Below are 144,179 nucleotides of genomic sequence, written 5' to 3'. Positions count from 1 at the left end.
GCCTAGCTTGGGAATATGTCTAACTGGTGGAGCACATGCTGAGCATTGGTGAAGCCTGGAATACACACACACACACACACACACACACACACACACACACACGCACACACACACACTGAATTACCATATGATCTAGACATTCTTAAGTATATAACCAAAAGAATCATAAACAGGTGGATGTCAGTCTATAGGAGAAAATTCACATTGACATTGTAAACCTGGTTACTAGCCTAGGTTACAAGCTTAGGTTACAAGCCTATCTAGTGAGAAAGCCGGTTGCTGTTGTTTTGCTAAATGGTCCGTTTAACGCATTTAACACATTGCTGTCAAATTGCCCTCTGATTAACTGTGTTTATGTCCTCAGAACAGTGCTGTGTCAGCTCTGGTGATGAGCAGTGACCACTAAGTCTAGAGAATAAACGATTAATAAATTCCTAGCCATAAACAGGACAGCTACATCTTCTCCATCTCTCCAGAAACACGGAGGGAAAGGGGATCAGAAGGAATTAAGAGTCAGAGGAAGTGGGGCAGTGTCGTGGATGGAACACTGGCTTCCTGGTATGCTGTGGCTGATACATTCTTGAACTCACAGAAACTGTGATCTCCTACATGAAAGCTGAGACTGTTACACTCTTTCATGGGAGAGGAGGAGGCTCATGAGGCCCTGCCTCTCCCCGGTAGTGTTTGTATAAAGGTGAGTGGGGAGGGAGCGATGATTGCTTCAGTGATATACCCTGCTAAGTTGCCCAGGCTCCTGTAAGTAATGACTCACTCACATGCCTATAAAACAACCCCAGTGAAATGCATTGGGCCCAAATAAGAACTGACAAATGACAAGAGACAAATGACCTTGAATGTAGAGAAGGACTCATGGGAGGGGAAGAAAAACAAACATGGGGGGGGACCGGGGGCTGAGAACATCAGAAACACATTGCTTATATGTGTGAAATTTTTCTATTTAATTTTTTTTAACTTATTCACTCTACATCTCACTCACCGCCCCCCTCCTGGTCACCCCCTCCCATAGTCCTTCCCCCTCCCCTGCTCCACATACCCTGGCACTTCAAGTTTCGGTGAGGCTAGGCACTTCCTCTCCACCTGAGGCACACAGAGCAGCCCAGGTAGCAGAACATAGCCCATGGACAGGCAACAGCTTCTGGGATAGCCCCCATTCCAGTTGTTCGGAACCCACAGAGGGTCAAGCTGCACATTGGCTACATATGAGGGGAGAGGCCGGGGCTCAGCCCATGTATGTTCTTTGGTTGGTGCTTCAGACTCTGAGAGCCCCAAGGGTCCAGGTTAGCTGACTCTGTTGGTCTTCCTGTGGAGTTCCTAGTCCCTTCAGGGCTGCAATCCTTCTTCTTATTCTTCCGTAAGAGTCCCCAAGCTCCACCCACTGTTTGGCCATGAATGTCTATCTGTCCAAGTCAGCTGCTGGGTGGAGCCTCTGTATGAAAATTTTAAGACAGAAATAATTGTCAACAGGACATGAAGAGATATTTGCAAACCCATGTCCGTAGCAGCATTCTCTGCGATGGCTGAAGGTAGAAACGAGCCATATGTCCCCTCATATGTAGATCAGTGTCTAAACCAAAGGTGGCACATATGGACGTAAAGTGGAATGTTATTCAACCTTAAAAAATAAAGGAAGGCCAACAAATGCTACAACACAGAAGAGCCTCAAGGATGCCACTGTCTTGGAAAGAAAACCACAAAGTCACAAATCGTCTATGTCGTCACTGTCACATATAGAAGATACCTAGAAAAGCCGAGTCCAGAGAGATAGTAAGTAGAACACGGGCTGGAGGGAAGAGGGGAGAGCCGTTGTTTGATGTTTGCCGAGTTGGGGCTTTGCAAGATGGCTGTCAGTTCTGAGTCTGGGTGCCGGTTAGGGTCGCACAACAGTGATTGTATACCATTCAGTAATTTAACATGTATATCATGCTATATGTAACATGATTTTATCACAAATTTAAAAAAGAAAAAAGTTCATGAGGATCCAAAACCAGGCAGAACCTGCAGAACGGAAGAGAAAATAAGATGGGGACAGATTCAAGTCCCGGGAAAGAAACCAGAAGCAGCGGGATTTTGAGACACGATGGTTGTGAGGAATAAGGACAAGAAAGGGGACTTCCCCTCTCTGGCTGTGTGTCTGGCATGGAGAGAGCTCCTCTACATACAGGGAGAGAGGGGTGGTTTTGAGGGGAGAAATGACAAGCTTTGTTTTGAACTTATTTTAGCAATCTGAAGAGCTTCAGAGAATTAGCTGCTGGGACCCCGCTATACAGTGTGAGGACTCAAGAGGTACATCTTGGATAGAAATGCAGACAGTCGTTGGAAGGACTGACATCTCATTGAGGACCCAGGCCTGCCACCCCAGCCCTTCCGCAATGAAGGCAGGAGGACCAGAAGCTGGAGGTCATCCTCTGTTACACATGAGTTGGAGGCAAAATGGTGCTACAGGAGACAACACCTCAAGGGAGAAGGAGATAGGAGAAAGAAAGGAGACAGTGAAGAGGGAGTTGAGCCAGGCACCACAGTACCAAGATGATTCTAAGATAGAAGGAACAGTCACCGGTTTTCAAAGCCAAAGCATGGTGAGGAAAACCAACCTCCAGACTGAAACAACAGGGAGCACAGACAAGGACACCCTGAGAGGAGCAACTTGAAAAGCTTGGTAAATTTTAAAACCGAATTTCAGCGAAACTACCAAGAAGGAAGTAGACATTAAGCCATGGGTAGGAATTCGAGAAGAAAATTACAATATAGATATGCATTATGCATATCATATGATCTCCTATGATGCAGACCTTCGATCCTGAAGGGGAAAAAAAATAGCCTAATGGACTGAGGGACAGCATTTAATTTTGGTGACGACTCACTGCCAAGTGACATGGGATTCAGCTCACTACTTACCCCTGAATAAACAAACAATGCATCTGGCTTAAGAAAATAACATCTGTGGGCAGAGGTGTGGTTCAGTGGTACATTTTAAATGGTGTGGGTGGCATGCCCAAGGCCTTGGAGGGAAGAAGAGAACAGAGACAGGGGGGAGGGGAGAGGGGGAAGAAGAGACAGAGACGGAAGCTAAGAGATGAGGAGGGAAAAAACATGACTCATATGAAAGTATTTTACTGCTTCTTCTTTAAAAAAATCAATAACAGATTTATTTTGTTTATTTGTTATTAAAAGTCTAGAATGACATAAGTAAAAGTCTTTGGGTGTTTTTCTTTGTTAAAAAAGAATGAATTCTTGAATTTTCTCTCTTTCCAGAAAGACAGTTTAATACTAGGCCCCTGGGAGTCAGATGAGGCCAGTGGAACGCCATTGAGAATCAAGCAGTGTGCAACAATGGCGGAGCTCCCAGTGCTACGGCAGACACGGTAGTGGTGACACTTGGTTCCTTTTGTTGTTTTTGGTTTGAGACAGGATCTCACACGGCCTCCGCTATCCAAGAACTTACAGTGTAGCTGAGGATGACGTTAACCTTGAGATCTTCCTGCCTCCACCTCCCTGGTGCTGGAACCCACCTCCTGTGCCACCCACACCAGGCTCTGACCTCCTTCAGGCTTCTTTTACCTGAGAATACAAACCCCTCCTAGACTGTAGTTAAGTGAAGTGTTCTCTTAGACACCTGATTGTGAGCTATGATTCTGTTCAGCTCTGGCCTTCTCAAGAGCAACCACGTAAGTACTGTGGAAAAGACCCAGCTGTTTGAGAAACATCTTCACCAGGTTGTTGATGGCAAAAGTTTCTAGGATAGTGCCCTACAACGACTTACTGTACTGATTACCATTATTTAAAATATCTAATGTCCTTGAGGACAGTTATCTCAGGGGCTAAAAATTATTCCCAGAGTCCATCTGGGTTGTGTTCTAGGCAAGAAAGCACCATGATATGGATGAAGTATGGGGAGGAAAGGGTTGTAAAGACAGGGCAGCTCCTAACAGAATGTAGAGGCCAGCATCAGCACCAGCCGGGAAGGGACGTTAGCCAGCTTCATCGTTTGCCTTAAGGTTGATTCACATGAAGAGCCAATTAGTAAGTCACTGTTTACAGAGCCCCCCAAGCCAATCACCACAGACTCACACCGTTTAACCCTTATGATGCTGATATGAGTTAGATGGTTTTGGCCTTATCCCCATGAAGGAAGGCACAGAGAGGGTAAGTAAACCAGGGACTTGAAACTGAAACCACATCAAACTAAAGACAGTTGTTCCTTAATAGCCAGTCAGCCTACAGGAAGCACTCATCATGTGCCTAGCATTTTACATGTGCAACATTTAACAACTCCATGAGGCAGATACAATGCATATCCCCATGTGATTGAAGAGGAAGCTGAAACCACAAAAGGTTAGTGAATTTGTCTGTGTGCAGACCCCTTGCGATACCTAGAACATGACTCAAGTTTGCTTCACTCCAGATGTGGAAAATAGTGAAGGGAGACATGTTTTTGCTAAATTTACAAAACTCTTCACTCTTTTGAATGTGTGTATGTGTGCATGTGTCTATGTATGTGTACATCTGTGTATGTTTGTGGTGGTATAAAGTGTTTGTGCATATATACATGCATATGTGTGTGCCATGTGTGCATGCATGTGCATGTGTGTGTATACATGTGTATGTTTGTGGTGGTGTGAAGTGTGTATGTATGCGTGTGTGTGTGTGTGTGTGTGTGTGGTGTGAAATATGAGCACATGTATGTGTGTGTCCATATTTGTCTGTCTTCATGTGCATGTGTGGTGTTGTGTATGTTTATGGTGTATGTTTGTGGTGTTGTGAAGTGTATGTATGTGTGTGTCTGTGCTTGCGTACATATGTATCTGGGGTATTGTGAAGTGAAGAGGAAAGGTGTGTGTGTGTGTGTGTGTGTGTGTGTGTGTGTGTATTTGTGTATGTGTGTGCATATGTGTGTCTGTATCTGTGTCTGTTTGTGTATGTGTGTGTTCATGGTATTATGAAGTGGAGAGGAATGTGTGTGTGTGTGTGTGTATGCGCGATGCATGCACAAGGGTATTCTGGCACTAATGAACAGGAAGAAGCCAGAAGAGGATGTCCACTGCCTTTCTCTATCACTCTCTGCATTACTCTTTTAAGTCAGGGTCACCCAGTAAACCAGAAGCTTGCTGTGCAGAGCAAACTGGCTGGCCACGGATCTCCCATGGATCTGTCTCTGCAACCCGATGTCAGATTTCAAGTGTGAGCAGCCTTGCCCAGCTTTTGGTGTGGGTTTCAGGGACTTGGCCTGAGGTCCTCTTGCTTGCCAGCAAGCGCTCTTGCTCACTGCGCTATCTCCCCAGTCCCTGTACTTGACTTTTTAACCCACTAGAAAACCGAAAAGCAGAGAACGACGCCATGCAGTGTGCATCCTGGATTTCCAAAGATGTATTCCCGTTAAAAGCAGACATTATATAAATCAATTCTTTGGACGTTAGGGTACCCAAAGGACTGTGTCATTCACTAGTGTCATTATTTTACAAACTGGCAAACAGAAAGATCACATGGTGTCCCCAAATATAATTAAGGCACCAATACCATGGCACCATAGCGAAGGCAGGCCCTCGGCTTGACTCTGAGGAGGAGGGATGGAGCGCTTCTACATAATCCAGACCTGAGACTTGGGAGCTTTTAAGGTGAAATTTTGCCTTCCCTCCTCCTTTCCCACCTTGGAAACAAAGGTTCATTTTTCACTCCCGAGAAACTCGATTGAGTTCCAGCGGATGGCCTGGGAACAGGGAATGTGCTTTAAGCACCAAGGAGCTGGGGCTGGAAGTGCCTGCATGGGAAAGTAGAGCCATGGATCATACTGACATCTGAGCAACAGCTGGGAAGGAGAAGAGGAAGACATGTTTCCTCCCTCAGCTGCTCCTCTCCGGCTCCAGGGCACGCCCACTCTCCCCTCCCTGAAGGTCACTGAAGGGGATGAAGGACACTTGAGAAATCCCACAGAGACTGGAATGGCTGGACAGACTCCCAAAAAAGTCCTTGGCCTCTCCTCCTTGCTGAGTCTCTTTTCCTGTTCTCTCATGCTCAAACAAAGGTACAGTGCCCCCAAGGCTTCTGCTGTCTGGTTCCCCAAGGGGGCAGAGTCCTGGCTTCACCTCATTAAGCCCCAATAAATGGACTTTTGAAGCATGCGTAGTTGGTGCTCATTTTTGCTTAGATTCCAACTCGCTGATAACTTTCAGAAAAAAGTTAAAGCCACAGTGAGAAACCATTTCCTACTCTGCAAACACTAGAAATGTTTTCCAGCACTAATTGCTTAGAATTCGTCAGGCGATGCCTCATATTCAGCAGGTGAAAATAAAGAGTGGTCCACAGCATGTAAGACCTTCAGGGTGTTCATTTTACCTGACCCACCAATTGTATATGAATGTGACCTAAGAAATGAGTAGAGAGGAAAACCATGATTGATGATGTGTGAGAATACCATAGCATTCTGCTGAATGTAACCTTGAAACTCACTCCCAAACCCATTTACAAACTTACCTTTGTACAAATTCTCATTCCCATGGTTTAACTGGAATCCCCTCACCCTCCACCGGTCCCTGGCCACCATCGAAAGACGTCTGAGTCTTACCCAACTGGACCCAACCGCAACTCTCTAACGCCCTTGACCAATCTTTACTTACTAGGACAGACGTGAATAGTTATTTTTCTGGTAGGGCTTCTTGGGCACCCCTGAAATGGTGCAGATGTTCATTACAGCGCAGCTTGAAACATCATCCAATACAAGAATGGCTACATAAATTGTCTACCAGGGGACTGTAGAGCTGTGACTGTGGGCGACAGCCACGGCAAGCATGCCATGTGGAATGCCCTGCCAAGATCATGTCCTCCCTTAATCCTCCATGTTCTCTCTGAGTTTCTAACTGCAACTCCTAAAATTATTTACCTGAGCTCTCTAAGTTCCCCTCTCTGTTTTTCTAGAATTTACCAAAACTTGGTTTTTTCAAAGCCACTGAGGACTTCTATGTTGCCCAGTCCGTTGACCTGGGCCTACAGCATTTGGTGTGGGCATCTATGCTGTTGGCATTTTTCTTACCTGACTTACCTGGTCTTCTACCTGACCAATCCTCCTCCTACCCCACCCCCACCCTGCCCCCACCCCATCCTGTTTCCCTCCCATCCCCCCTACAGGGAGATATTGCCCTGCCCCAGAACTCAGTCCTCTGACCTTTGTTCTTCTCTTTTTATTCGCCTTAGCAGTGTCACCTTGCCCAGAGCTTTAGACACATCAATGTCCTGATGGTTTTCAATGTTTCATCTCCCCATGTGGGGTTTCCCTCTGATTCCCACATCAAACTGCTTATTCTATTTCTGCATCTGGCTGTCCAATAGGCATCTCAGAGACTGTCTGGATTTTTAAATTTTCCCTGCATCCCACTATTTATCCTTAATATGCACTTTTTCTCCATTTTCCCAGTCTAATTAAATAACAATAATTCACTTGGTTGCTCAAGACTATACATGAATAGCAGCTACTCCCTATGATGGTAAGATGACAAGTTTCTAGCTTTCTTGCAATATGGAGTGAGCAACTTTGATCAGAAGAAGGCATCAGGCATATCACAGAAGGAAGATATGGCTGGTTTTGTGTCAACTTGACACAAGCTGGAGTTAATCACAGAGAAAGGATCCTCAGTTGAGGAAATGTCTCCATGAGATCCAGCTGTAAGACATTTTCTCAACTAGTGATCAATGGGGGAGGGACCAGCCCATTGTGGGTGGTGCCATCCCTGGGCTGGTAGACCTGGGTTCTATAAGAAAGCAAGCTGAGCAAGTCAGGAGAAGCAAGCCAGTAAATGACATCCTTCCATGATCTCTGCATCAGCTCCTGCTTCCTGACCTGCTTGGGTTCCAGTCCTGACTTCCTCTGGTGATGAACAGCGATATGGAAGTGTAAGCTGAATAAACCCTTTCCTCTCCAACTTGCTTCTTGGTCATGATGTTTGTACAGGAACAGAAACCCTGACTGAGACAAGAGAGAACTCAGGAAGAGTAAACACAGACTGTATGAACATAAGACAATGGATGCAATATACAAAGACCTTGTGAAGAAACAAGGTAGAATCCAGGGGTGAAAACAGGACACTCTACAGTGTCTGTAGCAATGTAGCCTAGAGCATCTTTCCTCTTTGACAAATGGAGCTGCTTGTGCACATGCTAGAGTGACATATGTAGTACCTGATGTCATCACATGTCTCTGTCCAGACTATACAGTATCACCTAGGCCAGCTATGAATGACTTGAGGCACAGATAACAATTCTGGCTCCTTAGGATTACTCCTGAAAGAGCACAGATATTTCTATCCCAAGGCATGTGTCAGGTCACATGAGCCCAGAACTGCAGCCTGATGTCTTCTGCAGAGCTATGTGCAGTGGCTGGAAGCAGCCGGTGTGACCATATAAGGCAGCAAGGGTGAAGTCTTGGCATTCTTTACCGGGGTAATGTTCTACTAGCTGACCTGCCTTCAGAGCCAGGGGAGGTTGGTTTCTGTCTTAGGGTTTCTATTTCTGTGATAAAACGCCATGATCAAAAGCAAACTCAGGAAAGAAAAAGTTGGTCTCAGCTTATGTTTTCACATCAAAGTCCATCATCCAAGGAAGTCAGGGCAGAAACTCAAGGGAACAGAAGCCATGGAGGAATGCCACTTACTACCTCTCTCTCTATGGCTTGCTCGTTCTGCCTTCTTATCCAACCTAGGACCACCAGTCCAAGGATGGCACTGCCCACAGAGAGCTGGGTCCTCCCACAACCCACTAATGATGAAAATTCCCTACAGATTTGCCCACTAGCCAGTCTGATGGGGGCACTTTCTCATTGGAGGTTTCCTCTTTTCAGATAACTTTAGCTTGGAATTTTTTATCTGTGTTGGTGCTTTTTGTGGACAAGATTCCTAATTGAAAGCTGCATTACTTAATCAGAGCTTTCCACAAAGAACCAACTCTTGTGGAGTTAGGGGTTAAAAGGAATGCATGTTAAAGACCTAGCTCATGGGACTGCAAAGGTGTGGCTGACCCATAGTCTGCTGGGATGGGACCAAAGCTCTGAGGACTCTTGAAAGAAAGAGTGGCCATCTAACACAAAGGTCGTCAGCAAGCGGAATCCTTTCCTGTCCTGGGAACTCCATCTTTGTTAGATTTAGCATCTTACAAATTTCCTACAGAAATAGATTTGGACACAACAAAAAGAACAAGATATTTTAAATAACAAACACAAGGCTTATGATTGTGAAGAGGAAAGCAGAGGGGGGGAGGGGCTCAAGCCCTGACAGCACTTCTCTTAGAAGCTTCCTTGGAATGTTTTTGAAAAATATTTGTTCATTTATTTTTTATGTGTATATATGTGTGCCTAAATATGAGTATGTGCACCATGGGCATGCAGCAGCCCTTGAAGGTCAAATGAGGGCATTAGATCCTCCACAGTGGAGTTACAAGCAGTTGTGAGCAGGCATGTAAGGGCTGGGAACTGAACCCAGGTCCTCTGCAAGGACTCTTCACTGCTGAGCCATCTCTTCAGCCCCCTCCCTCTGTTTTTTGCCCAAATGACGCAGCGAACTTGATTCCTTTGTTCCTGAATTCTTCATGGCTGTTGTCATCTACTGTTTGACCCGCAACATGTATTTGTCTGTCTGGTGTCTGAGACAGAAGCTGATTAGCCTTATAATAAATGTTTATAGGACAAGTCTGAGACTTTCCTACTGATGGGTTGCCTCTGTATTGACTTCTCAAAGTTATCCCGTCATTGCACGTTTAAGGGATCATAGATTCTAGAGTAGGATGACATCTTGGGCTTCACCATCTTCAATCACCTGAGTATTGGAAAACGAAGGGCCAGAGATACGGAGTAGACATGAGCCTTGGCCCCAGCTCACATATTTCCATCACTTTCTCTACAGCATCAAGGGAAGAAAGCATGAGACTATCACAGCCAGGATATTCCCCCTCCCCCACCACACAGAGAGAGACAGAGACACAGACAAACAGACAGATAGAAGTATTTGCCTCTTTCCACATACTGCACATTCATTACTGTGGGAATTAATGGCTCAGTTTGGTTGGTGAGAAACAAAATGAGTCTAGTGATCAGCAACAAAAGTAGCTAGAGTTTCCTAGATCATCTTCTGGAGCTGTCCCTGGAGAGCTAAGATGGGGGGGGGGTCTTATTAAACCTTTCCACAGAGCCAGTTTTGGATGGTGGTTCTGATTGCTGGATAAATCTCAGCAGGAAACAGAAGTGAGTGTGTGGAGGGCACAGGCAGGGTACATTCTGGGGCAGCAAGTGTCCACTTGGGAGACATCACTGCATCAGAACAGAGAGGACCATGCAAATGTCCAGAGAAATCAGGAGGGACAAGGAAAAAGAGAATAGTATATATGAGGCACATAAATCAAAATGATAAATCAATATCAGAGGATGTATCAAATTAAAAGAAAGGAAGGAAATGAGAGCTGAAGACAAAGATTGCAAAAAGAACAAAGCCTCAGAACTGTTTACTTCTTGACTTGGTGATTTATTAGGAATATCTCCTCTCCTGTTCTTTCTCCTTGTCAGTCAATGCACAGAGAATACAAATGTCATAATAATAATAATAATAATAATAATAATAATAATAATAATAATAAGAAGAAGAAGAAGAAGAAGACCAAGGGACAACACTGTTCACAGTCAGTGAGACTGTGTCAATCATGTATAACTTATTCATTGATTCCCAACATGTGATGAGCATTTGTGGTGGTTTGAATACACTTGGCCCATGAGATGTGGCACTAGGACATGTGGCCTTGTTGAAGGAGGCATATTATTACCCAGTGCTCAAGTTCCTCCCAGTGTGGCTGCCTGTAGAAGACAGTCTCCTTCTGCCTACCTTCGGATCAAGACACACTCTCAGCTCCTCTAGCACCCTGTCTGTCTATATGCTGACATGCTGAAACCGAAAGCCAGCCCTAATGAAATATTTTCTATATAAGAGTTGCTTTGGCCATGGTGTCTCTTTACAGCAATGGAAACGCTGAGACAGCATGCAGTATGTACCAGGCACTGTGCTAAGACACCACATTAGAAAGAATTGCTGCCGTCCCTACTCTTGAAATGCTAACACTTTAACAAGGGAAAAATGTGATATACTACACAACCACATACAGGGAGTTGGATATCAGTGCTATCTCCAACTTGAGTATCATACTAGACTCAGCTGCATTTGGAATAAAATCTAAATAAAAGAGACTCACAGAAATAGAGGTTGGTTTTCATTGTATAATAAATCCAACCAAAATAATAGTAGTGCATTTTTTATACATGGGAATAGGAATGTGGATAGTCTAGAAAAGATGCAACTCCTCAAAGTAACGCAAGGACTCGGCATGGACCACTTGGTCTAGACAGGCGGTGTGGCACAGCGCTCTGTGCAGGGACGTCCACCCCAGGTTGCGTGAATCGGTATCACTTAGAAGCTCTTATCAAATATTATTCTTAAGCCTTAGCCCTGCTACTCTTTAGTTGTCTGACGTTGAGAAAATCACTCAATATCCCTCCAGGTTTTTCAATTAGTTATCAGTGAATGGAAACGGCAGTCCTCTCACCGTCTCTCGCAAGAATTAGTTTACGTGATCGGCCAGGTAGTGCAGGGAAGACGGCAGAGTCACTCAGTGCTGCTCCTGTGTCCCTCAAGTGCTGCTCCTGTGTCCTGACAGCTTTAATATGCTGGATTTTTAGCTTCACTCCTAGCCTTTCATGGACCGTGCCAAGGAGGGTACCAGCTTCCTGCACCATAAAATGCCCCAGACCAGAAGGAGGGAAGAAAAGCCCATGTGTTCAAAGACTGTCCTGTCCTTACTTAGCCTGGTGCTGAGGTACTTGTAGAACCTCTAAATCATGGGGCCTAGTGGAAGGTCTTTGTGTCACTGAAGATTATTGTGCCCTACCCCTATCTCTTCTGCTTCCTGGCCACCAGGTAAGCGGTTTTGCCCCACCATGTTCCCTTATCAGAGGACAAAAAGCAAACAGAATCAATGACCAGTGAGCTTAGATGAACTTTTTCAGTGTATAACCATCTTGGGTGATTATTGAGTACCACAGCAGCGGAGTACAATGTTACTTTGTTGCTATTCCTAACTACATCTGATACAATGTTACTTTGTTGCTATTCCTAACTACGTCTGATACAATGTTACTTTGTTGCTATTCCTAACTACTGCTGATACAATGTTACTTTGTTGCTATTCCTAACTACATCTGATACAATGTTACTTTGTTGCTATTCCTAACTACTGCTGAACCTCTCAGGGGTACCAGACTTACCAGCAGCACCTTCGGATTTCCCGGCATTCTCCTGTGTTTTCTCTTTGGCTGGTTGACAACCTCTCCGTTGCCTCTGCTACTTTCTACCCAGCCGTTCCATCCCTAAGGGCCCAGAAATGATTTTGAATAAGACTGAAATTATATTGGTGGACTTTGAGGAAAGCAGGCTGTTCTTTATAATACATGCCTCTGCCCCCCCCCCCCCAGATTTGTTTCTCCTGCACGTTTCCTGAGCAACCCTAACAGTAGGAAGCAAGAAGGTTCTGAAACAAGTCCAGGCAGCTAGTAAGCTGCCCTGCCACTTGGACCATGTGACTCAGATGGTCCCACGCTGCTGAGCACATCACTAGCTTTAGCAGGTCCCTATACATCGGTGGATCCCAACTTGTGTATTGCAACCCCTTTAAGGGGTCACATATTCTGATATCCTACAAAACAGATATTTATTTTATGACTCATAACACTAACAAAACTACAGTTATGAAGTCTCATTAAAATAATTTTATGGTTGGAAGTCACCACAACATGTGGTATTGTATTAAAGGTTGTATTGTAATAAAGCATTCGGAATATTAAGAACCATTGCTATAGGAGGATATAGGTTCTTGAACACACATACACATACATACACACACACATATACACACACACACATACATACATATACACACACATACACACACACACACACATACACACACACACACACACACACACACACACACACACACACATACATACATACACACTCAGGGGGAAAGGCTTTACCTCACCCTGTACTTCTCAGTCCGTCATTAAGAAAAACTGAGGAAGGAACTTAAAAATGGGATCTGAGAAAGAGGTCATGGAGGTACAGTTGTTTCCCTTGGCTTATATTTACAACCTGCCTTCTGACAGAATCCAGGGCTCCTGCCCAGGACTGGCACCACACACAATGGGGCTGGCCATCCTATGTTAATCATTAACCATGATAGTGTTCCACGGACATGTCCATAGGCCAATTTAATAAATCCAGGCCCTCCACTGGGGCTCCCTGTTGCTAGGTGACTCTGGTCTGTGATAAGCTGACAAACAGTAGCCAGCAGACCCCTCAACCTGTGGTGGTACCATTCCAGTCTCGGTCCTCACCTTCTCAGTGGCTTCTCCTCCATGTGCCACCTCTTCTGTCTTCTATAAGGACACTTGTCATGGGATTTAGGAGCCATGAGTTAATCCAAAGTTATCTCATTTTGAATTTCTTATCTATGTCTGCAAAGAAGCTTTTTGAAAAATAAGTTCACATTTATAGCTCATAGGGATTGGAATGCAGGCATAGCTTTTTAGGCCACCATTCAATCCATCCTATCTCTCCACAGTCCATCTCCTTACTTATGGAAGGAAAACTTTTCTATGATAAGATAGTCAGTGGAACTCCTGTGTACCTTAAAAAGTTACAGTGGACTTTCTTTATGTATTTATTAGTCAGGTCTCTAGAGTCACAGAACTTACAGGATATATATGTATATATATATATATATATATACACACACACACACAGACACACACACATACACACAGATACACACAGACACACACACAAATACACACAGACATACACACAAACATGCACAGAGACACAAACATACACACACAGAGACACACACAAACACACACAGACACACACACATACAAAACACACAGAGACACATACACAAACACACAGAGACACACACACACAGGATTTATTGGAATGACAGGCTGCAGTTCGGCTAACCCAACAATGGTTTGCTGTGCATGGAAAGCCCAAGAGCTGGAAGGTGCTCAGTCTCATCAGACTTGATGTCTCAGCTGCTCTTCTGATTAAGCTGGAATCCCCAAGAAGCAGTCTCCAATGCCAGTGAAGGAATGGATGTGCTAGCAAGGTGAGGGCAAGCAGGTAAAAACAAAACCTTCCTTCTTCTATGTCCTTACATAGACTCCCAGAAGAAGGTATGGGCTGTATTAAAGACTCGGGTCTTTCCACCTCAAGATCCAGACCAATGGTGTGTGTCTTCCTAGCGCGAAGGTCCAGACTGGAAGTGTACTACCCAGTTCAAGCCAAGCAGAAACTCTCTCACAGATGTGCTCGCAATTTCTGGACTGGAGCTCATTCCAGATAGAGTCAAGCGTGACAGCCTGGGACATCTGTCACACTTTGTATTTCAAAACAAAACCCTTACTGAGATAGCCTTTAAACCCTGCATGCCTTCATGACCTCACTTCCTGCCTCCATGACCTCACTTCCTGCCTCCCTGAACTCTGATCATACAGATTTGCTGTTCCTCCTGGAATCCAACATACTTGCTTGTGCCTTCCTGAGCTCTCTTCTGGTTCACCATATTGCTGTCTTCAGCATAGCTCAAACCTCACTTGGAGATGGCTTCCCAGAGCACTCAATTCTAAGCTGTGACTTTGCAGGTTCCCCACCTCGAACTAGATTGTATATTTGTTTTGTGGTTTATTTCTATCATCCAGGATTATAGAAATTTTCATCTTTTTCACTGTGCTGATTCTCGTTGCCTAGCCACAGCCGAAGCATGAAAATGTGCATTTGTAATAGAAAGCTCTTTCAAACATGCAGCTCGGCTCTAAGGCGGTGCTGCTGCTCTCAAGTTGTTTTTCAGAACCTGGCATCCAAAGCTGATAGCAAAAAAAAAACTATTAGACAGCCCAAAAGTTTAAGTTCAAGGAACTTTCCAGAAGCTTCTAGACATTGAGCACCCATGCATGGATTTCTGAAAGGGCCCAGAGCTGGTACATATACCTCATCTAGAGCTAGTCACCCCTCACATCAGATATATGGCCCGAGAAGTATATTATTGTAAGGGAGAAAAATATTATTGTAAGTTCAGCATAAACAGTAAGAAAACACCTCTTTCTGTATCCCAGGAACCCCTTTTGTAGTGCTAAGTTCACAGACTGCACAGTGTTCCTCCAGAGCTCTATGTTCGAGGGCTTCTAATGTAGTGGTGCTGAAAATGGGGTCTTCAGAAAATAACTGAGGTTAAAAGACGTCATGAAAATAGGGTCCTCTTGATGGGATTCATATTCTTACAAAAAGAAGGAGAGATCCAAACACTTAAGCTAGCACTCTGCAGTCCACAAAGATGGTCCTCCCTGGACACCCAAACATGCTCAGATACCAACCTCAAACTTCCAGCTTCCAGAGCTATGAAATTTAAACCTCTGCTATCTAAACCACCACCCTGACCATGGCATCCTTGTTATTCCACTAAGAAGGGCATCCCCTTCTCGATCGACTTGTTGTTTATTTGTTTGTTTCTTCGTCTCTCATACTCTGTCTTGCTATCAAGGCAAGCATAATGTGGTAAGACCTCTTGAAGAGTGTTCTAGAAACCTAGAAATGACACATAAACCTTTTCATATCTCTCTTTATTCTGGGGGCGGTGGAAGAATGCTTGGTGGGTGTAGCCTTAGATTTCGAGGTCTTTGGTAAAAGAACACTGTTTGCTTGACTATAAGTAAAGGGAAGCATCTTGGTAGAGGCTCCACGGGAAGGTGAAATGCCCACAGTGCATTGTGATATAAGTAGGAAGAGGAGAGACCAAGCCCACTTATCCCAGTCCCCTCTGGCCCTCGGGTGGTACACAAGACTTTAGAGAATGCTGAGGTTTCAAGCAGTACCAACAAAAACAGGAGAGCAGGAGCCAATGAGCAGCCAATAACATCCCAGGTAAAGGGATGTTAACCGTGGGGAGTGGTCCTCAGGGATGAAAACTGAGGGTGGCCATCCAAAGAGGAAAGGCAAGCATGCGCATCGCTGGCAAGGAGATGGCTGCTATCATGAGATGAAATCGGGGTGAACCGGAGGGAAGAGATGGGCGTCTGCACTATTCTCATCTTGAGTAGTGTCAGAATACTTATTCCCAGACGTCCCCCCTATGCTCAGGATTCCTGGGATGAAAAATAGGCTGTCCCCAGGTCATCTCTGGCCCTCCACTCTAATCTCACTGGGGCTCCAGAGAAAGTCATCTGTGTGGGACCAAGAACAAAACTGTCAATCAAGTTTGACAGTGAGGTCATGGAAGTGAATGGCCCATGTACACTCTGAAACAAGAGTATTCACATCACTTAGGCAACTAGAAAGTTATTAAATCGGCCCAAGAAGTCACTGAGGGTGGTCTTCCAAAGGGGAAGTCACTGAGGGAGCCCTTCCAAAGGGGAAGGGAATATGACACAGCATAGTTGGAAGCAACAAACGAGAAAAATAAAACTTCACGATGGTATCACACAGAATATAGCTGGGATCCAATCCATATCGTTACCACAGATTTGAGCTTCAACACGGGTCTGTGCAGCTTCCGCACGGCAAAGGACACCATCATTTGTCCAAAGCGGCAAGCTACAGGATGGGTAAAGATTTTACTAACCGAGCATATGATCAAGGACTAATATCTAAAATACATAAAGAACTAAAAAATAAAAAACCTAGACATCAAGAAAAGGAACAGTCCTATTTAAAAAGTGGGGTACAGATCTAAACAGAGAATTCTCAAAAGAGAAAACTCGAACGGATGGGACATCACTTAAAGAAATATTCAACAACCTTCGTCATCAGAGAAATCCCCAAACTTTGGTGGTTCATCTTGCACCGGTCAACATGGCCATCAACAGTAAAGCAAGTGACAGCTAATGTTGTCAAGGATGTGGAACAAGTTCATTTGATGCTGGTGGGAGTATGGAGTTGAAAATCAGTATGGCAGCTCTTCAAGAAGCTGGGAATAGATCTGCCTCAAGATCCCAGCTAGACTACTCCTGGGCATCTACACAAAGAATACTTCACACCACAACACAAACTCACAATCAACAATGTTTATTGCTGCTCTATTTATCGTCACTAAAAATTGGAAGTATCCCAGATGTCTCTCGACAGAAGAATGAATAAAGAAAATGCAGTACATTTACACAATGGAATATTCCTCAGCCATTTTTAAAAAATGAAATCTTGAAATCCACAGGTACATGGATGGAACTAGAAAAATATTATCCTGAGGAGGTAACCCAGAGCCAGGAAGATAAATATGGAGTGTATTGGGTTATGTGTAACCGTTAGTTGTTAAGTCTTCCATAAGCAAGTGACAGTTCAGAGAGCCACAGAGGTTGGGTTTAGAACCATGGAAAGGGGAGGGATGGATCTCCCTAGGAAGGGAGAGACAGATGCATCTGGGACTTAATGGCTGACATCCAGGCAGGATGGAAGAGTCTGAAACATGACATGATTCACATGAGCCTCCCCCAACATAAGCATCGGTGCAGGTGCTGACACACACATGCGCACACACAAATATGCACACACAGGCATGGTCGCGCTCGTGCGTGCACATGCACACACACTCACATAGGCGCACACAGATGCATACTCATACACACACATGTGCACACACACAAGTAGAAATTTTTTAGTGGTCTCCTTACGGTTCCTAAATTCAGAGCTCCCTCACCACTAGGTGGCGCTCTCAGCGAACCTCTCCCTGACCCAGCTGCTCTAACTCTCTTTTACTCCTTACTCTCCCGTCTACTTTGCTGCTTCTCTCTGGTAGTCATCATTCACGTGTTAGATGCTTGACTTACTTATTCTCTCCTTCCTTTACAAGAGCCAGGGTCTGCTTTGTTCACGCCCATGCTCCTCCCTCCTGGAGTGCTTCCAAGCACACAGGAATCCACCATACAGGGTTTATAGACAGGCAAGCGTGGCTGATCCGGAAACGGCAGTTTGTCTGGCAGAAGTGAGACTTGAGACAGACTCACTAGATAACATTTGTCGTTTGTTTTGCTGGGGGGCGGGGAGGCATGAATAGAAGAGAAGAAGAAGAAAAATCATAGGAAAATCAGAGGAAGACGGTCCTGTTTCAAAACAAACCGCAGCTTCCTCCACTTCCTGCTCCATAAGCCCCTACGCATCGTACTTCAAATGCTGGGAGGCGTGCAACCTGAAGCAAGGAGATAGGCAGTCTGGGTCCTCCATTTCAGCCTCAGCATCTTCATTTAACGTGATGAGAGGGCTAATAGAGTCTGTGATTCGGGAACCAGAGGCTACAAGCTAAGGTCTTACATAACAGGTGCTACCTCACCTCCCTAGTCCACAGTTCTAAAAGAAATGTTCTTGTGGATGCCAGTCTGCGAGCATAACGCTGCAGAGCTGGACAGTCAGGGCAGGGAACGTGAGACATTCCAAGGAGGTAGAGCAAAGCCTTTGCCTTCAAAAAAGAGGCAGGAGATGGGTGCAGTTTTGCTTTCAAACCCCAAGGTGTTGGCCTTTGCAGTAAGGTAATCTCTTTCTTAGAGCGCCACCTACTGGTACAGGAGTTTCCAGCAACGGCTCGGCTTGGCTTGAACAAAGTACCTAATCTCAACCTCAGTGTATTTTATAAAAAGAGTATTGCATGATGGTTAGAAACAAGATCTCTCTCATGAATGGGGTTTCTATTGCATCTTTGTCGTTTAAAAATAGGAAGAAGAGCTTTCTGGGCCTTGGCTTTTATAAGAAACAACAGGTCTTTTCATTTGTCTTCTGCTTTACAAGGCTTCCTTGACTTGGAAAGGCAAGCATACCCCTGAAGGGTCATGTGTGCTAGCCAAGCCGAAAAGGGAGATTTACACTCTAATTGCAGCGAGGGACATCCTGCTTTAAAGAGTCCCAAGGGTAATCGAATCTTTTTCTAAAGTCAAACAAGCTCTCCAGTTGTGTTTGCTTTTAAACTCGGCCTCGCCCTTAATTTGCTCCAAATTCAGGCCCACCTGTTCTCATAACATGGGTTCTGGGCCGTTTTAAATGACAGCATTTCACTCACACCCTCTAAAAACACAAGCCAAATATACCCCAAGCCCATTTCGAGCTGGCAGCGAAGCCTGTGGAGGAGATTATTTATGAGGTGTTTTGCCTGCCTGGATCAGGGGGTTAGGGAAGCAGCCCATACCGGCTCTAAGCTCTTGTCTTGCTCAACCAATCCCTGGCTTGTCACACGATGTCCTAAGCAGCTACCCCTCCTGGGTACTAAAATTACTGTTTAGATTCCTTGATGCTGCCAGTTTATCTCCCAAATTAATAGAAGAATTGCGTGAGAGACATAAGGAGGTTCGTAACTAAGAGAGGAAGGGCTTGGATAAAAAGGATTACGTCTGACTTCATTGTGGACCAGACAGGGAGAAGGCGTTCTAAGAGACTGAGATCACTGAGATCGTAGACCAGTAACAATGTTACTCCTATCAAACAAGATCATTCAAGGCCGGCAGCCTTAAAAGATGGTATCATACACTCTTTTCCAAGAAAATGTGCCTCTAGGGGAATTCCAATGATCTTAAGTTTGCATTGTGAGTATATCTGAGAGAACAGAGTTTAGATCTCAGCACTTCTTTGTTATCCTTTAAGAGGCAGGGGAAATTATTTGTCCTCTGTTACTTGATCTTCTCAGTCAGAAGATGGGATAATAACTTTCCTGGGTATGCTGTCATTGTGAGCAAGAGCTGGCTATTAACAATAATGACCCACATGTTACATTTCTCTAGTCAGCACTAGCAAGGGTGTTCTCTAGCATTCAAAGGCAAGGATGAGATGATAGAAAAGGCATTGAGTTAGACCAGGAGACTGGAGGCTTTGTCCACCAGTGCAAAAAGATCATACCCTTACCACACGGTCGCGATGGAACCAAGTATGAGTGGTCCATAGTCCAGGAACACAGATTCAGACTGTCGCCCAAATGCCATATTCTACTGTGGGAGTGGTTACATGAGACTGTGTGTGTTACAGAACAAAGGAAGTTATAAATCGGGAAATCTAACCTGGTGGTGAGGACCGCAGGTAGGCCAGTTACAGCACAGCAGAGAAACATGTACTAAAGTCCTTAGATGCTACCCAGTGGCACTGTTGGCTGTGGGTTGGCAGCATGTAGGGGTGTGTTTGTACATTCTAAGGACTTACCTAACAGTCAGTCACAAAGGGTGTTGATCACACAAAGAGGTGGACAATACATGGTTACTTAGAGATCTAAGACAGGCCATGATAATCTTGGCACTGGGCCGACAACATTCCAATTCTTTACAATCACTGGGGTTATAATAACTCATCAGACTTGTAGGATGTTTAACCCGGGTGCAGCGTTTTTCTCCCCCTGGGAACATCACAAGCCCCAGCTCTGATTGGAATCCCCTGTGGCTCAACGACTGGTCTATCGGTTCCCTCTGGTCCTCATTCTCCTTGTTTCCTAGGTAAAAATCACCATGGTGTCCAGAGATCTGTTGCTTTCCAAATGGCTATGCAGTCTGGAGCTGTGGGTCAGTGATTGACAGCAATCTAGCAGAGGACTCTGGTTCTAGTCCCAGCATCCACATGGCTACTCATAACTGTAACTCCAGCTCCAGGGGTCCAATGCCCTCTGATCTCTGCACACACCGAACATGCATGTGCTGTAATACATGTGCAGGCAAAACACTCATACACACAAATGAATTTTTGTGTGTATGTATTTACAGCTCAGAGTACTAGAAATATATCGAGGATTATTCTACAAGACCCAGGAAAAGCATTCCAACCCAAACTTTACAGTATTTTCACCTTCCATTTGCAATGCCATGAATATGTGCATGTTCTAAAGAAGGCTCTCTTGTAGATTGTTACTAAAGGCTTGGTTTGAAATGAGATCAGGGAATAGAGTGTGAACACTGTTGCCCCATGGAGGGGCCCTTATGGGCTTTGTCACCACCTCTCTCTGTGGAGCTGGGGCAGCTACTAGTTTGGTGCACATTGGCTTTCCCTATGGAGCAGTTCCTTGGATGGAATTCAGGCAAAAGGAGGAGCTGCTTAGGAAATGAGCAAATACTCCCTGAGGATCCAATTTTAATCACCACTGTGTCCCTTTCAAACTGCTGAAGGTGACACGTGTGGCAGTGGCCTCGTAATGAAATCAGAACAGCAATGTGAGGTCAACTTAGACCAGAAGTAACTTCTAGAAGTGAGATTTATGACTTGTCTTATGCCAACAGTTTTTATTGACTCCTCGGCTTCGTTGATTGGGAATCGGCACGTTGAACATCACCAATAGCAGCACAGTAGAATTTTGTTTTGCGGAGAAGTTGATACTGTCTCACTAACAAGTAAATGTGAAAATCTGTCCCTTAAGAACTGCGTAAAACCCAACTGTAGACATCATGCATTAACCCTTCACCAGTAAAGGAGAACAAAATAGGAATTTCCAATAAAATCTAATCATACCTTTCTCACCTCAGTTGTCTAATGGTCTTCTTGGTGGATCAGCAGCACACATTTAAAAACAAAACTAAATTTATATAGGCAAAGTCCAACAGCAATGACTAAGGCTTCCCTTTATCCAAGAACCCAAAGAGAACCATGAGTCTGGTTTTACAGTAATTTTGTGTAAATTTGTATACAGGCACGAACAAAATAGGATAGACTCTAATTTTGTAGGGACTAGAAGAAAGTTCTGGAACACTTTGGAAATCAAAGAGTCCTGAGACTCAAATAAAGGGTTAAGCTAGAAGATAGGAACTCACTGTACTCAAGACTCTGACTGTTTGCCTGCGTTGGTTGTCAAGAAACGCTACCCCGAGGTGGGGGTGCGAGGTACTGAAGAGGGAGAAAGCCTCAGAAGCAAGAATAGGTGGTCTACCTTCGCTTTTCCAAGAGCAGGGCACAAACTCTGACCTAGCTTGTCTGGAAGCAGATCATGGGACCCTCGTTCCAGAAAGGCCAAACCCTGTGCAGAGGGTGAAAAGCACAGAGAACACAGAATGAAGCTGGTCACGCAGCCTTGTTAGTTTCTACCACAGCCTCTTATCACTGGAGCCCAGCTTGCTCCGCCCACATTTCTATAGCAACACTCTAGACGTCATTGAGGCACAGCATAAAAATGGTCTTTCCTGGGCGTTTGCATTTATTTCTCCTTTTTAAAAAGGTTATTATTTTATGTGTCTGGGCGTTTTGACGAAGTATGTCTTTGCACTGCATGCCTACCCAAAGAGGCCACCGGACGACGTCAGAGGCCCCTGGAACTGGAAAGTTAGGGATGGCTGTGAGCTACTGTGTGCTGGGAAGCAAACCCTGGTCCGCTCAGAGAGTAGGACCATCTCTCCAGTCCCGGGTATTTGTTTCTGAAGTGTTCACTGTTGTGTCATGTCTGGCTCTAATTGAACAAATTCATTACATTTACTTTGTACTGACCTGTCTTTTGTTGTAAATACACAGGCCATGACCTTCATAAGGAGTGGAGTGGGTGACATCTTTCTATCCCCACACTCTATTCTAGAGAATACTTCCAGGAACCAAAAACCATTTGTAAGTGCAAGGTGCGGTCATCTACCCAACCCCCAACCCTTTTTCTCAGGTCTATCCCATTCCTGTTCGTGGGGGAGGGGCCCTTTCTTTGCATTTCTTTGTCCCTTTATTTCCTCCTAATGTCTACGCAGCCTGAGACCACTTCATTATGTCCCGCGCCTTCCTTTTAGCACTCCCATTATTGGAAAGAGACTTCAAAGCATCCCCAACATGGAACCATTATGATTCTCATTAAACGGCCGAGGGAAGTTAGTGGCTGAGAATATTTCGGAGCCTCGAGACCGAAAGGATTACATTGTCCAGTGAGAATAAAAGACTGCAATTAAAACTGATTGGATATGAAACTATAATACACTGCAAAGATCTTCTTCTGTTTCAGTAACAGTAAAATACGTCTGCCATTTGCTCTCTCAAGATTAAAGGATGCAGCCTCTGTTGGAGTGATTATGTAATCTATGAGAACTCACGGGATCAGAAAAATATGTTTCATTATATGAAATGTTTTATCTATTGCCTATTACTGGTGTGTGAAACTTGGCCAGACCTTTATATACCTGCCGCACAAGACATACAGCAATCAAAAGCCAAAAAGAAGACCTAGAGGTCTCAGCTTGGTATTTAGGAGTTCTTGTTCCTGGAGAGTATCAGGGTTCAGTTCCCGGCACCTACATATGGCTCACAATAATCTACAACTCCAGTTCCAGGAGATATGAGTGGCTTTTTCTCACCTCGTTGGTTAGAGACAGACAGACAAAGCATTCACACACATAAAAAAATAAAATAATAAATCATTTCAAGATATTTTTAAATGAAACCTGGGAATCTGGAATCCTTTCTGTTAGCAAAAGTCTGATCCATAGACAGAAGATCTTTGGATACTAAAAAGTATTGAGGGCCAAATAGCATTACGGATTATTCCAGTGAATAGCAATAAAGTTCAGCACACACTGCGTGACTGTGACAGACAGATGCTAACATGAGCTAGCTCCTTTGACCCCGACAAAAGTCCCCGTGGACCTGTACCGATGCCCTCCACACTGAGCAGGTGGGGAAACAGAAGCTAGTAGATGACTGAGCTAGGATCTCAGCACCTCGGTGAGCAGTGGGGCCCTCTTGTTCTCTAGAGAAGTAAACAAAATCTGCCCTTGGTTTTTGTCCAGATAATTCAGACCTCTTTCAGAATTTACCAGAAATACTTCCCTCCAGACCTCCCCTGGTTCCTTAGACTACATCTACCCATTTCTTTTACTTGCCTGCCTAGTGTCATAGACGCTAGCCAGCAGTGCCCACACAAGTGCTGGAAGTTATTCAGTAAACACACCGCCTTCTTCAGTGTAATTCTTCAAGACAGCAGGGTCTGTCATTATTTCTTCTCGTCGCTGTTCTCTTAGGGCCAGGCACGGAGGTGATGCAGGAACGGTCTTCATTGCACGGATAAATAAACACATATCTGTCCTTGCTCATAGGAGACGAAAAAGAGCAAGCATTTTGTGATATAAAACATTCCCCATTGAGGGAAACACTATGCTGTGAAAACAGCTTACAAGCATCCCAACAGGGTCACAACAGATCAACCATGACATCTGCTGGTGGGTTTGTATATCACAGAAAAGCTAGTTTGCAGGAAACCTATGGTGTGGCTGGCTGGAACACTGCTGGAACCTTCTCAGCCACATAGGCTGTCCACCTTTATTAGACTCTTAGAGGGGTGTAACTCAAAACAAACACAACAGTACCAGCCCCACTGGCTCTGGCTGCAAAGCCTTAAATGACAAAAGGTTTATAGTAGGCTTCTAACGAGAAGAACTTAGCTTGGATACTTTGACTATTTCCATCCCATTTGGAACCCTGGCTCAAATGCCAGCTTAGCCTGTTTATTCATTTAACACATTTTTACCTCCCAAAGTCTTGTGTTGTCAATGTGACACAAGTGTAAACAGACCAGAAGCAACCCTACTTCGGACTGATCACACCATGGCAGACAACAGGATGTGTTAAAAGGCAGGTACAAACACAGCAGGGGCCTACAGCATGTGCATGAACTGCAGGGGATTCTTCTTTTAACTTTCTGAGGGTGTGTGTGTGTGTGTGTGTGTGTGAGAGAGAGAGAGAGAGAGAGAGTGTGTGTGTGTGTGTGAGTGTGTGTGTGAATGTGTGTGTGAGTGTGTGAGTGTGTGTGTGTTTGAGAGTGTGTGTGAGTGAGTGTGAGTGTATGTGTATGTTTGAGAGTGTGTATGTGTGAATGAGTGTGAGTGTGTGTGCGTGTGTGTGTGAGAGTGTGTGTGTGAGTGTGTGTGAGTGTGTGTGTGTGAATTTGACACCAAAACGAAACATGCATTTCTCTGCATTTTCGTTATTTTCAGCAGACTCTGCTTTTTATAAAGATTTGTTTTTCAGTGTGAGTAAGTATTGTTTGTGCCTTCGTGAATGTGTGTACATACTTCCTGACCCATGTGACAACTTCTAAAAATTAATTTTTAAACTAGATCCTTTTGGCTCTGAGCTAATGGAGTTTCTAGCGTCTTGGTGAGATTTGGCCCTCACCTTGTAAAGAAGAGATGTTGAATTAATTAGGTTTATTTGGTGAGTCAGGTTACATGGGAAGTATTGTCAAACAGAAAGGCAAAGCTAACATTATTCTCGGTTATATTGACAGGTGTGGCTGAAGTTATGTTAACATCCCTAAATATGCCATAGTACATTGTATTCGACTTCTCTAGAGTCACAGAACGTATGGAATATTTCTATATTTAAGGAAAATTATTGGAATGACTCACAGTCTGCAGTCCAACTAACCCAACAATGGGCAGCTGTGAATGGGAAGCTCAAGATTCCAGTAGTTGCTCAGTCCCAGGAGGCTGGCTGTTTCAGATGCCCTTCTGTATAAGCTGGGATCCTGAAGAAGGAGGTTCCAACAGATGTGCTGGCAGGTAAGTGCAAGCAAAAATAAAAAACCAAACACCTCCTTCTTCCAATGTCCTTATGTAGGCCTCCAGCAGAAGGTGTGGCCCAAAAGGTGTGAACCATCACACCTGGAACCTGCTCTGTCCCAGGTTGGCCTTGAACTCTGAGATCTGCTTGCCTGTCTCCTGGGATTAAAGGCTTGTACTACCTTGCCTGAGCCTAAGATTTTCGTAGCCACTAAACCTCAAGATCTGGATCACAGGGGTGCCCTCTATTTCTGGATTGTAGTTTATTCCAGATATAGTCAAGTTGACAACCAGGAATAGCCTTCTCATATGTGATCTTAATTTTCCCTAATGTTAAAATACCGTATTAAATACGTTCTCTGTCAGGAAGGTTGAAAACAGAGGAAAGATGGATGTTTTCTGTCTGTGTCCGCTTCCCTTAGCAAAGCCACATGCTCCTGAAGAAAACAAATGCTATTCTTTTTCTACCACCGTTAGATTCTGGCATAAGAGTCAATACACAATGGGCATAAAATAAACGTCTGAGACATAAATAAGAGAATACAGATGCCAGAAATAATAGCTAAATAATATATCGTCTTTATAAATCCTTAAGACATTCATCCTCTGTGGCTTAGACAGATGAGCACATAACAAACAATGTTGAGCTAATATGATTAAACTTCATAGAAAGGGTCTAAATTATTGATGCTGTCCCCTGGAAGTCACGGTGTAATGAGTGGAGCTGTGGAAGAGGGATTTGAGGGGCTCTAATCACGAGCAGAGCTGTACGAGAAGAAAATCCATATCCTACCCACTTGCTCAAATCCTTGGAAACCAGTTGTCAGGCATCTCGGCAGTTGAATTCTGGGAGAGAATCTGCAAGTGAGCCGCTAGCACAATGCTAGGCATGTCCTGGGCGTTCATGCTGGGTGATTTACAAGGGAGAATATTCTCCCAAGACGCTATATAGACAATGTCCACATGCTCAGGGTACCAGTGGACACAGGGAAGATGGGAGTTCCACCTCTGAACATCTTTTGGAAATAACCAGGGTGTCAGCTGGAGGCAGGAGGCAGGTCAAGGAATAAGGACCTTGATGTGATATTTAGTAGGGACTTCATAAAAGACCCAATGGAAGTTTCCCTTGTCTGGCAAGACCTGTCCCTGGCCTAGCTCTCCATCCCCTAATTTGAAAGCCATGGCTGCAGGTTGCAGATGCTGCCCTTATACTTTCCGCCCGAATGCCTACATTTTTCTTTAATGGCTGTCTCCTAGGAACCACCGCAGCGTTCGGCATCAGTTACAGGATTTGGAGAAAATCTGTTTGAATGTTGGCCTTGACCTTTGAAAGGTCAAGTAGCAGACCTCTCAGACATTCCAACTTTAATGCCATTTCCTGCTTGGACACGTGATGGATGAGCAGGTGGTCAAGGATCGACTATTGAATTTAATCAACAGAACCATATCATGTAACAGAGTAAGACACGCCACGCTTTGTCATTGCTAATAGTTGAGCACATATTTTCAAATATAGGTAAGCACGTTAGATGTAATTAAGTACAAACAAGACTAATGTGCCTGGGATTTTGATTCTTAATATTCAATTAAAATATAATTGTTTGGGGGTTTGTTGTTTTGTTTTGTTGATAAAGATAGGGTCTCACTATGTAGACTTATATATCAGGTCTGGAACTTGCTATGCAGAGCAGTCGAGCCCCAAACTCAGATATCTACCTGTCTCTGACTGCAGGGCTAGGATTAAAAGCATGTGCCACCACACCTGGCTTATTTGCATATATTTAACGTTTAAGAATAGAATGCCAGAGCAATTAATAATGGCGGAGGAAGTGTTTTACTACGTAAATAGTAGTAAGCAGTTGCTGATAAGTAGAGATAGTGTTAACGAGAAGAGATTCCAGAAGAATACCACACTCTTTTTGTTATAAAAGTTCCAATAATGCAAACAACATGGGTTAGAATCCAATCTAATCTTCACAGGAGCCTTGGGGGAGTTAGCGCTCATGAAATTAGCCTTCCAAACTCTTTAGCGGCTTCATTCCATTTACCCTGTGTATCTTCGATTCTGTTTTCAGGAAGCAATTAGCACGTGGCCTAATGAAGCCAGCTACTCTGTAAACAGATGATAAGAAGCTGCTTTCATCATTTTCCCTCCGCCAAGGAGAAACCACAAGGCAGGCAAGGGAGTTAGTAACTGACTTGTCATGTATTCATACAAGATGTTCAAACAAGATGAAATGGCAGCTAGTATCTTTTTTAAAAGGCTTCTGGAACAAGACAGGGCCTTTAATGCAGCACTTTGGAGACTAAAATACCAATATGGCAGCCCTTGCCACCAGCACAGACTGTCTGCACAGAAAGAGGTCCACAGACCAGCCCCCGCTGAGAAAACAGCCACACAAGTCATCCTTAAGGGAGCTAACATGTCCTTTTGCTAATGTTCCTGTTGCCCTTTTCCAGGAAGATGTTAAAGTGTGAAAGTGTGTGTGTGTATGTGTATGTGTGCATGTGTGTGTGCATGTGTGTGTGTGTGCATGTGTGTCAGAAAAGCCAAGTTGTAGATGGTAATGCAGAGAAGTATTATTTTGGAAGCTAATTAAACAGGCCCATAATCACCCTTCTGGTCCCGAGATTTCAGAAGGAATTTTTCTCAGGCAGAAATTTGAGGCAGTAAGTACCTTCAAAACATTACACAGAAAATTTGGGTGTCATTTGATATCTGCAAAAAAAAAAAAAAAAAAAAGAGAGAGTTAGAGAATATCTTTTTCAAAGTACACAGAGCTTTTTATTTATGACATTCTCTCAAAAAACCGCAGGCTAGCTATCAAGCAAGCCTGTAGTACAGAGAGAAGAGTCTCACTGTCTCCCAGGCAGAAGGGTGGGACGACAGGGGCACTAACATGAAAACCCTGTCAGTCAGGCTGTCTGGGTTTAGTGGGATAACTGAGGCCTTCACCCACATGACTCAGCTTCATCCAGCAGCCCAGACTTTGACTTGGTCACATGGTGGTGGTCATGGCAACCCAAAATCAACAAAAGAGAAAGCATAACACTCCCTTAAAATAGCTTTTGTCAAGATGTCCTTTTGGAGATGAGGCAGTTCACTCAGTAGGGTGCTTGCACAGCATTTGTGAAGCCATGGACTCCTTCCTCCCTAGAATTTAACCTATAATGTCAAAATTCCAAAGGTAGAGGCAGGAGGAGCAGGAATTTGAGGTCATCCTAAGCTATGTCGTTAAGTAGAAGCCAGACTGGACTAGAGACAGGCAGACAGACAGACAGACATGCACACACGCACACAGACACACAAGCTTGAGCGTGCACACACATACGAAAACAAAGGTTCCTTTCGACTTTCTCAGAAAGCGAATTTGATGAGGCCACTTCATTGTTAATAATCTACTTTTCTCTCCTCCCCTCTCTGTGTTCCCACAGGGGAGCCACGGCCCTCCTGCAGCCCAACTTGCTTTGTATTTAGGTGCTAAAGGATTAGAATTTAGGCCTTAAAGCCTCAAGATTTTAGCTTATGTAAATGGATGTTTTTGCCTGCATGTATGTCTGTGCACCACATCTTCAGAAGCCAGAAGGGACTGTCCAATCCCCTGGCCCTGGAGTGATAATCACTGATACTAGTTAGCCACCACCATATTGGTGCTGAGAATGGAATCTACTTCAGGTCTCTGCAAAAGGAGCCGGTGATATTCACCTCCGAGCCATCTCTTCAACTCATAATTTTAATTTTCCTTCCCCTCACCCGCCAGGCAAAGTCTTTCTGCATAGCCCTGGTTGTCCTGGAATTCACTTTGTAGACCAGGCTAGCCTAGAACTCACAGACCCTCACCTGCCTCTGCCTCCTGAGTTCTAGGACTAAAGGTACGTTTCAGCACACTTACTTCAAAAAGTACTTTTGAATTGGAAAAAAAATCATAGGAAACGAAGCGTTTCTGTTATTTAAGGAAGCCTTCTGCATAGGATGCTCCAGCCAGTTTGAGTCCATTACATACAAGTGGCTCCTTAGAAAAGGTCGGTCCTACCAGGGGCCATCCTGCTCTCAGGAGCTCTGCCTCCTGCTCCAAGCTCCCAGTTCTTGTCTCCTGAACACTCAGATTTTATTGCAGACAGGATTTCCCTCCTCTTTGCCAATTCTGCTGAAAATAAAAGTTCTTGGGGAAGAAAGAACTTAAAGATTTCTCTTTTAGCTTGCTGTCCGTGAGAAGGGGATGAGAAATTGGTGCTGTGTACAGAGATTAAACTTCCATTCCATGGATTACAGTGGGGAAACGTAAAATGTAGTCTCTCTTGTAATCTGCTTATTCTATTGATAAATCTAGTAGTACATTCTAGAAAGGGGGCTTGGGTTCATGTTCTCAACTCGCACAGACTGAAGTCCCTTTGGCCAGTTCTGTCTGCTGTTAGTTTAATTGAATCTCCCTTAAAACACTTTATGTTACATTCCTAAGTTTCGAATTTTCAATTTTCTTCTTTTAAGCACATTAATTACCAGTTCAGACAAGCACAACATCCCCAAGCACTTGCAGACCAAATTAAATTTATAAACATAATGAATCTCTTAAAGATACCAGTACAGTATGATTAGTTAGACATAAAACCTCATAGCTCCTAGCTGCAAACCTAAACTGTTCCCCACTCTGCCCATTCCAAGTAGAAACCTAAAGATTAATCTCTCGTACGCACACATCCCATTTTTTAAACACTATAAAAACCACAAACATGAAATTCACACCGATTGACTCTAGCTTGCTATTGCTGTATATTTACTCTTATGACTTTTCCATATGTATTTCCATATATATTTGCTCTTACGTATTTTCTTTCCATATGTATTTTCAAGTCTTCCCAAAGCTAGAATGCGCGTATGTGCATTAGAACTAGGGAGTAGGTAGTAAATCTCAAACTGAGTGGCTGTTTCTATCCAAGCAAGTAGCAGTTATCTTTTGCCAAAGACTTTTGGCTCGAAGTAAGATAGGAATTCCAAAGTGTATTTTTTTTCACCAAAAATTAAAAATGATGCCTTTGTCCTTTCAGAAAATTCGCCACTCCAACTAGCTAAAATGTCTTTCTGGGGAAGACAAGCAATGTCTACCCCTTCTTCTGAGGCCCAAATGACAATTGTCTTAGGGTTACTATTGCTGTGATAACACGAGAACTAAAAGCAAGCTGGAAAGAAAAGGTTTATTTGCCTTAGACTTCCACACCACTGTTCATTACTGGAGGAAATCAGAGCAGGAACTGCATCAGGGCAGGAACCTGGAGGCAGGAAGGCCAAGGCCATGGAGGGATGCTGCTTACTGTCTTGCTCCATGTGGCTTGCTTAGCCTGCTTTCTTATAGAACCCACAACGACCAGCCCAGGGATGGTACTGCCCTTAACAGGGTAGCCCCTCCCCCATCAATCACTAGTAAAGAAAATGCACTACAGGCTTATATACAGCCTGATCCTATGGAGAGATCTTCTTAATGGAGGTTCCCTCCTCCCAGCTTTAGCTTATGTTGAGTTGGCATAAAACTATCTAGTACAACACGCTTAGGGTATGGTTTCACAGCAGTTCACCTGGCGGAAACAATGCATTTATTTCGGCTTTACTTATATAACGAGGAAGAGGTTATGGGCAGAAGTACATCCACACACCTGGAGGGTTACCCGGGAGATGTGATTAGTTCTCCACGGCTGCATTGATTCCTTTATTCTTTCATTCCTCCCCACTTATGATCAAGCCCCTCCCAGAGATCCCGAGGCCATGTGTTCTTAGGTCAGAATTACATAGCAATGGTTGGGAGGGATGGCTTCATATTCGGATCAAGTTCCCATAATTCTCCCTACCCCACTCCTTCCTTAGAGAAATGTCCACGGTCAACAAGCACAGCTGTTGTCTTGAAGGTCTTGGCCCAGAGGATAGTCTTGTACAAGGAGACGAAGCATGAACCCGGCAATGACTGATTTTTGTAAGCCTGCCTCCTGGGTTTAGGTTTATACCGCAGCTTCTCTTTGAATTGGAAGCCTGCCCCATCCCCTCTGGTGCTTTTCCACACCGATTAGATTAAATCTACAGTCGTACTGTCTGATTGAATTAAACAATTTTCAATGTTTATCTCTGCCATCTGTACCGAGTTTTATTGATGGTGTGTGATTGCTTTAAGTAAGGAATGGAATCCTGGGAACTATATGATACTAAATTCTGCTTGACAAGGGGATTCGGAAGGTGGGAAAGCCAGAGCCATTGTATACAATGTGAAAAGACAGGAACCTGCCATATGTTCAGCTGCTTTGCATGGCGGAGAGACAGTGATGACCATGACCCAGGCTTCGATCCTTGGTCCATCACCCCCTCCTCTCTTCAAACCCTGACCCAGATCATAATCTGTGTCACTGTATTGGTCAGGGTTCTCTAGAGTCACAGAATTTATGGAATGTCTCTATACATTAAGGGAATTTATTGGAATGATTTGCAGTCTGCAGTCTAACTAACCCAACAATGGGCAGCTGTGAATGGGAAGCCCAAGAATCTGGTCATTGCTCAGTCCGGAAGGCTGGGTGTTTCAGCTGGTCTGTATAAACTGGAATCCTGACAGATGTGCTGCCAAGTAAGTGCGGGTAGGACAAAGAAGAACAAACACCCCCTTCTTCCATTGTCCTTACGTAGCCCTCCAGCAGAAGGTATGGCCCAAAAGGTGTGCACCATCACACTTGGATTTGGAACCTGCTCTGTTCCAGGCTGGCCTTGACCTCTGAGATTTGATTGCCTCTGTCTCCTGGGAATAAAGGTATGTACTACCTCGCCTGGGACTAAGCTTTTCATGGCTACTATGCCAGGAATAGTTATAACGCAGTCACCTACCACAGTGGTTGTGGGGGTGAAAGACCTGGGTAGAATCTTTATCTTCTATATGGAAAGATGTACTATATATTTCTGCAACCCAGTTATTCCAAGGGAAACTCCAGAAGGTAAATCTTTTCTCTAGTCATTTCTTTGCAGGTGGGCCTGAGAGTCACTGGAACCACAAGTATTTGTTTTATAAAAAATCCCTTGCTGAACTGTGGGCTTTGGTAGCCTGCCTTTTTGACTGCGACATCTCCTGCTCTCTTTTCATCTGCTTCCTTCTGCTCGTGACTCTGCAGTGACCTTTTCACAGTTAAGTTCTCCCTGTGAAGCATCTTTAGCTTCTTCTTTTTGCCTACTTCCTCTGCTTGTTCCATCTCTCCCGTAGCATCTTAGTTTCAGTCACATTTTAGTTTATGCTAGCCTCTTCCTTTCCCCACAGGTTCCCACCTTCTAATGAACAACCTCCTGTTTGGGTTTTTTTTTTTTTTTTGACACAGGGTCTCATGTAGCCCAGGCTGACCCTGAACTCCTGATACCTCTGGTGCCACCTTCCAAGTCCTGGGCTCACAGGCATGTGCTCTCATACCCTGCTCACCTCCTTCTCAGCACACTCTTGCCCACTGGGCTACACCAGGCCCAGGGTTATATCTGTAACATCTATTAGGTGATTGGAATAAAAATGGCCCCCATCGACTCACTGAAAGTGGCGCTATTAGGAGGCATGGCTTTCTTGGAGGAAGTGTGTCACTGGGGGTGGGCTTTGAAGTTTCAGATTCTCAAGTCAGGTCCAGTTTCACTCTTTCTTCCTGCTGCCTGCTGCTCCAGTAATACCATACTTCCTCCCATGATGATCATGGACTGAACCTCTGAACTGTAAGCCAGCCCCAATTAAACGTTGTCCTTTATAACAGTCTCATTGTCATGACATATCTTCACAGCTATAGAAATCCTGAGAAAGACTGGCTGATACCAAGAACTGCGGTACTTCTGTAACAGGCCAGACCATGCTTTTCTTTAGAGGAATATGGAACACAGCCTGCCTGGGGCTAATGGAAGAGTTATGGATTAACAGCTTTAGAAGAGGGCATTTCCAAACAAGCTGTGTGGTGCGGCTATTATTGGTCTGTCTTATGCAGCCCTGATATGAAAAGGAGCCAGAAGAGCAAATAAAAATGCAAAATGTACAGTTGGAGCAGAAACGGAGCAGCGGGAAGCAGAAACAGATTAAAGAAAAGCCCGATGCTAGGTGGGGTAAAGGGAGTGGTGGGCTCAGAGCAAGATCCCACCCAACTAAGTTGCCAACTTGTGAAAAGGAATAAAAGACAAGTTTAAGGCCAGGTGTAGTGGCTCACACCTTTGATCCCAGCACTCAGATGGCGGAGGCTGGCAGATCTCTGAGTTCAAGGCCAGCCTGGTTGATGGAATGGGTTCCAGGACAGCCAAGTTTAGTCAATGAAGGACACCATCAAACCCAGAAAACTGGTGAAAATGTATTTAAGCTCACGAAGACCTCAACCTTCACGTGTGTACGGAATTACAATCATTAAGATTAAAGAAAAGAAATATATATATATATATATATATATCTTGAAATACAAGATTGATTTTTATTTATTTTTTTCTGAGTATCACAAAAGTTTATTTAGCAAAAAGTCTCATATGAAAATGTACATGACCTAATTCTACACCACAATCAAACAGGCCTATGGGGGGGGGGGGTGTGGACACACTGCTGGACACTGGTCAGACTCTTTCCAAGGCTTCTAACATGACGATGCTGTTTCCTCGGATGACCACCATCCCAGTGTTGTTCTGTTGCCCGCTGGCTGCCATCTCCACACACTCATCAATCACAAGGTTCACGAAGGGATCAAAGCCCCGCAGTATCCCCTGTACATGCAGGCCACCGTTTAACCTCAATGATAACTTCTTGTCCATAAACTTCTTCAGGTCAGGAGGGTGGGCTTTGCTCATGGCGACTCCTCAGCAGGCTCGGCACAACGGCCAAGATTGATTTTTAAAAAGCGTGTGTTTAATGAGTGATTAAAATTTCAAAAATTACATTTACAGAGAATAACTGTTATTAAAATCCTACACGCTCTCGGCTGGAACACTGACTTGGTAGCTCCTCCTGGAATGTGCAGTAAATGTTAGCAATTGAATTAATTAGGCGCTAGGCAGGAAATAAGAATCTCTCTCATTTTTGTTTAAGTCAGTGCTGAGGTTTGAATCTATGGTCTCACACATGTTAGACATGTGCTGTGTCACTGACCCATGCTCTCAACCCTCCCCGGCTTTTCAGAATTGTTCTGGTTGGTGCATAAAGCAATGGGCTTCACTGTGACATCTTCAAGCATATATATCCCTACCCTTGGGTCCTACTTAGCCCCTAGCGTTGCCTTTCTTACCACCAAACCTTTTTCATTATTCTTAATTTGAGATGGGGTCTTGTTAATTTACTCAGATGGGCCTTGAATTTATCCAAGTCTTGAACTTCTGATTCTCCTGCCTTACCTTCCCAAGTGTCTTAGTTAGGGTTGTACTACTGTGAACAGACACCATGACCAAGGCAACTCTTATAAGGACAACATTTAACTGAGGCTGTTTTACAGGTTCAGAGGTTCAGTCCATTATCATCAAGGTAGGAACATGGCAGCATCCAGGCAGGCACTGTGTAGAAGAAGCTGAGAGTTACACAATTTTATCTGAAGACTTCTAGCAGAATACTCACTTCTAGACAGCTAGGATGAGGGTCTTAAAGCCCACACCCACAGTGACACACCTACTGCAACAGGGCCACACCTCCTAATAGTGCCACTCCATGAGCTAGGCATGTACAAGCCATCATACCAAGGTAGCAGGACCTAAAACTATGCTGCTAGATCCAGCAAGAAATTGCTCTAAATCTTTCAGACTGGGGAAAACCCGTGTTGGAAGAGCTATGATGATGACCAAGAGTCTGGTGAGACCACCAGGCAGCAAGTCACAGAGGAACAAATAGAAGAAATTGTCTTGTTTTGTTCCAAGATGCACATCTCTCCTCATCCTTAACTTTTAAAAGTTTTGGGTTCAGCTGGATATAGACATGTGAAGTGAATTCAGTCAATTTCAGAAAACAGGTGCTCTATGCTTTCTTTTCTGTTTCTTGATGTTTATGTAGAAATTAGACTGTCTCGTGGTCTGAAGATGACCAGACAAAGAGAAGGGTAGCAGAGAGTAGGCAAGTACATGCTCAACATATAGTATATAAATGCGTAAAACCTTTTTAAAACCCTGCCTCGATGGCCTTAAGTCTCACTTGGGAGGAGGGAATTCATTCTTGGCTAGCCAACTGCTTGTAGCTAAAGAGGTCATGGACCCTACAGGAGAAACTACCATTGTTATTCTCCTAAGCCAATATAATGTCTAACTGCATTCTAAATACTTATCCTGATGCCCACAGAGAAGTGCGGTTCTCAACCCTTATCTAAGCTCCTTTTTGCGGCAGATGGAAGGCACTAGAGTGGTCCACACCTGGTCAAAATGCAGAAAGTAGTTGACATCAGTTGCCCAACCCAAATTATTCGTCTGCAATGCAACCCCTGCACCCAAGACCCAGGAAAAATCATGGAAGTGGGAACAGAAAGGTTGAAGGAACCAGAGGACCAGGATACCTGCTACAAGATAGTGTCTTCCATACATGACAAGGACCTTGAACCCAGAAAATCTCAACAATGTGGCGGCCCACGCAAGACCTGCACAATAGCAACAACAGGTGATGTGCCAGTCTGCACTGGAAGGTTTGGCAGGTCCCAGCTCGACGGAAAGAGCTGCAGAGTTGCAGAGGCTGCTGAAAAGGAAGACTTGGCTAATGAAGGGATACGACCACCTAATAGATTATCTACTCTAAATCGGTCGGCCCTAAACACACATGCACACACAAACACACACAATAATAATCATAATCATAATTTAAGAAAAGGTAATAAATTTGAAGAGTAGAGGGGCCTACTAGGAATTGGATCAGGAAACAAAATACATAGAAATGCTAATACAGCACACACACACACACACACACACACACACACAATTATCCAAAAAATATTTTTTAAAAACTTTTAAAATAAAAACTAAAAATTATTTTATGGTTTTTGAGACAGGGTCTCTCTATGTAGCCCAGGCTGGCTAGGAACTCACTGTGTAGACTGACCAGGGTGGCCTCAAATATTGCAGAGATCTGCCTGCTTCTGCCTCCCACATCTTGGGTTCAAAAGTGTGCACCACCATACTTGGCCTAAAATAGCTTTTAAAATGCAGGTTATGATTTTGTTCTGTGTAAAAGGTGCTGTAGGAGAGGCCGGGAGTATTCTCCCCACTTCAATCCCCAGCAATAGAAGTTTCTAAAATTATACTTGTTGGAAAACTCAGTAGCGGAAAAACTTTCATTTTTAATTAGATACTCTCTGTATTCACATTTGAAATGTTAACCCTTCCCCCACCCCATTTCCATCCCCCCTCTTCCTCCACTTGTCTTACAGAAGGTGCACCCTCTCCTAATCATCTTCTCCACCTCAGTGCCTTGGCATTCCCCTACATTGGGAAAACATGCCCTCCCTGGACCAAAGGCCTCTTCTCACATTGATGCCAGACACTGCTATTCTCTGCTACATATGCAGCTGGAGTCATGGGCCTCTCTCAGTGTGTGCTCAATGGTTGGTGTTCTAGTCCATGGGAGTTGTGGAGGGTTTGGTTGGTTGATAATGTTGTTCTTCCCATGAGGTTGCACCCCCTTTCAGCTCCTTCTATCCTTTCTTTAGCATCTTTATTGGGGTCCCCATGCTCAGTTCGATGGTTAGCTCCAAGCATGCTCAGCTGTATCTGTGGGACTCTAGCAGAGCCCCTAAGGGGGCATCTCTATCTGGTTCCTGCCAGTAAGTACTTCTTGGCATCAACAATAGTGCTTGGGTTTGGAGGTTGCATATGGGGTGGATCCCCAGGTAAGGTAGCCTCTGAGTGATCTTTTCTTCAATTCCTGTTCCTCTATTGGACCTTGTATTTCCTCCTGTGAGTGTTTTGTTCTGCCTTCTAAGAAGGACAGAGGCATCCCCATTTTGGCCTTCCTTCTTTTTGAGCTTCATATGGTCTGTGAATTGTTCCTCGGGTATTCAGAGCTTTCTGGGGGCTAGTATCCAATTATCAGTGTAGATAGCATACCACGTGTGTTCTTTTGTAATTGGGTTACCTCACTCAGGATGATAGTTTCTAGTTCCATCCATTTGCCTACGAATTTCATAAAGTCATTGTTTCTAATAGCTGAGTAGTGCTCCATCGTGTAAATGCACCACACTTTCTGTATCCATTCCACTGTTGATGAACATCTGGGTTCTTTCCAGCTTCTGGCTATTATAAATAAGGCTGCTATGAACATGGTGGAACATGTGTCCTTGTTAGATGTTGGGGCTTCTTTGGGATATATGCCCAGGAGTGGTATAGCTGGGTCTTTAGGTAGTACTATGTCCAATTTTCTGAGGAACCACCAGACTGATTTCCAGAGTGGTTGTACCAGCTTACAACCCCACCACCAGTTTGGGGGCCCTCAGTGTCTCCCTACTGGCCATTCGCCATGATCAAGTAAGCCATTATTTTTTTAGTTTAAATTTTTTCACTTACTCATTTACATCCTATTCACTGCCACTCTCCTGGTCACCCCCTTCCACAATCCTTCCCCATCTCCCCTCCTCTTCTCCTCTGAGCGGGTGGGGACCCCCCTGGCACATCACATCTCTTCGAGGCTAGGCGCTTCCTCTCCCACGGAAGCCAGACATGGCAGCCCAGCTAGAACAAATCCCACATTCCGGCAACAGCTTTTGGGACAGGCCCCACTTCAGTTGTCCAGGACCCACATGAAGACCAATCTGCACATCTGTTACATATGAGCGGGGAGGCCTAGGTCCAGCCTGTGTGTGCTCTTTGGTTGATGGTTCAGACTCTGAGATCCACGAGGGTCCAGGTTTGTAGAGTCTGCTGGTCTTCTTGTGGAGTTCCTATTCCCCTGGGACCCACAATCCTTCCATTTATTCTTTCATAAGGGTCCCCAAGCTCTATCCACTGTTTGGCTGTGGGTGTTTGTATCTGTCTGTGTCAGCTGCTGGGTGGAGCCTCTCCAAAGACAGCGTGCTCCTGTCTGCAAGCATAACAGAGCGTCATTAATAGTGTCAGACTGGTGCCTGCCCAGGAGATGGGTCTCAAGTTGAGCCCATTATTGGGTGGCTGTTCCCTCAGTCTCTGCTCCATCCCGTCCCTGCATTTCTTGCAGAAAGGATAAATTTTGGGTCAAAAGTTCTGTGGGTGGGTTGGTGTCTTTATTGCTCCACTGGGGTTGCTGCCTAGCTGCAGGAGGTGATCTTTTCACGTCCTATATCCCCAATGTAGTTAGTCACAGCTAAGGTCACCCCTACTGCTTCCTGGGCACCTCCTTTATCCCAAGTCTCCTACTCCCTCCCATTTCCCTCCCTCCATGTGCCTCTTATGACTAATTTATTCCCCCTCTAAGTGAGGTTCAAGCTTCCTCGCTTAGACCTTCCTTCTGGTGTAGCTTCTTTGGGTCTGTGGATGTAGCATGCCACCTGTACTTTATAACGATCGCCCACTTATGAATGAGCAATGCCATGCAAGTCCTTTTGGAACCGGGTCACCTCTCTTAGGATGATATTCTCAAGTTCCATCTATTTGCCCATAAAATTCACGATGTCTTTAGCTTTCATTATTATTAATCTTACCCTTATCAGTACACACGAAAATTCCCCCTTAGTCTCACAAGTCTGAAACCATTACACAAATTAAGTGGCTTGGAACAGCAACACTTGCTAATTTGCTCCTTAATATGCATCTGGGTAGTATTGGGAGGGACAGCTTGCCTCATGGCCATGTGGGCCATGTTTGAAAGGGGTTGAGAGCACGTTACGCCAGAACTGAAATACAAGGATATATTTTTTGATTGGCCCAAAAAATTCCAGCTGAACCAAGGCTTACGTGTAGGTTTTCCAGTTATTTGAAGTAACAATCCCCCCTGAAGTCAGTTTAACCCCAACCTCAGTTTCAGCTTTGTTTCGGTACCTTACCTACCAATGCTTAACTAAAGATGTTCCACTGCTATGGACAAAGGAGGGTGTGAAGGCAGGAGTAAAGTTCCTCAGGGGACTGAGAAGTGGCATCTAGATTGACAAAGATTAGCAAGAGTTGCCACCAGCAATAGGAAGAGCAGAATTCCCCCGGGGCATAAAGGCAGTGGCCCCAGGGGATGGCAGGTCACTGGCAGAGCTGGTGAGAAAGTGAGCGATAAAACCCAATCTAATCAGGACAAACTATTACTGTGCATCATATAGCATTCAAAGTCGGCACGGAGCAACCATATCTGAGAAGACTATGTCATTGGGGACACAATAATCATTTCTGCAGAGGCCAGTAGGGACACACTGAGGGCCCCAAACTGTGGGTACCATTCGTGACATATGCCTGGAAATACCCCCAGGAAGCAATAAGGAAGCTTTGAGAATGATGGGCAAATTCCTTGCCAACTTGGAAAAGTAGAGACACAGCATGAGACACGGAATTGAGAGGTAGAGAGGCGCATAAGGCGACTCTCTTCTGTCCTCAGATGACCCTGAGGCTGATCCTAGATAAAAATATCCAAGGTGAGCACTAGGGTGTGAAGGCACAAGGATCAGGAGCTCGAGGCCATCCTTAGCTATGTTAGTGAGCTTGAGGCCAGCCTGAACTACATGAGATCCTGTCTTTAAAAAAAAAAAAACAAAGTAGTAGAGCGTTAGGTAGTGATGAACCCTAGGAGCTACTGCTATCACCTTTCTACAGCTGAGTTTAATGTCTGTCCTGAAGCCACAGACCTCTCACTGTTCAAAACTGGTCAATTCTGTTTTGTGTTTTTCAGTTGCCTCAGGATTTCTTTTTTGAAACACGTTCTCTCTCAAACTGTAGTGTAAGCTGCCCTGAAACTTGCTTCGTAGCCCAAGCTAGCATTAAACGTGTGATGAGCCTGTGTCAGAAACTACAGGAATGATATACATTTATTCCACTTAAGAATCTTCTCCTCCCCCTCCCCTCCTGCTTCTCCTCTTCCCTTCCCCTCTCTCTTATTGTGATTTTAAGACTAAACTCAATTAATGGTGAAAATCATCCCCCACCCCTTCTCTTTAGGGTAGCTCCTGAGCTCTCAGGTGCTTAAGGGACATTGAATCTCGGTTCTCTGTTTTCATTTTACTTATCTATGTTATCTATATGAGTGTTTTGCCTGTATGTATGTATGTATGTATGCATGTATGTATGTATGTATGTGCACCACATAGAGACCAGAAGAGGGCATTGCATGCCCTGGAGCTGCAGTTATAGACAGTTGTAATCAACCATATGGGTGGCAGACCCAGCTCCTCTGCAAGAACAGCAAGTACTCAGAATGGCTAACCCCCATTTTTGTTCCTATAGCCAGCAAACAAGTATTAGGTTTCTTTGTTGCATTCTTAAGCATAGTGTATTTCAGTTACTGTTCTCTTCTTCTTCTTTCCTTTCTGAGTTGCACACTCTTCTACTTCCAGGAGTCTCCTCTCAGCTTTCATGTAACATGATAGGTATGCATGATGGATGGATGATAGATAGGCAGGCAGACAGACAGACAGACAGACAGACAGAGATAGTGAGAAAGAGTCGGAGTCATTTGTACCTCCATCTACCTTCCTGAACATTCATAATTTTACTTTTACAGCTAAATAAAATCCCATTGCATCTATACAATTACCCATCAATGAACACCTAGGCCAATCCCATTTCCTCGACATTCACGGGTATGGCATCTTCAGGAAGGCCGTCTATGCTGCCGTCTGATTTAAAGCTGGTGCTGTCTGATCCCCAAGCTATACTCTTTCCAAGCTGGCATTTGCTGAATACCTATGTTGTCCTCTGCCTGCTGGTCACAGTTCCTTGTGACCCTTTGTTTCGTACCATTCCTTTGCTATAACTCTTTAAGTAGCTGTGGGGGTTGTTTTGTTTTGTTTTAGCTGACGTCCACACATCTGAGAAAGAATAGACATGGAGAAAAATCTGCTGATAAGGTGGCCTCGGCAAGCATAAAACCTTGGGTTTGAACTTGAGCACCACACAACCTGGGCATGGTGGCTCACACCAGTAATTCCAGAGCTGCAGAGGAGAAGGCAGGAGGAACAGCAGTTTAAAGTCATCGTCCTGGGCTACATGAGATCCTGTCTCAAAAAACAAAACTGGCTAGTGGGATGGCCCAAAGATTAAGAGCACTCGCTAAAGACCCACGTTCAATTCCCAGAACCCTCGCAGCAGCTCACAACCATCTGTAACTCCAGCTCCAGGGGATCCAAAGTTGGCTTCTCATCTCCAGAGATAGACATGCAGATGGTGCACATACACACAAGCGTGCAGGCAAAATGCTCAAACACATAAAAATAACACTTAAAAGCAAAACCAATAAAGATGTAAACTCTGGAAGTTTGGCTGGGCTTCCCAGGCTTCCTCTGTTCTATCATGACATTCCGTACTCGAATTCTGTCCTCCAATGGTAACTCATCCATGGAACTTGGATTTCAGATAGAAATTGGCATAAGTCCTTTCTATCCTTAGATCACCCTGAACTTATCTACGTAACCTGGAGCTGGTCGTAGATATTTTTTAAAAGGTGTGTAAGATATTACCCTCTTAGTCTAGGTAAGATTTAATCTCATTTAATTTTATTTTCCTTGTGCATAGATCAATGTGCAGCATGGAGTGTGTTACATAGTGTTGGGGGGAAGTGGGAAGCAGAAAAGCATTTTGATTTTCACCTGGAGCAGGGCCTGAGTTCAGAATAAGACTTTGTCCTCTAGTTCTGTTGTCCCAAGATCAGAGCAGCTCACGGATCCTGATGGTCTGGACTCATATCCAACGACCTGCACATAGATCGTCATAGAACAGCAAAGAGTCTGTGGGGCAGGAAAAAAACATTGATTTCACAAGATCATATTGCCACATTTGTAACTATTTACACTTTCTAAAGGCATTCAGTCAGCAAGGAGGTAAGAACAAGGGAGAAGACCGTTCACATCCTTACAAACTGGGTCAGCTACGGATTGCATCAGTGTACGGCCAAGAGACCAAAATGATGACTTGCCAAATCCAATGAGGGAATGTTTAATAAAAGGAGTTGTGAGTTTATCTCAGCAATTGACTGAGATAAATAGAACACACCCACTCCCACAAAAACAAAAACAAAACACCCCAAACCTGTGTGAGTACTAAGGGCACATTTGGAAGGCTGATGCCAAGTATCTTCCCCAAGGGTAGGATTTATACCTCACTATACAGGGTGTGGCTACAGGCAACGGATGGTAAGGAAATTAGACAGAACTTCTCCCCAGTCACCACTCTGAGGCTTGGAGGCAGAATACCATGGCTGGCAGTGACCATAGGAAATACTTTCCCAAAATGCAGTTCTGCTGAGACTGGACAACCAACTTCCAAGATGTCTGCAAGGCTCACTGGGAAGCCACCAACCAGCCTGCTACTGAAACCTGATTTAAAAAAAAAATTGCTTTATTACATGTTCTTTCTCCAAGGGCTTCTGCTAACCATGGCGTAGGCATCAGAAAAAGAAAAAGAAACAGTAACAGCAACAGCAACAGCAACATCAGCAACATCAGCAGCAGCAACATCAGCAGCAGCAACAATGAAGCAGAAGGACACCAGAACTCAGAAGAGATGCTCCAAGGTCTCACCTTTCCATCCCTGCCTTCCCTTGGCAATGTGTAACATAATGCCAGAGGCAAAGGGGACATCTTGACCAGGATTTGCTCCTTCAATAAGAGGCAATGAAAAGTGAATTTGGAGTAAGATTAATAACCGATGTGTCAATTAAGTGCAGTGTTGGATGTGACCAGTAAGTATTGCATGGTCTCTAGAAGAATTGACTGTAGGACTGGAGAGATGGCTCAGCATCTCATATCACCACTCTGAAGACTAAACTTATAACATGTGGACCCTCAGGGCACGAACTATTCCCAAATCATAGCAATTCTGCAGTAGTTAGTGGTAAGAGACTGAGGCAGTCTCTTCCTCTTGATTATATATTCTTTCTACTACTTTCATGTTAGACCCAACAAGAATTTCACCAGCAGTTCTTTAGTGTGTGTGTGTGTTGTTTTGTTTGAGGCAGGATCTCATTAAGTAGTGCATGAGACACCACAGTCGGCTCATGACGATGCTCATACATAAAACTTACTGTAAATGAATGAGGGTCGTGATGGGCTGGATGTCAGGAGAAAAGCTTTACACTCAGAAACATGTTGGGCTTTTCATCCAGCTTCATTACTTATGTCCTGAGTTTTAGTTTCTTATCAATAAAATTTAACTTACCCTACAAGATTTCACCATATCCTAATAGTATTATAAAGATTATATCTAACGTGTCTTGCTACTAAATTACAGACACAGGGGAGCACCTGCAGCCACCCGAGGACCTTCCTGTTGTTCTCAGTCCTGGCTTTGTTCCATAGCATCTTAGAACACTTACTGGACCAACAAGACAGTTTAGAAAGACACAACTTGGGCATCCACTGACTGCATCAAATGCAGAGAAGTTATTGCCAAGACCCGAAACTGTTTTTCAGGGTGAAGAAGTTGAAAGCTACTTTCTTCATGATGTCCCAGTGCAACCCTGTGATGTCTATAAGACATGCTACAGAGAAATGAGTATCACAGATATTACTAATGCAATGTATATAGGACATAACATATACTCAGTAAATTATAGTTGCCATTAAACGGCAATTCCCATCCCCCAATACAAATATACTAAAGTCTCTATGTGCTACTAAAACCTCTCTCTCTCTCTCTCTCTCTCTCTCTCTCTCTCATACACACACACACACACACACACACACACACATGCTCACAGATGCTCTCGCACTCACTCAACTAGCCTTTCTCTTGCCCCAGTCTTTTACTGATACTCCAGAAGCAGGTAGGAAAATAAGATATTGTATAATCATTGTCAAATCAAATTCAAAAGGATAACCACATCCCACAAAGAAATAAGAATTACAATTTTCCCCAAAGTTTTAAGCTTCCCCTATTCTCAGGCCTATGGCTAAAAAAATAATAATTGCAAAGTTATCATTATTTAAACTTTAACTTTTGACTTGTTATACTTCAGAGCTCAGAGCTCCGAGGTCAGCTACTTACATTTTCCTGTGAAGCTCTAATGATAAATGACATGGGCAGATCTGCCAGGCAGTGGCCAGAGAGAGTCAAGTTAACCCATAACTCAGTAGTTCCTCCAGCTTTCTGCTTCTGCACATTGCACACAATGACTTTTCTAAGAATCCCAGCATTTTGACACAGCTTTACTAGTATGTAATTTATGGATTCTATACTTTCTTATCCAGGAACCACTCTCAAATGTTATGCAAAATGTATTTCATAATGTCAATACCTTTTTACTTTCTCTGGGTCCCAATGTTGACTCTAATTCATTTTCTAATAACTTCTCCAAACTTTCTTTGCAAGTTCAGCATTAATCTGGAACTACCACTGTGCAATTATTACATAGTTTCCAAGATGAGAACACACAGCACGCACCTGGGCCATTAGGACTGTGCTGTGCTGAGCCCCTGTGCCTCAATTTCCAATTGTTTAAGAATCATTTCATCAAGGAACATCTGGTTTCACAGAATCCACCAGAGCAGAGAGAATAAATAGGAAAGTCAGATATAATAGAATGATTATGTACACCAAGGCCAACTGAAAAGCAGTCATGCACAAATGAAGTCAATACAGCCGTTGTCCAGGGTTATGGTAAGAAAATGGGAACAACTATTTTTTACAAAGATGTCTACTGAGATGTCTCCATCCCAGCCTACTGCAGACAGTCTCTTATTTCAGATGGCGGGTGTCCTGGAGGGATGTGTCTCCTGCTTCTTAGGGTCCCAGACATCATCTTCTTCTTCTTTTTTTTTTTTTCAAGGAGCTGCCACAGGCTTTTGAAATGTCTCCATCCCAGCCACTGCTGGCAGTCCCTGTCATGGTATGCTGTCCCCAGCCAAAACCCTGTTGTATTTGAGGAATGCACTCTTGATGTGCTTTTATAACAGATTGATTCTCCAGTGTTAAAGTTACAGAAACACCTACACGCTGTTTAAAAATTCATCTTTACTGAATGAACAATCCCATAAGCAGAAGCCACCATTTCATCTGGATGCTTGAAAACACTTTTGACGTCTGTAGACACAATCTGCTTCCTTTCAAACTGCTGAAAACAAAAGGCTGTGTTTTTCTTTAAATGCATGTGGACAGAGTCCTGGAATACAACACAGTCCGAGTGGAGGCGCAGCTCCGTTACCAGGCCTTCTGCACAGGTGATGAGAGGCTCAGACAGTCCCCAGGAGTGACCACAAAATAATCATACCGCTCTACCACAAGGGACTAAGTGCTTAAGACTCTGTGGCTTCCATGCTCATACTTCCAAATCTCTCTGAAGAGACTGAGAAAGGGAGGAGCTCCTACGACAGCAACCAAAGCAGAGGTGGAGAAGACCTTTTAAACATTAGTTCCCTAAATTATTGAAGTCAGCTTCCTGCTGACATTTGTTAGAGCTGCAATAATAAAGTGCTGACAAAGCAACAGGAATGTCTTGTGTCAGTTCTAGAGGCCAGAAGTCCCAGCAGGCATCGGGAGAGCCATGATGTCTCTGAAAGCACTAAGAAGTCCGTTCCAGGTTTCTGCTGGTTTCCTCTAGTCCCTTGCTTTGTGGCCAGCGATAATTCCAATCTTCATATGGCATTCTCCCTAGATGCGGTGGAGAAAAGGTTTTGTTCCCTGTGGCTTTCTCAGCGTGCTTTCTTATACAACCCTCTGTGGGCTACCGGCCTAGAGGTGGCACCGCCCACACTGACCTGCTCCTCCCACATCTCTCATTAATCAAGAAAGTGCCCAGACTTCCCGACCGGCAAGCCTTTACTCAGTTGAGGTTCCTCTTCCCATAGTAACTTGTCGACAAAACAAAACCCCAAAACCTAATCAAGATGCCTTCTAAACTATACATCGGCAATAGATTAGGGTTGATGAGTTGACGATGTATCAACAGTATTATGAAATGCTCAGTAGTGCTGAATATTTGGTATCGGACCTGAATTCTCCAGAGCTTGTGCAAAGATGCCCGCCCCCAACAGACGTGGTTTCTGCTCCTTCCAGAACAGGGGACTCTGATTTTGAAGCTGACGGTGACTCCTCCGACTGTGCCTCTCACCGAGCTCCGCGATAACTCTCAGGGTACAAGGAACTGGCCTCAGATCTTCCACACACCCCATAGGAAAAGCCCTGGGCGCGCTCCCGTCCCCTTCTCCTACACCCCGAGAGAGCGCACGCGCGCCGTGCCCAGCAGAGCGCGCGCCCGCGAGCTCCCCGCAGCCCCGTGCTCATCCGGGTCCCCCGGAGCCTCAGCCAATGGAGGAGGCTCCCAACCCGGGGAGCAGAACTACGCCTCCTCCCCCTCCCCGCGGCCTGTGGCCCCCGCGAGCGTCCCGGGACTGAGGAGACCCGCAGAGGCTGCGAGCCGGGCTCCCACGCGAGAACTCAGGTCGGGAGCGCCCAGCGATCGCAGCCGTCCCCGAAGCACCAGGCGCCTGGGCGCACGCCGGGGTCCGAGCCAGCGTAGTAAACACACTTCAGAAACGTGAGGTGCCGGTGGTCACGTGGGGCGCGTGCCGCCCAATGGGAAGCCGGGGGCGGGGCGGAGGCCGCTGACGCGGCGGAGTCACCCGGGCAGCCTCGGGACCGGTGACCGGCCGACGAGCGTCCCGCGGCCTGGAGCTCTAGCCCGCGCTATCCGAGCTCGCTGCCCACTCCGGGGCGCACAGGCCGCGTCGCGCGGAGGCCGCGGGAGCTCGTGTCCGTCCGTGGAGGCCGCCTCGGGCGCGCCACAGTCTCCTCGCGGGCAGCCTCGGTTGGGCGAGGTTTCCGTGACGAGCCTCCCGGGGCTGCTGCGGCCAGCTCGGGCCGTCGTGGCGGCTCGAGCCCCGCGCGCTCGCTTGCGCTCCGGGGGTCTCAGGCCCTGGAAGGTATGCGTGTCCTCCGGACGCTGGGCGCGGGCTCCTGAAGGACGTCGCGCGTGGATCCCGGCGCCTCGGCAGCCTCCATTCATCTGCCAGCTGCGCGCTCGCCGCCTCCGCGCCCCGCCTCGGCGTCGCCTCCTCCCGTCCCCTCTCTGCCGCCCTCTCCCCACTCCTAGCGTGAGGAGGTTCTCCTGGAAGCGCAGGTGTCGGTTATGAGCCCGGCTTCCCTCGCTTGAAGCTCTCGGTAGAGGAAGTCGGGGTGACCCGCCGCGCCCCTAGCATGGGGGTGAACGCCGTGCATTGGTTCCGAAAGGGACTCCGGCTCCACGACAACCCCGCCCTGAAGGAGTGCATCCAGGGCGCCGACACCATCCGCTGCGTCTACATCCTCGACCCCTGGTTCGCCGGCTCTTCCAACGTGGGCATCAACAGGTGGCGGTGAGTTCGAAGCGCTTGGGAAATCGATCGATGTCTACACGAATCGGGTGTCGATGAGTTAGTGTCAGATCTGAGATTTGATTTTAGTCCAGGGACCGAATTACCTACACCGTTGAAGAATTGTAGATGTGGTCAATATTAAATAGTACAGACTCGGTAATGGAGGGTACCGACGGCCCTGAGACTCCGGTAAGCTAAGTGCCTGGGTTGATGGGAACTCCTTCCCTGATTTATGAGAAATGACTAGGAGGAGAATGAAACACTCCCAGATCTTAATGGCCTTGATATCTTTGGCCTCCGAAAGGGTTGTAATCTTTACTGTTGACGTCTGTGTCTAGGTAACTCAGTGTGAAGAAAAACCATTCATTTATCGTTACGGGCTCCAGATCCCGCTTTCTTCCCCCTTGAGGTTAGAGGAGGAAAAGCAAGGGAAAGAATTACCTGATTTCTCTTTGCTCAACTCTCTCTCAACTCCTCCTTGTGGTTGACAAGATAAAGCACAGTTTTTCTTTCGAGGCAAAGTATAATCCTTCTAGGGAATCGCCGCTGGAAGAAATCCTCTGGACATTTCTGAGCAGTACCCGGAAAAACAGGATAGATGATTGTGCGAATGAAATGAAAGCATTAGTTCAGCAGACATATTGATAGCTTATGTCCCAGCCGTATGATATGAAGGATAGAGTTGTGAAAGAGAAGTCTGCCTTCTTCAGGCATATGTCCAAGAAAGGAAAATATGAATGTAGTCTTTTAGGAGACGAGAGGCGCTGCAAAGAAAAGACGAGGTAAACAGGAACAGGGATGGGGGCACGATTTAAAATAATGTTAGCTGGGGATATGGCTCACCGAAAGAGTTACCGCAGCTAGGATGTGTGAGAGAGGGTCAATACTGGGAACCATTGGAAAATGTTGGTTGATAGGAAAATAACGGAAAAGGTGATTGCAGATTTGAAAACGTGATGGGATGGGGCTGTCTAAGGGAAGAACATTCCTGAGGTGACAATGTGCTCCAGCAGAGATGACTTGAGCACACCCACTCAGGGAGAGTACTAGGTGATGAAGTCAGAGTTGTAACGGGGCCAGATTCTAGGGCTGTAGAATAGCTGTATACGCAGTTGCTAAGGTCTGAGTTTACTCAGGGAAAGTGGAACGATTACAGGATTATTAGTAGAGAACTGACAGGATCTGACGTTAGAAAACAGCGTCTTTGGTTGGGATTCTGAGAACATGATGAATCAGGCATTGAAGCGGGACGAGAAGTGGGGGAACTTAGGTTTTCCAGGAGCAAGCTTAGAGAATCGCTTGCATGGATGTGATGGCAAGTTGGTTACGGAGTTGAGCAGAACAAAGAGCTATATTACCATAGTCAAAAGGTGAAAACAACCCACATGTCCATCAACTGTTTAATGGACTTCATGGAATGGTATATCCATGCAACAGTTCCGTGGCCATGAAGGAATGAAACGTGTCGGTGAACCACATGCTAGGTGAAAGCAGCTAGTCATGAAACTTCATACTTATGATTGTGTGTGTGTGAGCTATCCACAGTGAGCAAATACACAGGGACACAGAGCAGGTGAGTGTCAACTTAGTCCTGGGGAAATTGGGGAGGGTCAAGAGGGCACAGAGGTAATTAAAACTCCCTGGAAAGTTTTTTGTCAGAACACCTCCATGAATAGCTATTAAATTGTGAGCTTCAAGAAATCTACTTCTCTCTTCAAGACTCAGTCGAAATGGCACTTTTTACAGTGGTACCTTCATTATCTGGTCTAGGATGATGGAGACTTCTGAACTCTTACACCATTTGCTTGTCATTGATTCTTATCCTTCTGAGGATGTACAGCTCTTGTAAATGCAGTAACAACAGTAGATTGAGTCTTTTACAAATAGATGGATTTCTCTCAGTACTAGAGGCTGATAACATCACATTGGAGATTAGGTTTTATCCTAAGAATTTTGGGAATGGAATACAACATTCAGACCACAGCAGGTGTAATATGTATTCACTACTCTCTTCCGTTCAGCAGATTGTACCTTCCTGAAGAGAAGCTACAATTTTCATTAAACCAAAAATTGATTCTCTGTTCTTCCTATTTATGGAAAGTTCATTCCTAGGAGTTTGCAGCAGTGACTACACCCAAGTCTCTGCCATTGAGGAATTTCCATTTTTGTAGAAGACAGTGGTTGTGTGTGTGTGTGTCTGTGTGTCTGTGTGTCTGTGTGTGTATGATGTAATTGAGAGAAAAAAACAAATTGTGAAAACATACCTAAAAGAAATGAGGAAACAAACTGAAGGGTATGGGGAGGGTGTCTGCATTCTTATAGAATGGTAACTACACAGTTGTCACCTGATAAATAGTTTAATTTTCCTTATAGATCTATACTTTAAGAATAAGGCACTTATTTATTTAAAACTTAGATACTAATGTATACCTGAAAGTTTTAACTGAGAAACCTCGTTAGCTAGGTGTGGTGGTATGTACCTATAATTCCAACACTTGGGGGATAGAGGATAAGAGAATCAGAAGTTCAAGGTCACCCTCAGCTATACAGTGATTTTGAAGTCAGCCTGGACCATATTAAAGACTATCTCAGAAAACATTTAAAAAATTTCAATGAATACATTACTTTTATCATTTAAACTTTAACTACACAATTGAAGCTATCACATATAAGACCTTTTAATCTAATGTATTAAGTAGTTAGTACTAATCTACTAAAGTACTAAAAACTAAATTTACAAATGTGCCTATATAATTATCCATTTTTCATTCTAGCATATGATTTTAGTAAGAAACATGTAGTTCATCTTTGATACACTTTTCTAGTTTGATTATTTAACTTTATATATTTTTTTTTCAAATTTCTCAAATCTCCAACTTCTGTTCTTATGTGTATTACTGAAAAACAACGCATTCAATTTTTAATTACCATAGCTATTAAATCTGTTCTCATTTTCCTAACAGGCATTTGGCTTTTTCTCTTTTTTGGGTCTAAGGTTTGTCAGCTGTTTTTGTGTTTTGCTGGTCATTATTCAATGTGATGATACACATCTGTGATCCCAGGACTCGGGAAGCTAAGGCAAGAAGATTGTTGAAAGTTAGAGGGCAACCTGACTCCATTGCAAGATGCTGTAGAAAGGAAGGAAAGGAGGGAGGGAGAGACAACCTCCTATAAAAATAATAAATAATAGTAATAGTAAAAAGAGTACCTTTACAAAAAGCATGAGGTCCAGAGTCCACATAGTTTCATCATTAGGTTTGTTGAGTGACTTTTTCCAGAGAGATGTAAAGCAACATCTACTGACTTCTCAGAAAGGTCAGTGACAGAACAAGGAAAGGATTCCATCCAAATCCAGCCTGTTGGACCGATGGGTATATTTACAGGAGTGTGGTCAAATCAGACATCTGTGTCAGCAGGAAGTCCCACCCCAATCATTCATTTGCTTTCTATCCTTAGAAAGAGGATTGCCCTGGTGAGGGTCTCATGAGCCTTGTGACTCCTACTCTTTTTCCAGGAGGAATGATAATAGTCAGATTTTGTGAGGTCTTGTGAGGGCCTCAGTCTATTTTGCTTTAAAACAGGGGTAGCTAGGCCTAACCCAGAGGAAACAACAATACTTAAAGAGCAGATGAGTCAATGCTATACAGATGGTTTCTAAGGACAGTAAGAATAAAAGGAAACCACATAAAGCTTTGTTAAAAGAATACAGCAACACTTTTGAAATATACCTTAGACTCATCTCAAGAATGTTGGAAACACACTTATGTAAGTCATTGATAATTAAGTAGATCAAAGAAAAAATCATTCCAGAGATGTTGAAAACACTTAATAAAATCCAGCATTCCTTCTTCATAAAAACTAGTTCTAAGTCAGAAACAAAAGACACTTGGTAACATGAAAAAGCTACTCAGATCTCTTGCTTGATGGGTAGGTAACATTAGAAGCTGTTAGTCTGAAGCAGGATAAAAGCTCTGGCCATCATATGCCAGAGGCACTATGCAGTATAAAGAGCATAGAGATGAAGGAGGAAGGAGAGTTTACTGCTATTTTTAGATGAGGTGACTATTTATAATAAAGGTCATATGGTAACAGTTGAGGGGTGTGGTTAGATACAGTATTTCTTAATCTAGGTTACAGAAAATTGGAATGATATGTAGTTCAACAGTATCTGTTTTATAAGGTTTCCTTTTCTTTGTTCTCCTTTATATTCAGGTATTGTGTCTGAAGAGGGGGTGGAAAGGCTGTCAGAGGCAGAGGTAATGGGTATCTGCAGCAAAGTGGTATTTGATGGACAAAGCAGTGCCTTACCCCATAGATCAGTCAGATAATGTGTTGTATTCTTTGCCCAGACTCTGTTCTCTAATATCGTATGGTGACAGAAGTGTCACCCTAAATATACCTTAGGGACTCAGCAGGGTGCACCTTAGTCTTTCCAGCAAGAAGGGCTTCAAGGTCTTCCAAAGCCCTGCCATCTACTTCTGCCTATTCTCCTTTCTTTCCTCTATTTGTCCAATGCTTCTGGAATTTCTATTAATCTCAGCTCTGCTCTCTTGCTGTTAGAGTCTTGACATCTTCTCATGGTCACAGAAGTGTCTAGGGGAAGCTTATTTCTTGCAAATGTGATATGTAAACTCAAAAGTAAAACTTTTAAACAAAAACAAAATACTGTTGAAGTGGAGAACCTCTTTCTGATGTATATCCTTGTAAACAAAAATAAAAGATTGGTAAATTCAAGGATGGAATCATACAAGTTGTACATGCCAGTATCAACATGCCAAAGAAACCCTAGTGACTGCCTAGTGGTGACAGGATGTGTAATGAAGTGTGACGTCCTTAGCACACAGAGGCCTCTGTACATCAGGGAATTCTGAGCAGGCCATCTCACTAGAGTATAGTGTAGGCCACATTGTCGGCTGCTTTGGTTTTAATACATTCTATAATGTTCATATGTTGGATGGACACGTAATCCTCAGTGTGGCAGTGTTGAGAGGTGGCCCTTTAAGAGGTGGTTAGATCAGGAGGGCTGGGATAGTAAAGGTGGGTTTCCTCTCTAGTATCCCATGTGCATGTCTTACACTCCCACCTTCTCCCGTGGGATGAAAGGAGGCACTTGACAGATTCTGGTTTCTGGATCTTGGACTTTCTAGACTGTGAGCAAAATTTCTATAAATTATGTATTTCCCAGTCTTAGGTAACTCTTTTATAATTGCACAAAATGTCCAAAGCTAGTAATGTTTTCTTAAAAGACTTACACAGTGAATATTTTAGGCATTGGAAACTATGAGTGTTTTATGTTTTTATCTATTCAAGAATATTTTCATGTTCATATTTTATACAACCCTTTACAGATATAAAAATGGCTTTCAGGCCATACAAAAGCAGATAGTGGATTATATGTATTCATCCTCCTGTGGCTTATTTCTAATTTGAGTACTTTGGGCTTTGAATAGTATTTGTCTTTAAATTATCTGATATTTCTTTGCTTTGCTTTTTTCCTTAAATGCTGATTCCTCTTCTTGATCTTTCTTTTTGGGGGAAAGAGTGGTATCAGTATGGCTGAACTACATCCCCAGCCCTCATTTTAATTTTCTGAAATAGGAGCTCACAGAGTTGCTGAGGTTTGCCTTGAACTTTGAATCCTACTGCCTCAGCCTTCCAAGTAGTTACAGTTTCAGATTGTGCTACCAGGTTCAGCTCAAATGACTCCTCTATAGCATAAATGAATAACCTGCTTTGAGTTTCTAACCTTTGATAGCAAAATATGATCCCTTCACATTTATTGTTATTGCTGACGTTAGAACTACATTTACCTTGTTTCCTCCATGTTTTTCTTTATCTATTTTTATGTGAATTTTATTCTTTATTGGCCTTTTTGGTAGACTGATAATTTTATAGTTTTTTTACTTTTTTTTTACTATGGGTTACTTTAAATTTCAAACAGTATATTTGGACCTAATTTTCTCTTCCTAACAATAAGAATTAAGCAGTGTCAATGATATGAACCTAGTATCATCACATTTTCTTTTCCATTTGCTGTCTCTAAATTTTAGTTCAATATTTTATTTTTAGAGTATTTTTTAGCAGTTACTTTCAATTTTATGACCACATTAGTCATAATTGTTTGGAGTTGACTGAATTTTTAACCATTTGATGACCACTTTTTGATATTTTTGAGTCCCAGAAGTTTCCTTAAATTGTTTGTTTTCCTTTACTCTGTATTTCTTTTTATTTGCACTCTGGGGCAGGTTATTCGTTTGTTTGTTTTGAGGTAGGGTTTCACTATATAGCCAAAGTGATATCGTAGCGCAACCCCCCAGCCCTAAACATCTGAGTCCTGGATTACAGATATATACTACCCACCACTTGGCTATTCCTTGGATTTTTAAATAGTCTTAAGATTTAGTTGACATCAGGGCCTTTGAGATAATGACCTTTTTAAAAATGAAAATACTCTTTATAACAGAAATAAAGCAACTCAAAATAGTACAAATAGGCTTTTAAAAAATCTGTCAACTAGAAAGTACATCTTAAATACTGTGCAAATACTTCAGATACCTCTTTTGTATATTTAAAGTAGAAGTTTGAATAGGAAATAAAGTTTGAATAGGGAAATACTAATGGGTTCATATTATATATACCATTTAAAAAACAAAAGGATTTAATACCAAGCATGGTCACACATACTGTAATTCCAGCTCCTGGGAGTTGGAGACAAGAAGATGGGGAGTTCAAGGTCATCCCTCACTATATAGGGAATTTGAGTCCAGCCTGAACCACATGAGACTTTCAAAAAGCAGGAGTTGCAGAAATGGCTCAGGAGTTAAAGTACTTGTTGCACAATCAGAGAGATCTGAGTTTAGATCTCCAGCTTTCCCACCACTCGTGCATGGAGACAGCCAGATACTGAGAGATAAGCTCAGGTTCAGTGAGAGAACCTATGTTAAAAAACAATGAAGTGCTAGATGTGGTGGCATAGGCCTTTAATCTCTGCTCTAAGAGGCAAAGGCAGGAGGAGCTCTGTGAGTTCATTGAGGCCATTAGGGATACATAATAGACCTCGCTATTAAATAAATAAGGAGGCGCTCTAAAAGACACATGACCATGTACACACACACGAGAGAGAGAGAGAGAGAGAGAGAGAGAGAGAGAGAGAGAGAGAGAAAGCGAGAGAACGATAATTTAATTGAACATGAGGACATAAGATACAGGAATTGCTAAAGGGGATAAATGGATACAAGTATCAGAAAAATTGTTTTATTGAACTATAAAATTATAAAATTAGTTAGTGTTGGTATGGTCGGTGTACTGGCTGGTTTTGTGTCAACTTGATGAGAGCTGGAGTTATCACAAAGAAAGGAGCCTCCCTTGAGGAAATGTCTCCATGAGATCCAGCTGTAAGGCATTTTCTCAACTAGTGATCAAAGGGGGGAGGAACCAGACCATTGTGGGTGGTGCCATCCCTGGGCTGGTAGACCTGGGTTCTATAAGAAAGCAGGCTGAGCAAGCCAGGGGAAGCAATCCAGTAAGTAACATCCCTCCATGGTCTCTGCATCAGCTCCTACTTCCTGACCTGCTTGGGTTCCAGTCCTGACTTCCTTTGGTGATGAACAGCGATATGGAAGTGTAAGCTGAATAAACCCTTTCCTCCCCAACTTGCTTCTTGGTCATGATGTTTTGCAGGAATAGAAACCCTGACTAAGACAGTCAGTAACATCATCACTTCAGTTAGTTGCAGGGCAAGGTTCGTAGTAGAGCTCTTGCCCTAGGTTTAATGCTCATTACCACCTCTAGAAGACAGACAGACAGATACATACATACCCAAATGGATACATACCAGGAGTTATACTGTTGAAAATAATAGCTGGGCAGTGGTGGTACACACCTTTAATACCAGCACTCCAGAGGCAGACGCAGAGGCAGACTGATATTTCAGTTCAAGATCAGCTTGACAGCCTGGTGGTCTACAGAGCAAGTTCCAGAATAGCCTAACCTACACAGAGAAACCCTGTCTCCAAACACCAAAAAAGAAAAGAATACTTGTTCCCTTGTCTACAGGGATACTTTCCAAGATGTTCCCAGGTACCTGCAAACACCATCAAATATATAACCATATCTTTGTTTATCAAGCACTACAGATAAGTATAATGCTTAATAAGTTATTAGCAATAACTAATAAAATAATTTTAATAATAGAGTTGAATAAAAGTTATTTAAATCTCTGAGTTTCTGGTATTTCTATTTAATGCTGGAGGCCTCACTTGACTGTAGGTAATTGAGAATATAGTGAAAGAAGCAGCTGATAAGGAAGAAGCTAGCACACTCACTTTATGGCTATTGAAGACGGTTCCACATGGATGCGGGTAAAACCATCTAGAAACAAAGTAGGCCAACAGGAGAGGGGAGGGTGAAAGAAACATAGATTGGTTTCTATAAATAGGTATTAAGAATGAGCCTGAGATATCTCTAATTAAGACAGATTTATTTAGCAAGGGAGTCACTGACTATGCCACTTAACTCTCTGATGTTACTTCATGGAGAGGAGAGACCACATCCCGTAGACCTAGTTTTTGAGAGACTGAGACAGGGGTCTTAAGAGTTTGAGGCTATCCCGGGTAAAGAAAAACCTTATCTCAAAAAAATTAATAATTATAATGGAAGCTCATGTATTCTTGGTTTTCCTCTTAGGATTATAAAATGACAGGTTCACAAAGAGCTTTAAATATTACATTTGTCATTTTAAAAAAATCATCTTTCACCTCAAAGGGAAGAAAAGAGTTTATTCTGCAGAAAAATATGAGTAACCTGGCCTGGGAATAGATTTAAGTTGCCCCAAATACCATGTGGAAGTTAATTACATGAGTTTTCTTAGTTACAGATAAATAAAGTCATTAATGGAGGGATTTAAGAAGCACTGGTGTGGACTACAGTAGACAGGTTACAGCAAAGCAAGGAAACTCCTTAGAAGTTTCAGAGCTTAGCAGGTACTGTCCTTGGCGTTTGGACTGGTAGATGTTGGGTCTTTTGAGAAGACATTTTAAAGGCTTCAGTAGAAATCGTGATCTTTTATCAGAGACAGGACAGGCAATGAATGACTTTCAGGAGGACCAAAAATACCCTAAGATAATTTGTTTCTGGCCTATAACATATTTATTCTCCACAATCACACAGTTTAGTCATTTAGCCTTGTAGAAACACAGATCAAGCTATTTTCCCCCTCTGGGAACTTCAACTTACACATCTTTATTATCATGAATAAACCAAAGTGATGTGCCTTACTGAGTCTTGTCTCTTTTTTAACTTGGGGTAGGGGTAGAGAGGCATCATTAGTGCAAACTCCATAACATATTACCTTTTGCATCTCTCTAACATCATTTTGTTCATACTTACTACTTTAGGCCAAAGGTCAGTGGGCATGGTGATACACACCTGTAATTCCAGCTCTCAGGCTGAGGCAGGAAGTTACAAGCAATTTGCAGGTTATTCTGGGCAACATGTCAAGACCTCTTCTCAAAACACAAAGCAAACCAGTCTCCTAATTAATAATCTAAGCATGATGAGGATTGTTTTTAGCAAGAAATGGGCTAGGGGTAGCTCTTAAAAGTAGACATAACATCCACCACAGAATATATACATCAGTGGAAACAACAACAGAGAATGTCCATTACACATGAATGCAGCTTTAAAAACATGTCATAGAGATAAAGTAGCTTTTATGACAGATTGTCTTCCTTACCCAGATGTGAGACTCTGGTTTTGATAATCAACACTACAATAATTATAATATAATATAATATAATATAATATAATATAATATAATATAATATAATATAATATAATATAATATAATTGTTATTTATGGGGCTGGAGAGCTGGCTCAGTGCTTATGAGTACTGTTGCTTTTGCAGAAAATCCAGTGTGTTTCCCAGCACCCATATGTCAGATCACAACCTTCTGTAACTCTAGTCACACAGGGATCTGACCTCCAAGGGCACTGCTCACATGTGCTACACATAAGTGCAGGGGAACCAGTCATACACATAAAAATAATAGTTAAAAAAACCAGAACTTTTTATAAAGTCCTATTCTTTTATAGTGGTCATTATTACATGATCTTAGGGGCTTATTAGAAACTGCTCCTTGCTCCCCCTAGCTGCTCCCTTTTGTTTCTAACCCCTCTCTAGTTCCCTCTGCAAAGAGAAGCCCCTACCTTAGTACTCATTTAACTAATGGGAGATCAAAGCAGTGTGATGTGCATGTCTGGGTCTGCCTGAATATGTCATCATTTTACAGGCCTTCCATTCTAAAACTGCCCAAGCTCCCTCCACTCAGCACTAAGCATCCAGGTTAGAACAACCTTGCCCTGTATCCCATGGTATACACATATATACCATACACACATTGTAAATATGTTTGTGTATGTATATATACACATAATGTGAATGTAAAAGTATAAATAATGTACAGGACAGTTATTGGTTCATTTTTTTGTAGAGTAAGATGATGGATTGGGAGCTGCATTCTTTTGAGAAGGATGTATACTACCCACAACTGAAGGAACTAGGCTGCCAAGCACATACAAGAAGGGTAGGTGTACATGACCTGAAACCAAATGGAGATCCCAGGGTACTGAACTGTCTTACATTTGCCAGACTCAGAATATATATATATATATATATATATATATATATATATATATATAGTTTGATGGGTTTCAATAAGCCATCACGTTCAGGTAACATTATGTCCTAATTACAATAGAACATATCTTTACAGAAAATTTACTCTTCTAATCTTTTGAAAAATACATCTCCAGTTTCTACCTACATCTGTCAAATAATTATGGTGGTGCTTGGTGTTTATTTCATAAACTGCTTTTCCCCCATCCCAGTATGACTGTGACAAACCCTGATTTAAAAACTGACCTAGGGGCTGGGAATGGGCCAGAGAGTGAAAAGAGCTTGTCAAGCACGAACCCCTGAGTTTAGATCTGTAGCACTCACAGTAGTAGCCAGACATATGTCGGGTCTATACTGCCACTGCTGTGGGGTGAAGGAATGAGGCAAGGCAGGTAAGTCTCTGGATCTCCTGATGGCCAGTCTGCCATTCCTTTAGCTCGAGGTTAAAAAGGAGATCTTGTCTCAAGAGCTAAGGTGGAAGGCAACAGACTAAGACACCTCATGTTGATCTTTAACTTTTACATACGCATACCACATATACACAGTAAGTAAATAGCATTATTAGCAAGTTGTGTGTTTATGGTTTATTCTTAAAATTCCTAACATGAAAGTTGTTGATTTGACTTGTTTATGGATGTGTTCTCTCGCCGTCAAGCTTTGGGCCTATGAGAAAACACAGTGATAGAAAGAAATCTTTACTTCCCTGCTCTTGATCACAGCTTTCTCACTGTTCTCACTCATGATTGGTGGACTGACCTTTTTGTTTTTAAACTGTTGTGTTATTTTGCTTCCTGATTTGCCAGTTTACCAGTCTTAGTCTGTATTGCGTTATTACTAGACACTATCCTTTATAAAGATGGGTTTATTTGTATTGCTGTTCCTCTAAATGACATGGTGCTGTTCTCACAAGTCACCTATTTTCCCTGTGCAGTGTCGTGACCTGAGTGAAAAACAGACAGGACATAACTGTAGAAGAGACCAAGTGCAGTAGGGGCTGAGCCTTGCGATGCCCTGCTCTCATGGAAACCAACTAGACTTTAGTTAGGAGAGCTAAATCAACACCATCTATGACTTACTCAGTTCCTTCTGACAGGGCCTTCTTCCTCCTCCTCCTCCTCTTCCTCCCCTCCTCCCTTTTTTTTTTTTTTTTTTTTTTTTTTTTTGGGTTGTTCAAGAAAAAGTTTCTCTGTATAGCGCTGGCCATCCTAGAACTCCTCTGTAGATGAGGCTGGCCTCAAACTCACAGAGGCCTGTCTGCTTCTGCCGCTGCCATCAGGGTAGGGCCTTCCTCTTAAAGGTCTACCACCACTTTATACCAGTGGGTTAGATAACACACTTCCAGCATATGAAATGTGCAAGGACACACTCAGAACATACACTGATCGTACCAAATGTGTTTTCCCACACGCACAGGCCTACGGGTACTTTAGGAATCTTCCATTTGGCAGTCCTGGAGCTTTTTGTTGTGTTTTGCGATGGTCTCATTGGTTCATATTTTATCCTTGTCTACAGGAACGTCACTAAATGTTGTACAGCACTTAATTGGGTGTTGGGTGTTTTTGTAACAATCTCCTCCTGCATTGTAAGTACTTAGGTATGAATCTAGTGGTTTTATTTTATTTTTTTCTTCCAAATCTTGTCATTATCTGTAATCTCTTTACTTGTGCCTGAAACATATAATTTAGAATTTCCTTCAGTGACATGTTTTGAAGAAAAAGGCCTTTTTTCAAAATGTGTTTCATGAATTTGTCTTAATTATTGAAGGCTGTTTTAATTGACATAGTACTTTCTGTTGCTAGGCTTGTTTTCATCTTGTTAAGAACACTGTGTCCTCTCTTAAATCCCATTGTTGCTATTGAGAATGGTTGTTCCTTTACAGGGAAACTGTCATCTACACCCCATAGCCACACTGAAATTTCTCATACAGTCTTTGAAAAAGTGTAGAACCATACAGAGGTACAGAAGGTGTATTTCTGCAGAGAGTGTAAACTTCTTAGATGTAGGAGAAGTACTGACTCCACTCCAGGGCCTTCTTGAAGCACACAGAAGATTACATTTGGGCTGCAGATGCACTCAAGAGTTGGTCCCTTCTTTCCAGCCTGCCCCTTTATTCAGAGAGCCAAGAAAATCTCACCATAAAGTGTGGAGGGGATTTATTTCTGCCTTAACCCTTTCCTACTTTGTATGTGTGGCTTTTTAGAACTGTTGGCTTAATGCTTCAAAGTGTCTTTATTTAAACACGCACTGTCTTACTCTGGTACTAAGCCTTGACTTCTGTATTGTAAAGCCATCAGAACCAGCAGTTCAGGTTCTCTGGGGTCAGCACTCTATTAGGGCAGAAGTTGATTATATGATCTGCTTACCATTTGTTTGGCGATTGTCTTCATTAGGGTTTTATTGCTGTGAAGAGACCATGACCATGACAACTTTTATGAGGAAACTTAATTGGGGCTGGCTTACAGTTTCAGAGGTTTAGTTTATTTTTGCCAGGGTAGGACATGGTAGCAGGCAGACAGGTGCTAGAGTAGGAGCTGAGAGTTCTACATCTTGATCTTCAGGCAGCAGCAGGAGACTGCCACACTGGGCATAGCTTGAGCATAGGACACCTCAAAGCCCTCCTCCACAGTGACACACATCATCCAACAAGATCATACCTCCTAATAGTGCCCCTCCCTATGGGCCAAACATTCAAACAAACTCATGAGTTATGGGGGCCATACCCATTCAGACCACCATAGTGATTCCTTACTGTCTTAGGAATGCTTTTAGGGAGATGTTTTATTTATTTTAATTTCTGTTTTAGTGAGAAAACTGAATAACCTTGGTTATTATTTAAAATTGAACACATTTGACCTTTGTGTGAGAATAAATTACCTATATATGCAAATATATATCATCTATACTCAATATGCCCTTTTTATTTTTTTATCTTAAATTATTTCTTCTGCATTTTGAGATAATGTAATTACATTGTTTTCCCCTTCACTTTTCTCTCTATAAATCCTCATATACCTTTTTTTTCCTCTCTTTCAAAATTTATGGCCTCCCCCCCTTTTAATTAGAAAAATTTGTTTTCATATAAAATATATTGATCATGTTTTCCTTTTTCCCTAATTTCTCGCAGACCCTCCCATGGCCTCTCCTTTCCATTAATTATTATATTTATATATACACACATATATATATATATGTGTATATGCCTATATATTCATTCCTACATACATAAGTACCACCTCCTCAGTCTTGTTACTTGTATGTACATTTTTAGAAATGACTGTTGGCATTAGATAACCAACAAGTGTGCTCTCAGCATTCTTTGGTTGCCTGGGTTTAGTGTAGGGCTGGAGCCTTGCAGCCTTTTTAGCATATCTGGTGTCCTCGTTCAGCTCATGTTTAGCAAACGTGTTGGTGCAACAGTCTTACTCTGTAACTCTAGAACTTGCTACGTAGACAAGGCTAGCCTTGAACACACAGAGATCCTTTTGCCTCTGCCTCCTAGGTGCAGTGGTGGAATTAAAGATGTGCATCACCTATCCAAGGAGAGATGAGGAGAAAGGGAGGGGTAGTGGGGGAGGAGGGGAGGTTGCAGGTGAGATGTAAGGTGAATAATAAGAAAAAATGTGGACCACCCGCCTGGTCCTTTTTTATTTTTAGTAGTTTTTATTTGTGCCTTTTCTCTTTTTATCTTGACTAGTTGTTAGTAAAAGGTCTTTTGAGAACTAAGGTTACTGTTCTTTTCTATTGGGTTTGTTGTCCTTTCTTCCTACGTATTTACTGGTGTTAGGGATCGAGTCCATGTCCTTACAAGTGTCCCTTCCACCTGTGAGCCATCGCTACTGCCCAGTGCGGTATTTTATTATCCCTGACTGCTCCTCTTTTACTTCTGCCATGCTCTGATGAAAGAACTTCTCATACTTATCATGTTTTTAGCTTTTCTATGTTGGGGGGGGTCAGTGTTTAGGTAATAAATGTCCCTCTACAGTTGAAGCTGGACAATCTCCTTATGTGACAGTTTCATTGCTAAGAAGTTTCAAAGAAATATATTTTTTTCCTTTGATTAGCAATTTAGCAAACAATTTTTTGATAATATACTTAAAATATTTATAACATAAATTTTTCTAGTTAGCTTTTAAATGCTATTTTAAAGCTTAAACACAAGAAGTTATAAAATGTGCTATTTGTTATTTCAGATCTTTGATAAATGAGTGTTTGGCTTTTACTGAAATACCCTATATGTATACTATACACACACGTGTATATATATATATGTTTATATGTGTGTATGTGTGTATATATGCATATTCCAGTACTCATTATGGTTATTAAGAAACATATTCTTTGATTTTTCTCATTAGGCCAGAGTATGCATTACTTATTCTTTTCCACTGAGTTTTGGTGTGCTTATCACAATGTACTTTTTACTTTCTCATTGTTATGACCAAATCCTGACAGAAATAACGTAAAGGAGGAATTGGTTACAGAAGTGTCAGTCCATGGCAGCAAGAGGGCATGGCAGAGCAGTTCATATGTGGAAGACCAGAAGGAGGGATGGCAATGCCTGATCATTGCTAGAAGTGCACATACAGTTATACCCAGATGTGTCTAGCCATCTCCTAGGTGATTCTAAATCAAACTTGGCAGTGAAGATTAGCCTCCTTGTTCGGTTACTACCAGAGTAAAATTGCTTAAAGCCATGGATCTGCCTGAGTGTAAAGTTCTGTCAGTTATCCCCTTACACATTTGCAACTGTAACATTACAGATGCTCTGGTATCCATTCTTGTGAACTTTATACCTCTTTAACATTTTATAATTAACACCACTATAGCAAGTTCTGGTAAAGCCCCTATTAGCCTGTTTATATTTGTTCTTACTGAGGTAATTGGATCTATGTTAGTCATCTTTTAAAGATTTTTTATTTATACATTTTATGTGTGTGGATGGTGTTTTGCCTGTATGTATGTCTGTATACCATATGTGTGCTCTGCCCAAGGAGGACAGAAGAGGGTGTTGGACCTGGAGTTACAGACAGTTATACACTACCATGTGGGTGCTAGGAATTGAACTCTGGTCCTCTGCAAAGAGCCGCCAGAGCTTTTAACCACTGAGCATCTCTCCAGCCCTGTATCAGTCATCTCATTTTATGTTTGCTTTTTGTCATTCCTATTCTGCTGCTTTATTGTCTGTTATTGTAAGTTTTATTTATTTAAATTACATTAATATCTTTCTAATACTTTAGAAAGTATAATTTTTTTAACTATTCACTGTTTACTATCAGTGCCTATAAATTCAGGTCTTCAATTAATCACTAATTTGTTCCTTTGTAATAATATACATTTAAATGTACACGGGCTTACCTCCTGATGTGTGTTATGTTTCTAGTCGTCGTGGTCCTCTCATCATAAAGTCAGCGGTGACTTCTATACATAGCGTTCTTTATTCCTTCTTGCATGTCAGATCTTCCACTTGGGACCACTTTAGTTTTATCTGGCCTGACTTTAGAGCCCACTGTAGTGGAAGATATAGGGGCAAATTCATTCCTTTGTCTGAAGGTACTGCAGTAGAGTTTTGTCATTATCACGAAATGTAGTGGATTCTCTGAATCAACTAGAGAAGAAAGAAGTTTTACTTTAGCTCATGGTTCCAGAGATTTCAGCTTATATGGATCTAGGTCAGTGTCAGATGGCTTGGCAGGGAATTGTGTTAGTGTCTAGGAAACCATAAGAGGGAGGAGAGGAGAGGAGGTCTGGTCACAAGTGTCCCCTTGGTGTTCAGTAGTCCTTGTATGACCAGGCCCTATCTCCACAAATTCTCCTGCCTTCCAATCGTTCCACAAGCTCATCCATCCTCTAGCATTTAGCATATGCACTTGTGGTGGTCATAAATATCCCTGCATCCCAGATCCCATCTTTCTTCACACTGTGGTATAGAATTATAGGGTAACAGTTACATTCTTTCCCTTGAATGCTAGAAGCCTTTGCTGCCAATATTAATTCTGTGAGGGCAATATACTATTTTTGCCTGGCTTTAAATATTCCCTTTCTCTGATGTTATATAATACTGTAAATGACACTTTGTGTATTACTCTATATTTCTTATGGATATGACCAGCCTTCTGAACCTGTGTATTGGTGTCTTTTGTCAGTTTAGAAAATGTTTCCATTTTTGCCTTTTTAAAATATATCCCTGATTTGTTCTCTCTTCTTTAGAACTCCATTTGTATGTTTTAGGTGTTTTTACTATATATTTTATGCCTTTTTATATTTTTATTTTATTAGCCCTACTTTATGTTATAAAGTGTTTTATGCTAGCCTCTTTCAATATAAATTGACATAATAATAGCCCATAATCACTGTACATTTATATAGTATGTTATGATCAAATCACATACAAAATACAAATTAGCGTATTTGTCACTTTTGACATCTATTATTTCTTTATATTGAGAACCTTTAAATTCTTCTCTTTACCTCTGTATGAACTATATAGTTATTATTATAATCTATAGACACTCAACTGCACACTAGGGCTGTTCCTTCTGTGTAGCTGTTCTAATGCCTGTTTTCTAGTCTTCCTTCATCCCTGATCTCTTTCTCCTTCCTACCTTCTGATAACTATTGTTCTCCTCTACACTCCTATGAACCCAGCCTTTCTAGTTTCTACATATATCCCAGTATGTCTGGACTAGTTCACTTGAGACAGTGTTCATGTTGCCTCAATTCACAAAAATTCTCTTCCTCCTTGACCTTGCCAGAATTTATTATTATTCTTTTCTGGTAATAATGACTTAGTAACTAAAAATGATATTTCATTGTAATTTTGACTTGTATTTCTCTAATAAAAAAACTTTTATTATATTATTTTTCTTCATTCTGTAATTGTTATAATTTATTTCAGTGTTCTTCTAGTGGGTATCTAAAAACAACAGCAAACATAACCAACTTCTCAAAACCAAAATAAATAGTTTATTTACTACTCTAACAGCACAAATATCTTGGAATACATTGACACCATTTGGTTCTTGCTCATCCCAGGTCTGTAATGGTTTACATATGTGACAATGGCAGGCGTGTTTCTGCCAAAGCTCCTATTGAAATGTAATTGACTTTGTGGCAGTATTAACTGGAGTTTTAAGAGGTGAGTAGGTCCTGTAGTTATTCCTCATGAATTGATTGAGGTTCTGTTTTGCAATAAGCTGTCCCAAGAGTTGACTCCTGCCCAATTCTGCTGTCTCCAGTGTGCTTGCTAGCCCCCTTGCCATGTTTCTGCACAGCTAGAAGACTGAGCAAATGTGCCCCTGTTCTCAGTCTTGGACGTCCCAGTCTCAGAGAACTTCATAATGATTTGTCTGTGGTGTTCTGTAAAAGCAGCAGTTGTAATTTAAATCTTAAAAACTGTTAAGATTTGCTCTAGTTGTAAATGTGGAGTTTATAAGAAAGAAGTCACAGATGCTAGGAGAGTGCTCACCGTTGTCCGGTTTGTCTTTCTGATGCTATTCACTTGCCTTCTCTGCAGTCTGTCAAAGCTGTGCTACTACCATGGACAGTGAACTGGGTGAGGAGGTGCTTAGCTGAGGCAAGTCCCCTGTATGCCTCTCTGGTTCTTTTAGAGCCCAGCAGATGAAAGCAACTGGAATGGTAAAGGTACTGTTTAGGGGGTAACTGCCTGGGGCTACAGTATAAACTAGCTAAAAAGTCTGTGATATTCCAACGAGTAAGTGAAGCTTACTGAGATGGGGATATTTGGAGGACAGTCTAAAGTCACCTTCTCAAGCAGGTGTGCGCATGGTCAGTGGCATAAGATCAGCAAACCCTTCTGTGGGGCATCTGGAATATAGCCCAAAGGCCACCTTTTATGTAAAAGATTTTCCCCTCAGCCAGTAGAGTTATGGGAGCTGATGAAACCTTTAATAGTTTGGGGTTCAGTGGGAATTATTTGAGATAGTGGGGATATACTTCTGAAGAGGACTGTGGAGCCTTTATCTTCCAGTCTCTTCCCTTTTCTCTTGTTTCTGGATCATGGAGAAAGCAATTTTGTTCCAGCCACACACTTCTGCCATGATGTGCTGCTGCTGTACCTAAAAGCAGCAAAAGCAGCAACAGCAGCAAAAGCAGCAAAAGCAGCAGCTCTATGGTCATGGAGTGAAACCTCCAAGCCTGTGAGTCCGAAGGATGGTTTTCCTTTTAGGAATGTATTTACCTCGGGTGTGTGTTACACTGAAAACTGAGTAACATACTATATAAAGCTGTAGCCCCACCTCAGTACCACTGCTCTCAGACTTCTCCATACAGGTCATAGCCATCCTCATTCCCCGTGGTGCTTCAGGAGGTTGGAGTTTACACCAAGTAGACAAGGTTCAATGTCTGACTTTGCCGCTTTTTACATGCCTCAGTGTCCATCATTAGGAAATTAATACGACTTACATCAAAGGATTATTGTGTATACAAAGAGATTTTCTGTCTGATAGTGATAGACACTTTCTAACATGCAAACTTTGTAACACTAGTAGTAGTTGTTGTTTTCCTCTATTGCCAGAGACCACATCAGTGTGTGATTCGGAATCAACTCTCTGAGGTTTTGGTAGATTGATGAAAGGATAATCGGTGGTTTTACATGGTTCTGACTGTCCATATGAAAAAGATCTTGACCATTAGTCAAATCTTCAGCATACCTAAATAGTTAACATCTGCCTGTTATGGAGGGGTTTTAAAGCAGAAATTGTTTTACTATTATTAATCTCAAGACCAGCAATTTAAAGTTAGACTGTTCAGACTACAGAGAGAATCAGGCCTAGATCTAGGACAGCACACTTTTAAGAACTTATTAGGCAGATGCTATTTAGTTATATATAAGTCCTCTAAAGCCTACAGGTGTCTGTTACACTTGATTTAGCCTGAGTTTGTGCAGTCACACACAGGAGTGTCTAAAAATAGACAGGGAATATGATTTCTAGATTATAAATAGCTGTAGTTTTGTTTTGTATTTTCTCTTTTGAGATCAAAAAGGAATAAGGAAATTTTAATTTTTGATCTGTCCTCTTTATGAAACAAGAATCTCTGAAAAATTAAAATTATTTATTCCTTGAATGTTTAATAAAATTTTTCTGTAAAGTTGTGATTTCTTTGTAACATTTTAACTATTGATTCTTACCTACCCACCACCCACCTAGCTCTATTTTTTGAGACAAGTCTCATGCAGGCTAGGCTGACCTTGAACTCCTTTTGTTTCTACCTTCTGAGTAGATGTCACTACACTGATATCAATGTTTTTAGTAGCTATTAGGATCATTTCATGCGTTGCTTTTGCTCTTGAGTCCATTTTGGTAAACTATATATTTCTTCAGGTCATGTGTAGTAAGGAACTTACTTCATCTTAAGTTTTTTATTTTTGTCTACATGATCTCCCCTCACGTGTGTGGGGGGGGGGTGAATATGGAAGCCAGAGGCCATATTTGAGTGTCTTTTAAAATTATTTTCCACCTTTTTTTTTTTGAGACAGAGTCTCAGTGAATTTACTAACTCAGTTAAACAGGGTGATAGCAAGCCCCAGGGATCTTGTCTCTACTTCTTTAGCTCTGGGAGTGTAGACACACAATACTGTGTCAAACCCTTACACAGACACTGGGGATCAGCATGAGGTCTCTGTGACTGCTGATAGCCCTCTCCCACAGACCCTGAAGTTTGTTCTTTGTTTGCATAACATTTCTCCATATTGCCTAATTTAAAACCACTAGTATCTGAGATTATGCCTTCCCTCCCCCTTGATACTACTTATTTTGCCCTGTTATTTTCTTGGTCTTACTAGAAGTTTATATATTTTCTTTTGTTTTATTTTACTTCATTTTGTTTTCTTGAGACAAGATTTCACTCTGTAGCCTAGGCTGGCTTCAAACTCACAGTAACTGTCCTGACTCAGCTGCCAAGTGCTGGAATTGTAGGCATGAGCTGTTACACTTCTTATTTTTATATTCCTGCTCATATTACTTTCTTTACGTGATAACTTTGACCTTTTTCTGTTATGAATTTGTGTTGTTTTCATATCATTATAATTTCCCTTTTCTACTCTTTTAGGGGTTCCTGCTATTTTTCTAACTTAAAGTCTTCTTTCTAGTAAGTATTTAAGCCGAGGTATTTCCTTTTAAACTCCTATTGTGGTTTAGGCATTGGGTTGTGTGTTCCCCAAAGTTCCATGACTCCACTAGTGGGTGCTCTTGTGAGGTGGTGGACTCTTCCGGAAGGCAGAGTCTCGTAGGAAGTGCTCTGGTCATTAACATGCTCTCAGAAAGGACAGAAGGCCCACAGCCACTTTTCATTCTTTCCTCTTTGCAGCTACAGATATGACCCATTTCCCTCCACAGCCCACCATTACCTGTGGCACAGAGGTCCACCCTGTATTCCAACCTCCAAAACTATGATCTAAGTACACTGTTGCTCTTGATAAAGTTCGTTATCGCAGACATTTTGTTGTAGTGAGGCAACAGACTAACACAGGACCACTTAGGTTGTGTTTAACAAGGTGTAGCCATGTCTTCATTACTGTTCAGCTCTAGGCATTTCCTAAACCATTGTCTCCATGGCCTCATACCCCTCTCCAGGTTTCTCTTTGTTTTCTTTTTCTTTCTTTAAACTCTTCCCTCCCCACAAAAGCCTGCCTAAATCTTTCTCCTTGTTACCTTGCTTAAGATCCATGTGTTTCTTGAATTAGTACTTTCATGGGTGGTAAAAAGTTCTCAAATGTTTTCAGATCTCTCAATGTGCAGCTCAAGTTATTCTCCTCTATTTTGTGATTGATTTACAGTGGAACTTTTGGTGGGATCTCTTTGTAGCATGTATTCAAGTTAAGAATCTCAAAGGATTTGTTATTTGGGGGTTGGAATTACATGTACTCCTGTGGGAGGCAGGGGCATGAGAAGGTGCAGAGAGATATCAGCCGTCTCTGACTACTACTACTACAGATGTGGGCGGCACTGCTCTAAATGCAGGGCTCTGCTGGAAACATTTTCTATCTTGGAAATTCCTTGAATTTTCAGTGAGATAACACGTTCTCAGGGCAGATATTTGTCAATAAAATACATTTTGAATTGTTTTAGATATGTAGGCAGTGTGCATTACAGAAAAAAATATATTATCTCCAGTTCCCTCTAGTAGTATTTTTATCAAAAGTGAGATACTACATTAGTCACTAAAGTCTAGGTGTTATTCAGATTTCATTATTGTTTTTTTTTTCTGTTCTAGAATTCCATACAAAGCATAACATTGGGTATAGTAAATATTTCTTTCATCTGCTTTGTAACCGTTTCTCAGGATTTTCACACATTTTTATGACCTTTATGGTTTTGAATATTGTTTTTATATTCTGAAGGTTGGACCTAAGTTTGGGTTTGTCTGATTTTTTTTCTTGATTAGACTGGAGCCATAGGATTAGGAAAATGTCGTGTTAAAACGGTCTTCTTGGGACTGGAAAGATGGGTCAGTGGTTAAGAGCACCTGAGCTCTTACAGGGGACCCAGCTCAGTTCCCGGTGCCCACGAGGGAGTTCACTGCTGTCTGTAACTCCAGGTTCAAGAGATACAGTGCCCTTTTTTTGATCCCATGGGCCCCAGGCATGCACATAGTACACACTCACATGCAGACACACACTCACATACACAAAAGGAAACAAACTACTTCGTGGTCTCCTGCCGCATCACCTGACATGTGACACTGATGTGAATTAGTGCGGTTTGCTTTCTCTGATGGGGCTTTTTCTGACTGTGCCACTGTTGCCCACTGTAAATTTGATATTTTACTCTTTCCACTCAAGGTAAACCTTATATCCTTCAAGTCTGGGAAGGAATAGGCAGTTTTTTATACTGACTTATTCCGTGATTTCATATTTGTCATATTTATATTTGCAGTGGGAACAGAGCTTTGGGAAGCTCTGACTAGATAAGGAGGGTCTATTATTAGCTTCCTTACTCTGATGAGCCTTGGGCTTTTATTTTCTGTCTTCCTTAACCTGGATTAAACTCAGGTTTTCTGAGCTTTGTAGAAATCCTCAGGCTAATGCTGACTTTAGCCCAGGGAACTATTTTAGGAAATGTTCAATTCTGTTGTTGTTTGTTAGTTTATAAGCTATTTCTGTTAGAGTATCTCAATCCAGTGTGCTGTCCGTAAGGTTAGTAAAGGCTTCATTTGGCATTGAATTTTAATACATTTTGAAATGGTAAAACTTGAGGGATAGTCACATTATTTTAGAAAGTATGATGCTTAATATAGTTATGATTTTCAATAACACTTACCCCACCATTCTCCGAAGTTATGAGTGTTTTTTTATAGTTTAATGTATTTTAATAGCAAATTTACAGGAACAGCACAGAAGACAGACAACATTAAAAACGTGTACTCGCATGTAGGACAATATGGTGAATGAATAGAATCTACTGGATGGTAAAAATGCTACAAACACCATTTAGTTGCTGTCAATAAGAAATTTCCTTATTTTTTTAAAAAAAAATCCAAATGCTGGCATTGTCCAGAAAAATTTTAACAGGTTTATTTATAATTGTTATAAAGTTGAACTGTTGAAATGTGGTCACTGAAACATTTTACTTGCATTAGTGCTTTATATCTTGCATTTATATTAAAAATTCACACACAAATGAACGTGGAGAAACTGCCAACACCTGATTCTGTCCCGTTTGCACTCAAAATCATATACTTAGGTACCTTTGACCCCATGGAAAAATATCTGTCATTCAGAACTACTGATAACAGGAAGAAGGGAAAAAAAATTTTTTTTTGAGAATGAAATGTTTCCCCTCATAGTGGACTCTTTTTTTTTTTTTTTTTTTTATTTATTTATTACATGTAAGTACACTGTAGCTAGCTGTCTTCAGACACACCAGAAGAGGGCATCAGATTCCATTACAGATGGTTGTGAGCCACCATGTGGTTGCTGGGATTTGAACTCAGGACCTCTGGAAGAGCAGTCAGTACTCTTAACCGCTGATCCATCTCTCCAGCCCCTCATAGTGGACTCTTAAGCACGTTCCCCGAGTATGCGGCATGCTAGCTGGATATCTTTTGGCATAATTGTTACACGTTTGGCATGGATAGCACACAGGTTGGTATCTTCAAAAAGGCCAACCAGATAGGCCTCACTTGCCTCCTGCAAAGCACCAATGGCTGCGCTCTGGAAGCGCAGATCTGTTTTAATGTCCTGAGCAATTTCTCGCACCAGACGCTGAAAGGGGAGCTTGTGAATCAGAAGTTCAGTGGACTTCTCATAGCGTCTGATTTCACGGAGTGCCACAGAGCCAGGCCTGTAACGATGAGGTTTCTTCACCCCTCCAGTAGAGGGCGCACTCTTGCCAGTGTCTTTTGTAGCCAGTTGTTTCCTGGGTGCTTTACCACCGGTGGATTTGTGGGCAGTCGGCTTTGTACGAGCCATGGTATGGGCACCTCCTTACTTACCTCCTTCTCCTTCCACTGGAGCTCAGCAAGGGAGAGGTGGCGCGGCAAAGGCTGCGAACACAATTCATGAGTGTTCTTGATGTACGAATGCTGTTTACTTTAATTGCCTTTCCTGCTTCAGTGTGTTGATTGGTTGACACGTATCATTCTTGCCTAACCCAGAGCACATAAGAGTTACACACACACACACACACACACACACACACACACGCACGCACGCACGCACACACAGAGTTTTCTTCTGTGAGAGGGCATGAGTGAAGAGTCAGTACCTGTGGAGCACCTGTGTCTGGGGGAGATGTTTCCATCGGGTGACTCCCTGTCCTCCTGACCCATGTGTCTCTGGCTTGTGGCACTATTGAAAGGCTTTTAGATCATGACGTGCTTTTATACATTGCTTAGTTCATTGATGGATTCATATGTTGGTAGCATTAATGGGAAATAGTAGAAACTAGAATGTGGGGCCTAGTTGGAAGAAGTGCATGGTGGGGTGGGGTGGGAATGCCCTGAAGAGATAGGTCTTTCCTGATGTTTTCATTCTGACTGCCCCTGTCCACCAGGAGGTGGCCCTCATGCTCCCTACCATTGTGCTCTAACTTAAGCAAAATGCCCATGGACTGAAATCTGTGGGCTAAGAAGCAGCCTTCCTCTGTAAGTTCTTCTGCAGGATTCTGTCACAGAAGGAAAAGGGAGAGACCAGCTTCTGTCGGCCTTGTATTCTTAAAGCTGTCTGATTAATTTCTCTGAAGCATTCTCTTGTAATAATTCGTGTGAGAAAGATACAGACAACCATGCTGATTAAGCCAATTAAAAATGGTGAGTTCCTTATTAGCCAGGAACCAAAAGCAGGTTCATCTCTTGGTGCCTAAGTTCAGGGATTCAGCATTTTAAGAGACAAACCCCACAAAGAACATAATTTATATCAAAGTTAGGTGAGGGTCAGAGTAACCTTGAGATGTTATTTCTGGAAGAGCATAGTAATTATTTCAGATACAACATGAGTTATCTTTGACATATACCTTCTTTAGTTATTTTAGCATACAGTAATTACTTTGATTAATACATCTGGACTATGGTCAGGTTATAGAAATCTCAACTATGTTGCCAAGGCAGATGTGACGATCCGTGGGTAGAGGTTTGACAACTGTCTAAGTAAATGGCATTACCTAAGTCACTCCAGTGTCTTATTGCATGCTCTATGGAAAAGCAGTGTTATATAATGCAGAGAGCACAACTTCGGAGTCAGACATACTCATTCAATTTTCTGATGTTTTGGTTGTAAATTTAACCTTTACCTGCTGATCCATCTTTTTAGCCCTTAAATTCTTTTTAAAATCTAAATATTTTTACATTTATGTGTGTGTGTCTGTCTGTCTCTCTGCACACTTGCGTGCATACATGGGCTTGCACATATACACATGCACACATTACATAGTCTGTATTTGGAGACCAGAGAATAACTACAGAATCTATTCTCTCCTCTTGTGGTAAGTATTAAAAAAGAGTTCAGCACCCAGTTCCTGAGTGCCACACTCCACAAGGAGCCACGCTGACTGCAGAGCCACGGAGCTGTGTGTAGACCCCCTCCCCCGGCTTCTGACCCGGGTGGAGCAGCTGTTTTCACTCACTTTCCCTTGGCAGGTTGTTACCACACCTCATACATACATTCCAACTCCAAGACGGGCTTTGTGTGTTCCACCACTATACCCTCTTTTGAACTGAATTAAGTCGCCACATCAAAGAACACACCAAAATACTCTGATCCAATTGTTATGATACAGTTTGCCCACCAAGACAAGTCAGATCATCCTGTACACATCCATTTCTTATAAAATATTCCTAACAACCTGTATCAGTGTAGAGGTGTGCAGAGAGGACCATCTGTGTCTGCCTCCATGCTGTGTCCTCAGCCTTCCTCTTCCCTACCACCTTACAAAACCTTTGTCCCTGCCTGACTCTCTGCTGTCCAATCATGTATCTCCTTGACATCAACCCACAGACCAGAGAATAACTGCAGGAGCCTGTTCTCTCCTTTTACCATGTGGATCCCAGGGATTGAACTGAGGTCTGCGGGCTTGGTGGCAAGTGCCTCTACCCACTGAGTCATCTCACTATCCCCAAATTAAAACTTTTATTTCATTTCATAGCTGAGTTTTGGAAAATGTGCATAAGTTTTCAACTGTAGTTGTTTTGTTTGTTTGTTTCTCAATTCAGCTTTTTTATTTTTAATATATATATATATATATATATATATATATATATATATATATATATATATATATATTTAAAAATATCATACATGGACAATGTGCTTCTAGCATTTCCATCCATCTTTCTTCCCCCCCCTTGGACATTCTCTGTATTTACATTTCAGATGTTGTCCCCTTCCCCCAATCCCATCCTCTCTACCCCTCCCATTGCCTCCATGAAGGTGCTCCCTCTTCCAACCACCCTCTCCTACCTCAGCACCTTGGCATTTCCCTACACTGGAAAAAACGCACCTTCACTGGACCAAAGGCCTCTCCTCCCATTGATGCCAGAGAATGCCATCCTCTGCTGCATATGTACCTGGTCTCTCTGTGCAAATTCATTGGTTGGTATTTTAGTCCCTGGGAGCTGTGGTGGGTTTGGTTAATTAATAATTTTGCTCTTCCCATGGGGTTGCAGACCCTTTTAGCTCTTTCAGTCCTTTCTCTAGCTCCTTCATTGGGGTCCTTGTGCTCAGTCTGATGGTTAGCTGCGAGCATCCTCATCTGTATCAATATGACTCTGGCAGAGCTCTGAGGAGGCATCTATATCAGGTTCTTTCCAGTAAGCACAACTTGGCATCAGCAGTAGTGCTTGGGTTTAGTGGCTGCATATGGGGTGGATCCCCACGTGAGGCAGGATATAGAGAAAGAGGAACACTCCTCCACTGTTGGTGGAATTGTAAACTGGTACAACCACTCTGGAAATCAGTCTGGCAGTTCCTCAGAAATTTGGACATAGTACTACCTCAGGACCTAGCTATACCACTCCTGGGCATATACCCAAAAGAAGCTCCAGCATCTAACAAGGACGCATGTTCCACCATGTTCATATCAGCCCTATTTATAATAACCAGAAGCTGGAAAGAACCCAGATGTCCTTCAACAGTGGAATGGATACAGAAAGTGTGGTACATTTACACAATGGAGCACTACTCAGCTATTAGAAACAATGCCTTCATGAAATTCCTAGGCAAATGGATGGAACTTGAAGCTATCATCCTGAGTGAGGTAACCCAGTCACAAAAGAACACTTATGATATGCACTCACTGATAAGCAGATACTAGTCCCAAAAGCTTGAATACCCAAGAAACAATTTACAGAACTTATGAAGTTCAAAGAGAAGGAACTCCAGAAGGTGGATGCCTCAGTCCTTCTAAGAAAGAACAAAACACTCATGGGAGGAAATAAAGGGACAAATAGAGGAGCAGGGATTGTAGATGTTTTGAATGTGATATTGTAGGGATATATACCTTTATGTCTATAAAAACAGACATGCACCAAATATTCCTTTTCTTTTCTACTTGTCCATTGACTATTTAATTGTATCATGTGAAGCATTTTAAAGCTTGATTCAATTTGTTTGTTGATTAACTAGATAGCTATTTATAACACTTTTGTTATATTTCAGGGATTATGTGGGCATTGGAAAGTGTTAAGCCTGGCCTTAATCAAAAATTGCTGGCCAATGGCTAGTAATTCTCCATCTCTTTCTTTACCTCCATTAAGTTGTATTGATATTTAAAGACTCTTTTTACTTCACTGTATCCTTGAATTTTACTATTTTCCCTACTTTAGAGAAGGAAGGGATAAGAAATGCTCTCTTCCTCTGCTTTTTCATAGTGTGTCAATATTATGCATTTGTGCTACCCAGTTGTTTATACTAGACGGGTGCAGTGTGCTTCTGTAATTGGTGCACATGTTTGGTTCCCTTCCTAGTTCTGTGGCCATTATGGCATCACAGTTTTAGCTTTCATAAACTGTGAATGAAATTAGTTGTCACTCCTTGGAAGGAAGGCAGTTATGGTTGTTCAAATGGCTGAAGAAAGCTAGCCGACTGTTGGAGAGAGGCTGGAAGTGTGGTGCTATCCTTATGTAGCATGTGGTGCCTCGGACAGTAACTGTAGTCTCAGACTGAAGTCCAGAACAAAGTTCTTATCTTCTGAATGGAAGTCTAAATTCATTGTGTACCAAACCAAGGATACTGAATACTATTTTATATAGAGGTTTTCTGGGTTCATTTACTACCTGTGCACCTCAAGAGAAGCTTTAGAACTTCAGTAAATCATGTTTATTGCTGCAGGGAATCTCATCACCAAGAACAGTAGGGCTCATTCTGTTTGAGGTAGCGGGGACACAACTTCCCCAGTCTGCTGGTGCTGCAGCTCTGAATGTAATATTATTATCTATGTCTCTCTTCTTCAGACAAGGTCTTACTGTCTGTCAGTGTCAGACTCTTGAGCTCAGAGTCTCCTGTATCAGTCCTGGGATTCTAGTGCTAGACAAAAGTGTGCACTGCCAGGACCGCCTTTAACTTTTCCCATTACTTCTTTAATTCCTTAATTGTTGATGTTTGAGAACTGAACCTAGAGCCTTGACCCTGCTGAGCGAGGGTTCTACGGTTGGAATGCACGTGTAATCACTTTCTTGGGTCACACCTGAGCACCCACACTAAAAGCCCCGTTCTGCCTCTCTTGGTTTCTTTTCGAGGAGTTATGAGAGGGATGTCTATACATTTTGTTTTGGATTTTAAACGAAGCATTGTAAAAGCAACTTTTTGTTCTGATATAAGTCTCTGGATCTGTGCTCTTAATTTTGAGACTGACAAGTGCAGAACTCATCTTCATGATGTATACTTCATCTGGATAAATCCTGTATTGGATGTTAGGAAAGTGTGTGTCACAGTTGACATAATAAATGCAAGCACTAAGAATTCACTGGACATTTTAAAAATGGAGCATATAAAATCCTTATTCCATGCTTAGAGACACACAAATTGCTATTTGTAATTTTAAAATCTCTGATCAAATACTTGGGTATGGCTGAAAACCTCCATTTTTTTTATGATAGTAGGTCCACATCTTTTCTTTTTCATATGTACAGAATACATGGAGATGTTCTTCATGTAATTTTAATGATTTTAGAATATATTCTTTAAGTCAGGTCTCTAGGGTCAACATTGTATGGCTTTAGCTTAGAAAGTCTGAGAGTAGTTTCCACTGATAACTGTATATGACACAGTGTAGAAACTGTGGCACAGAACATATGGGTGTATTATGTGAATTCATAATGTCTTGTTTTCAGTAGTAGTGGGATTATGTTGTATCTTGCCATTGCCTTTTCCAGAATATTTTATAGACAGAACTAGAAATACTAGTTATATAAGCTGTTGTAGCACAGACTAGAAAGTAGGTCATTGTGATGGGAGTATGCTAAACCACCCACTGGTTGCTATAGCGATGACCTACTTTAGAAACTATTTCTGTTGATTCATGTTGAAATCATCTTTTGGAAGTGGCATAAGGAAGTTACTACATGTATGTTTTTATAGTAGTAAAGGGTAGTGATTTCTAGAGGAAAATTCCTTAAAATGTTTAAAATGAAGAAGTGCATTCATCTCTTTATTTCAGAGTGGATCATTCAGTATTGTAATTAAGTTGTGCTTCTATACATAAAGGATTATAGTGAGTTTTACTATCATTCGGCCTATTTAAAGACCAGCCTGTTGTTTTATTAGCCAAACCTTCAAATGGGAGTACGAGACTCTGCAGTGTATGCCAAATTTGTCTGTTCAGTGTTGACTGATGTGTTAAGACACATCTTTATAATATATGAATGTTGAAATGATGTCCTCTGGAGCACACAATCTGAACTCAGTGACCCCATTCTAAACTGAGGACAAAGGACAAAGGGTTAGATTTTGTATAGTTTTCAAATAATAGTTTTTATCATTAAAAAAAATGTCACTGTTCAGTGACGTGATACTTTGAACCTACACTATTGAAGACTTATTTTTCTGTAGCACTGCCACAGAGTTACAGGCCTTAAGATCAGCCTGTTTTGAGTTTTATTGTACTGTACCTTTAAATAAATAGATGTTTATTGGCACTGTCACTGGGGAGAATCAAGCCTTGGGTACAGTCACATTCAGATAAAGGTGCACAGTGAAGTTCTGTATGAGCTGAGCATCCGACTAACCCACTCTTTCCTATGTGCATATTTGAAGACATGGGGTTTTATTTTCTAAAACAGGTATGACCCTTTTCTTTCTTTTTTAAGATGGGTCTCGTAGGTCTGCCTATATAGCCCTTGAACTTGGGGTCCTCCTGTTCCACATCTTGAGTACTGGGAGTTCGTACCTCCCTGCTCACCTTTAGCAATTATTCTGAAGGGAAAGTAACAACTTCTATTTAATAGATATTAGCCATTGTGCTACTAGTTAGTTTTATGTGTTTCTTATCCTTGCAAAAGCTGTGTAAAACAAGCCTACTAGCATCTTACCCTACTTCAAGTCTTTTCAGTAGATTATGCAAGACCTATGATATTTACCAGATCTACCAACTAAAAATAGGTTAAGAAAGCCATGTAATTACAAATCAGACACAGGTACTTAATATGAAATCCACAGAGATGAGTGGTGTGTGTGTGTGTGTGTGTGTGTGTGTGTGTGTGTGTGTGTGTGTGTATGTGTATGTGTGTGTGTATGTATGTATGTATGTAAACATGTGCATACATGCTTGTATGCAGTTTTGTGTGCTATAAGAAACCGTTTGAATTTTCTCTAGGACTCAATACATTCTCCTCTGACAGTTGAGAGAATAGAGAAAGTACTTTCAACTCTAAGACTTTAGACTTAATAAGATAAAAACTTGAGATAGGAATTGGCAAAACGATTTCAGACTGAAGAAAAAATAGATCACATGTCCCAAGAGAATGAATGTGTACAAAGAATAGTATCTTGGTATAGGGAGCTGTAGGGAGCGGGTTAGAAATGACCCTGAGACCATTGGGTGGTAGCTGAGAGCATACTTTGTTCTTACTATATAAGGAATGAGTTTTGAAGACCTTTGTACAAGATCATATGCCTCGCAATGATTTGATAATGTTTACTGAGATGGATTGTGGTGATAGAGATTATTTGTAGGCAGATCTATTTTAAGACACTGCAGTAAATATAAACAAGAGATAAAACTAGAATTACTGTAGTAAAAATAGAAGTTGGTAGCAAGGAAGAACCTGAAAAGTATTGAATAACACAACAGTGCTCAGTGTGCACAGACATTGTTCCGTGAGCCTCATGCACTGACTCACAAGAATTCCCATGGTGTGGGTCCTATTGCACTTCAGGTTTATAGACAGAAATTTAAGATTTTCCACAGTTGATCAGTGAGTAATACTGCTAGACTTGTTAAGATATGGAACATCTATGCAGTGGGTGCTAGGAAACGTGAAATCATCTATCGCTCTGTAAAGGTGCTCAGCACCAGTAAACCAAGTGCAAGAGATACTGTCCCACCCTTTCTATTCTGAAGGAGTGTGTGCTGCTTGTCAATTCTGAGATTTTTTTTTTTTAAATGAAGCTAATACTAGTAGTTTTTATCTCTACCCAAAACTTCATTTCTCAAGGGTAGATATGAAAAGTAACTTGGTAATTAACTTTCAAATTACTTATGCAGATCTAAACATTGACACATGCACTATAAATTTTATTCGATCAAAGAAATACCCATATATTTTCTGTATTGTGTATGATGTATATGAGTTTTTGTAGGTGCATGAATATGAATTCATGTGCATGATGTTAATCTACACTTAGCTGTTCATCTTATAAACTAGTTACATCCTTTTGGTGTTTCTGTCTTTTCCCACCTTACCTCTTATAGACATGGCTCCACTGTTAAGTTTAGCAGGAAAAACTCTTCTTTGGAGTTTCAATAGAAAACATGGACGTAGTGATAACAGCAAAGATGCAGAGATTACCTCTGCCTTGGATTTACTCTGTAGGTCATGTGAGCTTTATGCTCTTTTTACTTCAGCAAACTAGTGCATTCTATTTCTTTTACCAAAAAAAACTATTTGATTTTTATTAACATCTAAGATGTCTCAGATATACCTTGCTGAGAGGTGAGCTTGAGGCCCTGCATAATTCTGAGGACCAGAGTTCAGATCCTAGCAAACATGTGACAATCCTGGTGCCTCTCAAATGCCAGTGATACTGGTGCTTCGGAGAAGCACAGCAGGGTTGTTGAGGCTTGCTGTCTGCCTGTAGAGCAGAGTTAAGTGTGAGCTCCAGGTTCAGAGAGAGAGGAATGGGTGGAGAGTTACAGACAAGAGTATCTGACCCTTTCCAGTCCTCCGGTGATGTGCACCCCTCCCCTCCCCCACACATACATGAATATTCACTCTTTCAGCCACACACTCACAAATAATCTTTAACAATTTTTATTTTTTTAAATAAAACACTTCTTCTGGGGCTACAATTGCTGAATTGAATGCTTGCCTCACATGTGAGAAATGCTGGATTCAGTCTTTTTGCGCTATATAAAGAAACCTAGCATTGTGACACATACTTAGAATCCCAGAACTCAGGATCAGAAGTTTAAGGCCATCCTTGACTTTATAGCAAACTCAAGGCTAGCCTGAGCTACATGAGACCATGTGTCTTGTCCCCACAGCTCCCAAAGAATCTTGCTAAGAAAACACATGAAGTTCCATGACTGCTTATAAACACTTCTCACTTATTAGAGAATGTATACTTGTGCACAGATTTAGGAGCCTCAGATGTTTTTGTCAGTGTGTATCTACTAACAGCAGCCTTCTCTCAAAATAGATACTGTAGTTGTGAGTTGGAGTAGGGTTCAGGTGTTGGTAAGTAATTTCAAATTAAGAAAGATGGTAGTTAAGATGGAAAAGTGAGAACAGTGTTTTATTCTGTTTGTTTAACAACACCACTAGACTTCCTAAGATGGAATGATGAGTGTCTCTGTCTACATGGGTATATCACTGTGGCCCTATGTCAGACATAATAGAACACTTAGGTCACTAATAACTACAGTTGTAGCAATATCAGTGAGACCTTTGGGTGTTGGTAGCATGAGAGTGGACAAAACACAAGATAATATCCAGACTTACGCAGACTTTCGGGACATTGCCGTGTGATGTAACCTCCTCTGCTGTTAGTGTGGTGACTGCTGCCCTTAAAGACTACACATGTGGCTGGTGCCTGTAACTTCTGGTATTCTCTACAGTCAAAAGCTAATCTCATATGACTTAGTGTCTGTTGTCTTAATTTAGAAAAGGACATTATGGTTTCTCTCGCCTAAGTGACTGTAATATTCTCTAGAAAAATACTCACTCTGTTTGTTTGCTTCCTTATTTTGTTTTGTGTTGCAAAGTTTCATGTGTCCCAGGCTGACCTTGAGTTTGAGGCCCGCAGCCTTCTCTCACATGTTTGCTTACTGCTGTGTAACAGCACCCCACATCGGGTAACTCAGGTGCTCAAAGAGACTCTTTTATTAGAAAAATTCCATTTCTCAGGTTCGAACAATGAAACTAGTTCATTTAATTGCTGTAATTTTGTTTACATATTCTTTTGTTTACAAGTTAATTTTTACTAGATTGTTTAAATGAAAGTTAGTGATTTCATTCAAGACTTGCTTAAAGTATTGGGGATTGTGATGTAATTTAAAAAAACTATTTTAATCATGGTTTCTTAAAATACTGAGCTACCAGTAAATAGAATGACAAGTTAGCATTTATCCTTGTAGAATAACCCAATGTTATATTTTATACCTTCTAAATGCATATCTTATGAGTTATAATATTTTCTCTCTAGATTTTTGCTTCAGTGTCTTGAGGATCTTGATGCCAATCTACGAAAATTAAATTCTCGTCTGTTTGTGATTCGGGGACAGCCAGCTGATGTATTTCCCAGGCTTTTCAAGGTAACTTGAAAACTATATGTATAAGTAATGATTTTTGCTGAAGAAAATAAAATACCTGTAAACAAACATTTGGTAAACAGTATATTTGGTAAATAAATGATGAAAATATAGGCAATATTATTTTAAATAAAAAATTTTGGTCAGGCAGTGGTGGCACACACTTTAATCCCAGCACTTGTGAGGCAGAGGCAGAGGTCTCTGAGTTCAGGGACAGCCAGGGCTACACAGAGAAGCCCTGTCTTGAAAAATCAAAATTGAGGCTCATTTCTTCAGTGACAGTGCCAATAAATAAAATTAGACAGTAGAGAAAGCTGCAAAAGACAAGTTCCTTCTTTGACCTCAGACTATTAGTTTTCCCCAAAGAGCAGCAACTATTCACATGACTGTATGCACATAGACACACCCATCGAATGAACAAGAAGTTATGAGTGCTTACATACCCACCTTTGTGTCTGTTAGCTGTTCTCTGCTTCAACTGAGAACATACACGCAGCCTTCTGTGCCTTATCCACATGCTGGAAGTCATTTCATACTACACACCGCGTCTTTTATAGAGCTCTGTAGTAGTGACATTTATAGCTGCGTTGCTGTTTCTTTTGCTGGTTTCCTATTTAATCTTTGGCTATTCTTCATTTAGGTCTCGTGCTAATACAGATATTGCCAGTGAGCATCTTTGTCCACATTTATGTTCCTTCTGAGATAATATTTTTAAAGATTTATTTATTTATTATGTATACAATGTTTTCCCTGCATGTATGCTTGCAAGCCAGAAGAGGGCACAAGATCTCATTATAGATGGTTGTGAGCCACCATGTGGTTGCTGGGAATTGAACTCAGGACCTCTGGAAGAGCAGTCAGTGCTCTTAACCGCTGAGCCATCCCTCCAGCCCCAAGAGGGCAGTATGGTTAATCTTGGCTGTCAACTTGATGAAACTTAAAATTTTCGAGGAGACATGACTGTGGGGAATTGTCTTGACTGTGTTGATTGAGGTGGGAAGGCTCATCCACTGTGGGTGGCACCATTCCCTGGCTGAGATCCTGGACCGAGTGGAGAAGTTAGGCTGAGAAGCAGCATGGTTCCTCACTCTCTGCATCTTGTACATGTCATGTGATCAAACTGCTTCAGGGAGCTATGCTCTTAAGTTGCTTGTGTTTTTACCACAACAGGAAAAGACACTGAAGGACATCTGGGACCATCCTGATTTTATTCCAGTGAAAACTTCTCAAATGGAAAATTTGGTCTAAGGGAAATTAAATGAATTGGCCAAGATCATACAGTTAGGTCATCTCAGTATCTCAGAGCAGACAGAAGCTGATTTTCTTAACTACCCTTTTATATTATTTCCTTCCTACTTACTACATATACGCTTCCTAAGACACACACACACAAACACACACACACGTTAGGTTGCAGATATTTATTATATTTTTATAAAATTGCCTTTTCCCCATTCCCCAGGGTTTTGAGAGAAGGTTTCTCTGTAGACCAGGCTGGCCTCAAACTCAGAGATTCATCTTGCCTTTGCCTCCCCTGTGCTAGAATTAAAGGCTTGTACACCATGCCCAGCAAAAATAGCAGTATTTCTAATGAAAAATAAATGTTCCTTTTCCTGAAGGAGAAGGTCTCCAATGCTGGAAACAAATCAGTATTACTTAACTTTGTTTTCCTTCCTTCCTTTCTTTTTTTGCTAGGATGGAAGAAACATTTAATACTTAGCTAGTAGAAACTGCTCACTACAGTAGAATTTTCACTTAACCTAGGAGTGTGGAAGAAAGCCGACTGGAAATAATGGTGAAACCTTATTCACAGCTTATAAATAGTGGAGAACTAAGATTTTGGTTATTACAAATACCAAGATTTCTATTTTGTTTTTAGATAAATCTTTTTCTCAGGCCAACAACTTTTTTTGTATTGTGCCGAATTTTCTGCTGTGAGACTGGAGAGAGGGCTCAGTGGTTAAGAACACTTACTGTTCTTCCTGAAGACCTGAATCTGGTCCAGAACCCACAGAACAGCTCATAGTTACCCGGAACTCCAGTTCCAGGACATCCAGTGCCCTCTTCTGGCTCCTAAGAACACTGCATGCATTATGAAACACTTCGCACATGCAGGCAAAATAAAAGTAAGAAATTCAAACATAGTTTTAAATGTTTTCTTCTGGGTAGAATTTGATTGTTTTAAGCCAACTTACAGAGTCAGTGGATGGTTTAGCAGGGAAAAGCCCTTGTCACCAGGTCTGCCATCTTGAGTTTGATCTGGATCCACTTGGTTTAAGGAGATAAGTGACTGCTGCAAGTTGTCCTTTGACCTCCTCCACACGGATGTGGAGGCATGCATGGTCACACACACACACACACACACACACACACACACATTAATAAATACATTATTACTGAATGTAATATAGGTACATGAATACTCACACCTCACACATCGGGAGAGAACCTCCATTTACTCTGGTTTTCCCTTCAGCAACATGAAAAGGAGAGCGCTGGGCTTATTCACTGTCATCAATTAGTTTGATGTACCTGCTATTTGTAGAACAGGACATCCAGAAATTACAGAGTAGACAGATACACAAAAAGCATTTATCAAAATGGACCACACTCACTCATTAAATAGGTATCAGACACTGAAGTCTCACAAACTGTACTTTCTGACTTCGACAGAAATAAATTAAAAATCAATAGCAAGAGAATATGTGTGAGTCCCTTCAGCAGCACTCGGGGAAAGTGAATAGTTTTCATTATTATAGAAAGGAAGGAATTATAGAAATATGTCCATTAATTTATTCTCTGGAAAGAAATGAGTAATGGAGAGCTTAATGAGTTTAGGAGAAAGAATTGGTGAGTGTGGCTCAGACAGTTCCTTTTCTCCTCCACATCCACGTCATTCTCTGCGTACTGTTTTAGAGTGACAGCCCTTAGTGCAAGGGAAGTACTGCTTATGATTGACAGAACAGTCCAATAGTGACCCATCAGCAAGCTGACTTGTCCTAAACCTAGTAACACTTCTCCAGTTTAGCTTTACTAATGATGCTTTTTATAGTTTTACCTTTACCCCTCTGATGTGCATGACTGAACTCAATAAAGCAAAACTAGCAGGGAGTATTATTTATTGACTCACCTCAAATACCATCAAATGTATTTCTCAAAAAAAAAAAACATAGAACTAATTATAAGATACTAACTATGCAAAAGGTTTTCATGACTAAAACAGTAAAGGGTTGTTGTTGTTAAACTACCAGGAGCTCTAAGAAACACAGCAAAGTACAACAGAATCAGGAGGACAGTGGCCACAGTGCACACAAGTGCACACATGGAAGCCGTGGTGCTCAGCTTCACTGTGTGCTCCATGCTCTGCTCACTAATGCATAATGCGGGCTAGGGGCATTTGGTGTGTCTAGCAGTGTGAGCATTCTTCTCCTCTGGAGACTCTGCTTGTCTGTGTGCCTTACCATGGGACAAATGTGTATACATAAATATGTATACACAATGCTTTCTACCTTCATTTACATGCATTCTTAAATTTAAAGAAATAGCATGTCTGTACTCACAAATACGAAAAAGGCAGTAAAGTAAATAATTATTTTCATTCCTCAGTTCTTTGAAGACCTTCAAGAATGGAAAGTTTTTTAAATGTTCTATTTTTCTTAGTCCCACAGACATCTTTATAGATAATGCATAGAGCTGATAGTCACTCTAGGACACTGGTACCGATGGAGTGTAAATCAGGACAGCTGGAATGTGCCCATCTCTCAGAACTTTAAATGTGTTCATTTTTAATCCATTGATTGTTTCTCAAGGATTTCTAGGAAGAAATAGAATAAATGCCTAAATGTGCTTTAAATGTATGTATGTGCTGGGCTAGAGAGATGTTCCAGAGGTTAAAAGGGTGTGCTGCTCTTCTGGGAGATCTGAATTGAAATCCCAGTACCCACAGTGGTCAAACTCTACCTACTGGGGATGTGATGCCCTCTTCTGGCTTCTGTGGTGTCCACACACATGAGGACACATACTTAAAAATTAACTGAAGTAACCAACTGCAAAATGCATAATATGATTTTAGAAGGCTTTATTGGGAGCACCTTTGGTCTGTTACAATCTTGTATCATACAGGCAGTTAAGTAATAGAATTATAGGATTTCTTTTGCTTTTTGAAGCAAATTAGAATAGATTTTAGAGTTTAATGAAACTTAACAACCATCCTGAGAAAATCATTTAATTATCTTAAGTCATAGTTTCCTTATTTATAGTAACTATAAAGAGATGTAAGTTAATGGTACAATATTATTCATTAGTTGCTGTTTTTATTCTTGGTTCCAAGTTTTTTGTTGCCGTCTTTTGTAATGGTCAGAAATAAAATATTCATTCTCAGCAAAACAGTTCATACCATATCAGCTACCAAAGGTTTATTCAAGAGTAATTCTTAGAGTCAGTGGTGTAAGTTCCTGTGTTCTGTTTCTTTGAACCTGAGCATGTCCCTCTTAAAAAAATAATAACTTTACCTGCAAAGTGCCAAACTGGTGGTTTTCATATGGAATTAAATAAGGCGGGGAATTTAGAAAGGAAACTACCTAAACACCTAATATAAAGAGTACATTTAAGTATATTGCTAGATTGGCTCCTGCCAGGCACAAGCCTGGAATCTAGTCAGCATATATATCTCATCTGCATATTTTCACATTGTTAAATTGCATAATTTTTTCATATTTGAAATTTAATTTTTATATAAGTGTTTGATGTAAATTTTCAAGTTACAGTTAAAAGAAGAATATAGCTATAAAATTGTAATGTGTTGTTGCCCCTTTTTGTCTTGTTTTAGGAGTGGAACATTACTAAACTTTCAATCGAGTATGATTCAGAGCCTTTTGGGAAGGAACGAGATGCAGCTATCAAGAAGCTGGCCACTGAGGCTGGCGTCGAAGTCATTGTGCGCATTTCACATACACTGTATGACCTAGACAAGTAAGAATCTTTATTACAAGAAAATGTATAATGACATTACCATCTTCGATATTTTAGGTACACTGTTGGGTGATATTAAGTACATAATTGAGTAAGGTTATAAAAATGGGAACTATTAGAATCAGAATTGTAAGAATTAATGGGTTTATATCAAGTCCTTAGTATTTTACTTAGCTGTTGTGAATTTTATTCACTCAGTGTAATACCAAAATTGTAGATACAGTGCATAAAAATAAAATATGTAGCGCCTCAGTTTTAAACTAAAAAATGCTATTTACATTTTTTTTTACTGCTGCCTTGGCCCACTATTTCCTTTCAGGGCTGTCGGCATAATTAGATTAACAGCTTATTTGACACACATCCATATCTTTTTGATACATTTTGTGTGGTTTTCTTACGTGTACACTAGCTTATCCCTTTGCTGCGTTGAGAAGTGCAGTGATAACTACACAGTTGGAGTGCTCTGAAGCGTGTCTGCTGGGGGGCTGTGCTACTCACTGGGATGCGTTGACCAGCACAGAGACTCTGGCCAGTTTGAATTTAGAAAGTAACGCATGCTGAGAGTTTAGAAGGTTCATGAGGTGTAAGTTTACAGTAACTTCTGGCATGAAATTGTTTTTATAAACATGAAAATCACAATTTATGAATCTATTAAGTAATTTTACCTTTTAAGTTATTTACACATTGTACCAAGTTAACAAAACAAATCCTATAAATAACATAAACTGAATTTACTTGTGTTAACAAGTAAATTAAAATCATTATTTGATCCAGGTAAGCATCTTCCCTGGGTGTTGACTTGCATGTGCTAGTTCTTTTGGTAATAAGACTTCTGTCTGGTCTCAGTTTTCTTAATGTCAGTGAATGAGTGTGAGGAGACAAAACAGGATAAGAGAACTTGCTTCTAAGTGGGAGACTCAGAAACATGGTAAAAATTAGTTTTTATTGAGTTGTGAGTGCATACCAGTTTTGTGTGTGTGTGTGTGTGTGTGTGTGTGTGTGTGTGTGTGTGTGTGTAAAAATCTTTTCTATGAGTTTCAGTTTGCTGGTGGATAATTAAGAGACATTAATAGTGTTATTGTAGTATTATTGAATTCAACAAATTTCATTATAGCCTATATGAAATCTCAAGATATTAAACCAAGACAAACTGTACTTGCAGCAGGGAGAATAGCTTTCCTGGTAGTTTCTATCTGTAAACATAACCAATAATACACAAGGTATAAAGAAAACTACATAATGCTTTGGATGAAGAAATACTTGATTAGCAGTTGAAATAGTTATGTGATCTCAGCTGCTTCATTTAAATCCTGTGAAAGGTTTCCATTTCTACATCAATAGATGGTAAAGCTGGATTGTGACTGTGATTATAAGGAAATGGCCATAATGAAAAATGTGATTAGCTACTCTGAAGCCATGTCTAATTTAATGCAAATCTTTGGAAGTGCTGCTGGCTTGTCTTTTCCAAGTCTGTAGAGGAGATGGGGACACAGGAGAAGGCGCAAGAGGAGACAGGGTTTCTCGTGTAGCACTGGCTGTTCTAGAACTCACTCTGTAGAGCAGGCCAGCCTTGAATTTTTAGAGACTCACCTGCCTCTGCCTCCCAAGTGCTGGGATTAAAGGTGTGCACCACCACTGATAGCAGTTTTACTTTTCTGATTATTTCTCATTATAATTATCAACCTAGTGTAGTTTTGTTGGTGCCTCTTGAGATTTCTTGGATTGGTTCATTTTTCACTTGCCCATTTATATTAATTTATATCCATACATACATACATACATACGTACATACATATCCTGTAGGCTAGTTGAAGTACTTTGTTACTTTTTAGTTATAATCCTAAATACTTGTCATGAATGATTTGATGTTTGCATTCTATATTATTTGATACCTAGTAGACATCTAAGACTTCAGGAGACTGGTTTTAGATTTATTAACCATTTTTGAACACATTTTCTGGTCATATCAGAAGCTAACATTTAAAAGGTCTTAATTGATAAATTTTTGGTAGTAAGCCTTTTTAAGCTTATCAGCCAAACTATGTTATCATTTACTAACTGAGTCTTACTCTTATAACAGGATCATAGAGCTCAATGGTGGGCAGCCACCTCTAACCTATAAAAGGTTTCAGACTCTCGTCAGCAAAATGGAGCCACTGGAGATGCCAGCAGACACCATCACATCAGCTGTGATAGGAAAGTGCACGACCCCTCTGTCTGACGACCACGATGAGAAGTACGGGGTTCCTTCCCTGGAGGAGCTCGGTGGGTGCAGCCGTCGATAAGTGTGGTGCTCGGGTTAAGTCACCCACAGTGCGTGGGCAGCACAAAGTAGACCTGACGCATGTCTGGGAAAGGTCAGGAAGGACACAGTCAGTCAGCATGGCGGGGAGATCTAGGTAGATCCGGGAAGCTTGAGGGGGACGGGTAAGGGGCGTGTGATCAGAATATGGTGTATGAAATTCCCACGTGATTTAAAATACATTATATTGTAAAACAATAATCATAGATCACTTGGAAATTTCACTTCTAATGTATTTTTGCTGAGAAGAGAAAAGTAAAGGGGAAAATAAAGGAAAACTTAGAAACCAAAAATATCTTGTGCATTCTTAACACGTGACCTGCTATCAGGTGAAGATGTGTATCCTGAAGATAGAAGCGGTATTGTGGTCTTTGGGGCAGGAGTCTAATGTTGGGTGGGGCCGGAATAGGCCTGTTTAGGCAGTGCAGTCCTGTAGAGTTGTATTTATTTGTTTATTTTTATTTTATTTTTGCAGAGTAATGTGTTTCCCAAGTAAGTGTGATCAGGTAAAAAGGTTATTTTTATTTTGGAATAATGACAATATTAATGATGACTTTTCTTTCTTCGTTTCTTTCATTCTTTTTCCCTAGGCTTTGATACTGATGGCTTGTCCTCTGCAGTGTGGCCAGGAGGAGAAACTGAGGCACTTACACGTTTAGAAAGGCATTTGGAAAGAAAGGTACAATTCCAAGTGAACATTTCAAAGCTTACTTCACTCTTGTTTAGATGAGATCAGGCACATCCAGGGAAGCACACCCATGAACTTTTAAAAACAAGAAGAAGCTGTTGACAGAGAAGACTGAGAGAAATGCTACAGCAGCACAAATCTAGTGTTTCAAAGTCACCATTAGTCATCACTTCCCTGCCATCCCTCCCTCTTGGTTGTCCCGGTTGCCGGTGTCCTGCTGTTGCTTCTGTTTTCAACCTGTCTGAGCTGACCTGGTAGCCAGAGCAGGATTCTGCCTACAGCACTGTCCTGTGCCCGGGACTCCTGAAGCCAGATAACAGTACAGAGCCTGCATTTACCACATTTGTGCCTTGATAGCCTTACCACGATACAGTCTCACTGCCACTCCGTATCGACTGTACACGTTAACAAGACTCAGATGTATCGATCATGTCCATCCACCCCTCAGATACTGTTCCTGTGTGATAACCCCCATCCTTGCGCTCTCCAGTCACTCAGTACAGCTTAGTTTGTAAGTTAGATGCATCAGGAGATTAATACACTCACTAATGTAGTATACTTGTGATCTACTATAATAAGTTACTTAGAACCTGTAAGTTATTTATGGAATTTTCCTTTTATGTTTTCCAACTATCATTATTTGACCATGAGCATCTGAAGCCTTAGGAAAGGTAGTGGTGGACAAGGCATGCCACAGTATCCCACCTTTACCTCAGTGTTCAAAGAGACAGGATGAAGGCACTTTACTCCTGATGCTGGGAACTTGATGGTCATTTATTGCACATGGATGGCTTCAGGAAAAGAAAACTCACCTTTTAAAGTCTCTTTCAAAAATTCCAAAATCAGAGATTTATAGCTGGGATAATAACATTACTCAAAATCCTCAGTTTTTGTGTGTCTCTGTATGTATGTGTGTGGGTGTGGGTGTGTCTCCGTGTGTATGTGTGTCTCTGTGGGGGGTGTGTCTCTGTGGGGGGGGTGTCTCTGTGTGTGGGGGGGTGTCTCTGTGTGTGGGGGGGTGTCCTTTGTCTTTAGGCTTGGCAGTAGGTGCCTTGCACACTGCTGAGCTATCTCACTGGGGTAATTCTTAACATTCTTTTAATGTGATTAAAGAAGATAATATAATTGTCTCTGTGTTTCCAGGCCTGGGTTGCAAACTTTGAGAGACCTCGAATGAATGCAAACTCCCTGCTTGCAAGCCCAACTGGACTCAGTCCGTATCTCCGCTTTGGTTGTTTATCATGTCGGCTATTTTATTTCAAACTAACAGACCTCTACAAAAAGGTATTATCTGAAGTCAGAGTATATTTTTTGAAATACTTTAAATTTTTTTCTGATAATACTTTTTTGTTTTTTAATCACAGGTAAAGAAAAATGGTTCCCCTCCCCTTTCTCTTTATGGGCAACTCTTGTGGCGTGAATTTTTTTATACAGCAGCCACAAACAACCCACGCTTTGACAAAATGGAAGGGAACCCCATCTGTGTTCAGATCCCTTGGGACAAGAATCCCGAGGCTCTGGCCAAGTGGGCGGAAGGCCGGACAGGCTTTCCATGGATCGATGCCATCATGACGCAGCTTCGTCAGGAGGGCTGGATCCACCATTTAGCCAGACATGCAGTGGCGTGTTTCCTGACCCGCGGTGACCTGTGGATCAGTTGGGAAGAAGGGATGAAGGTAAATGTTCTGAAACCTGAGCATCCTGGAAGGCTTCACAAATGCAAGGCGCCCTGAGCTGCAGTGTGGGGTGGGGAAGAGCATGGCTTTCGGGGTGTAGGAGTGCCCTTGTCCATCCGTAGTGATAAAGCATATGATGCCCACAGTATGGACACGGTTGTCAAGAGCAAGGAGTTGAACTCTGACAGGGCTGGTTAAATTGCTTAACCAAAAGTCATTCCTACAGTTAAACCATCTTTCCGCTAGAGAACTGTTACTGTTCAGCACTTTGTCCTTGTGTGGTAGTACGGCCTGCAGTCCCATACAGTCCCACACTAATGACAGAGATGAGAAGACCTGGACGGCAAGGCCACCACTGCTTCATCACGAGCCTGTCTCTAAGAGTAAGAAAAGTAACTTATTGATTAGACAGATATATTTATAGGTGGTGGACACTGTCAAAGTCACCCATGAGCTCTTAGAAACAGTGAGTTCACATTACATGACCTGTAAGCTGCACGTCATTTTACCTAACTTACCTTCTCACGAGTCCTTTAGTGCATATGTGGAAGCAGACTACGTTTCCTAACATCGCCATGTAGTCAGACTTAAGACCTGCATCACCTGTTACTTGTCTAGCCCCTTCATCAGTTTTTCCAGTTCAAGGAATATTGCTTTATTAAAAAAAAAACCTTTTCAGGTTTTTGTGTGTTGGAGGGCAACTTGTTGGTTCTCTCCACTACGTGGGTTCTGGGAATTGAATTCAGGTTGTTGGACTGAGCAATAAGCCCCCTTAGCCAGCGAACCGTCTCACCTCCTCAGGTGTTTCTAATCCTGTTCTTTGGTTTTTAATTGTTAAGGATTTGTTTCCCATCTCATATGTCTCCTAGTACCTAATTTAAATTTAAAGTATAATGCTACTGCACTTATGATACCTTGTATTGGCATGTTCCCTTTGTCTGTGCAGAACATTCAGGCTTCTGTGTTTTGTTTTGGGATTTAGTTGGTATATTTTTGCTTCCTTAAAAGTGGGATACTATCCTTTCTGAAACTACTAGCATCTTATAGTTCTTTAAAACTCATTGATTTGAGTATTTTTACTCTCCCCACAGTAGCTTCCAGGGTTATTGTCTTAGTTGTCATGACAAAACACCATGACCGAGGAAACTTACAAACAGAAACATTTAATTAGGGTCCTGGTTTCAGAGAATGGTGGACTCTGTGACCACCCCGATGGTGGCACAGCAGCAGGGAGGCAGGCCTGAGTGCAGAGCCGGAGTTAAAGGGCTCACGCCTGATCCACAGGTGTACAGTGCTCACACACAAACACTCACACCCCCGGGGGCCCGCCTCATTCAAACCTCCACAGTTATGGAAATATATTCTATCCAGAAAGCCATAGTTCTCGTGTATTCTTTCCCAGAAATTACTCATTAGAATGCATCATATATTTTGGAATGTTTAATTTTCAGTTCTATGTAGATTTTCTTGTCTTGAGTTGTGGTCTACAGTGACCTTAGAAACTGCCTTGGGTGCTATGTGTGTAAACTGGTTGGTCACCGTTCCTCCGAAGGTCTTTGAAGAACTGCTGCTTGACGCAGACTGGAGCATCAACGCTGGAAGCTGGATGTGGCTGTCCTGTAGTTCCTTCTTCCAGCAGTTTTTCCACTGCTACTGCCCCGTCGGGTTTGGTAGGAGGACCGATCCCAATGGAGACTACATTAGGTAAGGCAAGGGAGAGCTCGTGCCTACAGCACACTGTATTCTCTAGTCTTCCGGGGCATGGTGGCTCACACCTTCAATCCCAACACCCGAGGCAGAGGCAGGCTCATCTCTGAATTCAAGATATTTTATGCTCTTGGTGGGCAGCAGAACTGAGAACATATCATTTCAGTGATATTGATTTGTTTTCTGTCATTCATGGTTCAGTAAAGTTCATTAAAAAAATTCTCTTCCTTCTCCCAAAAGGCGTTATTTGCCTGTCCTAAGAGGCTTCCCTGCAAAATACATCTACGATCCTTGGAATGCACCAGAAGGTATCCAGAAGGTAGCCAAATGCTTGATAGGGGTTAATTATCCCAAACCGATGGTGAACCATGCTGAGGCAAGCCGACTGAACATTGAAAGGATGAAGCAGATCTATCAGCAGCTTTCCCGGTACAGAGGGCTCGGTATGTTGGGCCTGTCCTGGATGTGTCTCCTTGTCAGCCGCAGAACTGGCTATCACTGCTTTTTCCTTAGTCATAATTTAATAGGAAAATGTCTCCCTGCAGGTCTTCTTGCCTCAGTCCCTTCTAATCCTAATGGGAACGGAGGGCTCATGGGCTATGCTCCCGGAGAGAATGTCCCAAGCTGTAGCAGCGGTGGAAGTAAGTGAGACCTTTCCGGACTTGGTAACATAAAGAGGGTAATGACCAAATACACTCTCTAGTGAGCCTTGTCAGAGTAGGTTTGACTTTTTGAAAGGCTGTCTTTAAAATTAAAAGTCGTTTGTGTACAGGCTTGCAGTTACAGCATTACCTCCCTCAGTAAAGATCTTAAAGGTGAAAAATATCATTGCATGTAGTTGATACGGAGTCAAGCTACAAGTTGTAAAGTGAATGATAGGGTTTGTTTTGTTTGTTTCTGTGTGGTTCTGAGAGCAAGCTCGGGTGAGTGCTCTACCACCAAATAACTCCTCCATCAGCTCAGCCTGAGAATAAGGGGAACTCAGATCTGTTTTCAGAATGTGTGATAGTAATCTTGAAAGTCCCTCTGAGGGCTGAGGGATGCTAAGAGTGCTTACTGCTCTTACAAAGGACCACGTCAGATTCCCAGATCACACAGCCAATGTCTCACAACTGCCTGTAACTCCAGCTTCAGGAATCCGACACCCTGTGCTGCCCTCTATATATCTGCACACACACACACACACACACACACACACACACACACTGTACATGAAAACAAACAGACACACAGACGTAACTTAAAAATATACACCTGTCTTTGGAAGTTGGTGTGTATTGGAAAATTGCATTGTTTCACTAGTTTTCTTTCATAATTTTTATTAGATACTCTGGATTTACATTTGAGATGTTATCCCTTCCCTCCCCCCCCCCCCCCCTCGATCCCATCCTCCCTCCCCCTCCATTTACCTTCACAAAGGTGCACTCCCTCCTAATCACCCTCTCTACCCCATTGCCTTGGCATTCCCCTACATTGGGAAAACATGCCCTCCCTGAGCCAAAAGCCTCTTCTCACATTGATGCCAGACATTGCTATCTTCAGCTACATGTGCAACTGGATCAATAGGTCTCTCAGTGTGTGCACAGAGGTTGGTGTTTTACTCCATGGGAGTATTGGAGGTTTTGGTTGGTTAATAATGTTGTTATCTTCCCATGAGGTTGCAATCCCTTTTAACTCCTTAGGTCCTTTCTTTAGCACCTTCATTGGGGTCCCTGTGTTCAGACTGATGGTTAGCTGCAAGCATGCTCAGCTGATCTATATGACTCTAACATATAGTCCCTGAGGGGGCACCTCTGTCTGCTTCCTGCCAGTAAGTACTTTTTGGAATCAGCTACAGTGCTTGGATTTGGTGACTGCATATATGGTGGATCCCAAGGTGAGGCAGCTTCTGAGTGATCTTTTCTTCAATCCCTGTTCCTCTATTTGACCTTGCATTTCCTCCCATGAATGTTTTGTTCTCCTTTCTAAGAAGGACTAAGGCATCCCCATTTTGGCCTTCCTTCTTTTTGAGCTTCGTAAGGTCTGTGAATTGTTTCTGGTATTCAGAGCTTTCTGAGGCTAGTATCCACTTATCAGTGAGTGCATGTGTGTGTTCTTTCGTGTGTGTGACTGGATTACCTCACTCAGGATGATAGTCTCTAGTTCCATCCATTTGCCTAGGAATTTTATGAAGTCATTGTTTCTGATGGCTGAGTAGTGCTCCATTGTGTAAATGCACCACACTTTCTGTATCCATTCTACTGTTGAAGGACATCTGGGTTCTTTCCAGCTTCTGGCTATTATAAATAAGGCTGCTATGAACATATTGAGCATGTGTCCTTGTTATATGTTGGAGCATCTTTGGGGTATATGCCCAGGAGTGCAATAGCTGGGTTTTCAGGTAGTACTATGTCCAATCTTCTGAGGAACCACCAGACTGATTTCCAGAGTGGTTGTACCAGCTTACAACCCCACCAACAGTGGAGGAGTGTTCCTCTTTCTTCACATCCTCGCCAGCATCTGCTGTCACCTGAGTTTTTGATCTTACCCATTCTGACTGATGTGAGGTGGAATCTCAGGGTTGTTTTGATTTGCATTTCTCTGATGACTAGGAATGTTGAGCATTTGTTTAGGTGCTTCTCAGCCATTCGATATTCCTCAGTTGAGAATTCTTTGTTTAGCTCTGTACCCCATTTTTAATAGGATTATTTGATTCTCTAGAGTCTAGCTTCCTGAGTTCTTTGTATATATTGGGTACTAGCCCTCTATCAGATGTAAGATTAGTAAAGATCCTTTTCCAATCTGTTGGCTGCCATTTTGTCTTCTTAACAGTGTCCTTAGCTTTACAGAAGCTTTGCAATCTCATGAGGCCCCATTTGTCAATTCTTGATCTTAGAGCATAAGCCATTGGTATTCTGTTTACGAAACATTCCCCTGTCCTCTGTGTTCTAAACTCTTTCCCACTTTTTCTTCTAATAGTTTCAGTGTACCTGGTTTTATGCAGAGGTCTTTCATCCACTTGAACTTGAGCTTTGTACAAGGAGATAAGAAAGGATCGATTTGCATTCTTCTACATGCTGACTTCCAGTTGTACCAGCACCATTTGTTGAAGAGGCTGTCCTTTTTCCATTGAATGTTTTTAGCTCTTTTGTCAAAGATCAAGTGACCATAGCTGTGTGGGTTCATTTCTGGGTCTTCAATTCTGTTCCATTGATCTACATGTCTATCTCTGTACTAGTACCATGTAGTTTTTATCATAATTGCTCTGTAATACAGCTTGAGATCAGGGATGGTGATTCCCCCAGATATGTTTTTATTCTTGAGAATAGATTTCGCTATTCTCAGTTTTTTGTTACTCTAGATGAAATTGCAAATTGCTCTTTCCAACTCTATGAAGAATTGAGTTGGAATTTTGATGGGGATTGCATTGAATCTGTAGATTGCTATTGGCAAGATGGCCATTTTTACAATGTTGATCCTGTCAATCCATGAGCATGGGAAATCTTTCCATCTTCTGAGATTTTCTTTAATTTCCTTTTTCAGAATCTTGAAGTTCTTGTCATACACTTGCTTGGTTAGGGTCACCCCAAGGTATTTTATAGTCTTTGTGACTAGTGTGAAGTGTGTCAATCTCTAATTTCTTTCTCAGCCTGTTTATCCTTTGAGTAGAGGAAGGCAGTTGATTTGTTTGAGTTACTTTCTAGACAGCCACTTTGCTGAAGTTGTTTATTAGTTGTAAAAGTTCTCTGGTGGAAATTTTGGGGTCACTTAAGTACACTATTATATTATCTGCAAATTAGGGATATTTTGACTTCTTCCTTTCCTTGTGAATCCCTTTGACTTCTTTTTGTTGTCTAATGCTCTGGCCAGGACTCCCAGTATTACACTGACTAGGTTTCACTGGTTTTCTAAGGTTACAACCAAACTCACGTGAGGCAGAAGAACGAGATTCAAAACAGACATCGCCTCAGGAATGCTTTAGTATTTTTAGGTACAGCATGTTCCAAGCTGTTATTAAAAAAAAAAAAAAAAAAAAAAAAGACCTTTTTCTTTTTCTTTTTTTTTTTTTTTTTTCTTTTTACGGTGCTAAGAATTGAAGCCAGAATTTTTATGCTGGGAGAAAGCATTCTGCACACTGAGCTGTATTCCCAATCTCAGAATAAACTCCCTTGAAGTAACTATTTGTAATCAGAAAGTTCTTATGTTTCTGTGAAAGCTGCATGTGCACTATCTTCCAAGGATTAGGTTTTCCAGCCAGTCGTGTGTCCAGAAGTAATCTCCAGGGCGTTAGGACATTCTCACCTGATGTTTGATAAAATCATCTTAGGAGGGGTCACTTGCTCATAAGACCTCACAGCAGTAAGTGTTGTATAAGACTGAATCCAGCTCAAGCTTGCTCTGCATCGGGAGGCCTACTCTGCAGATGCACTTTGTGTGGGCTGTTTATAAGGTAAAATATTTCACTGCTGGGACCTGACTCACCCGAAAAAAGCTGCCAGTGGGGACAGTTGACTGCAGACGTGCTCCTCTGCAGTGGGGACAGTTGACTGACTACAGATGGGCTCCTCTGCAGGCCTCCTATAATTTGAAGTAAATCTCTGTATGTTGTTTTGAAAGTTCTTTCAGATCTCTTGTTCAGTTCTCAGCCTGCTCTGTCAGCCCCCATGCAAGTGTGAGAGACAGAAGCACTGGGGAGTGTTCTGATGACAGGCAGGAAGCACTGGGGAGTGCCCTGATGACAGGCAGGAAGCAGAGGGGTGGGCACTGGTTGGCGAGGAACTATGAGGAACTATGAGGGCACATGGTGCTCCTGAGCCCTTTATTTGGAGTTATCCTAAAGGCTAATCACCATAGCAAGTTAAATTGAGCTGCCTTTGCTTCATTCATTTATAAAATAAGATCTTCATGTTACAGAAAAATTAATCATGAAATTACTATAATCGTGTAAATGTTTGCCTGTACTGCCTTTGGGGATGTTTCTCTGAGGTGTTTGAAAGACATAAAGAATATAAACCCACCGAGCACTTCCAGTCTAAAGTGTAGAGGGGAAAAGGCGAAGACCTCTAGGTCACTGCCTTATTGAACAGTGTGCCAGGGAGAAAGCAGAGAGCAAGGGAACAGACAAGGTGGGTTTCAGAAGATGACAGATTGTCAGTCCACTAATTATCAGAGGGAAGCAAAAGCATTTTAGAACCAGACACTGCAGTGTGGTGGGAAGATCTTAAGGTTTGCTCTGCATGGGTCAAGCCTTTTTCCTTATTTTTGGTCAGGAGGAAGCCTTTCCTGACTTGAAAAGACATACTCACCTTTAAATTCCATTGCTCTGTGCCTCAAACCCACCCTTTCTGCAGGCCGTTCTTGTCGGTACCTTCTGTGGTACATTGAAGTTCACAGTCCTCAGTGACATTTTTGTGCTGTGTACTACAAAGCTACACATTGACCCTTTGAGGGGATTTTAAATGACTGGAAATTTTCTAATCTCTGCAATACAAATAACATTTTTTCCATTTTTACACTTTCTTATGCTTAGGAAATTAGCCATAGACCCTATTATGTCTTAATGTACTTTTATGTTTATACTGAAATAACCACCGTCTATTTCCTAGTTTTCATTTCATTTTTAGTGTACTTTTTCTATCACAAACTGTTCGTCAGCATCAGTGCTCATCAGAGAACTCAGACTGAAAGCTCTGTGAGGTTGTGCTTTGCACATCCACACACAGTGACCAGCCGTGTGTGTGCTAATATGCCTTATGTATGGTCCCTCAAAAACCTCTTATGAGCCAGATGGGTAAAATAACATCTTGCAGAAGTGGCAAGTCTTCAGAGCAGTGGTTCTCACTGTTTCTAGTGCTGTGACCCTTTAATCCAGTCCCTCGTGTTGAGGTGACCCCAACCATAGAAGGATTTTGTTGCTACTTCATAACTGTAATATTGCTCCTGTTGTGAATGGTCATGTGAGTATTCGTTTTCTGATGGTCTTAGGACATCCTTATGAAAGGACTGTTTGGCCTATGCCCAGGGTTGTTTTTTAGAGTAAAAAGTAAGTTAGTGTTCACCTTAGACAAAGGAATGACATGAACACAGTGGGTGGGAGGGACCTTCCAAGTGTGGTAGAAAAAAGATGTATTTAGTGACATGTGAGGCTTGCTGTAAGCCTTTGACCTTTGACCCACCTGTCCCTGCTAGCCACACCTCAGGACTAGGGCACCAGGGCTCTGTGTGCTTGGTGTTGGATTTTCTGACCCAACTTAACCTTAGAAAATTCAGAATATCCTGGGGCAGCCTTTGCACTTGCTTTTGTGCCATGTGTTTTGTTTTTCGTAGGCCCACCCCTGCTAGGCAGACAGTAACACACACACACACACACACACACACACACACACACACATATTGCAAGAACTCATTGTGAGTTGCTCAAAGTGATGGGGGTAGGGTGTGTGTGTGTGTGTGTGTGTGTGTGTGTGTGTGTGTGTGAAGATGAACTGGTCTTTCTCTGGTGACATGTGCTTGTGAAGTTGAGTTGGCTCCCCAGGTCACCTTTACTCTTGATAAAAGAAAATCATGCACTAGTGTTTGTCAGACTCACTGTAAACCCTTGGCTGGCTCACACTTCATTTCTAGAAATTGCTTGCTTTTGTCATGTTCTTTTAAAGATATTATACAGGGAAATAAACTTATCATCTGGAAAACTAATAGCAAAAATAATTCTTTAGAAGCAATTGTTTTTGTTTTCTATGGGCAAGTGAAATGGATATGATTAGAAGGTTAGAAATGGTATTTGCAGCTCAAGAACCTTGGTTTCTTTGGAGATAGGGTCTTAACGTAATGCATTACATGTAGTGTCCTGCCTCTGCCTCCTGGGTGCTGGGATTACAGGCGTACCCATTTTTATGAGATATTGGCTGCCTGTGTGCCTAGCAGGAACTCCAGCAACTGAGCTGCATCCCTGCCCCAGCTCCTCTCTTATTCGAGACGGCCTGGAGCTTTGTCTTAGGCTGTACTCAACCTCAGCTTGCAGGATCAACTGGATAAATAGCCAGGTTTGGTGTTATGTCTTGCAAATGAGATCTCTTAAGAAACCATTGGTTTGCTTTAAAAGCAGAAACTCTCCTCTCCCAGATGCCCAATGAACTGAGTTCAGTCCCTGGGAATCATTGACCAAAGGAGAAAATTCCTAAAAGTTCTCTGAGCTCCACACAGGGACACACACACACACACACACACACACACACACACACCTCAAAGTAAATGTTCTTAATGTAAAAACAAGCAGTGGAAGCTTATGCCACATTCTCAGTCACTGCAGTGTTGTGTAAGGGCAGAGGGGTTACCTCAGCTCACTGTCAGGACAGAATCTGCCGCCTCAGGAAGGGATGACAGCAGAGACTGGAGGCAGCTGGTCACATGAGATTCACAGTGGAGAAGCAAATGGGCGATGTTGCTGCTCAGCCCACTGTCTTCTTTGATCCAGTTGGGATCCTAGCCCATGGTTAGATGCTACCCACAAGCATGCCCAGAGACCGTCATAGTGACAGCATTAACCACTGTAGCCATTCAGACGACTGTGTTAGAAGGCCTGTCACAGCTTCTTCCCACGCTGCACATGAGCCTGTAATGAAAAGTAGGCGTAAGTGATTTATTTTAGGAGGAAACAATAAAATAATAATTTCCATTGTAATTTACAAAACTCAGAAAAATGTAAAAGAGAAAGAATGCCGTGTATAGTTCCAGCTAATGTAGTTCTTACTAAAGTGCCATGCATTTCCTTTCACAATCTCTTTTTGTTTGAGAATTTCGTAGATGCATATAGTGTCTTGATCAAACTCACCTCTTTCCCTTTCCTCCGGTCCCTCACCCTCACACGGGCTTTTCCAATTTTCTGTGCTCCGTTTCAAAAACTCAGAATCCACATGGTGCTTCCCATGCATAGGCCCCACAGGAGCTGGGGAGTCTCCGGACCCACATCCCTGAAGAAAAATGGCTCCTCCCAGCAACCACCAGTTGCCAGTAGCTCCTCAGGCTAGGGCGGGCGTTCGCGGCTCCCTCCGACATCAGTGCTGGGATGTTGTGGGCCCTGATTTTGTGCAGGTCTTATGCATTCAGTCATAGTAATTGGAGTTCCTGTGTTGTAACCAATTCCCAGAGTATCTTATGCAGCATTTGCCCAGTCTATTTGGGTTTTTAAGTCATAATTTTGTGAAAAGCCCGTTCTGTGCTATAGACTGTATCATAAAGGGAAACTGCTTTGCCCTTGCAAAACTTTCTGGAGCAAGATTGTTTTTCTCCAGTGCAGGTATGAAACCCACAGTCCTGTGCATACTCTCCAGTCTGCCATCTGAGCCATGCCTTATTCCCAAAGACAAGCCAACGCTGTTTTAGAAATAGTGTTCAAGCTCAGGAGCAGCCTGCCTCAGCCTCCTGAAGCCTGAGATCACAGGTTTACACCCCCACACTTGGTAGGAAATACTCTTTTTAAAGTGAATTTCAGGTGGGCAGTTGCCTCAGAAAAGTACATGCTATCAAGCCTGACCACCTGAGTTTGATCCTTAGGATAAAAGGACAGACTCTCACAAGTTCACACACACACAGTCATACACACCACACACACACACACCACACACACTCACACACACACACACACACACTCATGCTATCAAGCCTGACCACCTGAGTCTGATCCTTAGGATCCACATGATAAAAGGACAGACTCTCACAAGTTCACACACACACAGTCATACACACCACACACACACACACCACACACACTCACACACACACACACACACTCATGCTATCAAGCCTGACCACCTGAGTCTGATCCTTAGGATCCACATGATAAAAGGACAGACTCTCACAAGTTCTCACACACACACACACACACACACACATACCGCACACACCCACACACACTCAAACATAGTGACACACACATACCACACATGCTCACACAGGCACACTCACATATACACAGGAAGGAGAGAAACCCTAAACCTCTGTCTTCAGGGTCTTTCTTGTAGCTATCCTCAAGAAAAGTTGAGAGCATGGAGAAGATAATAAAATGGAAAGACCGTTTTCCTGTTTTCCTACACTGTGTGTGTGCGTGTGTGTGTGTGTGTGTGTGTGTGTGTGTGTGTGTGTGTGTGTCCTGCCTTTCTTCCTGTGTGTGTGTGTGAGTGTGTGCATGTGTGTCCTGCCTTCCTGTGTGTGTGTATCCTGCCTTCCTTCCTGTATGTGTGTGTCCTGCCTTCTTTCCTGTGTGTGTGTGTGTGTGTGTGTGTGTGTGTGTCCTGCTTTTCTTCCTATGTGTGTGTGTCCTGCCTTCATTCCTGTGTGTTTGTGTATGTGTCCTGTCTTCCTGTGTGTGTGTGTCTGTCCTGCCTTCCTTTCTTCCTCTGTGTGTGAGAGAGTGTGTGTGCGTCCTGCCTTTCTTCCTGAGTGTGTGTGTGTGTGTCCTGCCTTTCTTCCTTCCTTCCTATGTGTGTATGTATGTGTGTGTGAGAGTGTGTGTGTGTGTATGTGTCCTGCCTTCCTTCCTTCCTTCCTTCCTTCCTGAGTGTGTGTGTGTGTGTGTGTGTGTGTGTGTGTGTGTGTGTTGGTTTAGCTGTTCTAACTCTGCAGTGTTTTCAGGATTATTCAATTAGTATTTAAAGAATGAATAGAATTGACGAATGTGAGAAGCTAAAACCAAGGTTAATATTTTGCACCTTGTCTAAGGACTTTCCTGTGACTCTTACCAAAAGTTGATCTGTCCTTCCTCAGAATCACCACTGTGTCCTAATAACACTAATTAGTAAGCCTGCTTACTCCTGGACTCTGAGCCCTGTGTGCAGACCCTATGTCTTTTTAACAGTTATAGCGGTAAGTGGGAAGCGTGAGTCCAGTCACTGAGGATGTGTTGTTAGCAGGAACTGATGTGTGCACCTGGGAAGGCTTTCAGGGTCAAAGCCAGCCTCAACTACATGATGCGGCCTGACCTTTTATTGTAATATGATACATAGAGCATGAACTTACCATGTATCTGTCTCCGCATATACATGTCAGTGACATTAAAATGCATTAACAAGGCTTCATGAAGGTATAGATGGTGCTGTACAATCAGGCATGGCAACAATTCCCATACATGTTCACATGTTGTATTTCCAGTATAATTAGACACTGGCCACTCTGAACAACAGTATCAAATTGAAAACAAAAACCCTGTGGACTAGAGGGTCAGTAGGAGTGCTTCTTTTTTTTTTTTTTTTTTTTTTTTTCTTGTTCATTTTTGTTTGTTTTTCTTTTTGTTTTGTTTTGGTTTGGTTTGGTTTGGTTGGTTTTTCTGAGACAGGGTTTCTCTGTGTAGCCCTAGCTGTCCTGGAATTCACTGTAGACCAGGCTGGCCTTGAATTCAGAGATCTGCCTCCTGAGTGCTGGGATCAAAGGTGTGCACTACCACTGCCTGGCTTGCTTCCTTATTATAGTACAGAGATATCCCTTCCCAGGAATGGAGGTTGTTATCTGTGATCCATGATAGCCAATTTTCAAATTCTGAGTTCCTGAAAGATGGAATTCCTTATCCAAAAGAAAGCTTTGATGAGTACTTAGCAGAAATAAGTTGTTTTGGGCAGCAAGCACAGGCCTTTGTGGCTCTGCACCAGGCTCTCTGTGTGTATGTTATAGCTCTCAACTGCGTATGGTATTGGAATCCTCAGTGGGAGAAAGACTGGGTCTCTTACCCCCTCCTGCCTACTCTTGGGTTTTTTTCTCTGCTGGGTTTCCATGTCCAGACTCGATGAGATGAGCTTTGCTCTATCTTACTGTTTTATTTTGTCATGTTTGGGTCTTATCTCTTTCAAGAAGACTGTTCTTTTCTAATGAGAGACAGAAAGTGAGAGGATTAAAAGTGTGTGCTGCCACGGCCCGGCAAGAGACTATAACAGGGAAAATAAAGGAATAAGTGTCTTTTCATTTATTTATTCACTAAATGGGTTTTGCTGTATAGCCACGAATAACCTGGGACTTGCTGTGTAGACCAGACTGGGCTCAAGTTTGTGGCAGTCTTCCTGTCTTGACCTGCCCAATATTAAGACTGCAAGTATATACACTATGCCCAACAAAACAAGTATAGTTTGGGAGTGACCTCTCCCATGGGCCATATGGCTATATGTTCTTTTTCTCTTTCTCTCTGGTTTGTTTTGAGTTTTTGTTTGTTTGTTTGTTTTAAAATCATTTCAAAGTTAATCCTGTCTGCCTTTGATGCTGTGTTTGGCCAGGTCCCCTTGAACCTGCTTTTGTCTCCCGTTAATTGGATTACAAATATGTGCCACACCCAACTTGCATATACTTTTCATAATCTGGGCATGTTGATGGGTGTTGGGGGGGGGGGTGTTCTGTAAAGCATTTCTGTTTTAGGAAGTCGGCTTCCTTATAAGATGGCTTTCTTTTTGCAAAGGGTTGTTAAATTGCTAAGTAACTGCCCCATGGCAGTGTCTTGCCTTTGTGATCTGAATTGTTTAGCTTTCAGCAAGTCTGTTCTCCCTCATCTCCATTGAAGCACATTTTTAAAGGGCTCTGACTGAAGGATGTAGACCCAAAGGGCAGGGTGGAGGACTGGCATCTTCTTCATTGCTGTCCTCACCCCTCCCCCGTGTGTTTTCTCTTCATGGTCACTGTCTTAGGGTTGTTACTGTTGTGAACAGACACCGTGACTAAGGCAAGTCTTATAAGGACAACTTTTAATTGGAGCTGGCTCATAGGGTCAGAGGTTTGGTTCATTATCATCAAGGCAGAAGCAGGGCATGGTACTGGAGGAGCTCACAGTTCTACATCTTCATCTGAAAGCCTTTAGAAGACTGCTTTCTAGGCAGCTAGGATGAGACAGTATTAAAGCCCACACCCACAGTGACACACCTACACCCAACAAGGCCACACCTGCTAATGGTGCCATGCCCTAAGCCAAACATAAATAAATCCTCACAGTTACATTTCCAGGTATCACCTGATTTAAAACAAAACAAAACAAAACGAAACAAAAAACCATTGCTAATTAAGAGAACACACTTGCACTTGCCAAGAGCCTGAGTTCACTTCCCAGCCTCCACTTTGGATGGTTCTTAACTGCCTCCAACTCCAGCTCCAGGGGATGCTGATGCCCCTGGCCTGTGTGGGCACCTGCACTCACATGCACATACCCACATACCCACACATAAGTAAAAATAAGATAACCCTTTTTATTGGCAAAGCACCTGCCGTGCAAGGACTGCCACATGTGAAAGTAGGTGTGGAGATGCACATCTGTACGGCTGGCACCAGCACTCGGAAGACCAGGAGCCTGGCCATGCAGCCCAGCCAGTCGGTGAGCTCTGGGCTTCGTGAGAGACCCTGTCTGAAGGACTAGCTGGAGAGCAGTAGGGAAAGACACTAGCATCAACCTCTACGAGCACTACATGACATGTACTACACACAGAAATACATACATGTAAACACTGGATTCAAAAGGAAGACAGCCAGTGGCTTTGCCTTGAACTGTCAGCAGATTTCTTGATTTGAGATTGAAACGGTTTGACTGAGTTAAAATTGAGAAAAGTATATTACTAAACCTAAATACAAAAGCTAAAAATTGGCTTTTCGTGTGTGTGTGTGTCTTAAGTTTTAAGTCATTTTCTTCTGTTTTAAATCCAGATTGCTCTCAAGGAAGTGGTATTTTACACTGTGCTCATGGAGACAGTCAGCAAACTCACCCACTAAAGCAAGGTAAGGACAATGTGCTCACTTGCCTCCAGCCGCACTCTCCTGAGCCAGCTCACACATGCCTCTGTAAACGTGTAGGAAGAAGCTCCGTGGGTTCCGGCCTCAGCAGCGGGAAGCGCCCTAGTCAGGAAGAGGATGCACAGAGCGTTGGCCCCAAAGTGCAGCGGCAGAGCAGTAACTGATACGGTAAACACCTCGCTTCTCTCCTCCCTACTTTAATAGTCTAATTAAAATTAAGCAATTTCTATGTGAGGACTGATCTGTTCTCTGCCACATGAGCAGCTGTTGTAAGTGCACTTAGTGATTGAACAGGAGGAGCCCTGTACCAGACATAGCACTGAACTCAGAGCCAGGCTCCCAAACCTCTAAACTCGAGAAGCTTGCAGTTCTGAGGAAGACATGGTTCTCTTATGAAAGAACTTTGAACCTCCTCCTATCGATAACCTAATAAGATCCCTCTAAAACACTCCCTCAAGCCCTTATTCAAATATTGATATGTAAGGAGGGAAGGGGTTTGAGACAAGGTTGTACACAGGCCAGCCTCATGCTGCAGGGATCCTTCTGAGCCGTCTTCCCAAACACTAGGACTGCAGACATGCTATAGGCTCAGTTCATCCTTTTATCTTCTGCCAAGCTGCTTCGAAAACATCATTAATTTTTAATCAGTGCTGGGCCTTGTGAGAAGTAGCAAAAATTTTGCCTACATCCAATTTAATTCAATTTATGATACTGTTTTGTGACTCAGTTAATAGGAAAAGTATTTACGTTCTACTTTTGTCAGTGTTTGAAGACTTTCATATCTTTGATTATCTTAAACTGTTTACATTATTGCTTAGTTTTTATGCCAGCCTTATTATACATTCCTTGAAGTAAAGATCGGTGAATGCTCATCAGCTCTTTATCATTTAATTCTTAAATCACACAGCGCGAGCGGTACGAGTCCTGGAAGCTGAAGCCGGGGAAAGTCAGCATTTCTCATTTCAGTTACTTAAACGCCATTCATTCATGGGAGACAGTTACATTTCAGACATCATTTCTAGTAATATTTCTGTGGTTTTTAACTTTTTAATGAATGTCTCATAGGACAAGTGGTAATTTGTATATAAAGAACTTGGTAAAAGATTTGCTTAATGTAAATATAGCCACAGTTAGAATAGACTCATCAGTATATTTTTGATAATTTTTCATGTATGGTAAAAGTTAAAGTTAACAGATATTCTGATATAAATTTCAAGAGTTTTGAGAGTCATTGCAGGAAAATAGGAAGTTTTTAGACTTTCTTAAAAGACTTTGTTAAACTTTTAGGACACATTTTTCCAGACATCATTGTTTGACCTAATTTTCCAGTCTTTGATAATGACGCTTTAGAAAATACTTGTAATCAAGTGTGTATGGCTCTGTCAGCGTGGAGTCTGCCCAAGCCTCCTGTGCAGCTGCTCTGCCCGCACTGTGCCCTGTGCTGAGCTCCTTTGTCTCCGCTTGTTTATTTCCAGTCCCGTGACTTTGTTATTAAAGTATATGAAATATGGAATCTGTGCACTTGTGTTCATTTTTCATTTTGTTTGCTTGGAGAGAGTATTGTTATGTGAGATATGATTACATTACACATAGAGGAAGCACTTGTCATTGTTTGAATGAGAGAATGGACACTATCTCTAGCAGATAGCATCTTTAGAATGATCTGGAACACAGGTTTACTGCCTGGTTTGTTTGTTCTTACATAATGGGTCTGACACTGTCAGTCAGCCTGTGTGAGGCAACAGCTAAGAGTGTGAGTTCAAAGTCAAAGAAAACCTTCCAGTTACTACCTTGGAGATCTAGATGAGACTTTACCTGCTGTAGTGGCTATTTCTGGTTGTCAACTTGACCATATCTGGAATGAACCACAGTCCAGAATTGGGAGGCCCACCTTTGATCTTGATCTTGATCTTGAGGCATAGAGGCTAAGAATCTTAGGAAACTAAGGCAAGGAGATTACTGAACTCAAGGTCATCTGGGACAAATTCAGGTGTGGTGGCACACACCTTTAATCTGGGACACACCTTCAGTTGGAGATCTACATAAGGACATTGGAATAAGGAAGGCCCTGTGGTACTGAGCATCTGCTAGATCCTTGGACTTCACAGCTGCTTCCAGTCATTGTTAAGGGATTGGACTGCAGATTGTAAGTCACCAATAAATAAATACCTCTTTGCTATATAGAGACTATTCATAAGTTCTGTGACTCTAGAGAACCCTGACTAATACACCTTCTGTCTTCATTTTTTCCATCTTAAATGGGAGTGCGGACAGTATCTGCTTCATAGTCCTGTCATATAAAGTGCTCATAGTATTCGGGGCATACAGCCTCGCCCAGCGTGTGAGCTGCAGGCTACATGGTGCCCTGGATTACATGAACTAGCTACCACTGTTCCCACTGTCACTCTCCTTACTGCACTCTATTAGGCACTTTCATACTAAAGGCTGTATTAACCCTTGGCTTTTCATTTTCCTGTCCTCAGTATAGTGGGGCAGTAGGGGGTGGGTCATAATAGGGCATTTGCCTAGAAGCATTTGCCTAGAATGTGTAAGGAAGACCCTACGTTCAGTCCTCACTACCACACACACACACACACACACACACACACACACACACAAAATCAGTGTAATTTTATTGTAAAGGTAACTAAAAGTATTAAGTTTGAGTTAAGAAACAGAAACGTTTTATATGACAGGCATTTTTAAAATATATACTGGAAAACAAATTAATAATGCCCAATAAATTTCAACAATAAGAAATTCAAGATTCTTCTTTCACTACTTCCTCCTGTGGACCTGATTGTATTACGCAGAGCTGCAAGTCATAGGCCTGAGAGTCTTCGACATCGGGGGAGTAGACTTATTTCTGATAGAAACTCCTCTTGGCATAGAAACAGTTCAGACACGTGAGCAACCGGGTATTGCTGGGTGTCATGTTTTCTCTCCAGGTTTTCTGAAAGTTCCCGGAAGGAATCACCGAAGGTAAAAAGTTGAGGTATGGATCAGGGTTCCAGTTTGACACTGTCCTTGGATACAGTCTTCTCCCCCTACTCAGCCAAATTAAGCCATTGAAATCCTCCCGGAGGTTGAAGTGTTAAAACCATTGTATTTAAGCCAGGTGTGGTACATAGCCTTTGATTCCAGCCTGGGAGGCAGAGGCAGGTACATCTCTGAGTTCAAGGCCAGCCTGGTCCATAGAGTGAGTTCCAAGACAGTCAAGGCTACACAGAGAAACTCTTATCTTAAAATAAATTATTATTATTAATAATAATATTTAGCTTTCTGACTTGTAATTAAACAATTTCATTAGAGTTTAAGAGAAAATGTTATACAGGGTGGGTAAAAATCCTGGCAATGCTAGGAGGAGAAAGAAAAAGTCTTTTAAATTGGGTGTGGAATAGAAGTACCATAGACTGTTAAGAAAGGAAGAGGCATGCCAAGATTGCAGGCAGCTTCATGAGCAAAGGAAAGAAATAGCTTCCTGAATCTCTGAATTCTTATTACTTCACACTTTGAAAAATTGAAGGAACACAGCTTTTGAATGAACTTACAGTTTCTTTATGTTTTTCTCATGTCCTTAAAGTAATGACTTTTACATGTACAAGAATAACCATTGTTTAGTTACTTTTCTGATGCTGTGATAAACATTCAGCTTATGATTGCAGAGCACAGGAACAGCTGAGTGCTCACACCTTAATTCATAACTAAGAGGTTTATTCAGAGTGAGTCCTAGGAGTGGCAAGAATCTTTTGAAACCCGAAAGCCTGCACTAGGGTCACACCTCCAAGGCCACGCCTCTTTATCCTTCTCTGACAGTTCCACTCACTGAAGCCCAAGTATTCAAACGATAAGTCTGTGAGGACCATTCTCACTCAAACCACTATACCCATTGTAATTTTATTTCTTATATACCAGAGACTTTAGAGTTGTCTGATTTTTGTCATTTTCTTTAAGAAAATATACATGGTAATAGTCGTGTCACCTGTTATCCTAAGACTTTTTCTGAGTCCCAGGCCCTGGAAATGCACTGTAGGAAGATGGCCAAGTCTGAGCCCAGTCGTTGACTACAGGCGCAGCTGGGCTAGCACCTACATTTGATTACAGTGCACAGGTTGTGTGCAGCCTTCTGCTTCTCCTAACAAGTGACTGCATAGCGTGCAATTCCAAGTCTTGACTTTAACACCTTTAACTTTCTTTTACTTTCTTCCTTTCCTTTAAAAGAAAAAAAATGTCTGATTTAGGGGGTTTGGTTTGTCTTTTTGAAACAGTGCCTTAGACTGTAAACAAAACTGGCCTCGATCACTCACTATGTCTTTGAAACCATACTAATCCCATGCTAGGATTATAGATATGACAACTCACTCCTTTTCTATACTTTAATTTCCTTTTCCCAAGTGAGAATAGCACATCTTAACCATGGATCCTAAATTCTTGTAAATGTGCAGTAAGTTCATAAATAGTGTTGATGTGCCAAGGAGAGTTATTAGGCAGAGATAACCTACTCATCTAGGTAGTAGCTGCTCAGTTAATTCCAGAGTATCCTGAAGATCAGAACTGATCTTGAGATGAGGAGTCAGGACTCTGCTACTGTAAAAGTCGAGGGCAAGTTGTGGGTTCCTCTAACTGAAGTCCACTGAGCGTAAACCACAAGACTTTTCAGATTTGATTAACATTTCTGGAGGTTTTTTTTTTTTTTAATTGCATATTTCCTTTACTTACATTTCAAGTGTTATCCCTTTCCCGGTTTCCCCTCTGGAATCCCCCTATCCAGTACCCCCTCCCTGTGCCTCTATGAGAATGTTCCCCCACCCACCCACTCCCTCCCATCTCCCACCCTGGCATTCCCCTACACTGTGGGCCAAGAATTGTTCTCTTAATCAGTAGCCAGGAGTCTCCGGTCTGCAAGAAGGGGAGGTGTCAACCTGAGTGTACCCCAGCCTGTGTGAGAGACCCTTAGAAAGGTAATGGGGCGGCTATCAGCCTAGGAAACACCATTTTCCTTGCCCCGACTGTAGACGACACAGGATAGGCATGGGGACTCTCCTGGGGAAGCACTTTAACTGTCATTAACCTGTTTGTGTTTCTTCCTCGTGCCCTGTCCACCAAGCACTGCAGTTCCTCATGCTTGGTGCCGAGACGGCAGGCTGTAAATATTTGATGGATGAATCAAAAGGATTCTGCCTTTAGTTTGTTTGGTCTATGAGTTTGGGCATCACAAATAACTAAAATGTAAAGCACACGGCAATTTAACAGTATTTGGGCAAAGTCATCTAGGAGGAAAATGGATGAACGGCCTTTAGGAAATCAGACCTGGTGTTTACTGCAGCGATGGACAGGAAGGTCAGATTTCAAGGTTTTAAACTGAGAATTCTGAAGGAAGGGCTTCACCGTACAGATAACAGGTTCTAAGACACACACACACACACACACCACATACACACACACACCGCAACGGGTTGTGACGTTCTCTAAGACCCACCAGAGTTTGCTAAGACAGAATCCCCAGGTGGCACTGGTGGCAATAAGCCCTGTGGTGTGGCTCGCCGATTCCCACGGGAGAATGAACCTAGTGGTCTAATTGGCTGCGCTCGGGGTGGAGGCGTGACTTCCTGCTCATCACAGTTTCCCGAGTTTTGATTGGTTACCAGTCAAGGCGAAGCCCTGCCAGTTACCTAGGATCTGTTTCCTGGGTGGAGAGGCCTGCGGAACAGGGTGGGACATAGCGCGGGGTAGCGCAACGCCCCGGGGATCTCCGCTGTGCTCCCACTGCTACCCGCAGGTGAGCTGTCCTGTTCTTCCAGCTCAGGGTGAGCCTTATGCCTGCCTACCAGGGTCAGCTGCCACCAAGAATGTCCCCACAGACACTCCAACTCGGAGCACCGGAGAAGGGAGGCTGTACATGTAAATAAGAGGCCACTGTAGACATCCTGGCAGTGCCCTTCCTCAGACCAACTTTTGTGGTCTTCGCAAAATTGGGGTTCATTTGAAACTGTCAGGTCAGAACTTAATTGGTGTTATCAACAGGACTGTTTTAAGTATAAAAATGTATTTCACACCTCAGGATTGCTTAAGAGTAGACTATGTGACCTTTTTACCAAGATCATCACTGTACATAGGACACAGGGCTAAGAGGACTGCCATTCTCAGGTGGGCAGCCTTTAGGCAAGCTATACCTGCATTCTGACCTCATCTTTAAGGGGAATTATGGTTTGATGAGTAGATGTAAGGGTTTTGTTTTGTTTCTTAAATACTCTGAATTACTATTACCTCATTTAACATGCGCTTTCACCGAGGTGTCTCCACTGTGGGCACAGAAAGGTGAAATTACTTCCTAAAAAGTCACAGCTAATCGGAAATTAGTTCTAAGGCAGCGCGACTACGCTAAAGTCACCCATTATTGCCCTGTGAGTTGATTCATGGCCTGATTCATTAATTTGATGCTATTGCTTTGTGCACCATGTTCTTTGCCCATTACAGGAAATAACAGCATTCAGTCTCTGCCTCCCCTGCACATACTTACTACGGGCTGTTCATTTTCTTGCTAAAGTCATTTCTGAAGTGAAAAAGGTGTGGGCCTTTTTTTTTTTTTTTTTTCTGCAAAATCTGCAACCCAAGTTCTCCGATGGTCTGTGATCCCAACAGAAATAGAAAGTGTTTGACCAGGAGAGTTAGTGCTTACCATCCTGATGGCAGTGAGCTTATAAAACAACAAAAACTATCCGTCGAATAAATAGATAATTGATAACTGCTACTAGAAAGAAAAAATACAGCAGAAAGTGCCTGCCCATCTCTCTCTAGTCAGTAATGCCAGCCCATGACGGACAGGGAGACAACCCATTAGAACATGATCAGTGTGAGCTCCTAGCGCAAACATGATCCCAGCCATCCCAGGTGCCATGGGTGCCCTTAAAGGGGACACGAGGCTCATCTATTCTGAAATCTCAGAGCATCTCCTTGGGAAAGTGGCACAGTGGGAGCAAGCCACAGTCTTTAGACACTGTGGGGACACCTAGAGCCTCGGGCTGAGAAGTGACTGCAGTTTGTGAGGAAGGAAGATGGGGATTGAGGTGGCAGTAAAACTCAGAGTCTGCTACAAATTATTGTGTCTGTCCTAAAGATCCACTGAGGTCTATTGCAGAGGCGACAGGATCACATTTTAGAAGCTACAGAGAAGTCCTGAGTAGACTTGACTGAAGCCCTGGACAAGGACAGTCTCTCAGGAGACTGTAAGGTAAGAAGAAAAGGACATTCACTGGTTTCTTGGTTCATTTGTTTGTTTTCACTAGAAACTGTCCACTTTCAATGCTTTTAACTAGAATTTAATTATTTCATTTACACTTCCCAAGCTTGCACGCAAGTACACACGCGCACACACACACGAGCACCATTATTCTCTCAAATTCATGGTCTCTATTTCTTTAATCGTAATATATTGTTTTTTTTTTTTTTAACAAGTATTACTTTGCAGTCCAGGCTGGCCTAAAAGTTATGCCTCAGCCTTCCTGGTGCTGGAATTTCAGGCTACCAAGCCTAAAGATGAACCTGTAGGGGAGACAGAGAAGGGTGGACAGAGGAGAGCAGTTTGGAGTCAGAGAAGAGGCTGTTTGGAAAAACAAGTGGCTGGAGGCTGCTGGGTGCTCCAAAAGCCCAGAAGAGGAGGAACTGAAACTACTCAAGAGTTTGAAATTACTCTGATGGCAGGGAAGTGGCTTTCATTGAGAGCTGTGTAGCAGGAGAGGGAAGAGGATCTGCAAGAACAAAGGAGACTGGGGGAGGGGCAGGGAGCATCAGCAACGCAGAAAAAGTAAGGTGGATACACCCCAAGACATAGAATGTGACCCCGTTTGATTGTTTATTGCTCTTCATGGCTATGTGTTGGGTGGGGAGAGTTGGCCTTTCTTACTAAGCTGAAAGAGTAGACACAGACATGAGACTGCGCCGTTTGATCACCACACTGAACTTTAGCAGATGTGCACTTGCTTCCTGGATGACTGGGAAGTGGGTATTTAAGGTGAAGTCCATTCTTGGTGAAGACATAAACTTAGTTGATAAGCACTGGGTGTAAGAGTCCTGACTTTGCATTTGAAACAATTCGGAGGAAAATGCTATCAAACAGAGGAGATATTGTCTTATTTTAAGAAACTGGCGTGGGCTGGCGAGATGGCTAAGCAGGGTCCTTGCTGAGCAGCCTCATAGCCTTAGTTCAATCCAGAATTTACACAAAAGTGCAAAGAAAAATCCAACCCTCCTGAGTGTCCTCAGGTGTGCACCTCAGTGCCCTCGAACACATACACGCACGTCTAGTGTAAATAAATGTGCCTGAAAAGCTGAAATGTGCCTTGTTCTGACACTTGGTTCAACGTGGACTTTGAAAGCACTACACTAAATGAAAAAGTCAGGCATTTAAAACATGCGTCCCATGGTTTCACTTCCATGGCCTGTGTACAAGACACGTGGGGTAGTGGAGTAGAGCTCTCCAGGTGCCTCCCTCTCTTCAGGAGGGAGTTATGCACACTGTTTTATGACTGCAGAACTTGTGTTTGACAGGAAGTCCTGCATGTACTGGTTAATGGTTGTACAGAGTTGTCAAAGTGCACTATGCCACTGAACTATATACACTTGAAAATGGTCCAAATACTATACTCTTATTAACTCTTATCATAACTTGTTAAAAAGTGACAACTCTAACTCATGCCTGTGATGACAGCATTTGGGAGCCAAAACAGAAGGAACTACAAATGTAAGAATCTCAATCTCTGTCTCTCTCAAAAATGTGGTAGCTACTAAAAATAAGCCAAAGAATGTCAATTCTAGAAAAACTATGTTGTTTTCCTTATATAATTCTAGTTTATATATGTCCATTTTTATGATGTTTCAAGGACAAAAAGGCAAAGGCCAAAAATAACATATTAGTCAAAGGTCAGCCTCAATAACAAAACACTTCAACTGTGAGTTATTTTCCACACTTCAGAATAACAGAAGAATCATTTATATGCTCGTGTTCTTTAGGGGGTCATCTGAGATGGGGTTTCCTGACTAAATGTAACAACTTTGTTGCTCTTCACCCCTTTCTCTGATATTCTAGAAACTCCCTTTAAAGGGAGAACATGAAGTGCAGACAGACAGATGCTCAGCATGTAGGAAGACTAACAGCCTCTCTACAGAGAGCGATGGTCAGCACAACAGCCTGCATGTCCTTCTCCCCGTCTCCAGCATTCTGACGCCATTAGACCTAATAAGAAGTCCTAATGTGCAGATTAGTCAGGCTTCCCACTTTTACTGCTCTGCCCAGCAGAAAGGCAGCTGGATGAGTTTTGACCATCCCGATGACTACGCCCCAGTTCGCCATTAAGAAAGCAGAAGTCGGTTATGGCCTGCCTTTCTCTTTGTCTCGTTTGACAGGCACCTGCTAGTGGGAATGCCTTGCCACAGAAACTGGTGCCTGAGTCACACAAGATCTGTCCCAATCCTGAAGGAACCCTTGGCTGTTGGGGACTTGCTCAGAGATTACATTTTTTCAATCTCACTTTACAGACAGGATTCAGATGTAATTCCCATGTGCAGCTGTGCTGTCTGTTTAAAGAGTCCAACGGTGAGCGCTGTATGAGACAGAAGACAGTAAAGCATGAATAGCTGCCAAGCATGGCACATGCCTGGAATGCCAACACTCAAGAGCTTGGGACAGGACTGCCATGAGTCTGAGTCTAACCTGGGCTACACATCAAGTATCAGTCCATCCAGGGCTAAATAACAAGACCTTACCTCAAAAACAATGGAGTGTTGAATTATTGATAAGTGGTAGGATTGCAAATTTTTCTTCTGCTTATGTACCTCAGAACTGAGCAACTCTACAGCATTTGTGTTTTAGTTATATGGAGTTATTTTGAAAATCTGACATAGTCAAACGGTCTCATTTGTTCTTTTTAAGTCATACTTCTATCTAAACCCCAGAATTTGGAGTTTGTTTAGCAGAAAAAAACATTTTGCTTTAATGCACGTGGGCTGTACAGGAAAATAGAAAGGTTAATGACAAGCCACAAAGTTTTATTACTCATCACTTCTGGGGGCTGCAGTGGCCAAAGCTAAGATGCATGTAGACTGAGGATGCTCTCTTCCTCACAGACGGCACCTTTTGTGTGTCTCACAGCGAAAACACAAGCAATCTCCTCAACGCTTTTTTTAAGTATAGTTTTATTCTTTGATAATTTCATACATATATACAATATATTTTGGTTGTATTCATCTCCCTGACCCCCGTCTTACCCAAACTCCTTTTCCAGATCCCCACCCCACCCCAAGTCACACTGAAATTCAGTTAAAGTTGTATCACTACAACCATTTAGTAAATACTTACTATGTGCCAAACTGTCTTCAAGTACTTGATATGCATTTGACTCTGGCGGTGCCCCTGTAATGTGTGGATGCTGTTTTCACTTACAGAGCAGTGCTGTTTTTAATGTCTGCTGACAAGTTTCCCATGAGGCATTGTTTGAATTACTATGCTTTCTCTGAAGCTAACCTCAGGATCACTCTGTAAGTTAAAGCCAGGGCTGGGCACAGGCACTTCAGTTAAGGACCTTTCACCTCTCCCCAGCATGTGTCTAAATGAGAGGCATGGACCTGTCTGTAGGGCCCCAACCTACATCTGCCTGGGCTTCTTCCTACTTACCACCTCCTTCCTGCTAAAATGTTAAGTTCTCTTCTAAGTTGCTTTAAAATATATTTTATCTTGCCTCATGGCATTAGAACAACCTGAGGAAGACTAAAGTGAGGAAACCAGAAGCTAAGTCTACTGTGTCAGAGTCCATTAGGGCCAACTGTGAGCCACCACCACACATCAACATTCCTCAGTAGTCATTCAGGTTAGGACAGCTGTGCAAAGTCGTCAGCCTATGTGACAAAAGCACTGGAAGTTCAGCAAGGATCAGAAATGGCTACCTTTGCACTCACAAATCTACAAATACAGGAAGCTGTGTGTGCAGGACCGACACTCTGAGAACACTCCTAAAAACTAAAACTACCAACCCTAGAGCATGGGCCTGTTACGAGAAACAAGACACAGTGGTGAAGGGTTGGTATAGTAATACTTAACTCCATGACACACAGACTATTTTGAATTAAAGACACCTGAAAATACGTGTTGGGTCATTCTCACTCTTGTGTTCAAAAGCAGGGAAAGTTACTGGAGAAAGCCACCCTCACATCCTTCGTAAGGATGACGTGAGACCAAGCCTAACTGCAACACTGTGCTTTTAAGCTCTGACACGGTGGAGTTGTTTCCTTGCATCCTATTGTCTTTGTTCGCCTCAGTGTAACCTATCCTGCTTGGGTCTTGTCATCTTTGTACGGGCTTCCATGATGTGGACAACCTATATGAAATAAATGTACATGCTTTCTTATTGACCATTTTGTTACTTTATTGCATGTGCCTAGCCAGACCCCCAAGTCAGAAGTGGAGTATCGTGGGTCCTTAGATCAGCAGAGGCTGCAACACTCAGCAGTGTAGCCATCTCCTGATGGGGGAAGATGGTCAGGGGCATGTGGGGAGACTAGAGGCACTGCTGACATGACTCCTGTGTTTAGCTGAAGGCAGCTCTAACTTCCCCAACACTGCTTCATGAGCTGGAGCCAGGTTTAGGCACAAGCATCACACAGCTGACCTGACTGATCTCCAGGGCCTTCGCGAAGGCCGGCACAGTGCTTTTCGTGTTGCCAGGGTAAGACTTACTTTAATACTGAATTTATAAAAACAAGTTGCATTTGCAAAGTTCTAATAAAGCAAGCATGCATGTATGTACTCATTTCTGATAAAAACAAACTGAGCTGTCTGGATTCTACCTCATTCAGCAAAAAAAAAAAACACTTCACAATACAGTGAAAGATGACTTCTCCCTTCCTAGGCATCTACCTGAGCTAAGCATCAAGTTGGAAAATATAAAACCTTAAAAAAACCAGTTACCTGTGTAATATCCCACCTTAAAAAGAAACATAACAGTTGTAGAAGAGGAAATTTGGGTCAGAACAGTTGAGGCCTATGAACCTTTAAACCCAATGACCTGTCACTAAAGCACAGGATGGATGCAGCTTTCAAATGGGATGGAATGTATTGTAATGGGATCGCTTTCCTTGCCAGCTTAAATCGTTCCCAGTTACTGCTAAGAACTCAGACTTCTACATGTTCTAAAAGTCACTGTCCCTTTTAAATCTTCCACACAGGCACAATGTGGACATTCTCAGCCTAGGATGTGGAAATTAGCCAGTGCTCACAGCATGTCGTGGAGGTTGCTGACAGGATACCAACTCTGCAGACTGTGTCTTTTCAGAAAGCCACAACCAGCTCTGAAAGTCAAACCCTCTTCAGCACTCGTCACCTATGGAACGGACAGCCAATCAAGTAAAGAAAACAAGAGAACTGTGGAAAAGCTCCAGGCATGCTTGGTGGACATTGGGAAAATCCGCAGGCTGAGAGGATGGGTGCTTTTGGAGGAGGAAACCTACGTTGAAGAGATTGCAAATATTCTGAAAGAACTAGGTGCCAACAAAACTGTGATAGCCAGTATTTTAGAACGCTATCCGGAAGCGATTGTGTGCAGTCCCACTGCTGTTAACACCAAAAGGAAACTCTGGCAGATGGTCTGCAAAAACGAGACAGAGTTAATCCAGTTAATAGAGCAGTTTCCAGAGTCTTTCTTTACTGTCAAGGACCAGGAGAACCAGAAGCTAAATGTTCAGTTCTTTCAAGAGCTGGGACTCAAGAATGTGGTGATTAGCAGGTTTCTGACAACAGCCTCTAGCATTTTCCATAATCCTGTAGAGAACAATAAACAAATGATAGGAGTTCTTCAGAAGAGCTACCTAAACTTAGGTGGCTCTGAGGCCAATGCTAAGGTATGGCTACTAAAATTATTAAGCCAAAATCCATTTATTGTATTAAATTCTCCTACGTCTGTAGATGAAATACTGACATTTCTTCAAGGACAAGGCTTCACAGACTCTGAAGTTCTTCAGCTTCTGTCTAAACTTAAAGGGTTCCTTTTTCAACTTCAGCCAGGAAGTATCCAGAACAGTATTTCCTTCACTAAAACTACTTTTCAGTGTACTGACCGTGACCTACGGCAGTTAGTTGTGAAATGCCCCGCCCTTCTGTATTACCCTGCTCCTGTTCTAGAAGAGAGAATCCAGGCATTACTGACAGAAGGCATCTCCATAGCTCAAATAAGAGAGTCACCAATGGTTCTTGAACTGACGCCACAGATAATTCAATACAGGATAAGAAAGCTGAATTCTTTAGGCTACAGAATAAAGGATGGACATCTAGAAAGTTTAAATGGAACAAAAAAGGAGTTTGAGGCTAACTTTAGCAAGATGCAAGCCAAACAAGGAAGGCCACTATTTAACCCTGTGGCATCATTAAAGGTTGAAGAGTGACAGGGCAAAGTAACCAATTCACAATGACTTAAGCAATTCAGCGTATAAGCATTGATGGTTCTCAGGACCTCCTGAGATTCTGAGTTGTACTCAAGTTACCTCATAATTGATGGTCTCTAATACATTTGCTGTATTTTAAAATATAAGTTGTGTTTAAATAAAACCAGTAACTTTGATCTTGGAACTGTTATTCTAAAACATTATATATTAAGCAGCAGGAGTATGGTAGGTCACACAAATCATTCTGAAGAAATTGACAGTGCACACTCTTGACCAGAGTACAAGAACACCTCTTCCATGATCTGCTACCGAAGTATAATTCCTCACCACCAGCCGTGAGTCACAGGCCAGCAACACATTCCTTTAGAGAGAGCTAACTTCACCTTGTGTTAGGAATGAGTATCTTTGAGGAGTGTTATTCATCCAGAAGGATCAAGGGCCTACTTCTGTGGTCAGTTTAAAATCTCTTAAAAACATGCACATTCATTTTGTTCCTCATTTTACAAATGAGGCTCATAGCAGAGTCCTAATTTATTAAGATCTGAATTCTGTTCAATTTCAGAAGATTGTTCACCTTTCCCTGCACAGCAAAAGGAAGGAATGCAAACAGATTAGGGGAGAGGTATGAAAACTGATTTCAAACTTAATTCATGCTTAACTGAAATGAATGTAGCTTCCTAGAAAGCCTGAAAACCTCCTTCATGTGGTACCAATTTCACTTGTAGTGTTTCCACTTCCTTTTCTAAGATAAACATTACCCAGATAAAGACTGGCTCACATTCAAGTATGTACAGTTTGTAATAACTGTAGCATTCTTTGGTTTTAATGAACAACATTGACTAGCACAGCTTCTCAAATAGAATGAGAAATGCAGCCTTTATCTCATTTTTCCGTTCTTTTAGCCAATACAAGTATACTGTTCAGTTCTTTAGTTGGGATACTGAATGGTAACAAGCGCCCAGGAGTTAAGAACACTTATCCTTCTACAGTAGGACTCAAAGTAAGGCACTTAACCAAAACACTTAGGACTGTCAAGAAAAATGTTAAGACCAGCTGTTGGCAGCTGCAGCCTAGGAACAGAGTGCACGCTTCACCTTGAATCCAATCACAACTGTGTACTTGAATATATACATACATGTGTGAGAGAGAAAGAACATGTGCCTCATTCAGTGTAGCACAAAATGAGAAGCATCTCTGGTCTATATGAGGATCAGGAGTTCATACTAAGTGTGATGGTGAACCTCTGGTCTTTTGTCCTGGCAGTCACCAGTAATACATGCACGTGCTCACTTTCTTAAAGCAGGTCTGGAAAGCATTACAGACTACAAGGTCCTCTACAGTTACTTGTCAACTGTGAGGTGGTTAGTGACAGGCAAGTGGCCAAGAATGAAGCTGTGACAAGTCAGAGGTAGAGGTAAACATCAGTACCACTTGCATTGCTGTGGTATTCAGTCATGGCTGTAGATGAGATTGTCACAGAGCCAACTAAGATGTAGAGAAGTGGGCAATGAATTTGGAAAAGGGCAATCACTGGCTGACTTATCAAGAGTGACTGGTGGGGTAGGGAAGTGAGCAGGCAATGAAGAGTGGGTTGATATGGATGGAAGAGAAGGGTTCGGGACATTAGAACCTAATTAGGTTTAATTCCTAGACTCACACAGGAAATGCTGGTGCGCAGACATGGGATCCCTGCAGCAGCAATCCTAACTACATACACAGAAAAGTGTTTCCTGGTCTAAATCCTCAGCTTTCACACTTTAGCGTGCCTAAGAATACCCACAAAGGTCCTTAGACAAAACCTACACATCTAATCTGCAGACTCTTAGTCGTCTGTGTTTATACGTCACTGTGTGTCTACATCCATATCACGTTGGTAAAGTATCACCAAAAAAAGGTGGCTACAGCTCTTCCTGAACCCCTACGTAATCTTAACTTAAAATGATCATTTTTACAAATTCCCTTTATTTCTGTAGATCTTTATGAAACATTCCATCTTTGCAGATCATAGTCCTTTATTATCAGATTCAAGTGTTCTTTCCCATCCCTTTAATACAAAAATCCCAGAATTATTCAATCAGGCATTTCCATCTGACATTTCACTAAACACAGTATTCATGTTAACATTATTAGATCAGCCATTCAAGTGGGTCACACAAATTTATCTTCATTGCGCCAAAACCCACGCAAAAAAAAGGAGCCAAATAACAGATACCTCCAGGTATATACAACAAAGTGAACTAGTCCTGTTTAACAGGTCAAACTGCTAGTCTATGTAAATAAACTAGAAGAGACTCAGGCATATAGCTGCACACATCATCAAATGGCAAGTTCATTTCGGTTAGAGCTACAGCTGCCTGTGCATTTGTACAGTTCTCTGCTATCATAAAAGCCCCTCTGAACCACACTGCACTTTAGCGTTTAGGGCAATTGAGAGAATTTACCAGTTGGCTTTTCTGTAGCAGAAATTAATTATAGCCATTTTTCCTCAAGTGATCTTAAAGACAAGCAAAGTTGAAAATAAATATGCAAGCATATAGTATACTAAGCCTACACTTAGACTAATTCAAGGACAAAGTATAGCAGAGCCTTTAAGTTAACAAACCAGCAATGAATCAATAAATTCTAAAGAGCAGGAATCAAGTTCTCCAATGCCATTATTTAGATCACTGAGAATGGGTTATTAAAATACCACTTGTTAAGACATTTCACCAGATGTACATGTCTCTTAAATGCTACTGCATGAAATAAGTGAGCGTTTAACCCTTTCTAAGTTCAATCCAGTGATTTTAAGTTTCGTATAAGCATAAGGTTTCAATTGTAGGTTTGCCTGACAGCCCTGCTTTTATGGATGCTTTTTAAATTTATATTTTCATCCAACTGTTGGTCCACATTACTAATAGAGTTGCGAACATCTGAACTTGTCTATTCTGGTGATCTCCTGTTCTCGGGAACAGTACATCTGACTTATGTCAAGGCCACTCCCTTCCTTTCTCCAGAGTTAGAAGGAGCAGAATGGGGACAGAGTTCTAGTTTTAGCTATAAAAAAAAATTAAGATTTTTTTTCAGGCTTAGATTATAAGATATATGCCAAATATATCTGTCACTTATAAATTTCCATGAAATTAGGCATTAAGACAAAAAGAAATGAACTTCTGAGTTATTCTGTGAGAATGAGTGAGCTATGATGACACATTAAGACATAACACACTTACCATCCATATCAAAAACCTTCAAGCCCCTACCCAAAACCAGCTGGAGAAATGGTATGTCATGGCTGCTTTAAAGGTTTGTAAGAGAACATGTTTTAAAGCCATGAATAACTTTCACTGCAGTCACAGCTCAGTTGGTACAGTACTTGTGTACTATGCATGCAGCCCAGGGTTCCATCCCCAAAATCACACACACCAAGCATGGCATCTCATGCATGGAATCCCAGCAATAGGGAGGTGAAAGCTCAATTAGGATATCCTCGGCTACATATCCAGTTCAAGACCAGCCTGGGCTTTAGAAGACCCCATCTCAAAAGGGGAAAAAAAAACTATATATGTCATCAAAAGCACTTATGTATTTTTTTTATTCAAAGCCAATGTATGGAGCTCATCTCATTCACTTGAAGAGTCAGTCCTCATATATTAATGATTGATTTTACTGCATTTTAAAGGAATTACTACTAATAATTTAAGACATCCTAAGAAAGAATAAGCATGAAGGACTATCTTAGATTCTTCAGATAATTATAAGAACTTAAAAATTAATATTTATGCCTTCTCAATATGAAACTTCCCACACAGCTTTTGATGAGCTAAGAAATGCTCCATAGATACTGTGGGGTGTGTTAATGATGGGACCATGAGTCCAACTGCTAAAGCATATGTTTCATGTTAACTACTCACAACAGCTAACAAGAACTATCTTACCCACCGACACCAGGAAACTCCTTTACCTCAATACTCCTGAGATTTTTAAGAGGGAAACTAGTTTTACAACCTTTAAAAGAATTCACTGATAATTATAAGAACTGCGCATATTTAAGGTTATTAGAAAAGATGTTTTCTTTTGTAAGGCATCAATGATTAAACAAATAGAATGCTTATCTAACAAAAAAAAACACTTAACAATATCATAAAACCATTTGTCTTCTAAACTTTTGAATTCCTGCTACTTTTCTGACAGTTTAAATAAGAATGCTTCTTGGCCTAACCACTAGAGTTATAAAAACTAAGACATCTGAACTATTAGGCACATCAAAGGTACAGTTATGTAGTCCGAGTCCCTTCGTAAGGGTCATATGAATACCTGGTACACTGTACACATGGAACTGTAAATCATCTACTAAGTTGAACTTTCACATTTTTTAGTCAAACTGAAAGACTTGGAGCAAATATTTAAACATACCATATCTTCAGTTACAACTGAGCACGTGTAACATTCTACCAGATAAAAAGCTGAACTTAAGGATGCGAAGCCTTCATACACTGCAAGTATTGGTCTCTTCTTGGTTTGGAGGCAGCCAGTCACCGATACCTTCAACACAGCCATTTAGCAGTTGACTTGGTTGTAGTCTGTAATTGAGCTGTTCAATGCCACTGGCATCATATGCTGTGGAGAGCAAGTGTACTCTCTCAGTCAGACTTGTCTTTCTTCTTTCCTGATAAGGGCACTTTATTTACAACAGCAGACCCAACAGCTGTCACCCCTCCAGCCACAGCAGACACGCCTCCTTTCACCAGCCCTATTCCCATGGAAGGCACAGTTGTAACAGCTGTTTTGGTCACTTCCAGACTCTTTCCACCAATCCAAGCCACACCACCAATGGTGGCACCAACAGCTCCCTTTGTAACACTGAAGATACCTCCAGTCACTCGAGACAACATGCCTGGCTGCTGCTGTGGGTGATCTTTCATGGACCCTAGTAAGAGAAAATGGTATGACAGTCAAATGCAAGTCTTTCTAAGAACAGTTCAAATCATTAAGAAACCTTCCTCACAATCTTAATCTGACAGGCTCCACCATACTGAGTGAACAGTACGGAGCTCTTGCCTGAGTACAGCTGCGGTATCTTATAGTATACCTTGGTCCTCAACCAAGTCTTTCGAAGCAAGGTCTTGTTAATGTAGTCCATGCTTTCCTCAAATTCACCATCTTCCTACCTCCACCTCACAAACACTGAAATTATAGGTATGCACCACCACACATAGTGTTACGTAGCAATTTCCTCTGAGATTAAAATCTTCCATTTTGAAGTGAAGCTGGCTAAGGTAAGACACAGAATATTTTATTAAAAGGAAGGTAAACGTTCCATTCTACACAGAAGCTCCTAAAGCTCAGTAAGTAAATCAGAAAAGCTTCAGGAAGTTCTTGAAACTGACCAGATTCACTACTCCCCTCCTTCTCCAAGCATATATAAACTATAAGGACTGGTTAAAGACATTCAGACAAACTGAGGCATCTGAAAGAAGCAGAGAGACCAGCTGAGCTACCTGAGAGGGATTACTCTCCAACCTGTTGAGTTCCCTGTAGGCTGAAGAGTGTGAGCTGCCACCCATACTAGAGTGGACTTTAGTGATGCAGCTGTCTTTGGGTCACTTCTACTTCTGTAAGTAGCCCCAAATAAATGTATTGGTTTACCAAGTTGTACTCTGGTATATCAGTAGTTCCCTTTGTGGAATAAGTAGATATGTATCCATGTCTACCCAGGAGTATATCACATATGTGTGGCTCAAAGCTAAGTCTTATACATAAAAGGAAAAAATTTTATAAAAAGAAATGTTATAGAGACTAAATATGAAAAAATAAAAACATGTAGCCTTCAACTTCTTATTCAGGATGCAGTTACTAACTATCAAAATAGTCAACTTCATATAATGTGGTTCTGAAGGTACTCTGGGTATCTCTAAAGACTTTGAGGAGAGGGGACACATGGTAAAAAAAAATCTTCAAAATAATATTAAAATGGCATTGTCCTTTCACTTTATTCTCTCCAAATCTAGTTCCAGGAATCAGATAATGTAAAGCACAAAAGATAATTGGCAAAAGCAGTTACCAGAGTGTACCTGTCTTCTCTCCAAACAGTGATGAGATTTATAAAGATATACAAACAGTATCAACTAGGTAACAAATCTCCTATCTGGAAGTTCTAAACTTGAGCTTTTGTAAGACACAAGGCACAGATTTGTTTTAAGACTTTTTTTTCATTGCTTAGAAACTTTACATTCTAACTGGGGCTACTAATTCTAATAATTACATTACTGATTATTCCAAATAGTGCATCAGGCAGGAAATAGCACTCAGAATTAACAATTGGAACTACATGATATTAAAAGGGTACTGCAGAGCATAAGAAACTATAAGAAGAACAAACAGCCCACAGAAGAACATCTTTGCCCGCTGTATATCAGAGAACGAATATCCAGATTTTCTTAAAGCACAAAAAAAAAAAAAAAAAAAAAAAAAAAAAAAAAAAAAAAAAATCACAGGCACAAAAAGCATGAACCAAAGTGTTTGATATCCTTAGCCCTCAGGAAAAATGCAAATTAAAACTACTGTGAGATACCATCTCACCCAAGTAAGAATTGCTAGCGTTAAAACTAATAAGGTCAGCTGCAGTGGCATAACCTTCAATCTCAACACTCAGGAAGCAGGGCCAGGCAGACATATCTGTGTGTGCTTAGTTTCCATCTTAACATGCCAACGGTCAGTATGGCATCTGCAATCAAAATTGTTTTCTCTGATTTCCCCCATCGACATACCAAGTTCCAGACCAGCCAGACATAGAGACCCTCGTCTCTAAACAAAAATTTAAAACTAATAGTGAATGTTGGTGAGGAAAGAGGAGCCCTGTTCATTCCTAGAAGGAATGCAAATCAGTACAACCATTATATACAAAGGTCTCTCAAAAAGTTAATAAAATTATTGTATGACAGAGCTATGCCGTTCCTGGGTACATCCTCAAAGAGAGCATACCATAATATGGTATTTGCACATCTATGTTCACTGCTACCCTATCTACATCAGCAAAGGAATTGAACCAGCCTGAATGCCCATCAAGAGATGATATAGAAAATGTGGTACATATATACAGTGGAATTATATTCAGCTGTAAAGAAAAATGAATGGGTTTGGAAAGTATTGAGCTAGGTGATTCAAACCCAGAAAGAAGTAATTGCATATTCTCTTTCATAATTAGAATCCTAGCTTCAAAAGACATGTGTATACAAGTGGGAGGAAGTGCAGATAAAACCTAAAAATCTAAAACAGACCAAAAGAAGGCAAAAAGAAACGGTAAGGAAAAGGGGACACAGGGGCAAAGGAACACATATGGCCTGGAAACAGAAAGGAGATGAGAAAGGAAGTGGGACATGGGGGAAGGAAAATCAGCTAAATTCCAACATACTTGTATTTAAATATGAAAAATAAATATTAAAAACCAACAAAATATTACACATATAAGATATATTTACTGATAAATTTGTTTTTAAAACACAAATATTAAAACTACTAAGCACAATTTTAACTTTTTGAATGGCTAAAAATAAAAGACTTAACGTATAGGTACTATATGAGTTATAAAATGATAAGATATATAACAAAATTAAATGTTGATTATAAAATTAGAGTACTGGAGCAGCAAGAAGACTCCAGTTTGAGGGTAGCCAGGCTAAAGAAGATGACCGTATCTCAAATATGTGTATCATAATACAAAATCTTTTCCTAAAGCTAAGGATCGGGGAATGATGGCACATACTTGTCAGAGAAAGACCCTGTCTCCAAAGAAAACAGAGTTGGGGTTTTGTCTTGTTTTTCAAGACAGGTTATCACTATGTATCCCTGGCTGTCCTGGGACTCACTCTGTAGACCAGGCTGGTCTCGAACTCACAGAGATCTGCCTGCCTCTGCCTCCTGAGTACTGTGATTAAATACATGTACCATTACACATGGTTAACAAGTTTTTAAAAATCAAGGCATAGAAACAGAAAACATACATTCAAATATATATATATTTATAAATTTCATATACAACATATATAATAAACTTATACAAATTGTTTTTTTAAAGCAAAAAGCTAAGCTAATATTTTCAGGTTACCTGCCTTAAACTAAATTAAACCAATTACATAGTTCCTCCTCATTCATGGTGGGGGTAGGGCTCACTATGTAGCCGAGCTGTGAACTTGAGATCCTCTGGCTTTTATGTCACAATGCTGGGATTACATGTGCCAGCCGCCATGGCCAACAAGTGCAATCATCTTCTTTTAGGCTTGCCTGTAAGATTTTTATTTTTATTTATTTTTATATCTTCCCAGAAATTTGATTTGTGACTAACAATACTGGAAGAAACTTTCAGACAGGGAAAACAGAACTGAGAAGAAATGCAATACCTAAAGTTAGGACATCCAGCCCAGGATCATGCAGCTCCCCAAGGAGGTCATTGTTTCTATCAGGCTTAGAAAGTCTGTACCAAAACCACAACTAAAGTCTGAAGACGGCCATCTCTGTACAGAGTTAGGATACCAGGGGAGAGGAGACAAACTGTGTTTCCAAGAATTTTAGAAGCAAATGTAAGAGTAACTCACATCAGTTTTCAAGCTGAAATAGTTATGACTTAGAAAGACAAATGAAGTGATGCCCAAGTCCACATATAAAAACAGAGCTGTGTCAGTTAGACTTTAACCCTCACATCTTCAATTAGGTGTGTTCGGATGCAGGACATCAAAAATAAACAGTCCATCCTGCACCTCCTACACTTTTGCAAGTAAAAAGATGTTTTTGCTTGTGAAATGGTCTTAAAGTGTGACAAGAAAATAAACTTTAAGTAATAGAAACTGTATCTCTATATACCAAAATCTGTATTTTCTTATTAAACGCTCAGTTATTTTTGGAACATGTCCATTGACCATATAAAGGCTGTGATTTTTTGCATTTAATTTTTTAAATGATCATATCTTTAATTTACAGCCATATCCCTTCCATCTTTAATGCTGGGTACATGCTTACCTTCTGGGGGTTCATCACTGAGGTAAGATGGAATTTCTTGATTTTTATCTGCCTGGTTCATGATCACCTATAAAGCAAAACATATTTCAAAGTAAGACTATCACTTGCATGCTGTGTTAAATAACCTAAACCATTTTATTAAGATAAAGAACATTTTAAAGTACCCACCAGAGAGTAACTCATCCTATCTCTATTTAAACTGCAGAGTTTACAAAAGACTTGAAATCACACCAAGGGACAGTACAAATCTTATTGGCAGCACTAAGGAAGGACAGCAATGCTGACACAAGTTCCCCTTCCTTGTTTTCACTGTGGCACTGCTACTTACACAGAAGACTGCTAGGAAGAGAGCCGGCCAACAATAAAACGCAAGGGGAAATAAGATCCTCTCTGAGCACATAACACCTAATCTGAATCAGCAAAAGATCTGAATGGTTTGTTTCTCTCATATACACAAATAGTGAGAGAACTGAAAAACCTGTGGAAAAACAAACTATGATTAATTCTGAGTAAAGATATAAAAGAAATTTAAGAACTAATACTCTTCTAAGAAAAGGAAAATATGATTAGAATTCCTTTTCCAAATTCCTTTATGATCTGAAAATACTTGCTTTTGTAAAAAAAAATAAACATGACTAAGTAAAGACAAGACAAGATGAACCTAAAACTAACTCTATGATATCTTGCTTGGACAGAAAACTAGGATTGTGATTCCAGCAATCAAATAAGTATTTTTTCCTATGTCTCTAAGGCCTTACAGTCAACTAAGTGTTTGCCCTATGTCTCTAAGGACTAAGTTATATCCATGCATAAACAACAGATCTTTATTGGATACTGCGAAGAGGCTGAGCAGATGGCTCAGTCAGTCAAGTGCTTACCACACAAACACTGAGAACTTTAGTTCTAAATTCCAATTCCCACTTTAAAGAAAAAACTTAAAATCTGGGTATATGCTTGTAAACCCAGAAGTGCTGAGGAGGCTGAAGATCTATGAGGCTTGATGGCCAGCCATTCTAACTAATTAAGAGCTCCAGCTTCAGTGGGAGACCGTGTCTCAAAAACAGTAAGATGGAGAGCTGACTAAAGAACACAACAAATGTTCCTCCCTGGCCTCTACGTGTACACACTTACATGTACTTACCCACCTGCAGACCATCTTACACATGCAAACATGTACACACATACACAAAATGAAGAATTTAAAAAGACATTGTGAAATTGTACCATGAACTTTAATACACTAATTAACAAGTAGTGATTAAGTACAAACTTGAGCTAAACAACGTTCTAGGTACAAAGGGCAATGAAGTCATGTTGGGCAGAAGTCACACTAGTTGGGGAGGACGATATATTAACACTATAGTGTATGTCAAGCAGTGGCAAAAGCTATCAACGTGGAGGAACAGAAAAGAAGAAAATGTGGTATTCTAAATGAATAATTTGTGAAGGTTTCATTTCGGGTACATTCCACAAGAGGTAAAGATATTTAAAGGAAGAATCCTCAAGCAGAACAGCAAGAAAAAGGGGCCCTGAGGTAAAAGCTTACCAGGAGCAGTCAGAAACAGGAGCTGATAAAGAATAGAGAGACGCCACCAAAGGGCACTAAGAGATGGAATCACTAAGTGGTTTGCAGCAGTCAGTGGTGGAGACTGGCTTTTAGTAGTGAGCTGGAGAACCAGTGAGACACCGTGAACAGAGGAATGAGATGTTCTGGTTTACAGTGTTAATTAAATATTAAAACAGGTATGGGGGCTCAGCCTGGAATCTGAGCACAAAGACCTGTTGGAGATTTAGGTACAGGAGACAGAGCAGACTGTAAAAATAGAGATTTTCAAAGGTAATTTTAATTTCATGTAATATATCTTGCTATAACTCTACAACCTAAATCCCAAAACAAACTTCAGTGGGCCTAAAATCCAACAACATAAATCATGTAATAATAACTATCTTTCATTTGCTCTGGTAAAAGTCCTGACTCAAGACACTTAGTAGCAGCACCTAATCTGGTCGGCCTCATGAATTTAGCACATCATTTCTTATGATTAAAAAAGTAACAAGAAACCTATGCAATCTTGCACAGAAAAAAGAAAAGTGTCAGTTGGTTCTTTGTTCCTAGCCAAAATTCTTGACTAACTTGACTTAGTTAAAAAACTCAAAGTAGAATGCTACATTTATTTCTATTCATATCTATAAACATGGTAAGAACAAAACAAAGTATACTGCACTGTTCAGGACTCTAGCTTTAGAAAGCTAAGTTTGAATCCCAACTGATATAAAATATATGACAAAGGAAAAACAACTTTAAGAGATTTAAAATAGAAACTAAGATATTCCAGTCCTAGCCCTAAAATGAGAATATTATTTAACAGACTCTAAAGCAAAACATGCAGAAAATCCTGGGAAAATACATCAGTTCCTTCTGTGGTTAAAAAAAAAAAAAAAAAAAAAAAAACTATTATATGGCCACTTTCTTCTCCTAACAGACTGTTAATTTGAGAGACAGTTCTATATAAATTGTTCATTATATCCCACTATAGAACATACAAATCTATATACATAGAAACTCATGGTCAATTGCTGATGGTCAACATGATCAATAGAAGCTATGATAATCTATACAGAAATACAAAAATTACTTGCATACCTACATCTTATCTCTCTCTCTCTTTTTATCTTTTAGGCAGAGTCTCCTGTGTAGCCAAAGCTGACCTGGAACTCAAATACTGCCTCAGTCTCACAGTGATAGGATCATAGGCATGTGCCACCACTCCCAAGTTCATCTTATATATTTGAACTGGAATTCAAAATATATGTGAATATGATTCCAACTGTATTCAAGTGTCCATCTCACAAATTCCCTACTAATGGCTTTACATTTTTTACTTACTAAAGAACCATTTTCCCCCTAGAGACAGTTTCTCTGTCACAACACTGGCTGTCCCAGAACTTGCTTTGTAAACCCAGCTGGCCTCAAACTCACAGAAAACTCTGCCTCTGCCTTCCAAGTGCTTGGATTACAGGTATGTACCACACTCAGATAGAGAACCTTAAAAAAAAAAAAAAGAAAAGAAATGTGTGTGTGCAATATACATAGATAAATAGGTAGATATAGATATAGATATAATATCTCTCTTACATCCAAAATAGAATACCACCACTTATAGATCACAGCTGCCTTATAACATAGACATTAATCTTAACAACATGAACTGACTTTATCCTTCTGTGGATAGGCAACAAGAAACCTTGTGCAGAATAACAATGCCAGATCTGTGTTTCTGTGCTTTAAGAAACTACCTATGACTAGTACAACCACTCTGGAAATCAGTCTGGTGGTTCCTTAGAAAATTGGACATAGTACTACCTAAGGACCCAGCTATACCACTCCCGAGCACATACTCAAAAGAAGCTCCAACATCTAACAAGGACACATGCTCTACCATGTTCATAGCAGCCTTATTTATAATAGCCAGAAGCTGGAAAGAACCCAGATGTCCTTCAACAGAGAAATAGATACAGAAATTGTGGTACATTTACACAATGGAGCACTACTCAGCTATTAAAACAGTAAGTTCATGAAAGTCCTAGGCAAATGGATGGAACTTGAGTGAGGTAACCCAGTCACAATAGAACACTCATGGTATGTACTCACTGATAAGCAGATACTAACCCAAAAGCTTGAATACCCAAGAAACAATTCATAGAACTTATGAAGCTCAAAGAGAAGGAAGGCCAGAATGTGGATGCCTTAGTCCTTCTTAGAAGTGAGAACAAAACACTTATGGAAGGAAATAAAGAGACAAATAGAGGAACAGGGATTGGAGAAAAGATCATCCTGCCTTATCTGGGAATCCATCCCATATGCAGCCACTAAACCTACATACTACTGCTGATGCCAAATTAGTCCTTACTGGCAGAAATCTGATATGGATTCCTCCTCAGAAGCTCTGCCAGAGGCATACTGATACAGAGGAGGATGCTTGCAGCTAACCATAGAACTGAACATGGGACCCCAATGAAGGAGCTGGAGAAAGGACTGAAGGAGCTAAAAGGGTCTGAAACCCCATGAGAAGAACAAAATTATCAACTAACCAAACCCACCACAGCTCCCAGGGACTAAAACACCAACCAATGAGTTTGCATGGAGAGACTCATGGCTCCAGGTGCATATGCAGCAGAGGATAGCATTCTCTGGCAGCAATGGGAGAAGAGGCCTTTGGTTCAGGGAAGGCTTGTTTTCCCAGTATAGAGGAATGCCAAGGCGCTGAGGTAGAAGAGGATGGTTGGGAGAGGGAGCACCTTCATGGAGGCAATTGGAGGGGTTGGGGGTAGAATTGGGGGAAAGGGGATAACATCTGAAATGTAAATACAGAGACTATCCAATTAAAAAGAAAGAAAAAGACTAGCTACAATTTCTTGTCCATTACCAGGAAAGGAGTGTCTGCTACAAGTTTCCAATACCATCAATTCTGACATACTTTCCTTGTGGTGCAGGACTATATCCCCACAAATCCTTGAGCCACTTAAGCCCCTCCTCCTTTAAAAAACAAAAGCCACTAGCTAAAATCTTTAGAACATCTAAGGAAACACCAGCAGAATGAATTGATCAAACAGCCTATAGAAAACCTTTGCCAACCAGAGATCAGATAATTCATATCCAAACTATACTTACAAATAAAACACCAAAAGAACAAATAATATGCCAATTAGGTGGCAAGTGAAATAAACAGCTACCAAAAGAACTATAAATAACCAATATATGCAGTAAAAAATATTCAATATCCTTAGCCGTCAAGGAAATGCAATCAAAACTGTAGATCCCCTCACCCCAATCAGAATGGCTATCTTCAAGAAAACAAAAACATGCTGTCAGGATAGGAGAGATTAAGGGGTCATCTTATAAGATGTCTAGGTAAGCACTCTCTTCTCTGCCTATATTTTTACTTTACTCTGATTTCTTCATAGCTTTTATCATCACTTAATAGCTATTTTACATGTATCCCTATTAGAATGTAAGGCCTGTGAGAACAAGGGTTTGAGGTTTGTTTACTATTTCATCTTCAGGTCCTTAATGTCTGATATTTTAATTTCTGTATAAAGCCAACTTGGGTATTAAAGCAAGCTTATCGGGAAAATCTAGTTTGTTAGATTTCTAGAATGAGCAACTAAGTCTGCAGAAATAATAATCAAGATGGTATACATTAAAAAAAATTTCATGGAGGGCCTTCTAAACAAGTTGTATTTTAGACGCCTTCAAAGCATCCACAGAAAGTTATACAAGATGCCTTTGGGGAATCCACAGAAAATATTCATTAGGCAATTGTACTTAAGAAGCTGAGACAGTCTGAGACAAATTGAGGTTTAGACAGTGGCTTTAAGTGATGACTTAATCTATGGAGGGTGGGGGATGTGCTTGTGCTAATGAATGACTAAAATGGACTTACACCCTTCAACTGATTGCATTTAAGAGTCAGCTGAAGAAGAGAATCTAGCAAAAACAAATCTTCAAATGAATACTCAGTATTCATTGAATAGTTATTATAAATTCATAGAGAGCAAGAAAGGAATTTATAAGATTCCTAAAGTTTGCTAGAAATTTAATACAGATGTTAAAACAATCTATCAAGATCAAATACTAGAAATGTTAACCCAGATTAGTATAAAAGACCAGTATCAAACAATCTCATTAGTTTTTACAATGCACACAAAAAGATTGAATCCTAAAGTTTTAATTAAGATTTTGAGAAGGAACCCAGGTGTCCTGCAACCCTGTAATCCCAACAGCATCCTGAAGACTGAGGCAGGACTGCCAAGAGTCTGAGGTCAGCTTGGCCACGTCGTGAGCTCCAGACCAGCCAGAGTTAGAAAACAAGACTGTATTTCAAAAAGAAATAATATATAAAATTTACCTTTTGATAAGAAAAAAATATTTATTTTATATGTTTTGGCCTGAGTACACAAATGTATGTGTGTGCACTGTGAGCATACACTGCCTGTAAAGACCAGAAAAGAGCATCCGACTCCCTAGAACAGGAGTCACAGTTGGTTGTGAGCCTTTGTGTGGGTGATGGGAGTTGAACCCCCAGTCCTCTAGAAGAGCAGTCAGTTCTCTTAACCACTGAGCCCCATAAGTTATTAATTTTTGTACAATTCATCTGTTCTAAACTCACCGAGTCACTAATTAACATACACATGAACCCTACTAAACTGCATTTAGACAGTACAGGCATTGCTCTACCCTAAAACTTATTTAAGTGGGAATACACTTTTTAAGCAATTACTTTGATCATTCCTTAAGAAGCAAAATATATTAATATATTATCTGCTCTTTAGGAGCTCCTGATGCATAAAAGTTTCTAGGTTTTTTTTTTTTTTTTTTTTTTTTTTAAGCTTTCCTAAAGAAGGCAATAATGGCAAAGCCTTTAGATCAAAGCAAAGGACTTAATTTATTTTATAAACAGTTCAATCTTTTGGTTCTGGCATGGATAAACCATTATAATATTAACAATAAAAGGCCTCTTTAATACAGACTGTATAACATAACAGCAAATAATGGGAGAGGGATAATTCTTATCTAGTACAAAATAATACAGCAGCTGGCAAATATATTGAGCAAATATCAATACCACTATTCCCTAGGGGGCAATTTACTCCAATAATAGAAACAAGCAACCAAACACCTGTTGGAAACCTTTTCTTCCATTATATGTGTGGGTTATTTTAAAGAAAAAAAATGAAATCACTAATGGAGAAATGTCATTTAAGGGTTTCAGTAAAATTTTATATACAAATTTAATTTTGGATCACAAAGAAGACAAGATCTAAAAATATCTTTTCTTAAAGGCCTCTGGGTATAACCCTTCTAAAGTCAAGTAAGCTAACAGTAAAAAGTTCAACTACAAAATACAGTGTGCAACACTTTACCCTCAAACCACTCTAAACATTTGTTACACAAGTAACAGGTTTCCTGTATAAGAAAAAGACTAAGCTAGGCATGGTGGCTCACACCCATAATCTCAGCTTTCCTGAAGCTACAGCAAGATTTCGGTGGTCTAGGCCAGCCTAGGCTCTAGAGTGAGAATCTATCTGAGGAGGAGGGAGGGAGTTCTCCATGTGCTGTATGGAAACTGGCATGTCCTCATTCCTTCAACACCTAACTCGGAGGCGTTTCAAAGCTACACATATACTAACAATACACAGCAAGACGTCGCCTCGCTGGTTTTCATGCTTCTGTAGCAAACAATAATGATCACTATTTGTATAAAAGGTGGTTCCTGCTGACTAAATTGACAGCAAATAGACTACAAGAAAGGCACTAAGTTTGGCAAAGAAGAAAAAAAAATATCAATAAAAGTTTAAAAATACCACACAAAGTGACAAATCATCGAGAGTGTCAAAATAGAAATTTTAAGTATTTTTCTTAAAAGAAACATGAAATGGGATTAAGATATTCTGCCAAGCCAGAGAACCAGTACCTTTGTCACCCTCACTAAAATACACTTCATTTGTTCAACAGATACCGCCATCCCTGCGTTGTGCCAGATCTTGTTGAGACAATGAATGAACACATATAACAACCATACTCTTTAATTATACGTAATCTGGTACAATATCATCAGAACGTAGGAAAGGGGCAAAAACTCAAGGGCTGAAACAAAAAAGCCAAAATTTCCCAGAATTAAAAAAAAAAAAAATCAAACACCTCACTTTTGAATTTGTATGTAAAAATCACTTAAACCTTTCGAATGATGTTTTCCTTGAACTTAATTTCTGGTGTAAGTGCTATAACAAAGACAAAAAAAAATGAAAGTGAAAAATGAAAGCAGATGTGTATGAGTTTATTAAACGTTGTTAAAGCAAGAATAGAAACACACTTACCTGTTGGTGTGAGAGCCCTTGAACCACAACTTCAAGTTTTAAGCACTAACACATAGCAGATACAAATACCCACAATGTTTCCTTTTGGATTAGTAGGGTTCACAAGATACAATCTAGTAAGATTTCCCTTCTAGTCTAGGTATTTCTAACTCTTCCCAGCAGCCCTAGCTCCCCCTCATTGATCCACCTTTAGCCTTTAGGCACATGCAAGTCTTTTTTTTCTATTCCTTAGCAGAGGAGTGACGTGGCAGGAGAGGCAGAAAATGACCCTAGAGGCTGGTGCTGACTTGGACACCTCCTTCCTCCGCCCTTTCCTTGTCCACCCAGCACACCCTAGCTCCTGCGGAATTCCAATGTTCGACTGGCTTAAGAGAGACGATCCAATACGATCCGGAGTGGAAAGCTCCGGGGCTAGTCTAGATGCTGCTTGTGCATGGCAGGCTCGGTTCTGGATTGAGCCTGGGGTCTGCGGTGACTGCACTGGCGGCTGCTCCAGGACTCCCCAGTCGCTCCTTGACACTGCCAGTGCCCCACTTCATTCCCACACCTGCGGGTTTAGAACAGGCGTGGGAGTGGAGTTCCCGATTTAGGAAGAGCAGCGGGAATCTCCGCTTGGAGCCGAGCCCTGTGTACTTGAACCCACCGGGACCGTTTATCAACAGGTCAGAAGTTAAGTGGGGCAAGGAAGCTGGGCTGCTCCTCGGATGCCCTATCTCCTCCTCCGCGCCAGCCTGACACTCAAGGCAAGAGATCAGGTCCAGGCTTCCAGGAGCGACTCCCCTAAATTGCAAACACCGCGCCCGCGAACTCGCAGACCCACTGGGGTGACCCCATGCCTCCGTACGCCCCCCACGACTCCCGCCCATCCCCCTCCCGTCCAGCGTCCCCCAAAAGGCTAGGCTGCAGCAGCCAGGCCCCGGGTCGCGCAGGTGAAGTGCAGACGGGGCTAACGGAAAGGGCCAGGAGTGCAGCCACCCAGGCCGGCGGCACCCCCCCCCCCGTCCCCCGCCACGGGACAGACTCACTCACCGCGGGATCGGGGCCGGGAGCCGCGGCCGGACGGAGGGAGCGGTGGCGCGGAGGGCAGCAGAAGCGGCCGGGGCAGCAGAGGCCCTGACGCGGCCCGGGGCGGCTACGCGACCCAGATGCTCTCCTCCGGCTCAGGAGTCGGAAGACTCTCGGTCCGAGGCGGCGGCGGCGGCAGCGGCGGCCTCTGGCTGCGGACGTGGCGCCTGACGCGACCCGCCCCCTCCGCAGCCTCCGGAGCTCCCGCCCCCTCCCGCGCCTCGGGTTCCGACGCGCACGCGCGCTCGCGCCCCCGGGCCCCCTCCCGCGCCCACCGGTCGCTCGGCGCGCGCAGCCCTCCCAGCAGCCCCCGGCCCGCCTGCGCGCGCGCCGCATCCGGGGTCTCCCCGCCCCCTCCGCCCCGGCGTCCAATCAGAGCGGGCGAGGGGGCGCTGCCCTGTGAGGCGCGCGCCTCCGGCCTCGCCCGCGTCCCCAGCCGCTCTGCGGGCTCGAGGGAACTAACGGTTGTGGGAATTTAGAACTTCTCCCCTGAGGAGGGCGGCATGGTCTCCAGTGTCTCCCTCTCCTTCGCCCAGGGGCTCCAACCTTTAGCTGCTGCCCTGAGGGAGTGACGGGCAGGGCCTTCTGTCAGCCGTTCTCCCCAGGGCGTTCTGCGAGCTTGGGTCACCAAGTGATAGGGTGAGGCGAGGCCTTGCTTGTTTGTGTGGCTTTGTTGTTGTTCTGGATTCCTTGAGCGTAAGAAGTCTGTCAGGTTCGCCCTCATCACACAGCGGGCGCCCAGGCCTTGAATTTTGGTAACGAAAAAGGTTGGTTCATTGATGTGAGAAAGGAACTGGAAAGGGAGGAAAGGTGTCACTTCCTAACTAGGGTTTGTTTCTTCAGGTCTTTCCAGCCTTGGGGGGACATTCCTGGTGGAGTCCTGTGAAGTGTTGATGCAGTCTGGGAATTCAGCCTTGCTCTGCTTCAGGTGCGAAGCAGGACAGTGGGCTTCCAGGGAGGCTGTTGGGAGGAGCAGAGGAGAGACGTGGCACAAAGGCTGCCTGACTAGATAGATGCTGCTAGCTTTTCCTTGACTCTCAGCATCTTAAAGATGATAATAAATCCACCCTAAGCTTTTTGAAAGGCTAAGAAGGGACGGTAGGTGTAAAGAGGCTTTGTAAATTGTGAACTCGTACCAAAATGTGATATTTTTCTTTTCACAACCTAATTACCAAGTGAAAACATACACTGGACAGGAGACCTCAATTTTTAAATGAAAGAAATCAACGTGGTGTGACTGAATAGTGAGTGTTGACAAGTCTCAGAAAAAGGATATTAACAACAAAAAATCCTGAGAGGGCACTAACCTTGCTTCAGTTCTTAAATAGAATGAACCAGAGCGTGGCTTCAGCTTAACCATTATCAAATCAATGAATTAAGCCCATTCATATCACAGTGCTGAAATTATCATGATAATCTTGTTTTACAGAACTTAGAGTGGTAATCTTATCACTTTACTATGAGATGGATGATTAGGAGAGTCTGAACTGTGGTGTTAACTGAGTACCTATCTTTCATTGTCACAGACTCCTGAATTCTTAATAGGATTTTAATAGGTAACTTTCAAGATTGAACTCTGCGCAAAATTACAATATGCATAATTACACTTTATAACTCTCTTTCCAAATTGACTTACAGCATTGCTAGTATTTAAGGCCATAGTTTAAAGCAGTGGTTTATTCTGTTCCATAAACCAATGAAGGTACTAGAGAGCTTTTGACTCCTTCTGAAACTACAAATACAGGTAGTCCAGTGTTTCTTACAGACCTCATCCCAGTCATTTCTTGTTGTCTCGGTTTCCTTACCTCTAATAATAAAACCAGGGCTGGAGAGATGGCCCAGTGGCTAAGAGCACTACCAAAGGTTCTGAGTTCAGTTCCCAACACCCAAATGGCAGCTCACAACTCTCTGAAGCCATCTTCTTTTCTAAAAAGAATAACATCTCATTCCGTTCTAAACCACTCTTGTCTGTATGAGAATAAGTATGTAGATCTTGATTGAATTGTTTCTATCCTGAAGTTATCTTGATTTCAGATACTTTGATGTAACCAGAAGGAACCTCAATTTATTCTGTAGACTGCCCTTATTTATAGGCTGACCTCCATTGTAGTTCTTGATTCTAACACTGTAATATCTTTATTTCTAGATACTATTTTAAATGTCTTCAAATAATGAGTTCTTGATGCAGTAACTTAGGCAAAACTTTCTTGTAATACATTATAAGTTATAGCTGAGGTTATGACTCAGTTTAGAGTATTTGCCTAGCATGCCCTAAACTCCAATCTAAAAAAACTAGGTGTACCTAGTTAATTCTAGTTTCTTAAGTGCCTGAGTTTTTCTCTAATTGGTTACATTCAGAGAGTTAGTTGCCTTATTGAGACCCTGGAGTAATTAGAAGTGGCATTGTTTAACAGACTGGGATAGGTCAAAATGTTAAGACCAGAAAGTAGCAAGAAAGAAGACAACTGTGAAAGCAAAACATGAATTATATGCTGCAGCTCTGAGGCTGAAAGAGTGACCCAACTCTCTGCCCAGTATAGGGATTGATCTACTTTGCATACATAATTTTCTTTGTTGAATTGTCTGTCATATCATCACAGTATTTCTATTGGACTTTATATGGCAAGTTAGTATAAGGGTGTAAGGGCAACACATTTTTACATTCACTTTGTCATATATATATATATATATATATATATATATATATATATATATACATATATACACATATATATATTCTTTTGGTACTTTGAAATGAACTAGATAATCAGGAGCTTTGAATAGGTTATCATTGTAAGTTATAATACTTTTCTATTCTCACATTCTTACTGGTTTTCTGGCATAATTATTTGAACTGTTTTGCCTTTTCTTGACTCACTACCCTTTTTAAAGTATAGTTTATTTGACACAGCTGTTATTCTGTGTCATCTCGTTTCTTTCAATAATGAGGCAAGCATTATATTATATATTCATGCAAAGAAACTGAAGCAGATAAATTAGATAGTTGGGTCCATCCTCATGACCATTGAAGATAAAATTCTACAGTCCATTTTTCTGACCACAGCCCAAATTCTAAACCATCATATTGTTTGAGATGAACTTTCTTTGTGTAAATCAGAGTGGTCTTGAACTCACTGTTTAATCCAAGATGGCCTCAAGCTTTCGATCTAAGTTCTGGGCTTAAGGTAAAGCCACTACACTCAAGCTACTTTATTCTAAGAAAGAAAAACAGTCCCTAGAATCTAGCAAATGGCCCAGTGCTATCAGGAGGCTGTAACATTGCTAGAACCTGCCTTGATATACCTACGCCTTGGTATTTTCCAGTTAAGCCAAACAGCATGAGGCAAAACTACTTAACAATCAATAATGGTCAAAACAAAAATAAGACTACTTTCTAATATTTGAACCTGGACAATATCATGAATGTAATCCAGGTCACCAAACAGAATAAACAAAATAAAAATGAAAACTAGTAAGTGGCTATTACTTCTTCACCAGTTAAAGTTTTACTCATTCTAGCCTTTCCTCTTTATAGGTAAAATTTATGAAGATAACAAATCATACAATCAATCGCTCCTACTTCATCACGAAAGTAAGGCAAGAAGGTTCTACTTGAACTGTCCATCAAACATCTACCATAATCCTAAATCCTAATAGCCCTGCCTGACATCCTGTTACTAAGATACCATGTGATTCACTTTGATAAGTGTTCTCCATTTCTCCAGTGAGTGATAATCACACATCCTGTTTGGCTTGCAGGAATTCTTGGTGATTTTTGGCTAAAGTGTGTTAGTAATTCTTTCTGTGTTATCTGTACCATCTATTTCTATGGCATGGAAAACATGCTGTTAGGTAGAAGATAGACATGAGTAGTGGAGCTAGGAAGAGTGATCCTAGAAAACAGCCCACAACACCTTCCTTTCTGTAAAGCCTAACAATCCCAAACTAAAAGCCTCATATCCATCATCCAGCAGATGGCCTACACTGTATGAACAAGCATCTCCAGGCAACAACTGATAGCTGTTATCAACTGTATCCAACTCATCCCAAGCACATCCTGTACTCTGCACATCCAGTGTGAGGTTCCCCCATATAAGGTGCCATGTCTGAGTTCAAATGCCACCATTGCCAGGAATCCTTGCAAGGTAAAAAGTATATACAGAAGAGTGGATCCAACTACTGTGTGCCATGCTTTGATGCACATTGTGCCAATATCTGTGTGAAATGCCAAAAGCCCATAGGTGCAGATTCCAAGGAGGTGTGTTATAAGGGGCGCTTTTGGCACAACACTTGCTTCCAATGTTCCAAGTGCCTTCAACCCTTAGCTACTGAGACCTTTGTGGCCTGGAATGACAAGATCCTGTGCAACAATTGTGCCACTCAAGAGGCTTTCTCCAAGTGTAAAGGGTGCCTCAACAATATTGTGGAAGGAGACCAGAATGTGGAATACAAAGGTAACATCTGGCATCAAAACTGCTTTGTCTGCAGCAACTGCAAGGAAATCATTGGAACCAAAAATTTCTTTCCCAAAGATGAGGGATTCTACTGTGTGGCTTGCCATGAAGCCTTGTTTACCAAGCATTGTACGAAATGCAACAAGCCCATCACGTCTGGAGGAGTCAGTTACCAGGACCAGCCCTGGCATAATGAGTGCTTTGTGTGTGTCTCCTGCAGTAAGGAGCTGAGTGGACAGCGTTTCACTGCTATAGATGACCAGTATTTTTGCGTGAATTGCTACAAGAACCATATAGCCAAGAAGTGTGCTGGGTGCAAGAACCCCATCACCGGGTTTGGTAAAGGCGCCAGTGTGGTGGTCCATGAGCAAAATTCCTGGCATGACTACTGCTTCAACTGCAAAAGCTGCTCTGTAAACCTAGCCAATAAGCACTTTGTGTTTTATAATGAGCAGGTGTACTGTCCTGAATGTGCCAAAAAGCTGTAACTTGACAAGGGCTCCTATCCTGTATAATGGCATTTGAACCATGCTTTTGTCCTTCTTGTCTCTGTGCTGCGCCATCCATAGGGGATGAATGGGCTGTGAAGCTGCTCCTCTGTCTTTTCTGACAGTTTATAGTACTACTCAACTAAGAACACACAGCGATTATATTAGGATTCAGCAACCTTGCAACAAAAACATAATTTCTCTGTTGTTGCGGTGGAAGACCAAGTTAGGTTGATTCTACAGTGTGAGATCAGAAAAGTGCTAACCGTATAGCCACATGATATAAGTGAGAAACATGGGCAATAAACCTTCCCCTGAGATGTTCCAGAAAATAAACCTTTTGAACTTAGCCATAATTTTCAGCTGACCTTTTCTACATACTAACATTAGATTGTCCATATGGATTATTTTCTTCTTCATGTTTCTTATAAATCACAAAAGGTGCTAACCATGTACCACACAATGTAAGCAAGAAGCATAGGTGTTCCTATTTTAAAGCATGGAAACGTTTGCAAACATAAGCTGACCTAAGGAAACAAGCCAGTTTCAGAGCATCTTAACAATAACTACTTCTAGAAGCTTGCAAAACTAACCCTCCTATACTTTAAATTAATGATATTTTGTTTAATAGTGAAATAGTTTGAATTTGGAAACTAGCATGACAATGTCTGAGTATCCTCAGTCATCCATGCAGTTTAGAGATTCATCCTGTATAAGTGACTGAATGAGTAGCCAAGAAATGCAAAGCCATCATCAACATTAATATGACATTTTAAAGTCAAGACAAGTTGAATCCCTTGTAACAGTCGTTGCCTGCCCTTGGTGCATATATTCAAGAAAACTGCAAAGTTCTTTTTTAGGACTTTTTCTTAAGAGGTTAGCTGGATCTCTGGGAATAAGGGTTGTCTTAAAAATCTTCATAGGTGATCCTTGGTTACCACCTGCTGCGTCTCTGAAATATAGGATTATCCAGTAACTATTCTCTGTTGTGATATTACATATATAATAAGACAATGTCAAAGTAAGTGAAAATGAGAGTACTTATCATGTTCTTATAGGAGTGGTTATAGATGCCTATGTCACATTTTGTCAGTGACTATTAACATTTTAGTGTAGCCTTACAAAAAGCAGCATCAAAAGAAAGAGAAAAGAATAGCCTCAGCTTTCATCCTGAAGCTTCTACCTTAATGCTTTAAGATTGCTATCACAAAAATGTCTTAACTGACAGACATAAGATCAATCATTAACCTCAAAAAGTCTCAAAAAGAAAGTAACCAAGAAAACAGCTCCTGGTAGTTGTGTCTCCTAATATTGACTTTCTGTGGTTATTTGTCCTTTGAATTGCAAATAGATTGTCCCGGCTATGTCAGAGACTGAGGTGCTGCATCATAGACTCACTTGTAGGTACTATCTTCCCACCCAACTTTTTGTGGGATTCTCTAGACTCTAGAGTAGTGTTTCTCAACCTATGGGTCAAATGATCTATTTTACAGCGGTCACCTACAACCTCCAAAAAAATTGTAACAGTAAAATTACATTTATGAGGTAGCAACAAAAATGGTTCTATGGCTGGGGGTCACCACAACATGAGGAGCTATGCTAAATGTATTAGGAAGGTTGAGAACTGCTGTTCTAGTGGACCAGGGAAAGAAACACTCTGCAAGGAGATTCTTTTGAGCATAATTCTGCAGAGAAAGAGAGTCATCATATGTCTTACATTCTTGTCCTATTGCTGTTATATAAAATTGCCAAAAGCAACTTG

At 41.8% G+C, this 144,179-nt stretch overlaps 6 protein-coding genes across 11 annotated transcripts; 3 read left to right on the top strand and 3 right to left on the bottom strand.

Annotated features, from left to right (window-relative positions):
* Positions 1–34,118: 34,118 nt before the first annotated feature.
* On the bottom strand, positions 34,119–34,405 carry LOC308435009 (small nuclear ribonucleoprotein G-like). Its single transcript, XM_080935541.1, has one exon. The coding sequence runs from the start codon at positions 34,374–34,376 to the stop codon at positions 34,146–34,148; it is 231 nt and encodes a 76-aa protein (XP_080791667.1). The 5' UTR covers positions 34,377–34,405; the 3' UTR covers positions 34,119–34,145.
* Positions 34,406–47,774: 13,369 nt separating this feature from the next.
* On the top strand, positions 47,775–107,586 carry CRY1 (cryptochrome circadian regulator 1). The gene is made up of 13 exons (XM_080935660.1): positions 47,775–47,941; positions 81,932–82,040; positions 86,866–87,008; positions 89,089–89,273; positions 89,901–89,989; positions 91,142–91,282; positions 91,363–91,674; positions 93,227–93,378; positions 93,622–93,824; positions 93,927–94,022; positions 106,024–106,095; positions 106,171–106,278; positions 107,018–107,586. The coding sequence occupies exons 1-12, from the start codon at positions 47,784–47,786 to the stop codon at positions 106,272–106,274; spliced, it is 1,764 nt and encodes a 587-aa protein (XP_080791786.1). The 5' UTR covers positions 47,775–47,783; the 3' UTR covers positions 106,275–106,278; positions 107,018–107,586.
* LOC308435204 (histone H3.3A-like) lies at positions 71,636–72,046 on the bottom strand (the record flags this gene model as incomplete). The annotated part of the gene is made up of 1 exon (XM_080935884.1): positions 71,636–72,046. The coding sequence occupies one exon, from the start codon at positions 72,044–72,046 to the stop codon at positions 71,636–71,638; it is 411 nt and encodes a 136-aa protein (XP_080792010.1).
* A 4,222-nt stretch (positions 107,587–111,808) lies between the features above and the next one.
* On the top strand, positions 111,809–119,696 carry MTERF2 (mitochondrial transcription termination factor 2). 5 transcript variants are annotated; one of them, XM_080935212.1, is made up of 4 exons: positions 111,809–111,889; positions 113,228–113,341; positions 116,551–116,643; positions 118,327–119,696. In XM_080935212.1, exon 4 carries the CDS (start codon positions 118,354–118,356, stop codon positions 119,536–119,538), a length of 1,185 nt encoding a protein of 394 aa, XP_080791338.1. In that variant the 5' UTR covers positions 111,809–111,889; positions 113,228–113,341; positions 116,551–116,643; positions 118,327–118,353; the 3' UTR covers positions 119,539–119,696. The 5 variants fall into 5 exon arrangements, with proteins under 5 accessions (XP_080791338.1, XP_080791335.1, XP_080791336.1 ...); XM_080935209.1 differs by lacking the exon at positions 116,551–116,643; XM_080935210.1 differs by lacking the exon at positions 116,551–116,643 and having other exon boundaries at positions 111,823–111,917.
* A 1,864-nt stretch (positions 119,697–121,560) lies between these two features.
* Positions 121,561–137,614, bottom strand: TMEM263 (transmembrane protein 263). The gene is made up of 3 exons (XM_080935259.1): positions 137,440–137,614; positions 128,533–128,599; positions 121,561–124,447 (listed from the first exon to the last, which is right to left on the bottom strand). Exons 2-3 carry the CDS (start codon positions 128,591–128,593, stop codon positions 124,161–124,163), a joined length of 348 nt encoding a protein of 115 aa, XP_080791385.1. The 5' UTR covers positions 128,594–128,599; positions 137,440–137,614; the 3' UTR covers positions 121,561–124,160.
* A 300-nt stretch (positions 137,615–137,914) lies between these two features.
* On the top strand, positions 137,915–142,591 carry LOC308434619 (four and a half LIM domains protein 1-like). 2 transcript variants are annotated; one of them, XM_080934963.1, is made up of 3 exons: positions 137,915–138,242; positions 138,319–138,403; positions 141,011–142,591. In XM_080934963.1, exon 3 carries the CDS (start codon positions 141,578–141,580, stop codon positions 142,415–142,417), a length of 840 nt encoding a protein of 279 aa, XP_080791089.1. In that variant the 5' UTR covers positions 137,915–138,242; positions 138,319–138,403; positions 141,011–141,577; the 3' UTR covers positions 142,418–142,591. The 2 variants fall into 2 exon arrangements, with proteins under 2 accessions (XP_080791089.1, XP_080791090.1); XM_080934964.1 differs by lacking the exon at positions 138,319–138,403 and having other exon boundaries at positions 137,915–138,114.
* The last annotated feature ends 1,588 nt before the right edge of the window (positions 142,592–144,179 follow it).

Source organism: Micromys minutus (genome assembly GCF_963924665.1).
Source record: "Micromys minutus genome assembly, chromosome: 22".
NCBI classification, from domain to species: Eukaryota; Metazoa; Chordata; class Mammalia; order Rodentia; family Muridae; genus Micromys; species Micromys minutus.
Note: the sequence above shows the minus strand (reverse complement) of the source record. Positions and strands in the feature narration are given on the sequence as shown.

What these genes read in the sequence shown, in the direction of transcription:
- LOC308435009 (XM_080935541.1), bottom strand. Translation starts at nt 34,376, where the DNA reads ATGAGCAAAGCCCACCCTCCTGACCTGAAGAAGTTTATGGACAAGAAG.
- CRY1 (XM_080935660.1), top strand. Translation starts at nt 47,784, where the DNA reads ATGGGGGTGAACGCCGTGCATTGGTTCCGAAAGGGACTCCGGCTCCAC. An exon ending in GTGGGCATCAACAGGTGGCG is followed by an intron (nt 47,942 to 81,931) that starts GTGAGTTCGAAG and finishes TTTTCTCTCTAG; the next exon opens with ATTTTTGCTTCAGTGTCTTG. An exon ending in TAACAGACCTCTACAAAAAG is followed by an intron (nt 91,283 to 91,362) that starts GTATTATCTGAA and finishes TTTTAATCACAG; the next exon opens with GTAAAGAAAAATGGTTCCCC.
- MTERF2 (XM_080935209.1), top strand. Translation starts at nt 118,354, where the DNA reads ATGTGGAAATTAGCCAGTGCTCACAGCATGTCGTGGAGGTTGCTGACA.
- TMEM263 (XM_080935259.1), bottom strand. Translation starts at nt 128,593, where the DNA reads ATGAACCAGGCAGATAAAAATCAAGAAATTCCATCTTACCTCAGTGAT. An exon ending in CAGTGATGAACCCCCAGAAG is followed by an intron (nt 124,448 to 128,532) that starts GTAAGCATGTAC and finishes TTCTCTTACTAG; the next exon opens with GGTCCATGAAAGATCACCCA.
- LOC308434619 (XM_080934964.1), top strand. Translation starts at nt 141,578, where the DNA reads ATGTCTGAGTTCAAATGCCACCATTGCCAGGAATCCTTGCAAGGTAAA.